Source organism: Urocitellus parryii, unplaced genomic scaffold (genome assembly GCF_045843805.1).
Source record: "Urocitellus parryii isolate mUroPar1 unplaced genomic scaffold, mUroPar1.hap1 Scaffold_49, whole genome shotgun sequence".
NCBI lineage: Eukaryota > Metazoa > Chordata > Mammalia > Rodentia > Sciuridae > Urocitellus > Urocitellus parryii.
The window spans coordinates 4154237-4298415 of record NW_027554054.1 but is presented as its reverse complement, the minus strand read 5'-3'; the positions used below and the strand labels follow the sequence as shown (position 1 = coordinate 4298415).

Here is a 144179-nt window from a genome sequence, read left to right as displayed (position 1 = left end):
CCCAGTCTGAGAGTCTTGCCACCCTCTCTTCCAACAATGCTGGGTACCACAGCCCAGCCTTCTCCCAGGCCTGCTGGGCTCCTAACCTACCAGGGGATGAGCCCAGGCCCCTACCTGAGTCTCACCCTATCCAATCTTTCCTATCCACAGTCCCCACATAGTCTCTCAGAGAGAAGTGACTGCAGCTGCCGTCCATGCTGCTGAGCCACAGGAACAATTCACCCACCCTCTCTGGGCTCATTTAGCAATGAGTCTCCTAATTGCTAAAGATGGGTTAGGTAGCACCCAGGTCTCTTCCTGATTAAAATCTGTGTCTTCAAGTATTACTGAAGACTTCAGTGGTCATTTACTTCCACTTGGCCATGTATTCCTTTCTGAGTGAGGATTTTCTCTAAATTTAAAATCGATTTATTTTACTTTTCTTAGTTATTGCTTGTATATGAGTTGATTGGTTTTCTGATATACTGTGAGGTGAAAGATGTACTCTGAAGCAGGTTTCTGCAGATATTAACTGGGGAAAAGTCTGCAGTGTAAACATTGGCTGCATGTTTGCCCTAACATGATTAAACAAGCTCCATTACTTAGTAAGATCCAAAGTCACTGGCATACTGAGTGGCACGGTGAGCTCTTACCAGGACAGGAAAGGCACCACTTGCCACATGTACTTAATCAAAGAGCTCTAATGTACAAAGAGCCCCATGGGACTGAGGCCCATAGAACACACTTTGAAACATGCTAGCCAGTCGTCCCCCAAGTGCCCAGGCTGCTGGTCCCACAGACGCCGAAATCCACCAGGCTCAAGGCCCCAACACAGACTGGCGTAGTGTTTGCATAGAAGCATCACACGTCTTCTGCCATACCATAAATCATCACTAGATGACATACAATACCTACCATCATGCAAATGTATGCAAACACTGTCATACTGCATTGTTTACAGAATAATGACAAGATCATCTGCACATGTTCACCGCAGATGCGATATATATATATATATATATATATATATATATATATATATATATATATATATATAAAGTCTGTGGATGTGGAAACCAAGGATATGGAGGACCAGTCAGACGAGACTCAAGTCAGAGAGGGCTGCTCTCCCCCTTCACTGTGAAGTTCACACACAGCTGAGATTCTGGGTCGCTACACACTTGTGGGTGGACAGACCTCTGGAGATTGTTTTTGTTCTATTCCCCCCACCCCCAGGGCTGCAGGGAGGAGGTGGCACAGTGGCTGGAGTGACATGAACTCATGGTGTGGGGAGCAGAGCGGAGCTTGGAGGGGGCTCCTGGCTCCCATCTTGTCCCCCTGAGGCGGGCTGCCGGGGCCTGTCCCAGTCTGAAAGGGTGGAAGAACGGCAGGGGCAGTGACTGTTGGCCCTGACTCCCAGCCGCCTGTCTTCCAATGGGAGCCCCCGCTGGGGCAGCAGGTCCTTCCCGCCCTCACAAGGCTGGACAGGTCCACCCAGATCGCACTCCCCTCGGAGGCCCACACACTCACGGGAAGCACAGTGCCCCACTCAGGACCATCTTGAATTCCTCGATGTGCAGATTCCCCTATTTTGAAACAAACAGCAAAAAAATTTTAGGTGCAGACAAAGGCTGAGGGCTGTCAGGGGCCCGGGTAGCAAGCAGGCTCTTGAGCCTCCCAGCGGGTGACCACCTCCACTGGGCCAGGGCTTCTGGGGCTGGGGTCAGGAGAGCCTGCCCTGCCAGCACCCAGAGGACACCTCAGTGGCTCCTTTCCCTTGGCGGGAGCCTGCGGAGTCTACAGCTCCTTGAGGATGCTCCAGCTTTTTAAGTGCATACTTGATTATTTATGCACTCCTCCCAAGTCGCTGGGAGGAGACTGAAACTGCAAGCCAGGGAGGAGCAGGGTGATGTGACACCCTGGAGCCTCCTGAAGCACCTGCTGCTCGGCCCGGCCTGGGAAGGGAGTTTCTGGAGACAACCTCCCTGCAGCTCTGAGCCGGGCCCTTGGGGCTCTGAGGAGCACACAGAAAAGCAGCTTCTGCAGAGCTCGCCCCTCCTCTCCCCTCCCCACCTGCCTGCCTTTGCCAGGGCCATGGAGACGCCGGCCATGGGGAATTCCTACTGGGGGAGTGTGTAGGCTACAGGTCCACTGCAGAAAAACCTGAAAATCCAGAAGAGCAAACCAGGAGAAGAACGTGAATGCTTCCGTGAATGCACCATCAAAAATCCGGTGAGGGAGGACACTCTTCCTCCCCCACGTCACTGCAGACAGCTGTCCTGCTGCAGCGTCACAGAGGCCACTCTCAACCTGCTGCTCTCTGGGGCACCACAGCAGACTCGTTTCCCACACTAACATGAATAATGACTTTCTAGGTTTGAACAGCTCTGCAAAAAATTCCTAAGGGTCTTTTATCATTCATTTATTCCAGCCCATTATTATTGGTCCTTATTTTGTTGGGTTGTGTTGGTTCATTTTTGCTATTGAACGCTAGGTTGTGACAAACATCTATGATTCCACAGTTGATCTTTCTTAAATATCTCATTGGCAAAAAAAAAAAAAATCATGATTGTGAATCCATCAATATGCTTTTAAGACTCTCCGTGATGGCTCTGAATTAGTACCCGTCAGTGCAGAACAATTTATCAACATCTTGACCACCATCGGTAACTATTTATTGTAAAAGCATGAATTTTAAAGAAACCATATTCCAACATGTGGGACAAAAAAAAAATCCTTAAGGGGTTTAAAAATAAATATTGGGTTGATTGAAAGACAGAAAATAACCTCTTATTCACATAAGACTACCAATGTGATAAATAGCATTCAGAAATATAAATTTAATGTAGATGCTGCTTATGCAAAATCATTAAATGCACTATAAATTGGCCAGATAGAAACAACTCAGAAATTACTGCCAATTACAAGAACAAATTCCAGAGTTAAGCTATTGGCAAAGTGGTTTTCGAAAAATAGGCTCTTGTCTGCAAAGTGATTGTAGAGGTGGACACCGTTTCCCCTAAATGCCAGGGTGCCATTCTCAACAGTGAATTAGCCCTATGTGCCCACGGGCTGATCGAGCTCCTTCAAGTTCTGCCCATTCAGAATGGAGCATGCACGTGGCTGGCCCTGCAGAGACGCAGCGAGCTGGCTGGGGCGCCGGGGGTGCCTCTACCAGCTCTGTCTATTACAAAACGTGCTGAAATGAGAATCCAGACAGGATGAATGAATGGGCAATGCACCAATGAGCTCACATGTGGTGCACGCCTGTGAGCTCGGTAGCTCAGAAGGCTGAGGCAGCAGGAGGATTGCAAGTTCAAGACCAGTCTCAGCAACTTTGTGAGACCATATCTCAAAATAAAAAAATTAAAAAAACGGCTGGGGATGTGGCACTGGGATATATCCCTAAGCTTGAAAATAAGACAAAAACGACCACAGTGTGGGCTTTCACATTGTCAAACAGGCCCCACTAACAGTTCCCTCAGAAATGGGTCCTTGGTTTGTCTCACTAATTGCTATTGGTTGGCTCCCAGTGCATCCCCACCACTGATTGGGTTAAGGCTCTCATAACCCAGTGATTTCACCTCTAAGCCTTCTTGCATTGTCTGACCCCTGATATTTTGGGGGTCACGTCCAAACCATAATAGTGCTACTTTTTACTATAAAATGCCCTATACTGCCTTGGGACTCTGCAGAGTTCTCACCAGGAACAAAGACCTCACCAGATGCAGATGCCAATCTTGAACCTCCCAGTCTTCAGAACTGTGAGCCAAAAACAAAACAAAACAAAAACAAACAACCAAACAAAACCTCTTTTTCTCACAAATTACCCAGTGTCAGGTATTTTGTTTCATCAACAGAAATCAAACTGAGACACAGATTCTCTGAAGTTAGATGTGAACTAGGAGAAGATTGATAAATTCCAACTTATTTTTGTCTGATAAAAAAAAAATTCAAAGGCAGTAATTTTTAAAAATTGTAACTGAGCCAGCCTATTCCAGCATTTCTTTCCCAATGAATACTAAAGACCTTTGTTCCTTGAGCCATCCTTAGATAATCAGTTTTATCATTGTGATTCCCTCACATATTAATAGTGAGCCATTGACTCCTACTCACTGCATGTGTGTATGAGAGTCAATTTTTTAATTGGGGTAATTTAAACTTTGTCTCCTTTGACAACGTGAAAGCCCACACTGTGGTCATTTTTTCTTATTTTCAAGGGTGGTGCTACTTTGCCCTGACCTCACAGCCTCCGTACGGGGGTTTTGAAGTGTGTTATGGGGTATTAATCCTATAACAGGCAGCACTTCACACCTTCCCTTCAGTGTGGCCTGCCCTTGGCCACTTGCTCCTGATGAATGTGATACCTGGTGGGAAGGGACAGTGTGTCACATCTGAGCTAGGTCACCCTGATCGTGGCTCACCCAGTGGAAGCTAGTGGCCATGGGACGGACCTCAAGTGGCCCTGAGGGGCCCAGGTGGGGAGGAACAAGGCCTTGTGACAGCACCCTGGGAGTGAGCTTTCTGGGGTGCAGATCCTCCATCCCCACAGGCCTAGCATGCTGCAGCCCCTGCTGACCCCCACCTACACGTGGGAGAACCCTGCCAGGTGGGTCCTCCTCCTCCCAGGCCCATGGGAAACCACAGGTGTTTCTCATTTTCAGCTGCTCGGGTTGGAGTCATGTTAAGCACTGACAGCTTCCTGCAGCACCTGGGCCCCCCAAGCTTCACCATCAGTGGGGATCCTCCCTTTCCAGCAAACTCCTCGCTTCCTCATGGGGACCGTGTCCTGGGGCGACTCATCACCACATGTGTGAGATGGGCAGTGTCTTGGGCAGAGGTGGAGGGGAGGACAGTCGGTCAGTGTATCCTCACTGGGAATTTGCAGGCTCACACAGCTCATGACCCCAGGCGGGAAGCTCTCGTTGGGAACCCTGATTTAATAATGATTAAAATGACCAATATCCTCCAGCACTCACAGTGTCCCTGGAATCATGTTTAGGGGCCTCCTGAATTTTTTCTTTGTACATCTGTTTAGTTACTGATCCGATAACCACTATCATTTCTGTTATGCGGAAGGAGAAATCAGGCACAGAAAGACTAACTACATCACCTGATGGTTGACCACTAACTAGGATTAGAGTCAGACCCGAGTCCAGGAAACCTAGTCCAGAACCAAGGGACTCAGGGTGACCCTTTTGCTACCTGAGTCAGTCCTGTCACTCCTCTGTCCCCACACCTCTGTGAGCAAAAGGCAAGTCTCCAAAGGCCCATGCCACTGGACTCCCATGGGCTCTCAGCCTCCTCCTTCCCCACTAAGGGGACCAGGAGCCAGGTGGACCTCTTGCTCTTCTTGAACAAGATGACATGGTCCTTCTTGGCCCCTTGCTCTTCCTCTACAAGCCAGTGTGGTCCTTCTCAGGGGCCTTCCCACTGGCTCTGCTCCCCACCCGGAAGCTGGCGTTGTCCCCACCTCCTAAGGCCTTTGCTGCGACACCCCTCTCACCGAGGCCATGTTATCCCCTTTGTGCGTCCCTCCCCTGCTCCCAAACCCCCCACCATGCCTCACTTCTTTCCGTGGGGCTCACCACTTAGCAGACTGTGTAATCCACCCAACGTGCCCTGCGTGGTATCTACTGCCTGCTCTCGGTGGTGCCAGGTGCACAGGATGTCTTAGTAAATAGGAGCTCAGTTGTCCACCATCCTTGTTTAAGAAGCCAAGGAGCTGATAACTATTTTTATCTCAGTTGTTTTTATTATAATGATTTCATTTCCCAGAAAGTATTGATGCTTGTGAACCCTCCTTTTTTTTTTTCCTGGAACAGTTAAGACCATGGGTTTGCAAAGATTGGCCTGTGGGCCAAGACCAGCCCACAGCTTGGTTTATGAATAAAGTTAGTGGGAGCACAGCCCTGATGACTATGCCACTTTTGCACGGTGATGTCTATGGCAGAGACTGTGTTTACTCCACAGTCTTTTATAGAAAGAGTTAGCTGAGCTCTGGTCAAGACTGTGTGGGTTCGAGTCTTACCTCTGTTGCTTACTAGCATGTACATTTGGTTGAGTTACTTAAGCTTTTAGCTTTTGAGTTTTCATTTATAAAAAGGGAATAAAAATTCTGCTATTGTTATGAGGACTAAATGAGTTCATATACATGAAGTATTTAGGACGGTGCCAGCACATAGTAGGTGTGTACATGTCAACTTTATCATCATTACCACCATCACCATCACCACCATCATCATTTTCACCATCACCCACATTACCACTATCTTCACCATCATCTTCATCACCACCACCTTCATCACCATCATCTTCATCACCACCATCTTCATCACCACCATCTTCATCACCATCTTCATCACCATCTTCATCACCACCACCATCATCACCACCATCATCCTCATCACCACCATCACCACCATCATCACTACCATCTGCATCACCACCATCATCACCACCATCTTCATCACCACCATCATCACCACCATCTTCATGTCCACCATCATCACCACCATCTTCATCACCACCATCATCACCACCACCACTATCATCACCACCATCTTCATCACCACCATCATCACCACCATTTTCATTTCCACCATCATCACCACCATCATCTTCATCACCACCACCATCATCACCACCATCATCATCACCACCACCATCATCACCACCATCTTCATCACCACCAACATCACCACCATCTTCATGACCTGGGAAGTTTATTTCACCACTCTGATTTGAGGATTTGACCCACTCGTTTCCGATTCCCTGTGAAGAGGACAGTAACAGCCCGGCCCCTGGGGTGTCGTGAGGCCTGCATGAGGCGAGGCTGTGCCGAGCCAGCTCAGTCACCCATGTGCATTGTGCTCTGTGCCTTCAGCAGTCCCTGCCTCCCTCCCCCTCCTGGGTACAGTGAGCACCAAGTGCACACTGGCGGAAGCCCACGGCAGCTCAAGACCCAGTGCTTTGTCACATGTGCCTGTGCCTCATCCCCAGAGAGGGAAAATGCCAGACTCCATCACTGCAGGGTTTGCTGTGGGGTCTTAGTGTCTAACGAGGACAGTTAACTTCTGCTACACATTCACTGTGTCAAAATAAGTGTCGCTTTCGTCCCCTCTTGTTGTGACATCAGTCCCATGAGATCAGTACAATTTATATTCCTATTTAAACTGACTGAGGCCAAGGAGGCTTGGAGAGGGTGAGCGACTCCTGTGAGACCACAGAACCAGCAGGAGGTGAACTCTGGCAGTTCAGACCAGGCCAGGAAACCCCAGTCCCCCTGTGAAACACAAAGGGCATCTTGCTTACAGATGCAAGGAATGAGGGCGGAGCTAGAGCAGGGACCTCCCTGCAAGACTCTCTTTCCATGAAGGACCAAGGGGCCACTGGAAGAGAGCTGGCCCAGGGTGGGGACTCGTCACTCACTGGGGTGACCTCGATAGCACAGAGCACCCAGGAGGGCCTCGCTGGGCACCAGAGATGGTGGCCATGTGCAGAACACCTCTGGGAGCCAGCCGCAGAAGTGGGCCTCCAGTTACAGCCACATCACAGGATGACCCTGGGGTCCACAGAGAGGGCAGGGCCACCTTGGCTACTAAGACATTTGAGGACCACAGAATGCCATGAGGTCAGAGAGGCTGGGCCAGGGCAGGGCACTGTGGCCGGTGCTGGGCAGGGGCCCCGCTTTGCTGCCCTTGTTTGTCTCCACCTTGTTGTGTTGTCCTGTGGCACCTTTCAGCACCTGGGTGGGGGCAGGGGTGGGGGTGGAGGCTGGGGGAGTAGAAATGGCCAGTTCTGCAAGGAGAGCGGGTGGCAACCAGGAGGCAGGTGGGGCCCCATGCATGTCACACCCACGGGCAGTTTCTCTTGACTGAGTCACCAGGGGCAGGTCCAGAGCCACCAGCAACCTCCTTACCTGAGATCCAGGTGAGGACCTCCAGAGCCTGCCCAGGTGCCTGCCTCATCTGAACCTCAAGGCTCCAGAGCCTGACCCCCCTCCCCTGGGGTGTGTGGGTGGCCACTGATGGAGGGGACGAAGATGACATTGGAAATAAGTCCAAATGAGAGAGAGCCAATGGTCAATAGGGTGAGGGCTGGCTCTGCTGGCCGCTGGGGCACCATCAAGGCACCAGCAGGGACCACGTGGGAAGGCAGTCCCCGCCGCCTGGACCAGAGGACACACAGGCTTCCCATGTCTCCACTCCCTCCACAGGTATCTGGCCAGCTCGTCCAGCGAGCTGATGCAGTCGCAGACAAGCCTGGGCACCACAGCTGCTCCCAGAGGACCCAGGGGGCTCCGCTTCCCTAGGCTCCATCTGGGGGGCATGGCACCAAGGGGATCACCCTCTTTCAAAAGTGCCTCAAAAACGGGATTGTTGTTGTAAACGAGGCTCGTCTCTTTATTATACAGGTCTCTGTACATCTGTCTTTTTTGATAGATTTTTAGTTATCATTTTTAATTACAGGGAAATATACGTAAGATGCAAGTTACTATTTTAACCACATTTACGTGAACTACTCAGGGGCGTCATTCAGACCATTGAGCAATCCCCACCAGCCCTCGCAGGAACGCTTTCCACCTTGCAAAACTGAAACTCTGTGCTTAGTAAACAATGACTTCCACTGCCCCCGCCAGGCCCTGGCCACCACCCTCCTTCCCATCTCCATGACTTTGACTCGCCTGGGTATCAAGTGGAACCTCACAGCACGCGTCCTGATTTGTGGCTGGCTTATTTCACTTAATGTTCTTGGGTTGTGGTTTATATCTGGACTCCAATTCCTTTCCAAGGGTGAGTAATATTCCCATGTACATATATGCTCCATTTTCTCCATCCTTTCACCAGTCAATGAACACTCTGGGGTTGCTTCCACCCTCTCATGACGGAGAATAATGCAGCTATAGCCTGTGGGTATGCAAGCAACTTTTCAGGTCTCTGTGTTTAATTCTTTCTAGTGTACACCCACAGGTGGACGTGCTGGGTCATGTGGGACTTCTCTTGCTGTTGCCACTGGGGTGTTGTCATTGAGCCCCAGGTGCTCACAGCATTGTCCAGCTCTTCTGTCCTTTACCTTCTGGAGACCTGAGTCTGCCTACTTCTCTATCAGTTATAGAGGAAAGAGTATTGAACACACCATCAAAAATTGGAGATATGTCTACTCCTCCTGATGGTGCCACCTATTTGGGGCACCAGGTATTTGGAAGCTCTGTTTTGGGGAGTACATGCATAGAAGATCCTTTATGTATTTTTGGCCCCTTTATCATTAGGAATGTTCCTCTTCATTCCTGCTAGTCTTCCTGGTCTCTAAATCTGCTTTGGCTGTCAACCATGCAACTCCAGCTGTCTTCTGTTTAGGGTTTACATGGGACATCTTTCTCCACCTCCTTACCTTTAAACTATCATCGTCTTTAGAACTACATAATTAGATATTGTATGATCAGATCTTGTGTTTTTTAATCCAATCTGGAAAGCACAGTCTTTTAACTGGTGCTTTTGCATCATTTACATGTAAGTGCTGATATGGTTAGATTATTATCTATCATTCTACTGCTTTCTATTTATTCCATGTGTTCTGTATTTCTTTTATCTTCTTCTTCCTTCTCCCGAGTTAAAATATTTTGATTCTACTTTACCTATTATATTGTCTTATTATTTATACCGTTAAATAATTTTTTGCTTACCCTAGGGCTTGCGTGTCCTTAATGAATAAGACTAACTTCCAATAACACAACACCACCTTATGGTAAAATAAGGTGCACAACAGTATGTTTCCAATTCCTCCTTCTCACCCTTTGTGATATGGTTGTGACTATCCCTAAAGCTAAGGATAAAAACTTTTCAAAGAATTCCCACCGCTCGTCTGGAAAGACTCATAATTCACAAGGCCTTCACAAAGACTCATAATTCAGAAGAACCTGCTTAAGCAATGGAAAGTAGCTAGGTCCAGATCAAATGCTTCTCTAGTTCTACCTCTCTCCCTGATCTCAGTATCATGATCCAAAGGATCAAAACCTTTCCAAGTACCTCAGTTGCACCAAAGTATAAAGATGGGGTTCATTCATAGTGATATATAAACACTCAGCACTCTTGGGGAAATGGCTAAATTGGGGCTGGGGCAGGAAGCACATCAGAGTGGCCTATGACACTTGTCATGACAGAAAGTAAAGAAATACCTTAAAAAAGTAAAAAGGAAAGAAATCTGCACTGATGAGGTAGGTCAAAGGCAGGCAGGAACTAGATGAAAAACTTCAAGGCCCAAATCAGAGCAATCTGGGAGAACTGGGGGGTCCTGTGGGGGCAAAGCAGGGGAGGCAGAGGGGCTGAGTGTGGGAGGTGGGCGTGGGATCCTGTGGGTGCCAAGAGCCACACCAGAGCTACTACACTGGGTACAAAGTGGAGCCACCAGGGGTTCTAAGCAGGGAGGGTGTGACTGTGTCCATGTCTCTGATCTGGATCACTGCTTGGTGGACACTTAATTCCAGGGAGGTAAGAAAGACACAGGGTTACCATTTGGGGTTATTGCAACGCTCCAATTAGAAAATGGGCAAAAGACAAGAAGAGACATTTCTCCAAAGAGGATATACAGATGGCAAATAAGCACATGAAAAGTTAGTCAACATCATTAATGCAAATTAATGCAAATTCAAACCACAATGAGATATCACTACATAGCCATCCCATAGCTAATTTTTTTTAAAAAATGGTGACAATACCAAATGCAGAAAAACTAAAACAATCATACATGGCTTGCTGTTGGAGATATAAAATGGTACACTATGCAGAAAATAGTTGTGAAAGTTTCTTATAAAATTGAACATGCAACTACCATATGACCCAGCAAGTGTACTCTTAGGCATTTATACTGATTTGCTTATTTACTTACTTATTTATTGGTACCAGGAAATGAACCAACTCATTTTTTTACCACTGAGCCACATCCCCAGTACTTTTTTTTTTTTTATCTTAGACACAGGGCCTCACTAAGTTGCTTAAGACCTCACCAAGTTTCTGAGGCTGGCCTCAAACTTGCAATCCTCCTGCCTCAACCTCCTGAGTTGCTGGGATTACAGGTGTGTACCACCATGCCAAGCTGTACCAAAGATTTTAAAACAAACCTTCACACAACAATTTGTGTATGAATGTTCATAGCAGCTTTCTTTACTGTAACCTCAAACTGGAAACAGTCCATATGTCCTTCCCAGAGTGACTGATTAAATAAACAATGGCACACCCACATCACAGAATATTACCCAGCAATTAAAAGGAACTTATGTGACAGCTTCCACGAATATCCAGAAAATTTTGCTGAGTGAAGAAGCAATCACACTTTGGTTACATGCAGTTATGATGCCATCATGTAATATTCTTGGCATGGCAAACTTTTGGAACTGGAAAACAGATTAGATTTAACCAGGGTTAAAAAGGATGTAGGACCAGGCAGGAAGTATATGTGGCTATGAAAGCCATCTGAAAAGGTCCTAGTGGTGATAGAACTGTTTTGTAACTTGACTATATCAATGTCAATATCCTGGTTGTGACATATTGTTGCCAGATGTTATCCTTGGGATGAACTGTGGAAAGGGTACATGGGATCTCTCTGTATTATTTCTTGCAACCAACTGCGTTAGAATTCACAATTATCACAAAATAAAGTGAAATTTAAAACATCAGCAAATAGCATCCAGCAATATATTCAAAGAATAACTCCTCATGACCAAATGAGCTATAATCCAGGAATTCTAGGGTAGTGAAACAATAAAAAATCAATCATTATAATTCATATAATAAGAAAAAAGGAGAAAATAATGATAGGTGTATAAAAAGTATTTTACAAAATTTAATGTTTATTTATGAAAAAAAAGTCTTAACACACTAGGAATAGAAGAAAGTTTCTTCAACCTGATAAGGAGTAGCCATGAAAACCCTTCAGCAAACAACATACTTAGTGGTGAAATTTTGAAAGCTTCTGCACAGTGAGACAGGGTACCCACTCACCATTTGTTTTCAATATTTTGCTAGAGATTCCAGCCCACAGACCCAATAAATAAACGAATTGGAATGAAACATTGAAATTGCTGCTGGGCATGATGATGCATGGCTGTAATCCCAGTGGCTTGGAAGGCTGAGGCAGGAGGATCTGGAGTCTAGTGCCAGCCTTAGCAACTTAGTGAAGCCCTAAGCAACTTAATGAGACCCTGTCTCTAAATAAAATATAAAAAAGGGCTGGGGATGTGACTCAGTGGTTAAGCACCCCTGCGTTCAATTCCGGGTTCCAAAATATTGCTATTTCTATTTAACATGACTGTGCACAGAAAACCTAAAAGCCTCTGTAGAAAAAAAATAATTGATAAGTGAATTTAGCAAGACCAATGGTTAGAAGGTCGATATGCATGCTGGGTGCATTGGCTAATGCTGGGGATGTATCTCAGTGATAGAATGCTTATCTAGCATGCCTGAAAGCCTGGGTTCAATCTTCAGTGCCAAGAAAAGAGGTTAATACACAAAAATCAATTATATTTCTATCTAGCAGCAGAACATAGAAAAAGAAGACTTTAAAAACCCTTCCATTTCTAACACCATATGTATCAAATTCTTAGGAATAAAACCTAATGGAGGATGTAGAAAATCTCCCCCACTGAAAGCTACAACACATGATGGAGAGAAATTTTAAAATATTTAAATTAAGAGATAAACTGTACTCATGAATTAGAAATATTATAACTATGTCATTTCTCCCCATATGAATCCATGAAGTCAATGCGTCTCACTCAAAAAACCCAGCAATTGGTTTTCCGTGTGGAATTGATAAATTGGTCCTAAAATTCAGAAGGGTCTGAAAAGGGCTGAGAATTTCCCAGGTAATCTATTTTTGGGGAGCAATGGGGATTGAACTCAGGGGCACTCAACCACTGAGCCACATCGCCAGGACTATTTTGTATTTTATTTAGAGCCAGGATCTCACTGAATTGTTTCATGCCTCCCTTTTTCTGAGGCTGGCTTTGAATCCATGATCCTCTGACCTCAGCCTCCAGAGCTACTTGGATTACAGGCATGCACTAGCACCCCTGTTGCCCAGGTAATCTTAAAGGAAAAGAACATAGCTATAGTACTCTCATTGTTAGCTACCAAGACCCAGAATGTTTGAGTAATTAAGGCATCATAATACTGACACAAGGATATATACGTGGGTAAACAGAAAGAATGGAATATTCAAAGACAGATCTTCACATATATGACCAATTAATTTATTATCTATTACAAAAAATAACACTGCAGCATATTTAATACATTTTTTGATACTAGGGATTTAATACATGGGCCTCAGGTGTCCTAGGCTGACACTCTAAAACTGAGCTACATCCCCAGATGTTTTATTTATTTATTTATCAACCTATGTATTTATTTATTTATTTATTTATTTATTTATTTATAAATTTTAAGACAAGTTCTCACTAATTTGCTCAGGCTGACCTTCAGTTTACTATCCTCCTGGCTCTGCTCTCCAAGTTGTTGGAATTACAGGTGTGCACCAACACACCAGATGACATTGGATACTTTAAAAAATAATAATAATTGGTGCTCATCAGTAAGATAGCCATATGGAAAAAATATTTTTCTTGATATTTACCTTACATCACGCAGTCAGATAAATTACAGATGTAAATGTGAAAGGCAGCACATTAAAGCTTTCAGAATAATATCCATCCAGGTACAGTGGTACCCACCTGTAATCCCAGTGATTTGGGAGACTAAGATGGGAGGACCATAAGTTCAAAGCCAGCTTCAGCATCTTAGTGAGGTCCTAAGGAACTTAGTAAGACCACAACTCAAAATAGAAAACAAAAACAAACAACTAAGAACTAAAATAGCTAAAAGAGGATTTTTAATATTTCACCATAAAGAAAGGATAAATATTTGACTTGGTAGATATACTAATTACCATGATTTAAGCATTACAGAATATACATTAGGTATGTTAAAACTCAACATGGTGTCTCATATATTTGTACAATTATATGTCAATTAAAAATGAACTAAGGCCAGGCAGATTGGTATGTGCCTATAATCCCAGGAACTCTGGAGGTAGAGATAGGAGGATCACAAGTTCAAGGCCAGCCTGTGCAACTTAGAGAGACTCTAGCAATTTAGGTAGACCTTGTCTCAAAATTAAAAAAAAAATGGTTGGGGATGTAGCTCAGTGGTAAAATGCCCCTGGTTTCAAGCCATAGTACCAAAAAAAAAAAAAAAAAAAAAAAAAAAAAAAAAAAAAAGAAAAGAAAAAAATCAAAAAATAAAATAAGAATGGGCTGGGGCTGGGATTATGGGGTTCAGTGGTAAAGCACTTGCCTAGATTGTGGGCCTCAGTGGTAGAGCATTTGCTTAGCATGTGTGAGGCACTGGGTTCAATCCTCAGCACCACATATCAATAAATAAATAAAATAAAGGTATTATGTCCAACCACAACTAAAAAAATAGTCAATAAACATATAAAAAGGTGCTTTACTTAATCAAAAAAATGAAAATTAATACCATAATAAGATGCCACCATAAACCCATTTCTGTGAGTAAAATGAAAGAAAACAGAAATGACCGAGCAGCCACCAAAATGCTCACACACTGCTGGTGGGAGTAGGCATTGGTACCATTCTGGGAAAGCTGTGAGACAGCATCTGCTGAAGCCGTGGACAGCTGACCCTCTGTAGCCATGGGTTGTGTACCTGTGGATTCAACTAACTGAAGATCCAAAATATTGTGGGTGGGGGAATTGCATCTGCTGTGAACATTTAGAAAAAATTTTCTTGCCATTATTCCTTAAGCAACACAGTCTAATTATTACATAGAATTGACATTGTGGTTATCTACAGATGACTTAAAGAAAATATGCAACACTATGCCATTTTGCATAAGGGACTTGAGCATCTGTGCATTTTGGTATTGGTGGGGTCCTGAAACCAATGCCCTGTGGATACCAAGAGATGACTCTGTGCTTATCGGTGGCTTGACAATTCTATTCCAAATGTCACACAAAATAATCTTTCTAGCTATCTTATATGTAATAGCCAAATCCCTGAAATTACTCCTAGTACCCCAAATTGTGGTTGCCTTGGCAACTGTGTGGAGGCAGAGTTGGGGATGGTGAGACAGAAATGGTGCCCGCAGGAGCTAGGGCAGCAGGGTCCTGAGGAAGGAGAGGAAGAAGGCCGGAGGTCTGCGTGGCACAAGGCTGGACTGAATTTGAGAAGGGATGGGGAAGGCAGAGTCTGAGCCTGAGCTCCTGGGAGGAAACCATGGAGGAGGAAGAGGTGGGGGTGGTTGTAGAAAGTGAGTTTGATTTTGTCTATAGTGAAGTCGGAGGTGCCCGAGGGACCAAATGAGAAAGCAATGCAGAGACCATGGGACACTCCAGAGCTCAGACTCATTCACCCTCAAGTCACTACAGAGTAGTGGTAGATGCCCCGAAGAGAGGAGAAGTAAGGTTTAAGATGGAGGGACCTGTCCTTTGGCCTAATCCAGAGTGGTATGCAGAGTAGAAGAACCACCAAAGGCAGGACCTGTGCTCTGGCTGGGCACACACCTGTCATCCCATGGGTACCACCCCTACATAAATAAACCAACAATCCAGGTCCTCTGTTCTGTAATTCCATTGGCCATTGCTAGATCAGCACCTCAATCTTTCCAGACTCCAAGTGCCAAATCTCTGCCTTGGACTGTCTGGACTAGGTACTGATATTGGCTGAAGCAGTCTCCTCCATTTTTTCCCTTTCCCATAAGTCCTCACTACTCAAGGACTGCTCCACTGCCCTCCCCCTCTCTAGTCCTCACTGCTCTGTGGGAACCCTGCTTCCTGCAGAGAATGGGACCTGGCTCTCCCTCTGAGTTCCTGCATGGAATGAAGACACCCTTGTGAGATTCCCCAGCTTCCATTTCAGTGCACAGTTAAGGTAGAGCCTTCATTGTGGGGTGGGGAAACTGAGGCTCAAGAATGCTGAAGTTGGGCTGGGGATGTGGCTCAAGCGGTAGCGCGCTCGCCTGGCATGCGTGCGACCCGGGTTCGATCCTCAGCACCACATACCAACAAAGATGTTGTGTCCGCCAAGAACTAAAAAATAAATATTAAAAATTCTAAAAAAAAAAAAAAAGAATGCTGAAGTCGAAGTTGACTCACAGAGAGTTAATGGCAGAGGCTGGGCCTTCCAGGACTTGGTTTTCCTTTTCTCTTTTTGATTGACAGAGAAGAAGAAATCGAAATAGAATATGATAAAGCAGACAGAGAGAACCCCTGAATGGAAGACACCCAGAGGCAGAATCGATCAGGGACAGAGAGAAAGAGACAGAGACAAAAAGAAAGAGTGGGGCTGGGGGAGGAGGGAGATAGAGACAGCAGGAAAGAGAGAAAACAGGAAAGGAAAAAAGTGAGGAAGGGAGTGGAAGGGGCCAGCCATGGAGGAGAGAGGGAGCTTCTTGCTCTTGCAGGGACTGGCAGAGATGGTTGGCCCCAGAAATCCTTACCTGCCAAACCCCATCTGCCCTCAGAGGCCAAACCAGAACTGAGCAGTTGATCTAAACAGAAAACACACAGAGCAAAATGAAAGCCCACGGCCACCCCCCACCAAGAGCCCTAGACTGAGCTCTGTTGAAGATTCCATGGTGGGATAGGGGCAGGGCTCTGGGGCCTGGGGGCTGATGGGGGCACTGTGTCCCCTGTCCAAGGCTGGCTGGTGGGGGAGCTGACAGGGAGGGAAAGCTGAGAGACAGGCTTCCACCCTGTGCCCCACCATGCAGGTCCTGGGATTCCTAAGCAGCCCAAAGGCTGTCTTGGGTTCTGGTGGGAGTGAGAAGGCAGTATCAGGGCCAGGGTCAGGAAGGGGAAATGTAGTGTGCCTATTAGTACTAGGTTTTGTTGCTTTCTGTCTCCATTGGGCTCTGGGGCTCCCAGCTATGGAGAGTTTCCATTTATGATGAAACTTATTGTAACTTATAATGACACAAGTGAGAATTAGTATTGATCTTGTGCTTTGCAGTCACCAAACATCCCCAGGTGATGAACTCATGGAATCCCGTTCACCCAACTGCAACACTGTGATGAACTGGGTTATTCGGAAGAGGAAAGTGAGCTGGGGCAGGTCAAGTAACCTGTCCAGCGGCTGGGACACAGGGGAGCCTGAGTCCAGGAGAGCAGCTTGATAGACTGCTGGAGAAGTCAGACCAGAGCCAGGGTTTAAAGGTCTTCACCAGCCCTAAAACTTCACATCTCATCCAAGGAGGCCAAAGAGGGCAAGCAGTATACACAGAGTAGTCTAGGATAGGAGACCCAGAAGCAATGATTATGGGCAGGTGGCAGGACATTCTAGGGCAGGGGCCACCTGAAGATTCAGGGAGGTAGGCAAGAGCTAGCACCCCCCCCCAACAGTTAAAGTTGGGGAGATTCAGACAAGAGCATACCATCAACAAATATTTATCAACAAATCCTTACAGTGATAGAGGTTGAGAACAGGCTGAGCCAGGCTACCTGCATTTAAACCCCAGCTTTGCTACTTCCTGTGTGGCCTTGGTATAGTTATTTAACTTCTCTGTGTCACAATTTGCTCATCTGAATAATGGGAATAATGATGGCAAACACCTCAAGGAGAATTGAAGATTAGATCCATTATTTGACATAAAGCATTTGGTGGAGTGCCTAGAACATGGTAAGTCTTAAATATTGGCTTCTGATGTCTTTGTCACTGTGGTGGCTTTTTGCCAGGCCTGGGCTGAGCATTAGGACAGTATCAATAAGCAGAAGAAACTGTGGTTCTTCTCCTCATGGAGATTTGTGTTTTGGGGGGGAAGGTTGACATTAGTCACAAAAGAACACAACCAGGTAAAATTACAACAATAAGAAATAGAGAGAAGTGGTCCACAGTGACATGCCAGTGAAAAATTGAGAAACCCTCCTAGCCAGGAAAATTCAGGGATGTCTCTGTGACAGATACTTGAATTTAGTTCTACAGTAAGACTTGACCAACGGAAAAAGGAAAAGAAGATCGTTCTAGAGGGCATAGCATGTGCAAAGGCCTTATAGTATGATGGAGCTTAGGAGCCTGGTACAAGATGTGGATGGAGAGGTAGGCAGGGATTAAATCAAATCAGACCCTGTAATTCAGGCCTTATCTTTCTTAAGAACAAAAGATAACCAGGGGAAAAATTTAAAGACACAGTAACATGATTAGTAAAAGACTACTTGGGTATGGTAGCATTTGCCTGTAGTCCCAGCTACTGGGAAGGCTGAGACAGGAAAATTGAAGCTAGCTTCTGCAACTTAGAGAGATCTTGTTTAAAAAAAAATGGTTGGGGGTGTAGGTCAATGGTAGAGTGCTCTTGGATTCAATCCTCAAAAAGAGGGGTGGGGAGTTGAGGAAATATGGGGAGGGAGGTCCTGGATGGGCAGGGAGGGAAGAGACATGGCCAGCCTGTAGGTTTGAGGCGGATTTCAAACTGGAAGGTGAGGAAGGAAGGCCTCATCAGACAAGATAGCAGAATCTAGTTTTCACACATGCTCACGCCCTTAACTTCCTTGCTCTATGTATGACCTTGGGAAATTCCTTTCCCCTATGTGGGCTTGGGTTTCCATCTGCATTCCAAATGATCTTCCAAGTCTACTTTAGGGGTCATCTTGGCCTGACCAGAACAACCCGGAGGGGGAGATGCACTCTGGCCTCCTGGCTTAGAGGTTCCGTCTGGGGCCAGCTGACCCGTTGCTGCCGGCCTGAGATGAGGTGGGACGTCGGGGTGGAAGGGAACAAGCTGGGAAGCGTCCCTAGCTCATGGCAGCCAGAAGGTTGGGGGGTGGGAAGGAGACGGGAGGAGACAGTTAGCAGGGGACAAGATGTGATTCCCCAGGACATGTCCCCGGCCACACTCCACCTGCCCACACTCCTCTCAGTACAGTGGGCCTTTCAGATAATTAACCCACAAAATGGATGGATCCACGGATTAGGTCACAAGTCTCACAGTCTAATCATTTCACCTCTGAACACTGCTACTGTGGCTGACCCTGAGCTTTTGGTGGGGGGACATCTTATTTCTAAGCCATAATAGTCCCTACAGGCCATGTGCTTTGGTTAGAATACCTTCATGCAGTCTGGGAGAGTAATCGGGTGCCAAAACGAGATTAAAAGGAAATATCTGGTAACTGAAGATGTGACATTTGGAGCTTGGGGAAAAGCTCTGAAGAGGAGCCCTGGGTGGAGCACTTTAAAGTCCTGGTGACCAGGACACAAGAGGGCACCTGGTCTGTGGGGTAGCTGAGTGGCAGTGGGATCACTCATTAAAACAGGAAGAAAATGAGGAGCAGCGCGTCTGGGGAGAGGAAAGGAGGGAGGGAGGTTGGGCCTGGAGTCTGGGTACCTGAGGGCTCTCCGCGAGGAGATTCCAGCAGGCAGCGGGGGCAGGTTCCCAGGAGATAGGCCTTCGAGTCATGTCTGACTGTGACTGTGGAAGTCACAGATGCTCATGAAGCCACCAGAGAGCAGGGTGAGGAGAGAGGGCCTGATGGACTGCGAGGAACAGAAGGTATCCAGAAGGAGGCTCACCAGCTCTCAGCACTCGTTCTGCACACCAGTGTCAAACCTCTGCTCTCTGTAATGGTCCTTCTGCACCCCAGTCTCCAACCTCTGCTCTCTGCAACAATCCTTCTGCACCCCAGTCTCAAACTTCTTCTCTCTGTAAGATCCTTCTGCACCCCAGTCTCCAACCTCTACTCTCTGTAACAGTCCTTCTGCACTTCAGTCTCCAACCTCTGCTCTCTGCAACAATCCTTCTACACCCCAGTCTCCAACCTCTGCTCTCTGTAAAGATCCTTCTGCACCCCAGTCTCCAACCTCTGCTCTCTGTAACAGTCCTTCTGCACCTCAATCTCCAACCTCTACTCTCTGCAACGATCCTTCTGCACCCCAGTCTCAAACATCTGCTCTCTGGTAAGGATCCTTCTGCACCACTGTGGGCACTGCTTCCCAGCTGAACCATGTCCAGAGTCTTCAGTCAGGAGCAGTGTGTGCACCCTTCTCTGTTTTCTCCAGCAACGCCACGGGGTTTAAATTCACTGAAAATCAGTGTCACCATTTTCTAACTCATGATGTTGAAAAGGAGGGTGCTACAACACTTTTACAGGCAGATGTCTAGGTTCATTCATAGAAAGAAATGAAACCTCCCATGAAACATTGACCCATAAACAGAAAGCAATATATGATCTTTGTCCAACCAAATACCAAATGAATTTTTAGTGTTTACACATTTAGCCAATTATGCTTTCTGAATCACACATATTGCTTACTTTAAATATGACTTGAAGGCATCACTGAGAACTATATTATCAAAATATTATGTAAATACATGTACTATATTATGTAATATACTATATTATATATACAACTATATATCTCATATTCACACATGTATTTACATAATAACATATAACATTAAGTATACTGTAATTATATTTAAATGTAATTATGTTTACATATAATTATATAAACACATGTAACTATACTGGTATATATATAATATATGATATAATTACATAAAATTTATTTATTGTAAATATAATTATATGTAATCATAATTATAATTATATTTATATATAATATACATTAAATGTACTATAGTTATATTTAAATGTAGTTATATTTAATGATATTTACATATATATTTAATGCCCTATCAATATATTTCTCAGAGATGACTTCAAGTCATATATATGTATGTATGCATATATATAAATACACACATGTACATATATATGTGTGTGTGTGTGTGTATGTGTGTGTATATATATATATATATATATATATATATATATATATATATATATGACTAAGAACAATAATAATGAATTTTCTTGGTTTACTAGTCCAAGTTTTTGTGGGCCAGGGATAGAGTAAGAAGTGATGTCCATTCCACTTTCCATGTCCCTCATCTCCCACGTTTGTGTAGGTCAACAAGGATGCTTATCACCATCATGATCAAAGTCCATTGTGGGCAAGTCCACTTATACACTACAGTCTGTGTGACACTCGGGACACTTCCCTCTTGGAGTTCTGTGCTGGTGCATATCAACAGGCACACGCAACCTCAAAACCTCTGCTTTCTGGTAAGGATCTTTCTCTCCCTGTTGGTAAGGATAAACTTCACTGGAAAAATAGATTGGGAATGTTTTTTCTTAGGTTGAGTTACACACTAAAATAAATACCTTGAGGAAGTCATGTTGAGTTTAAAAGAAGTATGTTTTAAAACATATCAATGTAAGTTCATTATGACCCATCTCATCAAAAGCACAAAACAAAACACAATGAATGAGTGAAAAAACCCCACATATTTTGCATATCTGAATTCTACCAGGATCTTTCAAGTAAGTAATGAGTAGAGAGACACATAGGAAAATAATGACTAACACTGATGAAATGTTCTGTTAACTCATCATAGGGTTTCCATCCTTAAAGGAAACAAAATGGCCATAAAAGCAACCAAGGTAACTTGGTCTGAGTGTGAAAACTCTTCAAGCACATAAGAAAAACAGAACATCTATTCATATTTTATGTAATATAAAGCAATCATTTAAAACCAAAGACTTAATTTTCATGTTGCCTAGTAAATTGCCTATTTAAAACACACACACACACACACACACACACACACACACACACCAATCAATGACAGCACTCAGGAGGATTTTTCTAAAAGTCCAGATGATTCTATGTGTTTGTGGCAAAATTAACTTATTGGTATGGAATGTTAACTCTCTTCACTTTGAACCAGGCTACTACAGGCATACGTTCACATAATATGGGTGGTACGCACGCAGAAATCTGAAAACATTCAGAAGTCATCGAATAGTTGATTGTTCTCAAACTTCAATACGTTTGTAAATTTGGGATATTTCTCTCTGGTGACATGGACACAAATCCCTCCATCTGAAATAGTCTGCAGTAATGGTGTGAAAACGACCTTCTTCTACCTGTTCAACTTTGGACACCTTCCTACAAGGCTTGTGATTACCCTTTCCAGCCCTCTGGAAGAAGGACAGCTCCTCCTCTTCCTGTCCGCAGGGCTGGACCGTCACTGTCCATCCCACTTAGCACTCACTGAGCATATCCTGTAAGTCAGGTTCTCTTTGGGAAGAACGATTCTCAGTGCAACTTGAAAGTGCAAGTACCATGATTGATCTTGTTTTTTCAGTGAGAAAAAGTTCAGTTTTAAGAGTTTTCACTGGGAATCTGAATTCAGAGCCTGGGTTTTAACCATTAGGGAATACACTGTGTGAAGGACCAGGTCGTCTCACAACTCTCCTCAGTTGCTTCATTCCAACTAGAGCTCGGGAGTTCACTGGCCAAACTGTTGGACTCACGTGGAGTGAAACCCCTTCCCTTCCAGGTTTCATGGGCTGGATCTGAGTTTGCTTTGACTCTTCAGACTCGCAACTCCTTGTTTCGCTAACCAGATTCTAGCTATATGAGCAGGGGTTTTATAATAAGTGAAGTCGTGAGACCCACAGAGAGCAAGGAAGGGGCATCCCAGGTAAACTCCAGAGGATATTTCTCTCCAGTGATTCTGGTCCAGGTGATCCTGGGTACATGAATGTCCCCTGGCCTGTGGGAACTTGCTGTGCCCTTCTCTTGAGCAGTTTCCATGCAGACACTTAGTGATGTTGCCAATTTTCCAACTGAGAGCAGCAGCTCTCCTTCTTTCTGAATTAGTAAATCATCCCAGAAGACAAATGATTGAGAATGAAATTATTTAGGAATGACCTTGGGTCTGTGAAATCTCTTTTAAAAAGTGACTGAGAGAAGTGGATGATTCACAAGCTTCCAGATTCCTTTTAGTAAATAAGCTGATTGCAACACACCTCCCGTGCATCCTGTGTTGGACGTAAGATGAGAACCTGTAGCCCAGTGAGCAAAAGTTTCCAAATCTGAGGGTTATGCAAATTTGATATTTTATTCAAACAATTTCTTGTGTGCCCCACACTGTCATATCATAATGAATCAAAGGAGATGTGACTCTATGTTTTCTCCTTGAAAATTATTGCTACTGTTCTGCTTGTCAAAATTAGAGTAAGAATAATGTTTTGTATTATATTTTACCATGAACATATTTTCTATTCATATTATCTTACTTCAGGAACTCCTCAGAATTTCAAGTAGACAAACTCTAATGTCATTTCAACTCTGGTTTTATTATTACTATTTTAGAAATTGATATACACAAAAAGTGATATTAAGCCAGGTGCAGTGGCACATGCCTGTAATCCCAGCGACTCAGGAGGCCGAGACAGGAGTATCGTGGGTTCAAAGCCAGCCTCAGCAAGGGTGAGGCACTGAGCAATTCATTGAGACCCTGTCTCTAAATAAAATACAAATAGGGCTGGGGATGTGCTCAGTGTTTGAGTGCCCCTGGGTTCAATTCCCGGTATCAAAAAAAATGATATTAAGACTATGTCATTACCTAATATCATGAAAATGATAACAAAATATGTACTATGCCTTACGATTGTTTTAAGAGGTAGGAATCCTGAGCTGGGGAGACTTTTGTCTGATTTGTGATGGTGAATGAAGGAACTACTCACCACTCACTCGTGATGAAAACCTGTGTTTCTGGCTTTGGTGGCAGGTCTTGCTGCCTCCACAGTAGTTGAGAAATTGGGTCTTGGTAAAACTGGTTGTTGACCTCCATGCATCATGATGGAGTTCCTGCAGGAACTTCCTAGAACATAATCCTTGCTTCAAACAGGAATTCAAAGTCCTCTTTGTTTTCTCGGGAATTCACTTTCCTAGGGTGGCCGTTTATAAAGGCCTGGGGACTGAACCATTGGGAGTATCCACCTAATTTGTCTCTCCACAGCTGTTCTGGGATGCTCAGTGTGCAAAAACAATGTGAAGGCCGGGGTCTGAATGGAAACTGTAGAAGTGAACTGCAGTTAATCCTCTGTTGGATTCATTAAGGTCTTGCAATCATCATTTCCCAGCATGCAAAGAGATCAGCTTCCTACCTCCTCTGGGACACTTGTGGGTGAATTTCAGGACCAGACTTATTGTTTGAAATGTTGGGAACTAAAACCTGAAAGACTGTCTTTTCCTCCTTCCCAGTGGGGAACATAGGGATATGCAAGGACAGGGGCTTACTTGATTGGATTCTTCAATGCATAAGAGAATTTCCTCCTTTGTCCACATAGCTTGGCCATGGCATGAACCTGGACTGTGCTCCATGCTCTTCCAGTCGGACACGTATGTGTACCACAAGACCAGCACCGTCTTAACTTTAAGCCACTGATGGTTAGGGCTGCTTCCCTGTTGTAGCATTTCCTTTCTTTCCCACCATCACCATTTATAACATCGCCTTTTATAACCTGATTCTTGGTCCTCTCATTGCTCATGGTCTGGTGACGACACTGCTGCTGTGAAGGTCCAAGGGAAAAGGCAGAGACGTGAGACAGCTGTAGATGTGGCTGAGGAGAAGGTAGGAGTCTGGAGACCTCGCAGCACGTTATTACACCAAAGTTTGGACTAAACATTAAGCAGTGTTAAGTTTCTAAAGTTCAAAATCCCCTTAACAACATGGATTTTTAACTTATGTGAAGAAATACACATTTGATGCCTATGGAAATGCAAATCCAAATAACCCGTGGCCACTTCCACGAGGGATGGTTATCATCAAAAAGACAAATGACAATTGTTGATGAGGATGTGGAAAATTGGAGACCCTGTTCACTGCTGATAGTAATGTAAAGTTGGGCAGCAGTTTGGAAGCATTCTGGTATTCATTCAGATTAAGCAGTGTTACCATGTGATGTAGCAGTTCTATTCTCATGTCTGTACCCAAGAGAAATGAAGTCCACCCAAAACTTGTGCAAAACTATTCTTAAGCATTATTATGAATAGACAAAGTGGGAATGATGCAATGTCTATTACTGATGAACAGGGAAAAGGTGCTACACCCATCAGGAATATACTGTGAATGGAGAACTGATCCATGCTACAGAAATGCCAAGCTTGAGGACATCTCAGGGAAAGGGGCTGGACAGAACAGGTCACAGACTCTACATGTCCATCTTGTCGAATGCTCAGAATCGGCAAATCTAGAGTCATGGAATAGTTGCCTATAGTTGAGGTTTTCAGGAAAAATAAGTGACATGGGACTGGGGCTGGGGCTCAGTGGTCGAGTGCTTGCCTAGCATGTGTGAGGCACTGGGTTTGATTCTCAGCACCACATACAAATAAATAAAATCTATTAACAACTGAAATAAATTTTAAAAAAAGAAAAAAATAAATAAATGACTGCCAACAGATAGGTCCTTCTTTTGGGGGGCAATGGAAACTTCTAAAATATCAGTTTGTTAGAAAGAACCCAATGAACAAAGATGGCAAAGTATGAGATGCTCATCACAGGTGTGTTTGCCTTGGTGGGCGGGGGCACTGCAGCTGTCAAGAGACACTATTTAGAGAGAATGCTGTTAAACTCACTACTGAAGGGTTCACAGTTAAGAAATCTTCTAGAATGACACCATCATCTAGTTCTAATATCACTATACGATCTCTCTCCCAGCCAGCTTCCTCAGGGCACAGACCAACACAGACCAACACAGACCTTCACACTCAGGAGGAGTGGGTACTGAGGAGGACGGCAGGTGGCCACACAGCGGTCATACGCCATGGCAGCCAAGAAGCTACTCTCAATGTCAGAACTGGTCACCAGAAGGGGATCTGGGAGAAACACCTCTTAGGTTGAACCTGTTCTGAGAAGCTCTCCATCATGACCTGGACTAGGCGTGTACGTAGCTGATGTTGAGAGACCCAAGTTTTGAGTCAACAATACACTGAAATGTGGAGGGAAGGATTGACTCTGACTACATTTCTCAGAAAAATTATCAGATAAATATCCAAGGAGAATAGATATCGCACAAGAAGAGATCTTGTAATTCAAGTCCTAGGAAGATGAATTCAGTCTGAATTTACATTTCTTTGAATTCTTCCTCAACTGAAATGATTATTGGGAAGTAAAATTTTAAAATAATAAAATGTGGTGACAGACCCCAGGAGAGCTCTTACTCACCCTTTCTTTGTTGGATTAGGTAAAGTCTGTTTTAGATTGTGTAAAATGGCATATATTTAATTATAGTGAATCTACATAATTTTCCCATGTATCTCTTCTTTTCCATGTATCTCTTCTTTTTTTTTTAAAGTCTTTCTCAGGATAATATACATTATCAAACTAGCTTTACAAATTATATTTTGAAAAGAAAAATGTTGTTGCTGAGTATTATTCCATTTTACATATGTGCCATAATATGCTTATTATTTCATCTATTGATACATATTAAATTGTTCCCAACTGTGACTATGATAATTTAATATTTTCAGTACAGCTTTCATTATCATTTTTATACATGTGTTTTTGTGGATATGTTTTTCAATTTCTCTTCAAAAAGTATCTAAGAGTAGAATTTCTGCATCATATGGCAAGAGTATGTTTAACTTTGTAAGAAATTCCAAATTGCTTTCTAAAGGGACTACACCATCTTTTGTTCCCACTGGCAATGCATGACAGTGAGTTCCTCTCCTCCTTCAAGGATATCTGTTATCACATATCTTTCCATTTTTAGCCACTCTTAGATGTATATAATGGTATCCCATTCTGATTCGTGAAACAATTTGGACATATCTCAAAAAGTTTAAACCAAGTGAAATAAATCAGGCACAAAAGAGCATATACTATATGATTCCAATTATATGCAATTCTAGAATAAAAGTCTTATCTGTAGTGTCAGAAAGTTGATCTATAGTTGTTTGCTGTCACAGAGACAAGGAGTACCTGAAAAGCAACAAAATCAAGGAAATTTTTGTGGATTGTGTAAATATTCTATATTTTTATTATAATAGTTAATTGCGTTTGTGTATATATATACACACATATGCATGAATATTTATTAGATTTAATTAGACTATATCATGAAAATATGTTCATTTAATTGTAGTGAATTATACATTAATAAAAGTGACATAGTGGGGGCTGGGGATATGGCTCAAGTAGTAGCACACTCGCCTGGCATGCGTGAGGCACTGTGTTCGATCCTAAGCACCACATAAAAATAAAATAAAGATATTGTGTCCACCTAAAGATACAAAAAATATTTTTAAAAAGTGACATAATGGGACATATGCCTACTTTCAATTCTTAGGAATATGAAGCATTTTCAGAACATAAAACAAGGATATAGGCAAAGCACAAAACCAAGCACTGTTCCTTCCAAAGAAGCATGTCTGTAAAAACTGTCTGAATGCCATGCATTCTGTCAGACTAAAATCCTTAGAGCTGAGGTGGTCAGTTGGCTCATATTCTGATATTTTTTAGTTTACCAAAATCTGGATATATATTAATGATAATTAAATTAATACATGTAGTTCATAAAAATCAATGGGAAGGGAAAGACCATCCATCATTCCACTACCTAAAGGCAATTACAGCTCGTATTTTGGAGTATTCTTCCATTTTTAATGCAATTTTTACATGTCTCAGATAATATGGTAAGTGCTATTTTGTAAGTACAGTTTCACTCAATATTAAATCATTAGCATTTTTCTCAAGTCATTAAACATTCCATTAACATCATTTTAATAACTGCATAATAGCTCATCATGCCTGTACCATAATTAACTATCACTCATTTAATGGCATTTACATATTTTTAAAAACAGGAGGCACATTGCCTAGCCCATTGAAAGTTCTCAAAAATTGTTGGATGAATGAATGAATGAATTATAAACAATGTTGTGAAGAACATCTCTGTGCTCCAATTTGAATTTTGTGAGAATCTTGATAAATTCCTAGAACTAGAATGTTTGAGGCAAATGCATAAAAAGAGTTAAAGGCACTTGAATCACCTGTAAGAAACTTTTATATTGGGAGACAAGACAAAAGTGATAGTATATATGGGTTTTCCAATGTTAACAAAGGCATATTTTAAAATAATTAAATATATTTTAGATAGTTACCATTCATTTCAACTATTTCTCTTAATAGTGTACCAGTGTAATTAATTAAAGGCAAAACTCACTCTCTTTATCTCTTTCTCTCTTTTTATAAAACAACCTCATGGCCAGGTGTGATGATGCATGACAGTAATTCTAGTGACTTGGGATGCAGAGGCAGGAGGACTGCAAATTTGAGGCCAGTCTCAGCAACTTAGCAAGACTCTAAGCTAAACTCAGGAAGACCCTGTCTCAAAAACTAAAAAAAAAAAAGGTGGGGATCAGTGGGGATGTGGCACAGTGATTAAGCACCCCTGGGTTCAATCTCCAGTACCAAAACAACAACAACCACCACCAATCTTATGGTAGTCCTATATCTAAGAGTGTCTTTGTTTTACATTGCACTTTGCCCCTCCATTTTTTCTTTTTAATCTTTTTTTTAGGTTAGCTACTAAATTCAAGACTGTTTCTTTATTTTGGCTTTGAGTGCTGTTTTGGTGCTACTTTCTTTCATCTACTTTGGTCTTTTTAGAAATTTGCTGCTACTTTGACTCTTACTGAGATATATACCATGAAAACACATAACTTAACTGTTGTGGTGGTGGTAGAGTTTACAAATTTTACTTGATAATCTCTGCTCTATGTGAATCTTCTCTGGTTTATTTTCTCAAATCAGTGTCCATCATGAGCCTGTCGTTGCTTTTTGTATCAGTTCCTTTTTTGTATCTATTTTGCTAAGTCAAACTTTCTCATTGCCTTATGGGGCAACCATCTGGAGCAACTGAGAACTGGTTCCTTGGTCAGAGAACTGCCGGCTGCTGGCCTCTGCACCCCAGCCCCTTCTGATTCTGATTTTGGCCCTTGATGTGTGGGTAGGGGCTCTTTATTCTGGAGCATTGAGGAGCTAAAAAAAGATTTTCTTACGCTACTGCTGTTAGCACATTGATCCCTTAATTTCTTCATTTAAAGCATTTTCCAATTTTGCTATTTCCAATTTCCTCTTTAATTCAGAGTTTTGGACCAGTTGCTTGACATAAACCTCTTGTGATTTACTTTAAAATTATTCTTTCCTGGAATAAAAGTCCCCTTTTAATTACATTTTCAGAATAAAATTATGTCATGTACCTTATTTAACTCATGTTCAGGGATTAGGTCCATACCTATATAACCAAAATAACCAAAGTAGTATGTTATCTTATAGTATGTTTTAGTTATCATTAAGAATTAAATGCATGCATTGTATACATAGCTTGACTAACTTTTGCAAGGATGAGTCTGAGAAATGTAAATAATGTGATTGGAACAATTCAAATGATTAAGTGACAACATCTCATATTTCACATTTCACATATATTATAACTTAGAATGAAACATTTATTCTTTTACTCCTTTTGAATAGTTCAATAACTTTCTATTTTATTGAACTTTAGAAATTTTATGCATATTTTTGAAGCTTATTAGAATAAAACTTATTCACAGCTTCTTTCTGGGCTATGTATTAAAATAGAGGTAAAAATTTGAATGCTTTTGTAGTTAGTAAGACTCAAATATGTTACAAGGTCATGTTGTTAACATTTGGCAGTGAATAGAGCTTGTAATATCCTGAAACCCAATTCAAAGCTTTTTAGGCTAATCAATAGTGCTACTCAATTATATAGATGAGGTAAGAGATAATACATAAGTGGGTAGACAAAAATTATAGCAAAATTCCCCTGGCAGCTGCCCATTTCCTTGATTCTATTGCTAAGCTCTCCATGAGGGCGTATCAGGACTACTGGCTGAGTGACGGTCAAGGATTCTGGGAAAACAGGTGTCGCTCAGACTATTTTACTTGACAGTCTTGAGCACTGAGGTCACTGACCCAGCAGAAGAAAAGTAGACGCAACAACAGTGGCAAGCAGTACATTTGACATTCTTTGCCCTCTTTTTTACATTCATTTTGATTTTGATTCACCCTAAATCTTTTCATTTTTTGACAACATAGAAATGCATGTTGTTTCTGGGCCTTAGCAGGATGCAAGTAAAAAGATACCTGTAGAACTGTAAAATTCAAGATAGAATGAAAGCTATTTTAGGCCAGGGTTTGTTGATTTGATGATAAAGTCTGACTTCTGTCATGAAATAAAAATAAAATGCACTCTATAGATTAATTAGAAATAATGAAAATAATGTTTTGGTTCAGTATACTTTGACTTTAATATTCCCACGAGCAGTAAGTGGGCACAATACTTATTTTTCTTTTTGGTTTCTATTTACCTTACTCTTTTCATTTTCTTATATTGTCTGTTTCTCCACTTTTTCTCTTTCCCCACTCTTCAGTCTTTCAAGCTCTGACTCACTTACACAAATATATACACACCAAAAATTATGTTTCCTTCTTCCAATAAGAGAGAAGGCTTAATATAATATTTCTTTTTTTAATTTTTTTTAATATTTATTTTTTAGTTCTCTGCGGACACAACATCTTTGTTGGTATGTGGTGCTGAGGATCGAACCCGGGTCGTGCGCATGCCAGGCGAGCACGCTACCGCTTGAGCCACATCCCCAGCCCCTTAATATAATATTTCAAGAGTATATTTTTATAATGCCCACTTTTGGAAACACCTTCAACAAAGTCCTTTGTCCCATGGTGAAGTTGCAAGAGGAAAGATGGGTCACAGAAAAAATGAAAATGAACCCATATGATAGTCAGGATGCCTTTTCTAAGACCTATTTTAAATAAATTGTTTCCATGTCTGCTGAAAAACATCTGTAAATTTTTAAGATGGCACACAAAAATGAGTTTATCTGGTATCATTTCCCATCCCACATTGTGGGAGTTTTATTTCGACTTGCTTAAATAAATAGATTTTATTCTTCAAAATTTGTGAGACACGCACCCAGATGCAATTGGCAAAGTGAGAAATTTTGTTTCATCCCAAAACTCCACTTTCAACATTATAAATGACTATTTTCCCATATTTCGTTTCATTTTTCTTAAAGAACTAGAGAGCATTTTTAAAAGATTTGATTTATCATCTGTGTAGGAATGGCAGAAAAGCTCCATAAACTCAACAAGCAGGACTGTAGAGAACTGTCACAGAAGAGAAGGGGGAAGGGGGAAGAAGAGAGAGGGGAGGGGGAAGAGACGGCGAGGGGGATGGGGAGAGGGAGAGGGTGTTGGTATTTATGAGCTCAAGGGGGATGAGGAGGAGCTGGGGGGAGTGGGCTCTTACTTCTTTATTGGCTGAGAGTTCACGCCACTTTGGGGATTTGGAGGTGTGTCATTGTGCCATTAAAAGTTCACGCCAAATAGGGCATTATGTAAAATTGTGGATGTGTAACCGCTGTGATTCTACAATCTGCATTTGGGGTAAAAATTGGGAGTTCATAACCCACTTCAATCTAATGTATGAAATATGATATGTCAAGAGCTTTGTAATGTTGTGAACAACCAATAAAAAAAAAAAAAAAAGTTCACGCCATTCAGTGTGTCATGTACCTGAGCTCCTGGAATAGAAATGCTCCAGGCACTGTTAGACCAGGACGAAAGAAAAGACCACTGACTCCAATTAAAATCAAATTAAAGCAAGCCTATTATTTTGACCGGCCGGGCTGCCTTTCCCTCCCAAAACGGCGGGAACAAAACAGCAGCCCCACCTTTCCTACAGCCCAGCTTTATAGCCCAGAAAGTTACACAAAGGGGGGTTACAGATAACAGAACTCTGACAAGCATCACACTAATGGTAGTTTACTTTTTTTTTTTTTTTTTGCTGGCCCCAACATCAGAATTTATGAGGAACATTAGAGCCTCAGAGAGGGTCGTTGTCTGGCCAGGGAAGGCCAATATTTATGAGGTGTCACTAAGTTTCAGAGAGGGCTGCTATCTGGTCAGAGAGCCAGGCATGGGTGAGTTCAAGGCACGGGCAGGCATCCCAAGCAGGTTCAGAATTTGCAGTAATTTATAGTAAAGCCGAAATTAGCTTTTCATGGCTTTGTGGCAAGATGGCAATTTTCATAAAAGATCAGGTTGGGTCTATCATTCCCCCCTTTTCTTATGTGTCCCTTTCAAATCTTTGATAGGGTAGGGGAAGAGCACTGAGGGAATTTTAATCCCTCAGGTAACAGTCTCTAAATTTTTAGAACTCACCCAAAACCGGTCTCCCTGATTTTACCTGACTTAATTAATTCCTTATATTGATAATCTATTTATTTTTGGCTCCATTGTTGTAAGAAGAGAGGCGTCACTCATTTGGGCTTCTTCTGAGCTGAGAGAGGGTGACGTGAGTGGGCACGGCGTGAGGGACATGAGTTGCCTTTTAGAAGTCAGTTCGGTTTGAATTCTGGTTGGGGAAGAACAGGTTGTAAAGTCATCTGGGAATGGTGCTTCTATGAGAGAAACAAAAACCATGAGTACTGAGTAAATGTTGCAGCAGCTGGAACGTGTCACTGTATAGAAGTTTCCTCACCAGGCTTTAACAGTTATCAGGACTGTAAGCATAACATTTAACTTTTAGTGTTACAGATGTCCTTCCCCATGTGATAAAGTTTAATAATTTAATGTCATCTGATCTTGCAAAATTCTTTTACTAGTATGAGCTCTGTGTCTAATAGAGAAACCTTTAATTCTGTTACTCAGGGCTGGATAATCATACTAGCAAACACGAAGCCTACCTGTGTAGGTTAGGAATAACTGTAGGCCTTAAACTAAAAACTTCCATCTCTGGCAGCTCCTCTTGATAGTCTCTTTTTATAGTTATCAGACATTTCTGTCTGAGAATCCTTCTTTGTAGCCTCCAGTCTTACTTATTTTGGGAGGCTAACATAAAGTGTATACCTTAAATAATAATTATTATTATTATTATTATTATTATTATCATCATTATTATTATTTAAAATGCCCAGGAATGGCTGTATTTTGGTTTTAACTTTCTTTGCTAAGTGTTTAAGATGAAGCAGTCAAACTGACTTTTGTTTCTATCTATTGTTAACAGTCAGCTGAGCTTTTATGGGAGTCATTCCTGGGGAAACTTCTCAGTTCTGCTAGTGCCATTTGCGCTAGGATGGGTATAGGTCTTGCTTGACTATGTGGCTTCCCTCAGAAGCACCAGGGATGTCTCCCTTCTCTGATGACTCTCCTCTTCATAGCAAATGCACTGATTGGCTTTCTGTTCTCCAGTGGTCTCATTAGTCTCCCTGATCGGGAGGTTATGTGGCCCAGAGTTGCAAAGCTCTTTAGAGAAGTCCCCTGTTCCCTGGATTCAGACTGACTCAGAGGGAAAGAGCCAAATATTGTTTTTTTTCTGGCCCTTTTAATTTTAAAACTTAATCTTAACCATCCAGCAAATAAATTTTAACAGCCTTATATTAAGGGTACTGGGCTTTAATGTCTATAACTTTATAATTATTAATCTTTTTATTAATTGGGGTCTGTATTATCCTATCTGTCTTGTAGGTGATGGCTTATTATCTCAAACTAACCCATGTTGTGTTCTTAAAGCAATACTTCTGTAAAACACTAACAGGGAATCTTTAGATCACTTATAAGAAAATTACAAAATAAAATTAACAAGAGTAAAAACACTTAGTTCGTGTAACAGCTATCCTGAATTTTTGGCTGAGTTATACATTATATCCCCTGTTTGAGATCCTAGTAATCCTTACAGAAAAAAAACAACAAAAAACACAAACTTTTGAACATAATTTTAAATGAACTAAAATCTGGCCTACTGTTTTCATAGTCATTCTCACATGTAGTAAGATGGGACACAGAGCCTCATCTCAGGTAAGGCAGGGCTCTTTATAAGTCTTAAGTGTTTTAGTTCTAAAGCTGATCTTTGTATTTTTAATTATCATTTTACAAAGTTTACATAAATTGTTTGAGGTCACATGAACATTAGCTAACACCATATGATATCACATTTAAAACATGAATTAAAGAAAGGCTGAAAGTTTTTAACCTTTACATAGATTAGGCTCTCATTGACTTAAAAATACATTTAAATTGTTCCCCAATGTAAGAAGTAACAAAACTTTACATATCTTATTGATAACAGGTAAATAAATCCCCAATATATTTTTTACCATACAACTTCCAAACACCAGCTTGATATAATGCTCTTTCAAAGTTTCTACCTTACAGACTTGTATACCTGGAAGATATGAGCACATTAATAGCATCACAATTACATTGATGTTTCTACATTAACCAAGTTTAGCTTTTAAAGAAATGGCAGTACAGTGCTCTAAAATAACAGTTCTTATTTAACCAGTTGTTTAATTTTTATGGTTGCTTGCTCTAGAAAAAAGTAAAACTTAATAAACACAATGTTATGGGTAAACTTATGTTTTAAGAAATTTTTGTCTCTTTAACACATGACTGATTTTTACAATCTTATACAGACTTTAGTACAAACTTATACAGACCTTAGTAAATCAATCAGATATCTAACAAAAGTACTCATGAGTAATCCCATATCAAATTTACTTTACTTATTTATCAAAATATTAGACAAATGTATTGAACAGTGTAAACCATTTTTTGTTGAAGGAAAAGTCCTAGAACCAAGGCATATTAGACATTTTATAGACATTAATATTTTATGAGGTTATTGAACACCTAGAAAAACTTGTAAGCTTAAATTTTAAAGACATTTATTTTTATCTGTTTATCCAATTTAAATTGAACCATTTAAATCACATGAATTAAAGATCTTTGGATCCATTTTTTAAATTTGTTTTTATGAGCGCTCCTTATATATGTCAATTTGTATATCATATATATGATATACGGACATATGTATATATAGACATACAACACATAACAAAAGTGTGCACACATAACAATAATAAAGGCCTTAGTAGCTTTTTGCAGGTGAAATCTCCATTGCAATGTTTCAAAAACTCCACAGTTGGTCAAAGATAGGACTGGTCAGAAAAACATTATCCTAGGTCTGTAGGGTCAAAATCATGAGCTCAAAAAAATACAGAATCTAAGGGAAAAAACAAGAGTACTAGTAAAAATGACTGGCCAGTAATTAGTAAATACCATACAATTTACTTTTTTTCCTTAGGTCTCAGATCAGTCTCCTACTGAGCTTGCAGGCTTCTTTCATTTGCATTTCAACATAAGTCCTGGCTGAGGTCTGAAGGAGCAGGGAAAAACTGCTATTCTGAGCAGACACCTCAGGCCTAAGGCATTTTAACTATAAGTCATAATTTTCAGGTTCGAATGTTGAAAATTATGATACAAGTTTAAGATACAATTCACAAAATTTTATATCTTTACATCTTGTTTTGTCAACAGATACCATACTATGATTTACTATCCTTGTCCAAATTAATGCACTGGTACACACAGTAACATTTTCCCAGACTACCCAATTCAAAATTGGTGAAAAAAAAGACTGAATGATTGGGAAGTTACTTGCCAACTTGAAAGTAGAGTTCTTTAGTTTTCCATCGAAGTATTTAAGTTCTCTGGCATGAATTATCTGAAATCATAAACTAAACAATTACCTAAACCCAACTTTTAACTGCAGCATTGTGCAATGCATCAAAAACCCATTCAGATACCAGGTTGTTACAATAAAACATCATCTTTTAGACACACATTCAGCCAAGATCATTCCCAAGAAACAATTTATAATATCAACACACTATTGCACATGTCTTAAAGGGTCAGAAACAAAGACACAGGACAGACAGAGAGGAGCTCCAGACTATGGCTGACGGACAGAAACCTTTAAAACAGAGCAGATAAGAGAAAAATCTCCTACACCAGTGGCACCATAGATGTCCCCACAAGGGGACCAGATGTTTTCACAGAGGGGCAACCTGAAATATAAAATCAAGGGTCTCCACTGTCCCAGGCCCCGCCCCAAGCCCCGCCCCGACCGCCCCACCCTTGCCTCGAAGGTGGCTGCCGAGGTGGGTGGGGAGGTCAGGTGACCCAGCCGGCGTCCCAAGATGGCGGCAACGGTGGCGTCCTGGAGGCCGTGGTGGCGTCCCAGCTGCTGAGGTGGCTCCGCGCGGCTGGCGGCAGGCGGCAGGTGGGCCAGGCCGAGGGCTGGCTTACGAGCGGCCGCCGCCTCTGTGTGCCCCGCGGCCGGGGCCAGGCCGTGCAGCGGCAGCGCCGGGAGATGTTCGTGCTGGGCCGGGCCTCTCCCTCAACTTAGGGCTGCGGCGGGCCCTAATCCTTAAGCTTTTTATTTCTTATTTTATTAGATCCTGTAGAAATGACCTCTAGTAAACATCCTCATTTGGCCTCAGGATGTGTGTACAGTAAGAAAAAAAAAATCTCTATTATATTCATAATATATTTTTCACATATCCCCAAGGCCTTTCACATACTGTTCAGCCACACACAGCAAGCAATATGAAAGTTCATGAAGTTTTGCAGTATAACATTGTTATCCTTCCAAGCTATTTCTAAGAATTCTGTGTGCTTTATTGAAAACATGAAGGAAAATGAATATGTCTTTTTAAACCCAGAACTTGAAATGACACTGGACTCAAGAGATCAAGTTTATGAAGCCAGGAGTTATGTGTTATGGCTGCTGTTTATCTGCAGAAGAGCTGTCAAGGTGAAAGGGGTTGTGTGAGAATGGCCTTAGGCCTGAGCCTAAGCAACTCCTGTAATGCCAGATTCATGGGACCCCAATAGACCTCCAGGAGCTTAATCTGATGCAATCACACAAGAGTGTTTATTGTAAGCTCAAGCCTGGACTCACAACCATTTCAGATGCAGTGGTCCCAAAGAGTGAGTCTTGACCCTTAGTTCAGTGAGGATTAATAGATTTTCGGGGATGCTGTATGCATAAGAATATCACACAGCCAATCATTTCACATCACAGAAAAGTCAAACAACAACTCTTAATATTGATTAGCACATTCATTGGCAGGAACAAGTTGGGTAAGTGTGATTGGTTAGTTCAAGTTGTGGATACATTTGAACTGATTGGTTTAGGCCATGAGGGGTTGCAAGAGTGTATATGATAAACTTGCCTAATCATGTTATCAATCAACAAAACTACTTGGAAGGTCACCTGGTGTTTCAGGTATTTTCTCTGTCTCATGCTTTTTGTGGTAGCTAGGGGGTTGCTATGGGTCCTAACCTAGTGTAACTGAGTCAGGATCACTTGGCATGGAAGATCTCTCCAGTTATTTACAGACAAACAACTCAGCAGGGTGGGTATGTGCCTAGGAGCACTCTGGGTTTTTCCATGGACAAGGGTAACTCCCCCCTTTGGACAGGCTTTGCTCTGAGATAGAGGCTAGTTTCTCAAAAATGGAGTCACATCAGTTTCCTCACTCCATTTAAAAAACTCCATTTTGAAACCTGAGGTCATTATTAGAGGTCATTTATCACCAGGCACACCCACAGAGCCCTCTAATATGGCCTCAGACAAATTACTTCCCCTCACCCTGATAAACTGAATAAAGCCTCTAGCAGGCTTTCCTTTCCTGATAAGAGTCAAAGGTGAGAATATCAGGATGGAGACCACCAGACCAGATATTTCTGACCTCAGGGTAAATGATGTCATGGAGAAATCTGGGGGAACCTGATAAGAATTACAAAGTGTGGTAAAAAAACCCAAAAATTTAGTATGAAAAAATAGAGTGAATAAACAGGGATTCAGCCAGCCTAAACAAGTATGTACTCCAGCTGGAGAGTCTTGATGAGGACCTATACTGACATCTTATTACTTGCCATCATTTTCCTATTCTCTGTGTGATTCTCACTGCTCTCAAACTCTACCACATTGTCTGGACCTTTGTCAGAGCTGCAACTTCTCCCTGTGACTCTTTCCTCAACTGGTCATCCACTCCACACCAGAAAAAGCCTGTTTTGGTTCGGGATCTAATCAATGCTGTCTGAGTGAGTGTGCATCTGCAGGACATAAAGCCTAAGGCCTGAGAGTTTTGAACTTAGCATTCAGAAGAAATGTCTGTCCACTAGCCTGTCATGATTAAATCAGTTTTGCAATGTTCAGAATTAATCTAAAATTGTTTTCTTGGAATTAATTAATCTAGAATTGCTTGCTGTTATTTGGTTATCTCCATTTCAGTGTCTTTCACTAAGGATTGTTGTTTTCTTCATTAGGAACCTATAGAGTAAAGTTGTATTAAGAATTTAAGTGAATAAAGAATTGAAAGGGGCAGAAACACGTGGACATTCTTTATTTCTCCCCTTGACTACATATGTCACAAATTTTCTCCGTGGAAACATGTTGTTATTATTTTTAAATTATCAAATTAAAGAATTCTTATCACTAAAGATTATTTTTATCTTCAATTCTAAATATTGACTTTATTTTTGGCATTATCTCTGTCCCTTAACTATTATTGTTACTGCTGTTTACTGGTAATGAGGCCTTGCTTTCCCAATGCTGAAGTATAACACCAGAGAAGCACATCAAGGCAAGTTTAGAATGGAAAGTTGAAGCTTTATTAAAAGACAGCAGAAAAGAATTCTCCCTGGAGAAAGAGGGGGACCCAATGAAGTGGTACCCCCTTTCTCCACAGAAAAATCCTGTTCACCATGGCTGATTTGGGGACTGTCAGCCAAAAAGTCTCTGCAAAAGAGTTCAATGTAGCTAATGGTAGAGCACCACTGGTTTAAATCAGTAGACACCCCCCCCAAAAAAAAGCAAAATAAAACAATAACAACAAAAACTTGTCTCTAACTTCTACTGTCAAAGGAGTACTTGATACTTGGTATTTGTTGATCTTTCTGGCCCCTCCTATGTATGCTAAATCTGTGTTTTGCCCTACTTTGTTTATATCTAATGAGTCTCATAAGCTACTTGCTTTTATGTTTAACTTCATATCTCCTTTTAATTGTGTCTCTTATTTTCTACTGCAGAATGGAATAATCTTAAATATTATGGCAAACACACATTACAAGAGATTATCATAGAATTAAGAGAGTTTGAAAAAAAATGTTTGTTTTAGAAATGATGATGGAAGCTACTATGTAAAATTCATTTAGCTTATCTGTCTTTGGAAATAGCCAAGGGGAAAACTTTTTTTGTTGGTGGTTTGTTTTTTCTAGGGATTTTACCTCGGAAAGAGAGGGCTTGGAGCAAAGCAGATGTGGTAGAATTAAATTCTAAGTGGGTTTGTGCAAATGAAAAATTGGACCCAAGGTAAGTCCATTGATTTCTATTCTACCATCAGTGTGACAGGAACTGTGACCATCAGATGAGATGCAAGAAGTCAAGCGAGGGAGGAGGCAGGAAACCAAATAGACTTTCCAGAATTCCAACTTCTACAACCACAAGAATATTCTTGGTGGAGTTCTGTCAGGCAGCTCAGTATCAAGACCTATGGTTCCTTAAAGGAGGCCAATACCTGCCATAGAAGACGTTCCACCAGGGGGAGCCCATTTACCTAAATGAGTGAGCCATTTCATTTTGTAAATCACTGCTGGTAATTCACCTATTTATCTTGAAACTCAGCCACCTCTGAGAATTCTGTATTGAATGAATAAAACGAAAGAAAGAAAGAAAGAAAGAAAGAAAGAAAGAAAGAAAGAAAGAAAGAAAGAAAGAAAGAAGAAAAGAAAGGAAGGAAGGAAGGAAGGAAGGAAGGAAGGAAGGAAGGAAGGAAGGAAGAAAGAACTGTTTCTCTTGGTGCAAAAGAAGACAGTAAGAATGAAAAGCAGTTACCAGAAGTTTTGCTAATGTAGAGTCTTATAGGTGAATCCTCATTGTGGGATACAAATGGGCTGTTTATGAGTATGCACATGTTTTAGTCTGACCCTAGACCTAGTCTGTTGAATTGATTCTGCCCTGCAAACAAGCTGCAAAAGGTGTTCTGCACACTGACATTCCATCACAGAGCTAAGGAATTATTTTAATAGCACAAAGAGAGAGAAGTTTTGTTTGCATTTGTACAAAATTAAAGCCCATTTTTGTAAATTTGACCTTTTACCATTAGAACCATGAATGGGTGCAACTGAAGTGCAACAAATATTTTCCCATCATTATTTTTAAAAATGGGTTTCTCCAGGGGTTGTGGCACAGGCCTGTGATCCCAGCAACTTGGGAGGCTGTGGCAGGAAGGTCACAAGTTGGAGTCCAGCCTCAGCAACTTAACAAGGCTATAAGAAATTCAATGAGACCCTGTCTCAAAAATACAAAATTATAGAAAGCTCTGGGGATGTGGCTCAGCAGTAAAGTGCCCCTGGGTTAAATCCATGGTACCAAAAAAAAAAAAATAGAAATTAAAAAAAAAAGAATAAGTTAGCTATCATCACCTGATTGTGCAATAGAATACTAGAGTTTATTCCTCCCATCCAACTGTAATTTTGTACCAACTTGTTTCCCACTCCTCCACTTCCCATTCTAATTATTATTATTATTATTATTATTATTATTATTATTATTATCGTTATGTGTGTGTGTGTGTGTGTGTGTGTGTGTGTGTTTACTGGGGATTGAACTCGGGGTGCTTTACAATGGAGCTACATCCCCAGCCCTTTTTATTATTTATTTTTGGACAAGATCTCACCAAGTTGCAGAAAAATCTCCCTAAATTGCTGAGGCTGGCTTTGAACTTGTCATCCTCCATCCTCTGCCTCCTGAGTCACAGATTACAGGCATGAGCCCACGTGCCCAGCTTGATTGCATATCTTAAAATCTAATGATTTTTAAAAGGCCTAAAGTGACATTTCCAGATTGAGAGATTTACCTAAATGACAGTTTTAAGCTAAGATTCCTTCCTATCTCTTCAGCTCCCATTAGCTCTCCTACTTTTTGATTCCTTGTGCAGGCTGCTTAACTCTTTGTGCTTTGGAATCTTCATCTTGTGAAATGGGAAAAGTAACAGTGCACATCTATTTTTGCTTTCAAGAAGTTTAACAGTAGCCACGAAAATTATGGTCCCTGATCTGCAATTCTTGATTTTACATCTTGTGCTGTAGCCACTAAGAGCACAACTCATCTCCATCAACGTGAGGAAATAGCTGGGAGAACTTTTTTTCTTAAAGACAATAATAAGAATCAGGACTCTTCCAATTACAGGTTTGTCTCAAAAAGTGAATTTGCATTTCAGCAACTTGCTAACCCAAGTGCTACCTGTTTCTGTGGCTTTTTAGCCACTGAAACAAGAAGTACCTGCGGGGCAGAGTTTTCCAAACTTCCCTGCTCAGAATACTCACCAAGAGTGTTTAAAACAAACAAACAAACAAACAACAACAACAAAAAAAACCCACACAATTCTAGATCTAGAATACAAATATAGATCCTCATCTGAATTAGTAGGTGTGGGAAAAGAGGCAGGCATCCGTGTTTTAATGAGAGTCCTCAGGAAAGCCTTATCTGTTGAGAATGTCACTGGAGGACATTGCTGTCCCTTATAGTCACAAAAATCGATTTCCTTTGTGTTATGGTTTGGAGCCGAGGTGTTTCCCCAAAGCTCCTGTGTCAATGCAGGAATATTTAGAGGTGAAATGATTAGAATATGAGAGCTGTAACTAATCCTTACCTCCTAGTTTGAATGAAAGGACAGGATGGTAACTGGAGGCAGGTGGGGCCTGGCTGGAGAAGGAGGTCCCTGGGGGCATGTCCTGGAAGGGTGCCTCTCCCCCGTAGCTCAACCCCCTTCCCTATCTCTGCTTTCTAGCTCTTTCTAGCTGCCTTGAGCAGAGCAGCTTCCCTGTTCCACGCCCTTCTGTCATGATCTTCTGCCTTATCTTGGGCCCAGAGCAATGGGAAGTCAGCTGACCATGGACTGAACCTCTGAAATCTTGAGCCAAAATAAACTTTCTCTCTTGTCAGTTGTTTTTGTCAAGGTATTTTGGTCACAGCTACAAAAAGCTGGCTGAGGCAAACTGGTTTGAATGGGAAGGAGCAGGGTGGGGGGTAGCTTTATTATTTGACTTTGACCTCTACCTGTCTGACCTTGTGTTTGCTCATGCTCAGTTGTTGAAGATGGGGATAAACTGGCCTTGAGCAGGAGTGTGAGGAGGTTAAGCAGCTGTGGCTGATAATAGGCATTTAATAATCAAAGAGCATATGACTATAACTAGTGTTTCTTGAATGTTCATTAGAGGTTTCTCAGAGACAATGCCTAAAAGGGGCTGTTGTGTTTCTTACTGGGCCAGCCAGCCTTGTCTGGGCACAGGCAACTTTCCAGAATGAAACCACATGTGGTGAAGGGAAGTGGGTGGGAGGAGTCCCTTCCATTGTGCTTCCTGTGGCCCTCCCTAGATCAGCTTGCTACAGGAGATAAATGATGACCTGGTGGTACACTCCATTCCAGAACTTGCCTTGAACTTTTCTCCTGTTCTTTGATGTTAGATGATCTTGCTGAAACCATTCAGGGAGCCAGACTTGCCACCTGCATACTGTTGTCCCTGTGTCTTCTTTTGGCAGGTGGCAGAATGATCACCCAGAATGATCACTAATTCAGGGTGCCCTATTCAAGAGAATATTATCCTCATTCTTAAGGAGTGCTTTGGTTCCTCTCCATTGGAAGCCGACTACTCTCATTGCCTGCAGGGACCTGAGTCTAAGGCTCTTCTCTAGGCTTTACCAGCTAGCATGAAACCTGAGCCCACATTGCTCTCTCCAAGAACAGGCCATAGAGAGAGAAAGAAGAAGCGGTCCTGGGCTCCTGTGGCAGGAGGAAGGCTTGGGCAATTGGATGTGGAACAGGCTGATCACCATGCAGATCCATTATTGTACTCACCTGGAAGACCAAAGTGGCCCTTGTCCTGCACTCTGGCTCACGTCCATCCTGTCTAGGACCTGAGTGTGCCTGAGTTATCCATGTTGACATTCTTGGTCCTGGAGCTTGAACTTTATTAAGCACCTGTTTGGCTACATCATCTCATTCAACACCTACCTTGTTTCACTAAGCTCTCCTACCAGCCTTATAAGGCAGGTGTATGTACCATGTCATAAGCATTTTGTGAAGAAGCAGGTATCAAGACCTGTGTTCAAATTTCAGCTTCTCTGCTTACTAGCTGTGTGACTTTGGATAAATGACATAACCTTTCTGAGTTTCAGTTTTTTTATTGTATTTTTGGCAGTACTGGGGATTGAACCCTGTGAAGCCAGATTTAAAGAGAGGTAGTTAGTGTAGCTAGGTAAATCAGGTCTGCTATTCAGTCTAATAGAGAAAAAAGGAGTCAGTCTAATAAAGAAAATGGAGTCTGATGTGAGTCCAAGAAATCAGAAACTGCAAGTGGAAGATTGAAATGTTAATGTCCCCAAGGCCTCCTGCCCCATCCTAAAGAACTGTTATTGAAGCAGCTCCCAAAAGATAGAGAGGTGCTAATCAGTTCACCCCAGGCCCTTCCTGCCCCATCACTCCTCCCTCAGCTGCATGGGCCCACCTGTTTCCCACCTTTGGCCTTCCCTCTGGCATCCCCCATCCGAAGTAAGATAAAGACAGGAATGTAGAAGGACAAAGAAAACCTTAAATATAAATGGGAAGGACTTCCTCATACCATGGAGAAGGGTCCCCTTCTTTCTCTAGGGAGAAATCAGTTTCTACTCTCCACTTGCCTGGGTGTTCTTCTCTGATGTTGCAGAAACAAGGACTCATCAAAGTAACCATCATCTGAGTTGCTCTACCACTGAGCTACATCCTCACCCATTTTTATTTTGAGATGGGGTCTTGGCCAGTGGCCCCCATTGGCCTCAAACATGCAATCCTTCTGTATTGGCCCCCTGATTAGCTGGGATTATGGGTGTGTACCACCATGGCTGGCTTCAGATTCCTATCTTTAAAACATGCATAAAAACACTTGCCTCTGAGAATTCATATGGGGCTTAAACATCTTCATCCTGGGGGCTTGCTAGACTCAGTGGGGCATTGTTATGCTCGAATTTGGGACCCCCAAAAAACCACCAGAAACCAAGATCCATGTAAATAGGAAAGAGGTGTTTATTGTGAGCTAGCTCAGTCCTCCGTGCACACGCAACAACTGGTGACACTGAGAGGCCCTGAGCCCAGGGTTTGCAGCAGTTTTATACATTCTTTTGAGAAGGCAGGGACCCCCACATACACCATAGCATGTCCTGTCTGGCAGGACACATCAACGTGGTCAGCGAACCTAGATGGGGAGGAATGAAGGGACAAGAGACACGAAAGGTGACAGCAAGACAAAAGTTCTGATCAAGCTGCAAACTTTTATTGTTCACACAGGGGTATTTATATGCTGGGGATGGGGAAGCTCTTCTCAACTGCTGGATGTGGGTGGGTAAAACTGCCAGCTGCAAGATGTCTGATGATCCTGATAACCGCAGGGTGTTACAGGGAGATAGGTAGCTGCAGGATGCCTTCAGGGCAGCATGTCTCCCAGGGGGCTGTCAGGCTAATCTTTGAAAGAGAATTTCCTTCTAGTTCCCGACAATAGCATCTCTTAGCAAATCATCACACACCGAGGAAAAATCAAATAACAACTCTAAAACATGATTAGCAAATTCACTGGTGGGAACAAGTTGGGTAGGCGTGATTGGTTATTACAAAAGGGGTATTCATTTGAACTGATTGGTTTAAGCCAAGAAGGGTGTTCATGCTGAACTACATGGTTTCAACCGTGAACAACATGTTATCAACCACCATAAACTGTTGGGAGGGTCATATGGCATGCCAGGTATTTCCCTGTCTCATGATGATTGGTGGCTGCTAGGGGTTACTATGGATCCCCACCTAGCCTGACTGAGTCAGACACCTGGCACAGCAGATCTCTCCAATTATTTGTAGATAAACAACTTAGCAGGGTGGGAATGTGCCTAGGAGTGCTCTGTGGGTCTTTCCAAGGACAAAGGTCATGCCCCTTCCTTGGACAGGCTTTGCTCTGAGGTAGAGGCTGGTTTCTCAGCATACTGTTTATATTCCTGAAAGTGGTAACTGCCATTCCCCCCGGTATGCTACCTGGCATGTAGTAGGTACTCAATAAAAACTTCTTCAGAGAGAGAGTACACTAAAGAGTGGCAGTTCATTAGTTGATCAATAAGAATGAACTGTCTCCTTGAAGCATAACCCTGTCCTGGGAACTGTGGGGGTCCAGGTGAACAATGGTGAAAATTTGTGTTTATGTAGTGTTTTATAACTTACAAAGTACAATAATATTCTTTCTTTTAAAACTCACATCAAACTCAAGACAAGAAGGGTATTCTTATTAGTGTCTCTGGAGTTATCCCAGGAGAGGTCAGGGAATGGCTGAGACCCTTAAGGGCTTCCCACAGACGGAGGAGAATCATTACAGAGCAGAGGTCAAGGGATCTAGCAATAAGGAGGCACTTGGTGACCTTCCAGAAGGCCCTTTAATGAAAGTGGTGGTGACAGATGCCAGGGCTTGGTCACTAAGGAAGGTGAGGGTGGGAGGAAATGAGCATCAACCTCTTGGCACCGAGGCAAGGCAGAACTGGGACAGGAGCAGATCCAGCGATGGCTTTTTCAAAATAAGGATGACCTGTGCATGGTTACTCGTTGGAAATGATTTGTTCTGGCTGATTTGTGACAGCCCAAACTTGGAAAGGGATAAATCATGGCAGCTGAAGAATCACTTTGAAAAATGACTCTCCTTCACGAGAGAATTCTCCATAGAATCAAAGTGGCTGGTACACACAGAAAAATACACTTGGCCTCCATGTAAAGTAAGCATGACTTTGAGGAAGAATGAGAGGCCATTTTGCTGATAAGATTGACCAAGAGGAAATAGTGTGATAGGACAGATAGGTGGTGAGAAAGTGGGCAGGAGGCCACTGTCACCCATCCTGTCGGGAGTGGAAATGGGTGCACTTTTGGGGAGAATACATTAAAAAATGTCTGCTGCATTTGATGTGCACATTGTCCACCTAGTAATTTTACTTTTGGAAAATTATCCGGTGAGTATACTATATATCATCCTATAGATATATGTATATCTCTTACTATGGTGTGAGTATGGTTTGCCCCCTCTGAAACTATATTGAAATGTAATCCCCAATAAGGAGTACTGGGAGGGTGGACACTTAATCCATCTATGGGGCCCTTTGAGAGATATTTAGATTAAAGGAGATCATCAGGTTAACATCCCCATGATTAAATTCTGGTGTCCTAATAAGAAGACAGAGGGAGATCAGGACAAATACATAGTGGGTGTGTGCTCTTTCTCTCACCATGTGATGCTCCAGGCCACCTCAAGACTGTGCCAAGCAAGAAGACCGTCCACAGATATGACCTTGAACCAACAGAATGGGTCAAAATAAACCTCTTTTCTTTATGAATTACCAGTCTGTGGTATTTTGTTTTTAACATCAGAAAATAGACTAATATGTTTTAATATATGTATAAAGATATATTCACTGGATGTTATTTACCAAGATGTTCATTGGAACATTAGTGTGTGTGTGTGTGTGTGTGTGTGTGTGTGTGTGTGTGAGAGAGAGAGAGAGAGAGAGAGAGAGAGAGAGAGAGTGAGAGAGAGAGAGATCCAAGTTACACAGACCATAGATACTATGATGCATTCATTCAATTCTCAACACCTCATAAAATAAAAAGTTTTATTGAAAACTAAAAAATATTTTTAAAAATGGCTAGGAAATAAGAAAAGGTTAAAACTGATTATTTTGAAGGAATGAGAAGGGGCAGAAGTGACTTTAACCTCTCATATTATTTTCTTCCTCTACTTCTGTAAATTTTAACATTTAAAATAAAATACTGGCAGGGCATTGTGGTGCAGGACTGTAATCCCAGCAACTTTGGAGGCCCCAGGATTGTGAGTTCAAAGCCAGCCTCAGCAAAAGTGAGGCCCTAAGCAACTCAGTGAGACCCTGTCTCTAAATAAAATATAAAATAGGTCTGGGGATGTGACTCGAGTGTCCCTGAGTTCAATCCCTGCCAAAACAAAATTGAAAAATGCCATATAAAATCCCTTTAAATATCTAGTTCTCCTGTAAAATTAAAAAAAAATCCATTTGAAATATTTTATTAGTCACTCCTTTTTCTGGAGCACATCTGCATTAAGGTACACCAGTGTGGTTATATGACCCACCACCAATGGGTTTCTGTTAGTATCTTCTTCTCCACTATCAGTATCTTCTCTGTTGTGGAAGCTGGCAAATTGCCAGGGGGTTAAAGAGTACTGTAAACTCTCATCAGAAACCTTCCTACAGCCTCCATGCCCATTCAAAGCAAGTTCTATTTTTACAAATGTTTGACAAGTTGAGGATTTTGTCCTATTCTGCATTGGCAGATGGAGTGTCCCAAATCTAATCTATCATGATAATCACAGGATTTTTTTTAAGACAAACTTCTTTATCATCCCTCCCCTCTTCTGACCTAGTACATCTAGGCTGGGTTCCTGAAACTTTTATTTTTCCAAGTTCTCAAGATGTCTCAATACAGAGCTAGATCTAGGAATTACAGCCTTGCTCTGCTTGAGAATTCTCTTGACTTGGAAATTACTTCGCAGTATTGCAGCTCATTCTCTCTAGAATAGAAGTCCCTGTTTATTGGCTTAGCAACAGAAACATACCCATAGTTGCCAGAAGCCTATTGATAGGCAGAGGAATGTCCATGGAAGGACTGTGTTTCTTAAGCTTTTCCAGTTGTTTCTTCTATAGAGAATACCCTAGCATGATTGCAGCCTTGATTTTGGCTGAACCCTGACTGAAGGAGGCAGCACTGGTGAGACCCACTTAAAGCAGTCTTCACCACCCATCTGCTTGTCCCCGAGGTCCTGGGAGAATTGGAGGCCCTTACTGAAACAACTTTGTCACCTACCTTTGTCAGAATTTTCCTTGTGGTTCATTTCATGGAGATGGACACCAATTTTTGAGGCAACTCAGCCTAGTCTTGAATGTAGATTCCTTTATTTCTTTTTTAATTTAAAATTATTTATTTATTCTAAGTTGTCATATATGACAGCAAAATGCACTTCAGTTCATACTACACATATAGAGCACAATTTTTCATTTCTCTGGTTGTACACAAAGTAGAGACACACCATTCGTGTTTTTTATACATGTACTTAGGGTAATGATTGTCCATCTCATTCCACCCTCTTTCCTACCCCTATGCCCCTCCCTTCTTCTCTCTCCCCTTTTTCCTATCCAAAGTTTCTCCATTCCTCCCATTTTCCTGTCCTCCATTATAGATCAGCATCCACATATTAGAGAAAACATCTGGCTTTTGGTTTCTTGGGATTAGCTTATTCCATCCATTTACCTACAAATGCCATGATTTTGTTCTCTTTTATTGCTGAGTAATATTCCATTGTGTATATAGGCCACATATTTTTATCCATTCATCTACTGAAGGGCATCTAGGTTGGTTCCACAGATTAGCTATTGTGAATTGTGCTGATATAGATATTGATGTGGCTGTGTCCCTGTAGCACTCTGATTTTAAGTCCTTTGGCTAACTAACCCCATGAGAAATCCTGAGTCAAAAACCACCTAGTTAAGCTCTTGAATCTGCCAAAAACTGAGGAGTGGGTTAGCTGGGTGAAATGGTGGTTCCATTTCATGTCAATGTAGATACCCTCTTGAATTTGGATACCTTTCTTCCCTCCTTCACACTCTGCCATTTGACCCATCATGCAGAGGTTGGTCCAAACTGATAAGAGAACTGTCTCACAAGACTTTTGTTGCTTTTCCTCCCCTGCTAGAGACTTGGTTTGCTTTTCTTTGGCTCACATTCATTTAAAACAAAACTGCTTTCCTACCAAAGGAAAGAGTATTTGCTGGCCCTTCCTGTCTCTCTAGATTAATTGCTCACTGCCCCCACCGCTTTTGTACCCTTTGCCGTGACCCTTCTGAACCCAAGGTGGTTCCCTGCAGGCTCCAAAGGTGCCTGCATGCTGTGCCTCTGCACCCCCTTGCTCTTCCAGATTGGCAATCCCTGCCCTTCAATTCTAAAGCAAGCCTGTAGAGCAGGTTTCCCCAACACTTGCTAGAGGTTAGGCCCTCGGTAAAAATCCAATTCCACATTCAGTAAATATCATTTTACTCTCCAAAAATTCCAGTTGTTTATATTTGCATAGATCACCTCTGAATGAATCCGAAAAGTCAACAATCGTTTAGGTGGTTGAATGGCTAAGGGATGGGGTGGAAGGGAAATAATTCATGGTGCATACAAAGTGATTCTTTTGAACTTTCATACTCTATATGTTTATTACCTAGTCCAATAAATATGATTCAGATTTAAAAACACCAACACAAGGCTGGAGTTGTGGCTCAGTGATACAGCTTGACTGGCATGTGTGAGTCCCTGGGTTGGATCGATCCATTGCATATAAATAAATAAAATAAAAGATCCATTGACAACTAAACACACACACACACACACACACACACACACACACACACCTGAGCTGTAGAAGAAAATTCCATTCTGTACTGTTCTCAGATTAACATCTTATAGGCAGATTTCTGAATCTGTCTCTTTTTAAGACCTTTATTTTTAATTTCACAAGTAATATGTAAATTTCCTCCATTGTAAATGCCAATGCAAATTAGTCTTTCTGCTACAAGACTCTTTTGACATAATACTCGTGTAATTTCCATTCTGGTCTTAAATGTGTTTTAAGTAGGGTATATTAAAGGCATTTTTTTTCCTGGCATATATCACAAACCTGGAGAGGGACAGTTGTTTATAAAACGTAAATTTGAGGTGCTTTTAAATTAGCAATGTTGGGTTTTACTGAAAGGGGTAATTAGGGTGGTCAACTGTCCAAGTATTCCTAGTACTTGGAGGGAATGAGAGATGTTCAGTGCTAAAGCTGGAGAAGTCCCAGGCAATCAGGGATAAATTGGTTACCCCAAATTAAACAAGGTGCCTCGCCAATGAAAGTGACTACAGGCTCAAAGAGAGGGATGTTCTCTGTGAAAACCCGCACTGGGTATCGATGCATGGTGACTGATTACCAGCTCTGGTTGCATAGTTCTTTCCTCATCTTTCTGGAAGCAATGTTCATCAACTCTATGTCAGTAAAAAAAAAAAAAAAAAGACCTTCAATTCTACTTTAAAATTCATAATGACATAAGTAGCATAGAGAAGGGATTTCTGTGACATTTGATGCTATTATGTTCTTAACTGAAGTTGAGAGATTTATCACATTTAATGGTGCATGCAGAGTCAATCTTATTTTTTACTTTAGAACCCTTGAAAAAATACCATTTTGATATTTTTCCCCCTTTTTTTTCTCTGAAATGGCTCAAGGTTTACTAAGAACCACTGAATAATGTTGGGATGCGAGGGTAGAAATAAGTAATTAAAAAGTAAGTTAGCAGATGAAAATAATGAGTTTGGTAAGGACTTAATATGAAGAATACATATTATTCTTTCTCCAAAGAAGATATTTCAGAGGCAAACAAGCATATGAAAAAGTGCCCACTGTTTTTTTTTAAAGAGAGAGAGAATTTTAATATTTATTTTTATTTTTTTAGTTTTCAGCAAACACAACATCGTTGTCTGTATATGGTGCTGAGGATTGAAACCAGGCTGAGTGCACTACCGCCACCTCTCACGCCACATCCCCAGCCCAAGTGTGTGTTTAATCATTAGGAAATGCAAGTTAAAACTACAAGCACATACCACACTATATACACAAGGGTGTCCATAAACCCTCCAAAAAAGGAGTGCTTGCCTTGCATGCACAAGGCCCTGAGGGCCTCAGTCTTGGGCTGGAGAGAAGAGAGGAGGAAGGACTTAAGGTGAAAGTCGATGGGAGTGAGAAACTGAGAGGTGGCAGAGATGGGATTGTTCAGTGCATGGTTCTGGAAGGTAGTTCTCCATAGGATTATTGGTGTATGTTTCATTGCATTGATTTGGCATTTTAGTACCTATTTAGTGGATAAAAATATAATTGAAGCCAGGCACAGTGGCATATGGCTGTTATCTTTTTTGACTTGGGAGGCTGAGGCAGGAGGATCACAAGCTGGAGACCAGCCTCAGCAACTTATTGAGTCCCTTAGCAACTCAGTGAAACCTTGTCTGTAAATAAAATATAAAAACTGGTGAGGATGGGGCTAAGTGGTATAATGCCCCTGGGTTAAATCCATAGTATAAAAATAAAGAGCATGGATTCCACAGTGTGTGTGCATGTGCAGGGGGGTGTTTTTTAGAACCTTCTTTGAATTAATAAGAAATCTTATCTAGAAACTGGTTTGTAGACTGTGTATCATGTTCCAAAATTAAAATTAAAATGGCAAATATGTGTTCTCCACCTTCATAATGTAAAGCAGTAGAGGGAAACAGACAAACATCGCCTCAATAATGATGTCAATGATCTAAATAAATTAATTAGATTTAAAAGTCAGTCTAGAGAGGACAAAGAAATCACATCAGAGTCAGCAACCCCCACAGCTGGACTGGAACTCAGGCGTGTCTTCACCCTCATGTGAGCTCGCTTAACTCTGGAATTTCTGTTTTCCTCTGGGTGGGTTTTCTTCATCTGCAAAATGGTGCAATGCCATTTGCTTCTGACAAAGTCTCAACTCATTTATTAAGATTCTGAGTAGGTGCCAGGGATGGTGGTGCAAACCTTTAATACCAGCGACTTTGGAGGCTGAGGCAGGAGGATCACAAGTTTGAGGCCAGCCTCAGCAATTTAGCAAGGCCCTAAGATACTTAGTGAGACCCTGTCTCTAAATAAAATACAAAAATGGACTGGGGCTGAGGCTCAGTGATTTAGAGCCCCTGGTTTCAATCCCGGGTAGCAAAAAAACACCCAGAAAAATTCTCCTCAGTGCCACCACCCCCTCAGCTCCTCATCCAGGGAGCAGAACTCCGGGGCTCATCCTTCTGTGCTCACACCCGCAGAGCAAGCTGGAAGTACTGTTGCCAGGGAAGTCAACCCAGAGCCACAGCGGGAAGTGTGTGGGTGGAACTCTACCGGCAGGTGCCATAAGCGCATGCCTGAGCCAATGGAGAGTGATAGTGTTCCAATATCCTCCAATGGGGCGCCAGCGGAGGCGGGCTCTTGCCAGCCTCCCTAGTAATGGCCGCTTGGTAATCCCTGGGGGGTCGCAGGTAGTGGCTCGTGGTTCTGCGTGGGTTGGGCTCTCGGCTGGCACCTTGAAGATCCAGGAGGTGGAGAGTACCACGAAGATGCCGCGCATTGCCTCACACAGCCACGGGAAGGGGCTGGAGCTGGATGAGAGCACCCTGGCCAAGCAGGCAGCTGTGGGGCTCCTGGGGCAGGAGAACCTGCGAGAGGGGCAGCGAGAGGGGCCGGGGGCTTGGGAGCACGGGACCGTCCTAATATTCCCCAGGACTCAGTGTCACTTTAGTGACCTGGGTTGACCCAGGTGCGTTCCCCGCAGAGCCATACTGCGGCCCTTTTTGTGTTTATTCTGAGACAAGTTCTTGCTGAGCTGCTGAGCCTGGCCTCCACCTTGCAGTCCTCCTGCCTCAGCCTTCAGGTGCCCTGGAATGACAGGCCTGTGCCACCGTGCCCTGACCAACCATCCTTTTTTCAGTCAGGTCTACTTTTATTAAGTGGCAACTGTACCAAATCCCAGCACTTATGGTAATTATTATTATTATTATTATTATTTTATTTTTTCAGAAAAAATGGCCCATCCATTGGCCACCCAGTTTAGTAATGACAGCTGGGGGTTTGCACTCCATAACCTCTAAGCTGCTGGACCATAGAGTCATGGCCCGTGGTCTCCCTGAAGGCTGAGCAGCTACAGAAACCTGCAATTTACATGAACTTGTGACTATGGCCTCCGAGCCTCCTATTAACAGAAAAGGTCAAAGAAAAGCCTCTGGTTTCTTGTCTATGTCTTTTTTGGGGGTGTGGGGGGTGCCAGGGATTGAACTTGGGGAGCCCTCGACCCCTGAGCCCCTCTACAGCCCTATTTTGCATTTTATTTAGAAACAATGTCTCTCTGAGTTGCTCAGGGCCTCACTTTGGCTGAGGCTGGTTTTGAACTGATATCCTCCTGCCTCAGCCTCCCGAGTCCCTGGGATCACAGGTGTGGGCCACTCTGCCCAGCAGACTTTTCTCTCTCACCTCCACTGTTGGGGCATCCAGAGCAGTGCCTGGAAGGTGCTGGCATCCAGGGTTGGTTGGACCAGTCTGTGAATTGTTTGGACCAGGGACTGCATTTTTTCCCCACTGAAACACAGTAATAGTGACCATTTCGTCCCTCTGTGCTGCAGGCAGGTGATGGCATAGAAGAGTTCATCAAAAGCAAGAAGATGGAAGGAAGAGCCGTGCTGTGGGAAGGACCTTTGAGAACTGGAAAAGTCTTTGTGTTCTCATTGATTTCTGCTGCCCAAGAGGACTATCCTCACGTAGAAGCCAAATGGAATATACATCTTAACTAGTCTTTGTTTTTTGACGTGGGTCACATGTGTGTTTCAGAAAGGAATCTGATCCCAAACTCATGCTTCTTGAATGAAAATCATCCTGGCAAGAGGGGGAGAAAAGTCCTTTGAGGGGTCTGGTCACTGGGATGGTTCTTGAACTCTTTCAAGTCTCCTTTGCTTGGGAAATATATCTCTTTTTCTTTTCTTTTCTTTTTTTTTTTTTTTAACCAGTGATTGAACTTGGGGCACTCAACCACTGAGCCACATCCATTTTTTGTATTTTATTTAGAGCCAGGGTGTTGCTAAAGTTGCTGAGGGCCTTGCTAAGTTGCTGAGGCTGGCCTCCAACTTGTGATCCTCCTGCCTCAGCCTCCTGAGAGATAGGATTGTATGTTTGCACCATCGTGCCCAGCTGAAAATCCATTTCTGTTGGTCCAGGGCCTCCTAAAAATTTGTGACAGCCTATGGCTGTGTCTCAGTGGTAGAGCACTTGCCTTGCACGTGGGAGACTCTGGGTTCAATCCTCAACACCATATAAAAATAAAGAAGTGAAATAGAGGTATTGTGTCCAACTACAACTAAAAAATTAATATTAAAAATTAAAACAAAGATATTATGTCCATGAACAATTAAAAAAAATATTAAAAACATCTTCTGTGGCACATTATTGGAAGGGGAAAATGAGTCATTCAGTATTTTTTTGAATGCAAAATTTGCCCACCACTATTTTGGCTACGAGCATAATTGACAAATAACAGAAACGTTCTTTTGATCTTCAAGGGGCTTCTAGTGTTTTCCGGGCAGAGAAACAGGAAGTCTCCTGATGGCACAAAATGCCTCAGTTGCATGCTGAGCTTCAAACTGTGGGCTGATTTTATTTATTTAATTATTTTTAAAGAAAGAGAGAGAGAGAGAGAGAGAGAGAGAATTTTAATATATATATATATATATATATATATATATATATATATATATATATATATATATTAGTTTTTGGCGGACACAACATCTCTGTATGTGGTGCTGAGGATTGAACCCGGGCTTCACGCATGCCATAGGAATGTGCTACTGCATGGGCCACATCCCCAGCCCCTGCTGACTGATTTGAAATGCTGGAATTGGGCAGAGGGTTTGATAATTCCCCTGGAGTTGGGCTTTTCAGGGGACAAAAGAGGACACACGGTGCAGCTACTTGGGATCTGCAAGGGGATTGACCAGATCCTCAGGCTTCCCAGAGCTCCTGGTCTGGGCATGGCTTGTTCTCTGGAAGGGCCTCTTGGCATAAGAGAGTAGGAGCCTGCACTCCTGTATGTAAAGAAGTGGGCTCTTACCAGATGTGGTGGCCCCTGCCTGTTATCTCAGTGACTCTGGAGGCTGAGATAGGAGGATCACATGTTGGAGGCCAGCCTCAGCAGTTTCACCAGGCTCTAAGTGAATTAATGTGACCCTGTTCAAAAATAAACACCCTAAAGTTATGGGCTGCATCTTGGTGGGTATTGATTGATCAGCTGGGAGGCCTGGGGCCGGCTCCTGACCTTTCAGAAGCAGAAACACAATCAACTGTGAAATAAAAGCTTGAATTCTAATTTTGAAGTTGTACATATGGAGTTGCCAGGGTGTGTTGTGTGGTGTCTGATGGTGGATGAAGAAGTCCTGTGTCTGGGGGAAGTTTTTTGAGGCTGGAATGCCATACAGCATGCACTTACAGGAATATTAGCTTGTTCAAGTCATCTTCCATTTTTTGGGGGGGGGTTACCAAGAATTGAACCCCAAGAATTGAACCCAGGAGCTCTTGACTCTTCAGCCCCATCCTCGGCCCTTTTTACATTTTATTTAGAGACAGGGTCTCACTTAATTGCTTAGGCCTTCACTTTTGCTGAGGCTAGCCTCCAACTCGTGATCCTCCTGCCTCAGCCTCCGGAGTCACTTGGATCACAGGCCTGCGTCACAGCACCAGCATGATAGTAGTTTCCTTTGGTGCTGTTTCTCTCAGTGTTATTTGGTACTTTTTGCCTTCCACTGTTGCTCTTAAGATGTCTGATTTTCAGGGTTGGAACCTTTCTTTCTGGATGTTTTGGAGGTACTTTTGGATAGGGCGCCCTCCCCTGATTTCCCTTTCTTGATGTCCACAGGGCTTTCTGAGTCTCATTGTTTGGTGTTGTTTGTTTGGACACTCATCAGCTCTGAACCCCTGAGTTGTGGACTTTTCCTGTTCTCTCTGTGCTGTTTCTGGAAGTCCAGCTAGGTGAGAGCAGCTCTGCAGCGATTTTTCAACCTGGGCCGATTTGTCCCCCAGGAAATATTTGCCAGTATTTGGAGAATCGTCTCTTGTGGTTTTCAAAACATGGTGAGGGGACTCCTGGTATCTAATGTTAGAGGCCAGTGATGCTGCCAAGCAACCTGCACTGCAAGGCTGTTCCCAAAAAACAGAGGAAATACTGAGTTATCCTTTTTTTTTGGGGGGGGGGGCTACCAGGGATCAAATGCAGGGGTACTTAACCCCTGAGCCCTGTCCCCAGCCCTTTTTGTATTTTATTTAGAGAAAGGGTCTTGCTGAGTTTTTCAGGGCCTTGCTAAGTTGCTGAGGCTGGCATCCAACTAGTCATACTCCCACCTCAGCCTCCCAAGCTGCTGTGATGACATGCATGCACCCACACATACTGCTCTCAGTTTCTTAATCCATAAAATACAAGTTAGTAGGCTGCGATTGTGGCTCAGCAGTAGAGCGCTCACCTAGCATGGGCAGGACCTGGGTTCGATCCTCAGAACCACATAAAGATAAAGGCATTGTGTTGTGCCCATCTACACCTAAATCAGTTATATCAGTTCAGTTACCTATATCAGTTCATTATTTGTTGCTAAAGGGAGGGGTGCTTAACTTTATAATGGCTTGATTTTTGAGCATTTTTTAAGATTTAATTTGTTCCCCTAATTTAGGGCTGGAACAAAATTAAACTTGTTTTGAAGAAAAAAATTAAAAATAAATAATGCGACCCTGTTCAAAAATAAACAACATAAAGGTCTGGGATGCATCTTGGTTGGTATTGATTCATAAGCTAGGAGGCCTGATAATATTAAAATATTAAAAAAATACAGGTTAGACTTTCAAGGTGAGAGGCTGTGAAAAGATCAGTGAGATCTATAGAGCTCCATAGGAAAGGGTAGGTATATGTGGCTTTCTTAGATGAGTTTTTTTTTAATAATATCATATTTTTTAGTTGTAGTTGTGTATTGGACACAATATCTTCATTTTATTTATTTATTATTATGTGGCACTGAGGATGAAATCCAGGGCCCTGCACATGCTAGGTGAGTGCTCCAACATTGAGCCTCATCCCCAGCCCAGGCCCTTCCATGAGTTTTTAATTGGAGAAAGCTGGGCAAACATGGAGCCATTCTTAACCAAGTATTGATCCTATTTGAATGAAAGGGTATTGGTCGCCCCTTCAGTATTAGGTGGAGGGAGGCAGGGATTCTGTTCAGAGGGACATTTGTCTCTGCCTTTGGGACATTTCCATATCCGCTCACAGGGAGCCTGATGACCGCCTGCCAGCACAGCAGAAGTCCTCTGTGGCCTCCCCTTTTGTCAGGAGAGCAGTGACCCTCATCTCTTCTTCTTCTTCTTCTTCTTCTTCTTCTTCTTCTTCTTCTTCTTCTTCTTCTTCTTCTTCTTCTTCTTTAAGGAGGGACAGCAGGGATTGAACCTGGGGCACCTAACCATGGAGCCAACTCCCAGCCCTGTTTTGAATTTATTTGGAGACAGGGTCATACTGAGTTGCTCAGGGTCTCACTGGTCTGCTGAGGCTAGCCTACAGTTTGTGGTCCTCCTGCCTCGGCCTCCCTAGTTGGGATGACAGGCATGGGCCACCACTACCTGTAGTGTTGCTCTCCACTCATGATGGTGTCTCCAGGTTGTGCTGTAAGGTGACTTGTCAGTTCTTGTGCTGTGGCAGTTTGATGTAAGAAGGTTGTTGGTGGGGAGGAGATGGATGTGGAGAGAAGGATGGTCCCACTTCTCACCATGTTCCCATTGGCCGTCCCTCCCAGGGCTGCAGATAAAGGAGGCCAAGGATGTCTACAAGGGGGAGGTGACCAAGCTCACGCCATGTGAGACCAAGAACCCCATGGGTTGCTATGGCAAGACAATCAGCCACGTGATCATAGGGCTCAAGACAGCCAAGGGCAACAAGCAGCTCAAGGGGAGTCCATCCTAAGCCCTGTCCTCAGCACTGTGGCATCAGGCAATTGGTGTGACCTCTGTGTCCTCCTTTCCTTGGCCTCTGCACTGTTGATGCCACATGGGACACTCAGGATAACACCGTGTAGTATAAAGGGACACCTTGTAGAGGGCTTGGACATAGGTCCATTCATGAGGCAGCTCTTCCTTTGCTCATTGCTCCTGGGAGTTGTGTAGTTAAGTCAAGAAATTGCTTCTGCCTTCTCGTCCCCCACATGATGACCATTGGCCAGCCAGGCACAGTGGAGCATGTCTTTCATCCCAGCTGCTCAGGAGGCTGACGCAGGAGGATCACAAGGTGGAGGCCAGCCTCATCAACTTAGTCAAGGCCTGAGCAGCTCAGGGAGAGCCTGTCTCTAAATAAAATACACAATGGTGCTAGGGATGAGCCTCAAGTATAAGTCACCCCTCGGTTCAATTCCCAACACTATCCCCTCACCTCTCCAAAAAGTCAAATTGGACATAATTTTGTTTTCTTTTTCAAAATGTTTTTACTCATCCACTGTGTTATGATTGACTCACACTAGCTCTGTACCTGTCCCCTGCTGCATAGCCAGGTCCCCTGCTGCGGACTTGGGGAGGTATTTTACCTGTGGCTCCTCACAGCTATGTGCCTGTGTGCGCAGACACCATGAATCTCATTTCCCCTGTTTTCCAGATCAAGGCCACAGGCTCAGAAAGAGGCTCAACAGTCATCCTGCGTCCAGTGCTGGCTGAGGGGCAGGGTGACTGCGAGTCCCCTGGTGCTGGGTGATCCCTATTAGTCCTCTGAGCTCTCTGGGACTCAGTTTCTCATCTCCAGACCACTCTCCATCCACCATAGAATCTCTCCATCTTTACTCCTTTTATAATTTGATGATTCTTTGATTTTCTGAGGTGGTTTCTTGGTCACTGGTTTATGGAGATCATGAAAATATCACTTTTTCCAAGGGCTATTTTTCTCTTTCTTAATGGGGCCTTCATCTCAGGAGCTTGGCTCCACAAACCTCTCTCTCTCTTTTTAATTCCTCACCACATCCTGTCCACTGTGGATTAATGAGATTCTGAGAAGGTGGCCCCTTCTCAGGAATGACACCTTGAGCCAGTTCATCTGGAAAATCAATCGTATAAAAGGGCCTGAGATGAAAAGAGAAAAATTGTCCTCTTCCATGTAGGAGAGAGGACACAGGAACACAGTGGAAATTTGAGCCATCCATTGGTCTGCTTTGTCCAGCTTCTCAAAAAAGAGGCTAAATCAGAAGAGGAAAATTGTCTTCCAAAACGAAGGTGGTGCCCACCTCTAATCCCAGTAGTTCAGGAGGCTGAGGCAGGATGACCTCGAGTTCAAAGCCAGCCTCAGCCAAACCCAGGACCTAAGCAACTCAGTGAGACCCTGACTCTAAATAAAATGCCAAACAGGGCTGGGGAAAGGGCTTGGTGGTCGAGGGACCCTGAGTCCAATCCCTGGTACACCCAGCCCCCAAAAACCCAAGTCCTTCTGGGAAGTTTTTCAACAAGGATGAGATATTGGGACAGAAGGACATCAGGTGTGTTGTGTGGAGATGTGAAGTTCGAAGGAGGCTTATGAATCTTGACCTGGGGCTCCCCAGCCCTGTTCCTGTTTGCACAGTGCCCAAGGAGGCCAGAGAGGCTGTGTCCTGGCAAGCTCCTGGAAGCTCTGTTGGGGTGCAGTTGTGAACACAATCCACCCATTTTAAGTGTGTGTGGCCCACAGGATTTTGATGCATGACACAGTTCACACTCCCCATCTTAATTCTAGAACATTGTCATGCCCTTCCAAGGGACCTCATTCCCATAAATGGCCTCCTGCTGTCCCTCCCCCTGGCCTTGGCCACCACATACCAACTTTTATTCTGGATTGGCCTTTTGGGGTCCCCCTCCCGCCGAGGGAGCCCTGCATTGGGTGTTAGTCTGTGTCATGTCCCCCGCTGCCTCCCTTTAACACTGGACTCTGTCTGGGGCAGAGATCAGTTTTGTTTTCACAGGGTGGCCATCTGTAGCAGCTTCTCTGGAAGCTCAGCCTCAGGACCTGTCTGCCAGCTGGGTCCTGCAGAGGCTGCAGTCCTTACCCAGGGCACATCCCTGGGGAAGAGCAAGGCCCCGTAGAGCCCGTCAACCTGAGATGTGTGTGCACAGCCCCAGGAGCCAGGAGGTGCTAGGATTTGCTTTTTTCTGGTCCTGGGGTTCTAACCCAGGGCCCTGGTCATATTGAACTAGTGCTCTGCCACTGAGATGTGCCCCAGCCCCAGGGCCTAGCTATGTGTTCTAGACAGGCCTCCACCTTGGTGATCCTCCATCCTGGACTCCTCTGTGGGTGGTTCTGGGTGCTGTCACATAGATGAGGAGACCAAGGCCCAGAGAGCCGGAATCATGGGCCACGTCAAATGCAGCCTCAGGTGGCTAAGCAGGAAGCTCTGGTGTCCCTAATCCAAGGACTGGAGCTGTAGTGGTGATACTGGGGGGTGCCGTGGGGCGTGGCCATGGACACATGTCCCCTCTAAGGGCAGCTGGGTCCCTATGAGAATGCTCCTACAACTTTTTAACCCCTGAAGGCAAGGCAAGGAAGAGTAATGGTGATATTCTCTTGTCTCCTGCAGGCAGACATGGTCACCCTCAGGTTCACCTCCGGGTGTTCTAAGCCCCCAGTCCAGGCTCTTGTGCCCTGCCACATACACTCATACCCACCCACTCCTAGGGTCGCTGTCTACCTCAAATCTCTGTCTCTCTCTCTCTGTCTCTCTCTCTCTCTCTCTCTCTCTCTCTCTCTCTCTCATTTTTAGTCCTGTGAACTGAACCCGTAGTGCTTAAGCAGGGAGACAGAAGCCTGCCCTTTTTACTTTGCTTTGTATTGTTTTGAGACAGAGTCTCCCCTTGCTAAATTGCTGAGGGTGGCCTCCAACTTGGCAATCCTTCTGCCTCAGCCTCCTGAGTCCCTGGGATGACAGGTGTGCACCACTGTGCCTGGCAACTCAGGTCTCTTACTGAAAGTTGACTTCCCTTGGGATCAGAAGGAACTGGAACATGCATCATGGTTGTCTGAGTCCCCCTTTGTCTGGTTTGGTTTGGTTTTACCTGAACCCTAGCATTTTTGAAAGTCTGCAGAAGGAGCGATTGGAGGCCAGGGACATCATCTACCTGGAATGTATGCTCCCTGGGGACAGCGCCACGCCAGAGGGTCTGCCAGAGGGAGACCTGGGTGACTAGGGCGTCACTGTGATCAGCAGGGGTTGGTGGGGGAAGGTCAGCAGCTGTCCCTTTACTTAAGTCACCTTGGCTTTTCTCTGTCTTCCTCTCCTGGTGACTTCAGCAGGCAGAGTGTGCAAGACCAAACCCTGTGGGGGACAGGGACCAGACAGCCTTCGCCCCTTCCCGCTGCACCAGGCAGCGTCTTCCATCTTCCTTTATCTCCCTGGTGTCCTTCCCTGAGTCCTGAGCCTGGGGACTGCTCCAGGTGGCTCCTACTCTATCTGCTGCTGCATCCCATGGTGGCTGCACCTCCCTGGTGCATGGATGAGCCTCAGGCCTCGTGTCACCCATAAATCACAACCTAGAACAGCCCAGGTCCCCGGCTCCAGTGAGTCCCCTGGATGCTCCTTTTTCAGGAATGAAAAGTAAGGGAAGAGAGTCTTCAGAAAGTCTCAGGTGTTGCCCGGGCGGGTCTGGGATCCCATTGTGGCACCAGGCTGTGGGGCACAATCGGAGGGCGCCATTGGGGGCCATCGGTGGGCAGCGGAGACCTTTCTGTCACTGAGCTCTGTGTGGTCTTGATTCCCCATGGCTCTGCTGGCAAAGGCAGAGGCCGAGGAGTTCACCCTGGAGCCTGATGAGGACATGCCCTGCCCAAGGGCAACGTGCACAAGAAGAAGGAGGTCATCCAGAATGGAATGTTGCATAACCTGGATGTGGCCCATGCTAGGCCCCAGGGACAGGCCCTGCTGGTCCAGTGCATGCCCAAGGCCCTGGGAACCAGTGTTCAGGGCCATGCTTTCCTCCTAGTGGCCCTCTGGGAGGCTCATCCATGAGGACGACATGAGCTTCGGCCCCTTTGTCCCAATGTCCAGATGCTGTCACAGCTGATCTCTGGGCATTGTCTGCCCCTGGCCATCTGCCAGCCTGCTTGGGGCTGCTCTCCACCCCGGGCTGGGGGTTCCTGGAGGGAGCCTTCACAGGGCTTCAGACAGCCTCACAGAGGCTCTGGCCTCTGCAGAGCCTGAGCTCCGAGTTCTCTAGCTCTCAGCTGGTGCTGCTCTGGGTCCCGATGCACAGAGAGTCAGGTTTGCTCTTCATCCTGAAGGGGGCCTCCTCCTCCCCACCAGGAACTGGCTTTCTGCTGGGAATCTGGTTTTGCTTTTTGTCCCTTGGAGCTTTGCCTGGGAGAGGCCAGAGACTCTTGGGATTGGAGTTTCTTCCTACCTGGTCAGAGTTTTTTTAATTTTTATTTATTTATTTATTTTGTACTGAAGCTTAAACCCCAGGATGCTTACCCATGGAGCCCCATTTATAGCCCTTTTTCTATTTTAATTAGAGACAGGGTCTTGTTGAGTTGCTCAGGACCTCACTAAGTTTCTTAGCCTCCCAAATTGCCAGGATTTTTAAAGACACGTGCCACCATGCAAGACTCTGCTTGATTCTTGCTGGTCAGGGGAAACCTCAAGGGGATCCCTCTGAGTTCAGGAGCCCCTCATCCTTCTCAGAGGTGCTGTGCTGGGCCTGTCCACCTCAGGCTTCCAAGTTGAGTGACATCAGGGACCTGCAAGAGGCAGGACCATGGGCCTTGGTAGCAGCCTTAGAATGTCCTCTCTCCTACAGGGGGACAAGACATCCTGTGCATGATGGGCCAGTTGATGAAGCCAAAGAAGATAGAGATCACAGGGAGGATGTGTGGCAAGGCCTGAGCCCAGAGGTGAGTTGAGGCCCTGCCTCTGACATGCTCCTGGCTCTGAGCGTCCCCCACCACTCAGCTCTGAGTCTGCTTTCCCTTTAGAAGCCGTGACCACACTGTGTGCTCTGGCCCAGCTGAGGTCAGCATCTGCTTCTTTTGAGGTCCCAGAAAGGTCGCAACTTTGACACCAGGCTGTGGGTCTCCCTTGCTCCTTTGTGCACTTATTATTATTATTATTATTATTATTATTATTATTATTATTTTATGCCGGTGATTGAACTCAGGGGCCCTTGACCACTGAGCCCCGTTCCAGTACTTTAATTTTTTTTTTAGAGACAGGGCCTGGCGGAGTTGCTTAGGCCCTTGCTAGGTTGGTGAGGCTCTAACTTATTATCCTCCTGCCTCAGCCTCCCCGGCTGCTGGGATGACAAGCATGTGCCATCGCACCTGGCTCTTACCCAGTCTTATGTTCTTCTTGGGCCCATTACCACTTTACTCTCTGAAAACGTAAGTTCAACATTTATCCACTGTTGCCTTGAGGCCTCGCAGAAGCCTAAGCTTCCTCCATGAGTGGCCAAGAGCAGATCTGTCTCTGAAGTCGGTGTTGACAGCCCTGCATCATGGCTCTGGGTGAGGACAGGCCTCAGATCCCAGTTCTTTGGGAACAGCTCCAACTTGAAGACAGGGGGCACTGGTTTGGAAGGTGAGGGCTGGGGACTTTGCTGTTCTGCAGGGGCTGGTGGTTCTGGGCCGAGGCTGGGCCTACTCTGACCCTCCTTGCTCAGGTTTCCTGGGGAGAGGATTCTAACTGCACTTGATAGAAAGTTAATGAACCTGAGCATTGTCACACAGGGCCCCCCAAAGGTCTCTTTGACTGAGTACAGCAGAGGAGAATTCGCATATGAAAATGCATCTCCCTGGGGCTCCCAACTGGGGTATCTTGGCATCAGGCTTCGGGCTAGATGGGGCAACTCCTGGACACTGCACCCCACATAGCTCCTTGGAAGGCTTTTTGTGGCATTGGGGGGCGATGATGCCTGCTTTCTTTTTTTTTTTTAAATGAAGGTACAGGGATTCAACTCAGGGGCTCTTGAACCCTGAGCCTCGTCCTCAGCCCTATTCTGTATTGTATTCAGAGACAAGGTCTCAACTGGGTTGCTCAGGTCCTTACTAACTTGCTGAGGCTGGCCTCCAATTTGCAATCCTCCTGCCTCAGTCTCCTAGTCTGCTGGGGTTATAGGCATGTGCCACAACACCTGGCATGATTCTTGTTTTCAAATGATGACGCCAAACCTGGAATGGGTCCAGTACCAGCCTGCGGTCAGAGAGCCAGTAGGAGAACCAGGCTGCAGGGTTGGGTCTGGAGGGAATTGAGGTGTGGAAAAGAGAGCAGGTGACATTTCAGAGTTCAACCCAGTAGCCCCAGAAACAGTGATTTGTCAAACTGTGAGAGTGGAGCCAGTGTTGTGGTGGAGAGCTCAGTAGGCGCACCAGCTCTAGGGAGTAGTCCCACATCAGATCAGGCTGGAGGGATGAGGAGGCTCAAGCCCTCGGGGACCCATATCACACCATCAGGTGCCCTAGTTCCCACCTGGAGCACTAGACTTAATGCAGGACTAGACTTACCATGTGCCCTGCTGTGCTTTTTGAGTTTGTCCTTGCTACTGTCCTCTTCTTCCCTTTGGGGCTAGTTGTGTTGCCCCTGTGTAGTTGTGTCTTGGAAACATGTTGATTTTCTTTTGATTATTAATGAGGATTGCAGACAATGCAGATACAAAAGGTTTCATCATGCTGCTTTGCTTCCACCCATGACAGTCAGTTACTGAAGAGGCAAAGAGGTGGGAGAGGAAAAGGCTTCATTGGCAACAATCCAGCATTTCAGAGATGAATGGCTAACTTTCCAATCTGGAACAGTTGGTTGTCAACCACAGAACCAAGGCTCCTCTCCTTGATATTGAATTATCAAGCCCACTTTGCTACTGAGCAGTGAGGTTTGTACCCAACAGAACCTGCTTACACACATAAGTGAAAGTGGGTGTGATACTTTCACTTACATGCAGAAGAGAAATAAAGGGAGGACAATATATGACATGCATTGAAATCTTACTTATAACCAGAAATTTCAGCTGTGGGGAAAGACAGCACGTGTTCGAGTGCTTGCACCTGCTGCTAGTGAAGAAGCTTGAGTTGGTTAAAGAAAGAAAGAAAGAAAAAGTACTAGGATCTAGTTCAAACAAGAAAATCCAAGAGGGAGATGAAGATGGAAATTAGTGTTGGGACACTTAGTGTTGGGACAACCTTATTTAAACTAATAAAAAGGAGAAACTAGATTGAACTAGGGATGACATGCCAAGGTCAATTACAGGCTGCCTCAGTCTACCCACAGGTTGTATTATGACCCTTCCATGGATCCCTTCAGTTGTCAATAATAATGTAAGGGTAAAATTTCTAAGCTGATTGTAAACTGCAAAATTAAAATATAAAAGACCCGAGCATCGCAAAGTTCCTCTGCTACACCCAGAACTTGAAATTCCTGAGATAGTTAAGACAACGCCCTACTGGCCATTTAGCCTAGGGCCCTGTGCAGTTTGTCACAGGGCCCGAACCAATCAGTTTTAATGTGTACCCCGCTTAGGAATGACCAATCACCCCCGTCAGACCTGTTCCCACCAATGAATGTACTAATCATGTCTCAGAGTTGTTGTTCAATTCCCCCCCCCCCATGTTCTGATGTATGCAAAGCCCACCGCCCTCTCCAGAAAGTGTACTTAAGCTCTGCTTAACCTCTGCTCTGGTCTCTGGGCTGCTCTCCCTTCTTGAGGGAGCACGGAGCCTCAGCGAACTGAAATGGATCCCCAATAAAAACCATTTTGCCAATTGCATGGAGCCAGTCTCTTGTGTCGTCTCTTTCTCCGACGTTCCGCCGGACCCTTACAATAACAAATATAATATTAACAAGATTGAAATTTTTAGATTCATTGGGGTGAGATTTATGTGCCATCTCATACTGTTAGCATATAGTCTATGTATACTCACTATAATTTTAAATTTATGTTGAGTTAATGTGTAGTGTGAAAAAATGAGCACTAATTTTCAGAAAGTTTCCTTATTCTCCTGAAGCACCCCTTACTACTTTGTCTTACATAATTAGAGCCAAGGGATGGAGTTTCCTATAAAATCTTTTAAATATTGTGTCTTAAAGTAATGGTCATTTAAAGCAGGCTTGATTAAACCATTTTAAGATCAAAATTCTTGTGACCAGGATGAATCTTGATGATACAGATCCATCCCACCCAAGCATTGTGTGAAGCCTAGATCCTGGCCCCCAAACACTAAATTGGTGTCCCTCAATATCTTTGATAACTAAAAATTTTTCTTAAGATCTGTTCTTCCTCTTTGAGAATACTATTAAGAACATATCCATTATCTACTTTATTTTAACAAGAAAGGGATGACAAACAACTTCTTTCTGGGAAAATTATTTTTTCTGATGTGTATGATATATAAAAAAGGCCATGATCTTGGTTAGTGACACCTTTGTCAATTATTCTAGAATCTTGGAAGGTAAGGTTGTGTTTGTCTGTGTTTAATGGGAATTCACATTATAATTGTTGACATCTAAACACTAATATCATTCTAGTAGTTTGATGTGAGAACAGAGTTGGGAAGTGACAGCAGTGTGTATGATAGCAGTTCTGAGTTGAGTAGAATATACATTCATGTCATCATTTTGGGGGGGTGGGTTACTAACTAGGGGTTGAGCCCAGAGGCACTCTACCACTGAGTTCCAGCCCTTTCTCCCCTTCTTTAACAGTACTCCACTTCTTTAACAGTCTCAAACTTGGGTTCCTCCTGCTTCAGCCTCCCAAATTATTGGGATTAACAAGCAAACAGCACCATGACCAGCTGTAATCACTTTTAAAACAACCCTTTCTACTTACTGGTGTTCATATTAGCAAATTTGGAAAATACAGATAGATGTACATAAACCAGACCTCATGGTATGACTCATTACAAATTATCTTTTCATTTGAAACACTGTTAGTTATGATAGAGAAAAATTAAAATAGCGTTTAGCTCAAGGTAGCTTCAATGTAACAAAAATTCCTTCAACTTGTTTAACTTTAAAAAGGATGTTTATTTTGACTTTTCAAAAATCTTGTAAGGTGTTTGTTGCTTATTACTATTGAAAGGTGCTGTGGAAACAAACATGTAAGTAAAGACTTCTCAGAAGAGAATATATTTTCAATTGTGTAGAGATGTATTGAATCTTTTTGACCTGAGAAGTCAGCCAAATTGAAAATAATTACTTTTTTAAAAATTTTAAGCAAGTAAAATGTCCCAGAGTAAAAGAGGTCAGTACTGTTAAAAATACTGTTAAAAATCATTACTTTTTTTCATATTCACATATTCCTAAGTAAACTAAATAAATAACAAGTTACAAAGATATCGAAAATGTTCCAGTTTCTAAGCATGGAGGAAATCTCAAATGGACAAAAACATCCATGCCTTTATGAAGTTTTACATTTGAGAGACATAAGAATTAATTGGAAAAAAAACCCAATAATTTACTATACAATTCTGTGGTTTATAATTAAGGCATTTCTTTGATTTTTAAGTTGCACATCTGAGATGGATGGAATCTTAAAATTGGCATTTTGTAACCACCTGGCAATTTTTCTTCTGAGTTGTACATAGAATAAGAATGTTCTAAGTGCCTTAAAGGTGATGGCATCTCAGAGACAATGAAATAGGAAATATATAAAAATGTCAGCTCATTGGTTAATTTTACTACCAAAAACTATTCAAAGGTGACTTGCAAAAAGAAGTTACAGATTTCTATATCCTTCTTTTTTTTGGAGGGGGGTGAGTACCAGGGATTGAAATCAGGGGCACTCAGCCACAGAGCCACATCCCCAGCCCTATTTTATATTTTATTTAGAGACAGAGACTCACTGAGTTGCTTAGTGCCTCACCATCCCTGAGGCTAGCTTTGAATTTGAGAGACTCTTGTCTCAACCTCCAGAGCTGCTGATATTACAGGCATGTGCCACCATGTTCCACTTCTAAATCTTTCTGTCTAAACTAGAATTCTTTTTTTTTTTTTTTTTTTGCAAAGGTCAACAATGTTTTATTGATGCTTGGGGGAGAGGGGAGCGCTGTGCTGCCCTGCATCCTGAGCGACTGTTTGGATCCCAGAGGTGGGGAGAGGGAGGTGGAGAGGCCTGGCAGCTAAGGCCAGCTGGCCAACCAGGGCTCATGGGTGGGCAGTAACCAAGGCTACAGCCATTGCTAAGGGCCAGAGCCAATCAGGGCTCACCTGGGCTGTTTCAAAAATCTCCCTGCAGCGCATGGGGGAGGGGAGGCCAGAAAGGCGTGTGGGGGAGGGGAGGTAAAGTCGTGGCCCAGGGGGATGGTCCCCCTCCACATTGTCCCCAGTGGGGGCGGGGCGCTCACTTGCAGCCCTTGGGCACCTTGGGGACACTGGACTTGGCTGCCTTCTTCAACTTCTTGCTCCCCCCGCTGCCTTCTTGGCCTTGGTGCTGCTGCTGTTGCTGACCTTGTCCTTGGTGGCAGCGGCCTTCGGGGGTGCATGCTTGTTGGCTGCGGCACCCTTGGTGGGTCAGGGGTTTGCGTGGCGCCATGCTACTGGCTTCTTGGGTTTGTGCAGAGCAGGTGCGGAAAAGGGGCGCACCTTTAGCTGGCTGCCAGCTTTTGGCAATGGAGCTTGAAGGAGCCCGTGGCACCTGTACCCTTGACCTACAGTAGCAAGTCATTCTGCACCAGCATCCACCAAGTACTTGAGGTAGGTGCAGCTGTTCTTCTGGTGGAACCCCACCACCTTCCTGGCCTCTGCATAGATGGCTGCCAGCGACAAGCCGCTGCTCGCCCAGCCTGCTGACGTCTCCACCACCAGCTGGCTGTACTTGCCCAGCTGGTTCTTCTTGCAGCTGCCCTTACACTTGGGGCAACCACGGCCCTTGTCTCTGCCCCCCCACGCATCGCCGCCCGCCTCCCATGGCCCCCTCGGGGCCCAGGAGTGGCAGGGCCTCCTCCAGCTCCACCGACATGGTGGCCAGCGGGTTGGTGGCAGGAGGTGCCTGGAAGAGGAAGGTGAGGGGGGGTGCTCAGGGCACAGGTCCTGGGGCTGGGCGGCAGGGCTCGGGACAGATGGACGAGTGCCATAGGGGAGCCAGGGTGGGAGTCCAGGGCAGCTCTGGGGCTCAGGGAGGGTTCCAGCTCAGTCCGAATCCCGCCGCTGCTGCGGCACCGCTGCTCCAAAGCTGCTCGCCTTCTGAGCGAGTGCGCTGCACTCTGCTAAACTAGAATTTTTTATTCAGAAGATTCCTATACAGATCTTTCTCTTTGTGTAAAACAAATGGAAGATCAGTGTTCATTAACCTGAGAACAATTTGTTTTTTGAAAAGGGATTGAGGGAAACAAACTTCTTGGTGCTTTTCCATGAAAGCACATGGTGGGCAGTTAATGCATTTGAGGTTTAGTTGTTCAGACAACACAGGCAGAATTTATGAAATATTGATTATTTTTGTTTCTTTGCCCTATTCCTGAAAGTTTGTAGGTCCACTTATAAATTTTTTCAAGTGAGACATCCTTAAGTTGAATTTCAATGATTCATAGTTGTTATTGTTTTTATAAGAATGTATTTGAAAACATTTATTCTCTGTGTACACAGTTTATGTAGGAAACTAGCTCCATGATATATCTTGGCTAGGAAGCCTGTATAAGGACTTTTTCCATCTGATACTGTGTACAGGTTTCATGGGAAACTCAACCATATGAAGGTTACATACCTTTTTCCCCCAGGTGGACTTCAGCTTTGCTTATCCAAGTGTGGTCCTACATCCTGGAACTTGTTTGAAATGCAGACTGGTGGTGTACATGAACCTGTGGGAAGAACCAGAAAAGATATGTGACTCTCAGACTTGAGGGTATTACCAGGATTGCTGGACTAGTACAAAGTTTCTGATTCAGTAGTCTGGGTGGGAGCCTGAGAATTTTAATTTTAACAAGTTATCAAATGATGCTGATGCTGCTGGTACAGGGGCCATACTTGAAGAACCATTATACTTGAGTGTCCTCATTGTACATTTTTCTCCCCTTTCCAAATTTCTTACTCATTCAAATAGCTTTTTAAAGACAGATTATCATATTCTTTAACTTGATTGAAGAGGAAAAAAGCATTTTTTTTGCAATGACCACACCAAGATTGCTTTTCAGCATCTAATTTCAGAGCAAAAAAATCTCTTTAAACCTTAGTTTTAAGTCTTATCTACGGGTCTCTCTTTCTCTTCTTTCTGTAAGTATTCTTTTTAATGTTTAAAAATTCTTTTAATGTAGATAACATGTTCTTATTATTCAAAAGTTAAAATGACACAGGCATGCTTGGGAAAATGTGATTTCCAACTGCTTTTGCCCCTCCTTCACCCCTCTTTCTTAGATAACCACCTTTAATTTATTTCCCATAGATGTCAATTGTTTCATTTTATAGTAGGAGAAATGCCAGTGTACTCTATTCTTTTTATATAAAATGTAGTATACTATGTAAGTAATTCTATCCTATGGCTTTTTCTTTATATGCTCTTGAGATTTTTTCCTATTAGTATTTATTTAGAAATAATATAATATTTGTTTATAGGAAACACTTTTTTAAAAAACAGCTGTGTTTAAGCAGTGTCTATTAAGTGCCTTGTTTACTTAGACAGCCCCCGTGGTTTGTGTTTGGGTTGTTTCTAGGTTTATCACAGACCATACTATAGTGAAACAGCTTGTATAGATATTATTTTATACATGTGCAAGTACATCTGTGAGATACATTCCTAGAAGTGGGATCACTGCACCAGTGGGCAGTGAATTTATAATTTAGTTAAATGCTTCCTTTCTTAGGAGTTGCACCATTTTAAACTCCCACAAGTACAGTTGCTCCTCATTATCCATGGAGAATTGGTTTGAAGACCCCTTTGTGGATACTGAAATACAAGGATGCTTAAGGCTTTTATATAAAAAGCATAATATTTGCATATAACCTATGCACTTTCTCCACATACTTTAGATTGCTTAGAAGATGTAATACAATATAAATACCATGTAAATAGTAGTTACACTGTATTGTTTAGGGACTAGTGACAACAAAAAAGTTGGTATGTGTTTAGTATGACAATTTTAAAAAAATATTTTCACCTATGATTGTTGAATCCAGTCTGAATACCACAGATACAAGAGAGCATATTGCAGTGTATGAGAGAGTTCCTATTTTTCTGGGGCCTTTCCAATGTACTGTGTACAACCCTTGAATTTGTTAACAGTTTGATAGATGAGAATTATCAATATAGAGTAGTTTAATGTGAATTGTTATTATTATTTATAAGGCTGAGCATATTATGCTCAAAAACTAATTGTATTTTTTTTTTCTTGTTAACTCTCTGTTAATGGGTTTTTTCACATTTTTGTTTTGGGTTGTTTTTTTCCCATTATCAATTTCTAGAAATTTGTAAATTGGAGGGATTAGCCCTCTGTGATATCAATTATAGTTTTCCCCAGATTGTCACTTATTTTATTTACCTTCACATATTTTGATATTCAAAAGTCTTACATTTTTTCTTTGAATATTACAGTTTATATTAATCATTATGGTATCTTGATTTTTAAAAAATCTTTCTTTATTTCCATGTGGTGCTGAGGGTCAAACCCAATGCCTCACAAGTGCTAGGCAAGCACTCTATAACTGAGCTATAGCCCCAGCCAAGGTATCTGAAGTTTAAGTCACTGAAAGGCCTCCAAGATTTTTAGAATTTGCCCTATGGTATCACTTTTACATTTATATTTTCAAGTTAGGATTTATTCTGGTGTTCAGAATGATGCATAGGTTCAACTTTATCTTTTTCTGTGTGCCTGTTATTTTCACCTGTTGATTTTAGAGACCTTCTTTGAATCTCTTATGATATTGTTAACTTTTGGATGTACTGGGATGTCTCTGGGGTTTGTATTCTATTAGTCTTTTTCTTCATATAACAGTATCACATTATTGGTTTTTATAAAAGTTTTAATATTTTTTAAAACTAGTTTCCCCTTGTTGCTTTTCATATTCCTGGGAATTCTTGCTTGCTTATTTTCCCATGAGTACTTTTAAACTGTTTTGTCTAGTTCCAGAAAAACAGAAATCTAAAGGAAATAAACATCAGATTAAATGTATACATTTAAAATCTATTTAACTTCTTCAAACTTTTTGTTTTTCAGCTTCTTAATAAAGGTATTATAAAAGAATGTAAGACAGGAAAATAATTAAATATTTTTACTCTGGTGTTTTATAATTTTACATTTAAAAAATTCTTTATTATTATTATTATTATTATTTTAGTCTGCTTCCTTAATGTGTAAAAGGGATATTGTTTTAGGAGTGTTTGAGTTCATAGAACCTCTGGATGGTACGGTGGATGCCAATAATGTTGGCTGTTTGAATAATGATGTTTGTCTTTCCCTATCTCTTTGACTCTAATATTTTAATTTCTATTATCTTTTCATTTTAAAGTGTGATTCTGAGAAGAAGATCCTGTATTACATTTACTTGCAACATTCAATGAATTCTTCCACTTAAATAGGAAGATGAAAAGATTTGAAGTAATTTTGGTGATATAGAGGCACTTCTTTCTCTTAAAAGTTTGTTGTAATATTTTATTATAATAATTAGAAAAAAAATTACCCATATAAAACAACATAATGGCAAAAGTAAGCCCTCAACTCCTGCACAAAGAAATGGCCAGAATTAACTCACTTTTAGAAACTTATTGATGGATATGAAAGTATATATAAGACTTTAAATACACAGCAGTCTCTCTCTCTACGTGAAGCTATGTGGTCATTTTTACTGTGTTCTATATATATATATATATCTATTTGTGAGTTGAACTTGATGTGCATAATCATGGGTGATCATTTTACTGGCTGCCTAGTTTTGTTTTTTTAATTATTTTTCTTAGTTGTCAATAGATATTTATATATGCAGTGTTGAGAATCAAACCCTGTTCTTCACACATGCCAGGCAAGTGTTCTACCACTGAACTAAAACCTAGCCCTGCCTGCCTAGTTTTCTATTATTTAGAGGCATCATACTTTATCTAGATACTCCTTTCTTAACCATTTAGATTGTTACTTGTTTTATTCACTTGTCTTCTTAGAGGTATAACAGCCAGGTCAAAGATTATATACATTTTAAATATTGATGAATACAGCTAAGCTGTTATATGTAAAAACTGTCCTCAATGTCCATGAGAATCCTATTTTCAAAACCCTTGCTCACACCAAGTTTTGTTAATTTTTTAAATCTTTGCTAATCCAATAAAAAAAAGTACATTTTTGAGATAAAATGTTTTTTATTGGTACTGGGGATCAAACCCAGGGCTACTTCACTAGTAAATTAGATCTCCAGCACATTTTATTTTATTTTATTTTATTTTATTTTATTTTATTTTGAGACAGGGCCTCACTAAGTTGCTGAGGCTATCCTTTAACTTGTGATCCTCCTGCCTCAGTCTCCTGATTTTCTGGGATTATAGGTGTGTTCCACTGTAAACTATTAAGGAAACCTTGTGTTATTCAAAGATTTCTTTCATTCAACATTCTTATTAACATAAAGAATTCCCTTCTTTAAGAACATCCTAGTGATTCTTACATGTCAGATATTCTTAGGGATTTAATGTGATGAAAACATTTAAATATATTGAGTATTTTTTAGGTCTTTTGCCTTGATTTTAACTCATTGTTAATATTTGAAAACTTGAGGGTTGGGGATGTGTCTCAATTGGTAGTACACTAGCCTGGACTGTATGAGGCACTGGGTTCAATCCTCAGCACCACATAAAAATAAAATAAAAAGATTGTGTCCACCATGAAAAAACCCTAAAAAGCAAATATTATAAGCAATATTTGAAAACTTGATCAACCAGCTATAATTGTTTTGAATACAGAATGTTTTCTTCTGCAAAGAGCAGTACTTTTTTGTTTTATTCACCTGAAGGAAAGCCTAAAGTAACTTTCAAAATAAATTTGTTAACAATTTTCACACATGGCTAACAATGGCTGAATAGCATACAGAATATTATTTCCATAATTGGGTAATAATATAGTTATACTGTTTATGAGTTATGTAAAGTATATGATTGTGCGATCATGTGTAAAACTATGTGTATCTCTTCTTTCCAAAGATTTTATCACTTCCTGATGTAAATATAATTTTTAATTTTATGTTTGCTTTAGATTTTATTTCAATCAAATAAGAGTTACATATAAAGATGGCCTCACATGAAGCAGATTCACAACTTTATCATTGACCTACTGTTTATTCTTTGAACTGTCTTCTATATATAAAGTACATCTAGATTGCCTTTACTGAGAGTGCTTTTCTTTTCACTTCAATTAACATTGTTTACTGAATAACCCAAGGCTGGGACAATATGGTCCAACTGGCGATTTATTCACCAGTTTTCATTAAGCACTGAATACCTACCTACCTGGTAGGCATCCACAGACACCAAAATCATTATTTACTTCTTTGTTTAATTTTTTGGTACTGGGAATTGAATCTAGGGGCACTTTACCACTGAAACACATCTCCAGCCCTTTTGTTTATTTATTTATTTTTTTTAAATTTAGTCAGGATCTTGCTAAATTGCTTAGGGCCTCACTAAGTTCCTAAGACTGGCCTTGAATGTAAGATTCTCCTGCCTCAGCCTCAACTTCCCAATGGTTGATGTATATTGTCATTATTAAGTTCAAGATGCAAAAGAGAATAGTATACATTTTAATTTAGAGAAGACTAACATGGTTTCTCTTAAATTTAGATGTGCATAACTGTATGGCACTTGCTGCCATAACATTTGATTGTACTTTATTTCAAATTTGATGTGGACTGCATTCTATTTAGTTTTGAGAATCATATAAGTCCTGTATTTTAAATCTTTTTTTAATAGGCAGAGTAAGTATTTAAACTAAGTATGCTGCTTGATCTTGTTTAAGATCTGTTTATATTTCTCAGTATAGACATGGCAATATTTTTCACAATAGGTTGTTTGAAAATAATGATAAATAAATGCCCCCCAAAATAAAGTAAATGTAATTGTATGGTTCACATTTTTTAAAAAATAAAAGCAGAAAATTAGATTGCCAGACTTTGAGTAGAATGAATAATAAGTTTTTGTCTGAGGCTTGCCTGTGAAGCTTTTCTGACTCCTAAACCAGTTTTTCACAGCCAAAGTAAACAGAGAGATGGAACAATTAATGATTTAATAGATTTAAGCAGTATTTTAGTCTCTATTTTATATACTTTATTTCTATTAGAATACAGGATTCTAAAGAATACATGTAACTTGTTTTAAATATTATTTTTGCAGCAGTCATTTGCATGTGAAATTTTAAAAGCAATTAAATAGTCCTATAGCAAGTTTTATTTGCACTTTATTTTCCTAGCAATTGTTTCTTTTTTACTATTTATTTTTTGTTGTAGTTGGATACAATACCTTTATTTTATTGATTTATATGTGATGCTGAGGATTGAACCCAGGGCCCTGATGTGCCATGCAAGCACTTTACTGCTGAGCCACAACCTCAGCACCTAGCAATTATTTCTTAATACATAGTCTTAAATTAAATCAAGGCAGACTTGAAATTACTGAGTCTTCATTATTTGGCCAAATTAATGAGGTTTTCCTGGACTTTTCCTTCTGGTATCTTATTGTGGCTAATGATGTAATCTTATTTGTTTTCTAAAATATTGAAGTTTTAGGTTTTTGAATATTTTCTGTGGAAGTATAGGAATTTGTTTATACAGTGCCTTTCATTTTACTGATGAGTTAATTTCTTTAATTTTGTGTCCTAAAACCTACTAAAAATATTCCTGGAAAGTGAAGGATTAAGCAGAAGTTCTAATAAAAATGATGCCTTTTTCTTTATTTCTCCTGTTAGCTGCATTTGGTAAAATTTTTATACTACATTTAAATAGATATTAAGACTTTATTACAGGGCTGGGATTATGGCTCAGTGTAGAGCACCTGCCTGACATGTGTGAAGCACTGGGTTTGATCATCAGCACCACAATAAATAAATAAATAAATAAATAAATAAATAAATAAATAAACCAATTATGTCCATCTACAACTACCCCCTCCAAAAAAAAAGACTTTATTACATATTAAATAGGTTGGTTTTTCTGTATTTGAAACAGTGTCTTTCTATATTAGGCATAAATTTTAATGTAGACTGGCAAAGTAAGTGATCATTTGATTGGAAATTTGGGTAGAGAGTCTTTGGTTAGTTTCATTCTGTAACCTTCCAGCTAATTGTTGAATTGCATACTCTTTTGTTCTTTGTTCTTTCTACTTTGGATCTGGTTTTATGGTTGGTTGAAATAAGGATTCATTGATAGGAACTTAGATTATTTTCTCATTTGAACAGATTGTGTGTTTTTCTGACAGCTGATTCTGTCACAGGCAGAGTGAATCAACCAGACCCTTGTGCAGAGGTGTTAGTATATGATTTTGGCAGCCATTTAAAAAATAACACCTTTATTGATATATAATTCACATTACCATCAAGGTCACTCCTTAAAAGTACAATTCACTGAGTTGTAGTATATTCACACAGTGGTGTGCCTATCCTGCTATCTAATACTGAAAACACATTTGTCATAACCAAAAAGACCCATGCCCTTTAGCAGTCAGTCTCCACTCACTCTTGCTCCATGTAGGCATGTATCTTCTTTCTCTATTTGTGAATTTACTTGTTCTGGACATGATATATAAATGTAATCATTCAATATATGGCCCTTTGTATCTGTTTTTTAGCCTGTTTTTGAGGTAGCACATATCAGAACTTCATTCCTTTTATTGCTACATAGTGTTCTGTATTATAGATATATGGCCCTTTGTGGTTTTTTTTTGAGAGAGAGAGAGAGAGAGAGAGAGAGAGAGAGAATTTTAATATTTATTTTTTAGTATTTGGCGGTCACAACATCTTTGTATGTATGTGGTGCTGAGGCTCGAACCCTGGACACACGCATGCCAGACAAGCACGCTAGCACTTGAGCAACATCACCAGCCCCATTATGTCTGGATTTTAGGCCTGTTTTTGAGGTAGCACATATCAGAACTTCATTCCTTTTATTGCTAAATAGTGTTCTGTTATATAGATACATTGCAGTTTGTTTATCCATTTTGGGTAGATACTTAGGATTGGAATTTACGGGCCATAAGTAACTCTGCCAGACTGTTTTATAAGGTGACTCAACCATTTTATATTCCCATCAGCAATGTTTGAAGATTCCATTTCTCCATATCTTTGCCAACATTGTGCCATGGTATTTTTCCATAGTAGTCATCCTACTGGGTATGAAGTGGCATTGCATTGTGGTTTTGATTTGCATTTCCCTGATAACTAATGATATCCAATATCTTCCTGTACTTGTTAGCCATTGTTTATCTTTGTTAGACAAATGTGTATTCAGATTCTTTACCCATTTTAAAAATTGAGCTTTCCTATTCTTGTTTAGTTGTAATAGTCTACTGTATTCTGGATATACACAAATGTACACTTATCAGATATATGAAGTATAAATTTTTTCTTATTCTATAGTCTCTTCATTCTTATAAGGCCAGTAGGTTTTTTGTTCAAGTGCAATTTACCAGTTTTTTGACTGCTTATGCAGTTTTCTCTGAAATTTTCTATAAGTTTTAAAAAAACAGACTTTATTTGTCAACATCTTCCATTTATTTTTTTTCCTACAGAAACAATGATCATTTAGTTAACTACACAATGGGTTAGAGATATTAATTTTTTTGTTTTCCAATATTTTCATCACATTTAATGAAAGAAGCCCAAGTGTTCTAACTTGATATTCAGTGCTCTTTTTTAAAATCAGAAAATGTCTTTAATTTTTCTGCTTATCTCAGAATGCACACATTATTCTGTAAATATTTACAGGTGTCTAATGTATTCTGAGGACTTGACTGGACTTGGAGATCCAGGGATGCTTGGAACATAGTCCTCTCTTTAAGGAACCAGAGATTATGTGCCAGGCTACAGATTTCTACAGAGGGTAGTGGCACCAGTGGAGGAAGAGGGCACTGTATGGGTGAGAAAGCCTCTCAGGGAGTCAGTGCTGGTCCTCTGTCTGCAGAGATTCATCGGTGATCAGAACCTTTTGTTATAGCCTAGGATTCTTCCTTTCAGACATTTGCTGCTGCTGTGTGTTATATACATTGGCACCAGTTATTTGTAACAGCAATATTTAGGGATATTGATTTAATGAAATGTATACATCAATGTGATGACATGCAAATGCTTTTCTGGGTTGGCTGGATTTTACTTCTCCAAGGATACCTTGCCTTAAATTTGCTGCATCCTGAGGATCTGGATTTCAATTCCCAGAGCCTCAAATGAAAAATAGATAAATAAATAAATGTACAGGCAAGACACTACAATTGTGACATCATTTATTTCTGGATTTGAGGTTATCTCCTGACTCTCAAAAAACTCACTGGGCTCAGATTGAGCATATGAAGAAATAAGTTGTGTCTAATCAGGACCCCTTATATAAGCATTGTCCAATCTACACATATTCAGTAAAGAGAAGCAAGTTGTGACCATCTGGTATAAAGTCTGCCAGATTGGGTATCCATTTCTAGGCTTCCTCACTTATGTTCAGTGAACCTGACTTTTTCTTCTGTATAGGCAATTTGTGATTTATAGAGAGGACATGTGGTTCCTAAAAATACAGTAAATGATAAGTGTGCAATGAAATCCCGAGACTGGATGGTGAGTCTGGTTGAAACTGGCTGCACTGACTATGGTGAGAACTGGCTATGGTTGGCTAGAATCCCTGGTGTAATCTTTGGTTTCTGCAGTCCTGTGTCTTCTGCTGAGAAAGGTCAGCCATGAATTTCCACTGGCCAGTCAACTGGACCATATATTAACAGTAGACACTTGAAGTCCTATAGTATCCTATATAATATATTTAGCCCTTACTTTAAAATCTATGTGAGAACATTTTTGGCAATATTTCTGAATCTTCTCAAATTGTGTTGTGGACTCTGGAGTGAGGAGATCATCCCAATCACAACTCCATGTATTTTTTTCTCCAGGAGTGGGGTGAGATACACTATAGGTATCTCAGTTTTTCTTTCCTCCTGAATTTATTCTCCTTCGTTTTGGAGATTGTGGTATTGTGGATTGAGCCAGAGGTACTGTACCACTTAGCTACATACCTGGTACTTTTTAATTTTTTTTTTATCTTCAAACAGTTGCTGAGTGTCATTTTAAATTTATGCCCCAGTATTGTGAGCTGTATTTATATATAAAATTTTAGCTTCCTATTCAATGACAACTTCCCCCTTTCCCAGTATTATAAGTTACATTTTTGCATTATTATCAGTTACTTTACCCATATTATATTTCAAATGAGCATGGTATTTTAAATTGTTATACCAAAAACTGGATGAGACTTTAAAGCATTTTTTTTCTCTCTGAGTGCAATGGTATATGCATATTAATTCCAGAGACTCAAGTGACTAAGTCAGTAAGATTGCAATTGCAAAGTAAACATCAGGAACTTAGGTAGACTAATTAGACAATTAGGAAAACCTGTCTCAAAATTTTAAAACATGGCTGGGTATGTAGCCCAGAATTAACATGCTGCTGTTTCAAATCCCCATTACCATAGAAAAAAATCAAAAGCAAAATTTTTGTTGTTGTTGTTTATGAGCATTTTTACATGATTGAAAAGTAAAGAAGAATCACTTGATCTTGGAAAAATCATGTGTTTCTATACTTCCTTTGTGTCTCCAAAGACAGACAACCTCTCAGAGTGTCTTGATGCTCAGATTTCCTTTTGTGGAATGTATATGAGAGCATTCTCATTCCATACTCTGGTATTTTTCTGAAACTGTATTTCAGAACTATGTAATATGAAGATTCCACAGCTGGCACATCTAATGCCTCTCATAAGTCCAGACCAGTACTTGTGGCTTTTATTGTTTAAGAGCAATATAAATGTAGAGAGCTTAGTTTCTCAGAGAAATAACTGAAACTCTCAACTTCCATTTTTTAAAATGTCTTCAGTAATTTTATAGTCTATCACAGTGTTTCTTTCTTCCATATTCATATAATTGGAGTACTACTTACTATTCCACTTTTTGAGAGTAGCCATTCTAACAGCTGTGCTCATGCAGAAGATCTTATAGCTGGATGGTGCACTAAAATTCTGATGCAAGCTTTTTAGATTCCAGGGTGCTTTATGCTCACTGGAAAAAAGAAATTGATGTGCACCTGTTTCAGAAATAAAGAGGGATCTCTGATTGTAACCATCTTTCTTCACTAATATTCGAGAGTTTAGCCCATTACAATGTTTGCACACAAATGTGAAAACACTCTTTTTTGATCTAGGGATATTTTCACCTGCACAGTTACCAGTGCTTTCAATGCTTTGAGGTTTTGGTTAGTCCATTGAATGGAAAAAGTTAATATCAGGACAGATTACTTACAGAAAGAATTGGTTAAGTCTGGTGTTATTAGTAAAATGAGTTGGGTTAGAGAACTCAGCAAGTGCTAAACTGCCACTTTGGCTTTCAGTGGTGGTCTGTATTCCCTGTTAACTTTTTGGTACTGTCTAGATAAAATTTGAACTGTCAGCAACAGCTATTTGCATTTTTAGAGAATGTTGGCAAATCCCTCTAAGGGATTAAGGGGTTACCTTAAGATTTAACACCTCTTCCACTCTGGTCTAATGGAGTAAACCCCATGGATATTGCATGGCCATAGAAAACCACTTATTCCGCCCCCCTGGAGTAAATACTCATGTATACCTTATTCCTTCCTCTGTGTACAGATTAATTAACATTTAAACTACAGGCAATTTAGAGTTAAATAATATATTTCAAACCCAAATCAATCTTCCTTTATTTATATTAACACTGGATTTGGGCATTATGTTCCAGTAATTTTGCATATTGCTCAAGTCAGAAAAATCTTCCAGTGCATACTACTAATCTCTTGGTCAATATTTTTTATTTCAGTTTTCCAAACGTGTGCCTCTTATTCCTTTACAGTTTTAGAAGGACTCAAAACAGTAGTATATATTTATTTGGTGTATCCATAAATGGAGGAAGGCTTATATTCTGCTTTTATTTATTTTTATTTTATTTTTAAAATTATCTCTCTCTTTATATCTGCTCTTTGGTGGATGCTTGTGTATAATTCCAGTGTCACACACATTCTGCACACAAGTCACTTTTGTAATCTATGCCTTATTTTCTAACATCTACCTTGAGGTTGGATTGTAGCAATCATTCACTTTAAATATTTTATTGATATGTTTTGATTTATATACTTATAATAATTAACAATAAAAAGATATTTGCATACATATGAACTGCTCTATGTAGTTTTCTGTATTGTGATTTCTTTATCTTAAAATTACTACACTGTTGTAATATTATAACATGCATTAGTGTCAGGTAATGATCACTAGTACATTTGCTCTCATATATGAGAGAGTACTTGTCTAATTTTATATATATTCATCTTTACAGGAAAATTTTAGAAGTTTTTGCTTTGATTCCTTCTTTAACAACACGTAAAGAATGGTCAAATTATGACCAGTTATTATTAAAGGGTACCTTGGGAAAAGTGATCATTTTCATAATAGTTTTATCCTTTGTAAATATGTTGAATATTTGAGTTTTTATGTTCTTTTTTGTATTTATTATTTTCTCAAATTCTTCATATTCCTTTTGTAAACATACATGCATATGAAATGCAACATTCTTGTGACATCAGCATAAAACATATATGATATTTTATAGTATTTGTCAAGCTGGATATAATACATCAACAAAAATTCTAGCTCCTAGAATTTACATTTTACAAAATTTAATAATTATTTCTTCCTCTCTAGCCATACCCCTTGGTTTCAACTCTGGAAGAATGTGGCTGTATTCTCATGTACAGTTGCTGTAATTTTAGTCTCTGTTTCCTGTGGGGGTGTATCATATATCTATGATTACAAAACAGTTTCTACAAATGGATAATAAAAGCTTAAATTTTTATTTCAAATTTTTATTGCATTTATTCCACATATTCATCAATACTATTTAATTCATCTATATGATGTTATTTTATTTAATGTTACCTAATTTCTAAAGATTTTGAATTTTCATGATTATTGAACACTTATATTAATCCTTTTTAAAGTGACTCTTCAAGAATTTTTTTTTTCTTTTGCATTTTGTTGTATTTCTTCTTCTTATAAGTGTTTGATTATATGTGAGGAAATTAGGGTATTTTTACCTTGTCAGTTTTGCAGCTTTTAATGTAATCATTTGATGAATAGATTTTTTGTGTATTGATATTTTGTAATTCATAAGTTTAAGTCTATTATATTGTATAATTTTGAAAAAACAACCCTTTTTTTCTTTTTTGATATTAGGGATTCAACCAAAGTGTCTTAATGCTGAGAATATTCTCAGCTGTGTTTTAAATTTAATTTCCAGATGGGGTTTGATCAATTTCTTTAGTTGGCCTTATATTTTGAACTTCATGCCTTAGAATTGAGAATAGTATATATTTCAGGTGTGCACCACCATATGAACCCTATCTTTTGTATGCAAACTTTTGAGCTTTGTACTTTCTTATATATTTCAGTATTATTTATTAATAACTTATATTCAGCATTTAATGTGTTGAAATATGTTGTTATGTTTTATGAGTGAAGGGATAAAATAGCATTTTATTATCACACTCTTTCCCCAATATCCTAGCATGTTTTAAGGGTTTTGTTGGTGGTGTTTTCTGTAGTTCCACCATTTATTTTATTATGAGTTTACCCTGATTGATTTTACTTTATAACATCAATCGTGTGGCATCATGGTATTTTGGTCAGCAGTAGACTTTATGTACAACCATGGATCTAGCAAATATCTTAGCCATGTACTAGTCTATACCATCTAGATTCTGTCATTGCACTCAGAGAATTGGAAAATTGCAGAAGATTCTTAGGATAAATTTTCCAGAGTGTATTTCCATTATATATGCCTATATTATATATGCCTATATTATATATGTCTATATTTGCAATTATATACTGTATAATTGATACAATTTTTACTTATTGAATTTTCAAATTCGCTAGTGGTTTTTTAATTGTAACTGCTTTTTAAAAAAAATTGTACTGAAGATTGAACCCAGGGGTGCTTAACAATAAAGCCACATCCTCTGTCTTTTTTTAAATATTTTATTTAGAGAGAGAGTATTGCTGAGTTGCTAAGTTCCTCACTAAGTTGCTCAATACAATATATATAAGACAATATTATGTATAATATTGTCTTAGAATTTATGATCCTTATTTATTATCCTCCTCAGTCACTGGAACTACACTTGTCCATCACTAGACTGGGCTCATTTGCTTTTTAAAAGCACCAACATTGATACTGGTAACTGTGTGTTATGTTTATCTTTAATAGCTTCTAATTTTGCTCTTTTGCTTGAGGTTTCTTTACTTTTAGTTTTTTAATTATACTTTTTATTGGGATGGATGATTTGATAATAAGTTCTAGTCATTTTGTGGCTAACTACTTTTTTGTATGTTTTATTTTCACCTTAGGTATAGATGAATTCCAATTTTCCAGCTGTATGGAGGTCTAAGTGAAACATAATAATATGTATGGATATTGTTAAAGAAATGGAACCACAATTTTATGCAGTTTTTTGACTGCACTGTATATGCCCAAAGGACATAAAATCAGCATACTACATTGACACAGCCACATTAATGTTTATAGCAGCACAATTCACAATAGCTAAGTTGTAAACCCAACCATGCAATGATGAATGGGTCCATTCAATGATGACAGGATGAAAAAACTGTGCTTATGTACACAATAAACTATGAATCGACCATAAGGAAGAATGACTTTATGACATTTGCCAGGAAATGGATGAATCTGGAGATATTATGCTAAGTAAAACAAACCATTTCTTTAAAACCAAAAGTTGAAAGTTATTGCTGATATGTGAAATCTATAGCTCATAATGTGGGGAAGGGTAAGAAAAGAAGATCAGTAGATTGTACAATGGTGAACAAAAATAAATAAATAAATAAATAAATAGGACAAGGATAGAAATATAAAAGATATATATCTGTAAGTGAATCCTACCATTGTAGCCACCAACAAGAACAGGATTTTTATTAGGTTAAGATATATCCCATGCTTACATAATACCATAAAAATTGATTTTACTGTCAGGTAGAACTAGAAAGAACCAATAAAATTAAAAAAAAATTATATTTGTTTCAAGAGCTATAAGTATATTCTATTATAAATATCATACAATATAAACATCAGTCAAAGTTTGTATATATATATATATAATTTTGTATGTTAAAAATGTTAAAATTATAAAAAGGAAAATTCAAACAGTATTATTGTTGCTATTTTTATATTAATAACATACCTAAAAACCATAAAATGTTTGAAATTAAATAAACTATTAAATATTTCCATTAAGTGGTCTCTCTACCTTGTTACATTTCAAAATTTCTTTTATACCATTGATATTAGAATTACTAGAGATATCACTACACATTCTGAATAGCCAGCTCTATCAGAGAAATAACAAATAAGATCCTACACATTAGTAAATCTCTGATTAGTGGTTGTACAATTAAAATTTGAGGATTACCTTTCTTAATTACCATGATTTTCTCATCTGAAAATATGTATAATTTAGATCAAGATATAAAAAATTACAAAATATATATTTTTTTGTGATAATGACTGAGTTTTATATTGTGTTTCATAAATGTGGAGTATTTATATTTTTTGAACTTAATTCACTTTTTATGCAGAAGTAGATAATAGTATTATTGTGTTCCAAAACACTACCTACATGATAGTCTACTAACTCTAATTTCAACTGTAATTACATTAAAGACTGTGCAAATATTCCTGTATTCAATGTGTTATTTATTTACATATTCTTATTTTAGGAAATGTTAACATTTATGGATATAGCCATTGATTTTACTGAAGAGGAGTGGGAATGCCTTCAGCCTGCTCAGAAAAATTTATATAGAGATGTGATGCTAGAGAACTATAGAAACTTTGCCTTCCTGGGTAAGTATAATTTCCCTTTAAAATTATTAATTACTAATTATTATTTAATTTACTTCTGTTGCAGATTATCTTCTGGGAACTTCTCTATAAAAATGAGTTTCAGATTTGTGTTTCAAAGAAAAAGGGCATTTTTAGTACAGATATTTTACTATTATATATATATATATATATATATATATATATATATATATATATATAATTTTTCTCTTTAACCTGACTCTTTCTTGGTGTGTTACACATCCTTCACTTTAGATAAGTAGTACCTTGTATAATTTAGTGATGTAAACTAATGTAGACTACACATAGCAGGGGACAAAGTTGAGTCATTCAAATGTCAAGGAGAAAACCAAACTGAAAAATGTTGAAAGAGTAGTTATCCAGCAGAAAAAATTTTCACAAGCTTAGGTTTATTTATTTTGATTGCAATCATTTAACACATACTGCCCTATATTTATCACATTTTCAAATCTATTGTTGTTCTCTGTTTTCTTCTTTAGAGATGTCCCAGTTTATTCAGATTAACCATCAAAATTTACCTTTTGTTGTTAGGGCCAGCGTGACCTGTTTCAAATCTTCTTGTGAGAAAACCTTTTAAAAAGCAAACAGAAGAGGGAGACACACACACAGTGAAAAGGAAAAAAGAAAAAAAAAACTGGCCACCCCTCTTAACAGCTGCACATATAATACCCCAAAATTACATAGCTTCTGATACAATGACTACATTCTAACCCAGTGTTTCTTTAACCCCAAGTGATAGCTAACCAAGATTAGGTACAGTTAATACAAATAAAGAGCCCCTTCTCCCTAATGAAATTACCACAGAAACTAGATAGTACACCTGTAGAGTTGTCTTAATAGCTTCAGGGAGAAACTGCTGGGCATTACAATTGTGGGACTCAGGGTGCCAGTTACAATTACCCCCAAACTTTCCTGTCTATTCCAAGGCCAGAATACCTAATACCTCCCCTCTTTTTTTTTAAGGCCTTTTGAATAAATAATATTACTTATCTTCTTAATGCTGGTGGGGGCAAAAAATAGGGCAGGCATAGACAAGAGCAAGTTCCAACATCAGTAAACATCCACCTATGAATATTTTTCACCCAGATAAAATTGAGTAAACATGAAGTTAACCAATCCAACAATTCCAAAATCCATCATCTTGTTGAACTTTATTAATGATATCTTTGAGGTAATTTAAGTCTTTTGAAATAAAATTACTATTATAACTTAAATTGAAGAAACACATGGTATTAAACTTCTGATATACTTTATGATGCAACAATAACAGACAATCAATTTCAGCATGATTGTCAAGTATAGCTTGACAATGTTGTTTTGTTCTTCATTAAGCATATTTACATCCATGGAGGCATGATTAGTACTGTTTATTATAGCATAGGCGAGTTTCATAGTAGTTTTATAAGCTGGTAGAGCTAGTACAGGTAAACCCACCAAGGAGAATGCCAAAGCCTTAAATTCTGCCTTAGAGAGAAGCTTCACTGAATCATCACAGGTTTTACCAAGAGGAATAGATCTTTTATGAATAAATTGCACAGGATGGTGACCTATTAAATACTATGTGGATGGTAAGCACACATTCTGTTAAGACAACACTGAATATCATGAGATATTTTTCCAGGTATATCATAATTTTATGCAAGTGAGTCAAGATATTGTAATGGGTTCTAGAAGTCCAGGATCTGACAGTACTGAATTTCCCAGAGCTGGTGTACAAAAACAGAGCAAAATTGTTATTAAGACCAAAGCATTTACAGAGTTTTGTGTGAGTTTAGCAATCAAAGCAGTAACACAGTTATCTAGATTATATTCTAATCCCATTTTATCCAACACCTGTTGAGCTGAGGCTGTTAATGGTTTTTATATCCCCAAGTAACCAAAATTCAAGTATCTTGGGGTCCTCTTTTATTGTTTCTCTTCTTTTGAGGAGAATAATTGTTCTCTTGTTTGGATGAACTCTTATCTTCCAGGGTTAAATGAAACTTAGAAGTCAGCATGTGAAGTCCATGATGAACATTTATAACTGCTATTTTTCAAGCATGAAGCTAGAGTCTAAACAGGACATGTTGGCATAAGTGTAGCAGTCTATGCTTTTCCCCACATGATCAAAGGCAAAGGATCTTGTCATGCTGGTCAGGTGGAACCTCATATATTACATAATTTTATTGGTAATGTCGGTTTGAGAATAAAATGTCTATTCAATGCAGATGACCAATTTTGAGTATTAACTTTATGTTGTATATTGAGCCCCTTAACTGTAAATAAAACAATATTCAATGCATATTGATATAAGAGAGGGTAGATCTTTGTATGTTTCTGTATTAAAAGGCAAGTATTAGGATACAATTTGCTCACTCAACAAAAGCTTGTTCAAAAGAATTATGAGAAATTTCATGATTTAACACTATATCTCATTGATTAAAAGTTGTGCAAAATGATGAAATGTAAAGGCAGGAGCATTATCCATCTTTAATCAAATAGGGCCTCTAGGAGCAGATCATGCTTGGTTTCTTTCCGTGCTCTCTGCTGGAACTGACTTGACATTTTTTTTTTTTAGATTCAATTCTGTTAGTAAATTTTTTCTTTTGTTTTGTGTTTTGCAATAATGCACTAGTAATCATAAATATTTTGAAGTGAATAAATCATTATACTTCTACTTTATAATTTTTTACATTTTTTTTTCTTTTAATTAGTGATTTAATTTCTGGTTTAATTTATTGTGGCATGCTTGGATTCTTTTCACACTATATATATATATATATATATATATATATATATATATATATAGAGAGAGAGAGAGAGAGAGAGAGAGAGAGAGAGAGAGAGAGTCTTTGCCTATAATATCAACCCTACACAAAACACACTGTGTGTGTGTGTGTGTATATATATATATATATATATATATATATATATATATATATATTTCCCACTTCGCTTTATATATCCTATAGATTTTTAATTTTTACAGTATTTTACAAGTTGCTCCTCTTAAACTTGGTACTGGTTAATAAGCCTCTTCCATATTTGTAGAATTTCAAATTTGCACACTAGAAATGCCCCTCTCATTTTTTCTTAAAGAATTGTTCACATAAACATTGTGCTCATTGATGTTAATATTTTTCAATTTCACTCTCTAAACATTTTTTAAATAGTTATTTAGTGTTCTTTGAGTAATTCATAACTGTCAGTATCCTAATGTTAAATTCTTCATGTTTTATTTTTCTTTTTTGTCACTTGGATTTAGCTCATGCTTCTCTTTGTTTGTATTTGCTGTACTATTTTTTATTTGTTCAATAAAGGAGCCATCAATAGATTATATAGTCCATTTTCGAGAAAAAAAGTATAAAAATTTTAAATAAAAAGAAATAGGCAAGAACAGTGCTGCATCCTTGTAATATTTGCTAATTGGGAGGCCATGCAAAAGTACTTTATGTTTGAGAGAAGTCACAGAAATTTAGAAACAGAATGGCTCAAACAATTTAAAAAAGACATGTGTTGTCCGTGATATAGAATTTTTGGGGTAATCTCAAGCATTACACATGAAACATTAAAAGTTGGATGACCTAAAGATCCAGAATTGCCAGTACTAAATATGTATCCATGAACAATTAAATCAGAAAATTGAAGAGATACCTCGGCTTTTGTGTTTAGTGACAATATTTTTCTCAGTATTAAAGCTAGAGACTCAATTTGGGTGCCCATCAATGTCAAAGGTTTTAAAATATGTACTTATATACTATTATTATTTAGTTATATAATATTTTTGTCTCTTACAGTGTTATAAGAAATATATGCAGGACTTTGAATTAAGTGAAAGGTGGCAGGCAGATATTAAGTTGTAGGAGCTTTTGATTCAAAATGTGGAAGTCAGAAATTTAGTGAGCAAAATTTTGCTCAGCAGGTACTGTGTTTTATGTAGGGTTGATGCTATAGGGTTGATATATAAAATATTTTTTATTTTATTGAGCATAATAGGGTCAGAGTTTTATTTTACCACATAGTGAGTGTATTATGTTCTTCATAAATACTAGTAGAAGGAATACAATACCTTTTAAGAAAAAAATTGATAATTTATATGAAATAATAATTTTGTTAATTCATTCTATTTAGTCATTTTACCTTGTATATATAGTATAAAGTACTATGATATATTTATAAATAAACAAAGTTGTATTTGTAAATAAAGGAAACTCTCATCACACAAATGTAATAATATAAAAATCAATTTATTATACTTGATTGTCATGTGTTGAATTCATCCAAATATTATGGCCATCACCTATACAAGGTTTTTATAGTCTTTTAAAATGTATTTATGAAAAATTTTATAGATATATATGTGTATATTTCTTAGTAATTTTTTTGTTCATATTTCTTTTTAAGAGTCCATTGCCTCTTTTCCTTGTTGAATATTTATGGTATTATCATTCAAAATCTGCTAGATATTTTCATGACTCTATGTCATGGAACACAAAAACTTTATTTTGGACACTCTTTAAAAAAGCCAGAAATGTTTGTATATGTTTTAGATTTCTCTTATTCTACTGACAGTGAAGGTAGATGGTAGATATTTCCTAAATACACACTACTATCTTATGAAGGACAAAGGCTATTAATGATACTTTTCTACACTTAATTATATTACTCTTTTTAATGATGTTCTCCTCTTGGATACTGTGGTCTCCACAAAAATTTGGATAATATTCTCAAGGTAATTTTTTCTGTACATTTTCATTGAACTAATATTTTTTTTTGATTTATGGTGACTTTGGATTTACTAATCTGCTACACTCCTGATGTATTAATTTTACCTTAATTTCATGTTATGTATTAAAAATATATTTATCCCAGTCTAATAGGCATTTTTTTTTAATTTTTGTTTTTTTCAGTCATGACTCTTAATCAGGGCCTAAAAAATAGATTTCATGAAGTGATAATTGCAAAATATAAAAGTTGTGATCTTAATTATTTACCACAAAAGAAAATATGGAAAAATATAAGTGAGAGTGAACACAAGAAATCATATACAAAATCAGGCCTTGTTCACCATCAGCGAAATTATACTGGAGAGAAGCCCTACAAATGTACAGAATGTGGCAAAGCTTTTGGTGACAAATCACATCTTATTCGCCACAGAAGAACTCACACTGAAGAGAAGCCCTACAAATGTACAGCATGTGGCAAAGCTTTTGGTGAAAAATCAAGCCTTATTCGCCACAGAAAAACACACACTGGAGAGAAGCCCTACAAATGTAAAGAATGTGCCAAAGCTTTTGGTCAAAAATCAATCCTTATTCGCCACAACAGAACTCACACTGGAGAGAAGCCCTACACATGCAAAGATTGTGGCAAAGCTTTTGGTCGAAAATCAGACCTTATTTGCCACAGCAGAACTCACACTGGAGAGAAGCCCTACAAATGTACAGAATGTGGCAAAACTTTTGTTGAAAAATCAAGACTTATTCGCCACAGAAGAACTCATACTGGAGAGAAGTCCTACAAATGTAAAGTTTGTGGCAAGGCTTTTGGTGACAATTCAGACCTTATTTACCACAACAGAACTCACACTGGAGAGAAGCCCTACAAATGTAAAGAATGTGCCAAAGCTTTTGGTCAAAAATCAGTCCTTATTCGCCACAACAGAACTCACACTGGAGAGAAGCCCTACACATGCAAAGATTGTGGCAAAGCTTTTGGTCAAAAATCAGACCTTATTTGCCACAACAGAACTCACACTGGAGAGAAGCCCTACAAATGTACAGAATGTGGCAAAACTTTTGGTCACAAATCACATCTTATTTGCCACAGAAGAACACACACTGGAGATAAGCCCTACAAATGTACAGAATGTGGCAAAGCTTTTGGTGAAAAATCAAGCCTTATTCGCCACAGAAAAACACACACTGGAGAGAAGCCCTACAAATGTAAAGATTGTGGCAAGGCTTTTGGTAAAAAATCAGACCTTATTTACCACAGCAGAACTCACACTGGAGAGAAGCCCTACTCATGTAAAGATTGTGGCAAAGCTTTTGGTCAAAAATCAGTCCTTATTCGCCACAACAGAACTCACACTGGAGAGAAGCCCTACAAATGTACAGAATGTGGCAAAGCTTTTGGTCGAAAATCAGACCTTATTTGCCACAGAAGAACTCACACTGGAGAGAAGCCCTACAAATGTACAGAATGTGGCAAAGCTTTTGGTCAAAAATCACATCTTATTCGCCACAGCAGAACTCACACTGGAGAGAAGCCCTACAAATGTACAGCATGTGGCAAAGCTTTTGGTGAAAAATCAAGCCTTATTTGCCACAGTAGAACTCATACTGGAGAGAAGCCCTACAAATGTAAAGAATGTGCCAAAGCTTTTGGTCAAAAATCAAACCTTATTCGCCACAACAGAACTCACACTGGAGAGAAGCCCTACACATGCAAAGATTGTGGCAAAGCTTTTGGTAAAAAATCAGACCTTATTTGCCACAGAAGAACTCACACTGGAGAGAAGCCCTACAAATGTACAGAATGTGGTAAAGCTTTTGGTGAAAAATCAAGCCTTATTTGCCACAGTAGAACTCACACTGGAGAGAAGCCCTACAAATGTGAAAAATGTGGCAAAGCTTTTGGTCAAAAAATAGACCTTATTCACCACAGCAGAACTCACTGGAGAGAAGCCCTACAAATGTAACGAATGTGGCAAAGCTTTTACTCAAAAAACAGGCTTTATTTGCCACAGAGGAACTCACACTAGAGAGAAGCCTTACAAATATAAAGAATGTGGCAACTCCTTCAGTCAAAATAGTACCTTATTTGCCACAACAGAACTCACACTGGAGAGAAGCCTCACAAACGCAAACTGTGTGACAAAGTTTTTACTCAAATATTTCACCTTATTTGCCACAGGGGCATTTACACTGGAGAGAAGCATTATAAATATAAGAAATGTGGCAAAGCTTTTAGCAATAAAAGAGGCCTTATTCACCACAACAGAACACACACTGGAGAAAAGCCCTACAAATGCGAATAATGTGGAAAAGCTTTTAATAAAAAATAAAACTTTACTCACCACAGCACAAGACATCCTGGTGAATGTGAAATGTGAATAAAGTGATAAAACTTTTAAAGAAAGACTAAACCTTGAGGCTGGGGTTGTTGTTCAGTGGTAGAGTGCTATCCTCACATGTTTGAAATTCTGGGTTCGATTCTCAGTAGCACAATAAGTGAAATAAAGGTATTGTGTCCAACTACAATTAAAAAATAAACATTAAAAAAGAAAGACTAAACCTTATTAACAACTGAATTTATATAAAGTATGTAAGTGATAACATAATGAATGGTTTTGTTATTTTTTTGGTTCTAAATTCTAAAAGTTATGCATTTATGAATTAAAGTATTCACTTTTAGTTATCTATAAAAAGTATTTATAAAGCAACTAAGTTCATTACAATAATTGTGAATTTTTACAGCTACTTTATGTTTCTACTAGATAGTATAGTCTTGAAAAAATTGCAAAAACAGGTTAAGGACAGAATAGTAAAATTTTTACATATGAATCAAAAGGGTATTTGTTTTTTTTTACTTTTGTAACTTCCAAAAATGCTTGTAGTTTTTTCAAACATAAATTTTGCATTTCAATTCTAATGAAAATTATGACTTTAAAAAAATCTTACAGAAATAACTTATAGAAACATTGTAAGATAAGTATCATATATTTAACATCAAAATAGATTTTGATCAGATTCACCTGTTGTTAACATTTGCTTTATCACTTGCTCTCTGGTCTCTTTCTCTTCTCCTCTGAACTCTGTTAGCAGAAGTTACCTACATGCTGTCCCTTTAATTCTAAGCATACAATGTATATTTCACAAAGATATCCCACATATTCACAGAACAGCTATCAACTTCAAGAAATTTCACTTTCACATAGTACTTTATAGTCTGAATCTCAATTTTGTCATTTGTGTTAAAAGTCATCTTTATATATACTGAACTGTTCATTTATGCATTAGGATGCTGCCTTTAGTCCTTCAGGAATGTTAAAATAAAAACAATCATATGAAACTTTCTGTGATAAACATAGTGAAGATGTGGAAGATGTCATCCACGATATTCCAGATATTCCAAGGTGTTGCCTTTGCAAAGGGCCATAGCAAAGCTTGAATTGAATCTTCCCACCAGAAGTAGCTGCAAGTTTTCTGAATATTCATGCACACAGAACATGTTTTGATGCTTATTTTGGCTACCAAGAAATCTAAAGCCAGAATTAGCTCACAAATCTGGCAGGAATATATGGTGCTTTGTTTTGCTTTGTGCTATCAATAAGGGACAGACAGATGTAAGTGGTGGGAACACAAAGTTAATGGAATAATTCTATAAAATGGGCCCACTGTGTTGACCCCCCCATACTTTCTTTTCTCAGAAGTAATTTACTTACAGCCCTGCCTGCCTTAAGTGGACAGGATAAGTCACATTCCTCAGTAAAATACCTGTTACCTAAATAATGTTGATAAGAGAAACACAAGTTACCCTGATGGAGGAAATTTTGTGATCCTTTTCATAGACTAGATCCCAAAACTCAAAAGAGAGACAAGGATAATTCCTCTTAGCCATAAAATTTGTAAGAATTTGTGGTTAAGAATTCAATTAGAACTGTCAGCATAAGTCAAAGTGACCTAGAGTTGTCATGGCAGTGGGGAATTGAACGTCTGATGTCATCTTGCTGTGAGTCAAAAGTCAAAAGATGGATCTGTGTGGGGACTCTCTGGAAATTTCTCTGGGATCCCTAATAAACGTGGGGTACACCAGAGGCTTTCTGTACCTTTCCTCTCTGAGAGGACACATTTTCTCTATATATAGTGTCCTTGAAGGATATAATAAATAACATTCCCCAAGACAGCCCCCAGGAAGAAAGGAGGACACAGTGGCCAGGAAGGAGGGAGGTGGTGAAGAAGACACAGGTTCATCCCTTCCCATTGGCAATGGATCCTGAAAGGAGGAAGTGGGTACTAGGCACTGGGCCCTGAACTTTTACCCTTTCCCATTTCCAGTGAGTTCTGGAAGGAAAAAAAAGCAAATAAAGTGAAGCTCTGGGTAACAGTGGATCCAGGGGGAAGAAGATAAGCAATGAGTATCAATTTCTGGGCTTTTATCCTTTCCTAGTAACATTGAGTCCTAGAGAGGAAGGCAAACAAAGGAGCTCTCCATTCTGAATGTTTATCCCAGTAACAGTGAGTTTTGAGCTTTTACAACCATTTCCTTGGGTTAGAATGAGTTTTGAGCTTTTATAGCTGTTTTACTGAGTTAGATTTTTAACCTGCACAACTAGTTTCCTGTTGGCCAAGACTACTTCTCCTCCATCTTATGATTAATTTACACTAAACATTCTGCTAGGATTAACTCTCATTAAGACCCCTCTTGTAACAAGTTGTGCCATGTTCTCCCCTGACAATGTGCCATGTGCCATTTTGCTGACACTTAGTAAAGACAGCTGTTGATTCATTTGAGGCCTCTCCTGTCTCAGTTATTTGTGCATACAGTTCCCTTTTCCTTTTCCTATCCTTTCAATAAACTCATTGCCTGTTACTCTGAGTGACATATCTGAAATCATTCTAACTTGATCAAAAAAATTAGGGTTTGAGGGGAGGTGGGGACCTTCAGGCTTCCTCAGTTTCCTAGAAGGCCCCAGTTCTGTGATACTATCACCATATTTGTAATTTGTTCTTACTTTCCATTTGTTCACATTTCCTCATCTATGTCCTTTGTCCTTTACTGCTAACTGTAAAACCACTTTAATTCCTTGTAAAACAACTCTTGGACATAAACAAGTAAATGGGCTAAATACACACACACATACATAACTGTGTGAGGAATGTCATTTATTTAATATTGTAATTGAACTTAGGACAAGTACATGTCCTAACGCCATGTCTGTGAGGCAGCATGTTACCATATGCTTCTTCCTCCTTCAGCTGCTTATATTTCCAACAGAGAATCAGGTGCCGTTATGATATTTCAGTAGGTTATCTTGGTGATCCTCTTACTAGTCTCAGGATTTCCATCAACTAATTGAGAACTAATGCCAACTAATGGCAACTTTAAGAATGTGCATAGTGGTGACAGTTGTGTACACATATCAAACCCTTCTACAATGATATTACATAGTTTCAGAAAATTGGTGTTTCTAAATTTAATTCACATTCTAGGCCCAGCCTAGTAAGTGGCCTCTTTTCATTCACTAAGCCCTTCTATTCTGCAAGAATTAGAAACGTTTTGGGCTTCCATAACAATAGCTTTTGTTCTCCTTTTCCATTTTGAAAACCTGTTTGGCTAAACCTCTAAATGAAGCTGATTAAATCCAGAAGGCTTTGGCAGTGAAAAATTAGAGTTTGCTAAATCATATTTTAATATATGTTATTTAGAAAATATTTTCTTGAGACTTCTTTTCTAAACAATCTTGCTACAGGTCAGGGTGCTGTTTTGTGGGAAGAGAATTCCATGCTGATTGCCATAAAGTTGTCTCTATGGCAAAAGTAGGGGAATTTGAAGAGTTCTATTGATTCCTCACTTTGGGAATAGATTTGACAGTTGAGAAAATATTTCCACACCACCTGCATGACTTTGTCCGGTTTTCACAGCAACCCAGTGAGATAATCACAACATGAATGGTGCCTATTTTATAGATGAAGAAATTGTGATCCAGAGAGTTTAAAGTGGTCCATGATCAGGAATTTTCTGCCTGTATAGTATTTAGTATTTTTTACGAACCCTTAACCAAACTCGTAATTTACCCATTTCACTGATGGCATCCTCATCTTCCAGGAAAACAAAACTAAACAAAACTTGGATTAATCTTCAACTATTCCTGCTGTGGCATTTGCTGCATTTGGTAAAAGGCAAGCCCTGCTGTCTCTGCCTCCTAAAATTTCCTGCCATCTGTTGCTTGCTTCTGCCACCTCATTACCCTGACAGTAATTGCCTTGTTACTGTGGATCCAAATTACAGTGAGCATTTCTACTTGTCACTTGACTACCAGCTTCTCTTCAATTTGCAATACAAATTCACTACCAGTGTGGTTTCTCTGCTGTACGACAACAATAATGACCTTTCCTGCTATAGGATCAGCCATGGATTTCTACTACAATTAAAAAGTTGAGATGCCTGAAACTGCCATAAAGAGTTCTCAACTGTTTTCAATCCAATTTTATAATGTTATTTTCTGCTTTTACTTGCTATTCCCAGCCTATAATAGCCATTACAACTGCCATGTTTTACTTGCTATTCTCCAAAAGCATTATGCATTATTTAGCAGCTGGGTCTCTGATCAAGTTCCTCATGCCATTCCCAAACCCCATGCTTAAAAATTTAGTTCAAATATGGCCCAAAGAAGCATATGAAGTGCCTATATTTCTCCAGCTGGAATTCATCTCCTTCTCCCACATTCTCCCATGACTCTTGATTCAACTTCTATTTTAGCACTCCCTGGAATTCAATCTCTTAATCATTTCTATGTGTCTGCCATCCACTCTAGACTACAAATTATGTAAGGAAAAAAAAACAATTTTATTTAATATCTTTGTTACTTCCTCATCTATGTCAATGCTGTGCATTAGTAGATATACAATGAATGTTTGCCAAACTAGTTCACTTGAGAGCCTCAACACTTTGTTTTCAATTATTGCCTCTATTTTCATTAAAATGAGATTGTCACTTGAAAGGAGTGCAATATATTGACCACGTATACCTGATTTTCTCTAACTGTGGTCAAGTTTTCAAAACAAAAGAAGGCAGAATAACATTCTGAGAGATTTTTAAAGAGGAAACGGGCAACTTAGAAGTGAGAAGTGTTGGTGCCAGTAGCATTGAGAAGATGGACCAGAGTGTTCTATTACTATATAGGGAAAACATTATGGACAGAAGGATAGAAGAGAAGGAAAGAAAGAAGCTCACATTTTTTAAAGTGCTAATCCTATAACAGAGACTGCAGCATAGGTTTATTCTGGGTCCTTTATCAGGCAGAAAAAGTGTTTTTATGCTATTGATTTACTTATTTAACACAAGGGAAATTGAGATGAAGAGGTTTGCACATTCAAATACAGGTACATCTGATTCTAAAGGATATTGTGTTCTGTGCTATGTAGAATTGGATAAGATGGATGCTTGGGAGAGGTGCTCAAGGACAAAAAGAGTAGATGGTAGAGAGGAAAACTGGGCACCAATGGAAGTTTAGGTTTTATTCTGATTTTATCTCCTCCTCCTCCCTCCTTCTCCTCTTCCTGCTCCCCTTCTTTCTCCTCTTCATCTTCCTCCTACTCCTCCTTCTTCTCCTTCTCTTCTTCCTTCTCTTCTCAATAAGACATAAAAGTACATTGTGACAAGAAGAAATCGACCTCAAATCAGATTTCAAACACATATCCGTTTAAGCCTCTGCTGTTTTCTTCATAAAAAGCCTTCCCATTTCCACTTGCACATTCTGCAGCTTGTCCTGGATACAGAGAAAAGAAGAGAAGTGGGCAAGGTGAAAGGCAAGACTTTTTTTTTTTTATAAAATATCTTTCTTTTATGGAACGAACTATGCTGTGAAAGTTAGTCTTGTATCTTTTATATCATAAATCTGAGTGGGGCATGCTGTCTTGGCAAAAACCAGTAGCAATGTGCAAAGTGTTTATTGGCAAAAGCAATAGCATCATGACAGCAGATAATTATGAACAGTGCTAGTGAGTAGTACTGGGAGGATATGGTTCAGAGGAGAAGGGAGTGAGGCCCCTGAGGACTGAAACCAATCAGATTCTCAATCCCTGGCCTCTGTGCTGCCTATAAGCTCAATCACTTTCTCTAAATAACAAGTTTTTTTTTTTTTTCCTGGAGAGATGAAATCCCATGAGAGTCATCTGAAACCAGGGATGAAGTAATGATTGAAGGTAAAGATGATTTTTAAAAAAAAAAATAGTAAACCCAAAGCATTTTCCCACCCCATGACCTGTAAAATCTGTTGGAATTCCAGGGCAGATTCCTGAGGATTCTTATTATTTAGGATTTTTCATCCAATTTCTCTTGTGATTTCCACTGAACACATTTTATTAGGTGCAATAGCTGGATGCTGCTGTCTCTTTCTCTTGATCTGGAGTCAACTTATGTATGAGGGCAATTCAACCTCTGCAGCATGGTTAGGAGAAAATAAGTCTAATGAATTCAGGGTATGAGGAAAACATCTGCCCTGGGTCTCTTTCAGTGAAAGAGGAAAGAAAAGAGGCAGTCAGACTGTTACCTGGCTATCCTCTGCAGGCAGGGTGTCGTCTGGACTTGGGTTTCCTGCTGGAGTGAAACAGGCTCCTGGTTATGTAAGACCCTGCTGGCTCTGTAGGCAAAGCCACCATCTGGAGGCCACACCCAAGCCTTGCTCTAGGAGCCTTTGCCTTGGTGTCTGTATGCTTACTTGGTTCATTTCGGCAAACCACTCCTGTTTATAAGACTTCTTTTTATCTGAACCTCCTTGGGGTTAGTCAGCTTAAAATTTATCAATCCACTCATGGGAGAAGACATAAGTCCCACACCTAAGAAATAAGATATAATGAACATAAAATATCCAGATAAGGCTCCTCAAAGACAAAGGATTAAAATGAAAAGGCACAGAATTATCAGATATCCATAACCTTTTATAGTTCATAGTCATTCCTATGAATAATAAGAATAAAATCTTTGATCTTCAAGCAACAAACTATAGAATAGCCTTTTAAATCAAGGCTTTTTTGATATATCTTGCAGTTTTTCAAATATTTTTATTCAAGTGTTGTTTATAAAAAAATTGCTAAGGATGAAGATGTAGCTCAGTTAGAAGTACATTCCTAGAAAGCCCTAGGTCATGATTTCATTTCTAGGCATCAACACAAGAAAAAAAAAAAGAATGAAACAGTAGCAGACTTTTTAAAAACGCAATGATTCTGAAATGCTTCTTCTCATTGGAATGACTCTCTCAATGCCTTATGGATTGCTATGACTGATAGTTATGGAAAAGAGAAAATTGTGGCTGAAGATTTTTCCAATTCTACCAGTTCTTCTTGGTTCTAATCATCTCTGAACCAATAATCATTTCACCACATCTTGATGGCAGATCTACTCACAGTAGATGAATTACATTGTCTCAGATTTATTATTTCCAAGACTATTACCTTGCTAACTTCTTTTGTTTATGTCTCATTTCCCCTACCCTGAATCTTTTCAAAAGTAATCTCTAAATCTGTGGTCTTGATTCTTTCCATTTTACATTCTGTGTACAGATGATTCCAACTTCTTCTTTACTCCAAATTTAGAAAATGTTCAACTTTTGAGCCCTTCCCACTTGCAAAAAGACCTGATCAGAAGACATAGGCTTTCAGTTTAGTTATGTCCTAAACTCTAGGTTCTAATGGTTTGTGTTTAGTTTTGCTAAAAGGAAATTCGTTTACTTTCTACTTAAAATGTGTTCTGTTGACAAGAATCATAGGAATAACTTAGATAATAATGGAAATGTAGAAACAACACCTGATTCAGAATGTGCATTTCAAATAGGGTTCCTAACTGATGATTTATTAAAGTTTTAGAGTTTTGTGTATATGTAGGCTTTTGCCAAATATTCTGCCTTAAATTTTCTTGTAAGAATATAACCCCACATCCTTCCCTCTAACATCCTGGTCTTAGAAGGAGACCTGGTATTTCAAAGGACATCTTAGAAAGCTTCAGATTTGAAGAGCATTTCTTACCATTTGTACTCTTTTCTACTTCTCCACATGCTGTGTATTCCCTATATGAATCATTCTAGGAGGTAGTAACATTTTCTGTTTCACTATTGTACTTGTGCATGACCAACCGTATGGTTTTATAATCGTTTATGGTTCTATAAATATTAAATTCTGCATTATCAAGTCTGCACTCCTCAATTATTTTCCAACAGTGACTGATGCAGAAAAAAGTGATGAAGTTTTACACTATCCCCATTCAATTTGAAAGTGGGAAATCAGCAGTGGGAAATGTTTCCATTTTGAGTACACTGCTGCTTTTCCTTCTAGTATATGATTTAACTTTCCTCCCCAATCTATATATACTTGCTTGGTTTTCCTTCTCTTACTCCATGTACTCTCTGCCATTCCCATTCTTCATTCCCTCTATCCTCTCCTATTTCTTATTTGCATATCTTGTGTGATTTATGCATATATTAAGCTGGAACTAATAGTGACACTGTGAATATAACCTGTATTTGGATATTTCTTAATATGATACACCACTTAATACCTTTCTTTTTTATTACTATGTATTTGATATGCACATTTATCTAACAATTAGAATATATTATTGCTCATATTTTTCTTTTTAATTTTTTAAATTTTTATTTATACATGACGTTTGAATATTTTGACATACATAGATTAAGTAGAACTTCCCATTCTTGTACATGATGTGGAGTTACACTGGTTATGTATTCATATGTGAACATAGAAAAATTATGATCAATTCATTCTTCTATCTTTCTTAATCCCATCCCTCCTCACATCATCCCCCTTTGTCTAAACCAATGAACTTCTATTTTCCCTAAGCCCTCTTGTTATATGTGAAAATCTGTATATGGGAGAAAATATTTGGAATTTATTTTTTGGGAGGATTGGCTTATTTCCCTTAGCATGATAGTATCCAATTCCATTCATTCTCCAGCAAATGCCATAATTTTATTTTTCTTTATGGCTAAGTAATATTCAATTGTGTTTATATGCTACACTTTCTTTATCCATTTATCTGTTTAAGGGCACCTACGTTGGTTGCTTAGCTTAGCTGTTGTTCTTTGAGGTGCTATAAACATTGATATGAGTGGTCAGGCTTTTACAAAATATTTTTATTTTTCAATTACACACATCAGTAGAATTATTTATGCACTTTGATATATCATACATAGTTGGTGTATAATTTCCCCATTTTTCTGATTGTACATGTTGCAGAATCACATCAGTCATGCAGTCATATAGGTACAAAAGATAATGTCTATTTCATTCTACTATTCTTCCTATCCCCATGTCCCTTCCCTCCCCTACTTCCACTCCCCTCTATCTAATATAACTATGTGTTCTTCCCTAGCCCCCTCCTAATGTGAATTAACATCTGCATATCAGAGAAAACATTCAGACTTTGTTTTTTGGGGATAGGTTTATTTCTCTTAGCATGACAGTCTCCAACTCCGTCCATTTACCAGAAAATGTCATTTTTAGCTTTTACTAAAAGCTAAAGAGCTTTTAGTAAAAATTTCACTGAGAGCAACATATAGTTTAATAAAATGACAAATTTGGATGAAGAAATGTTTCTCTCTTTTACCTTTATGTAACAGCATACTCAATCTGGGTAAAGTAAGTGACACATTTTGCTGAGAGTGCAAAAACTTATACCAATAAAAAGATGGCAGCACAAAAACACCCATCACTTCCTGACTATTTTTCAGGGCATGAGTCATTTTTTTTTTTTTTTTTGGTGTGTGATTTCTGGATGAAAAAGGGCGGCCACAGAAAAACACAGGAGACCAACTGTAGAGAGCCTGAGACCAAACGAAACCCAGAATTTTGGCTTTTAGAGTACTAAATTATTTCACAAAATAAATATTCTCTTGCAGTGTTAGGGGAAAATGCAAAGAGTGGAAAAGGGGAAGCTCCTTTCTAATAAGCTGAGGAGGAAAATTCTACAAATCTCATTAGTTAATGGAGGAAAAAAGTAGACAGACACTCTCATACATTGTTTTTGAGACTGAAACTTCAAACTTCTACACTGGAAAGAAGTGTGGAGTTTCCTCAAGAAAACTATGAATATAACCACCTCAACACCAAGCCATACTACAACTTGGTATTTATTGCAAGGAATTAAAATCAGCATACTTGTAAGATATGTCAACATCAGTGTTTGTTGCTACAAGTTATACAAATAGTCTAGAGAAGGATGCATGTACTGGAAATTCCTGTGAGCAGTATCAGAGTGCTTGGAAAGAAATCTTCTTTACTTGGGGACATTTTTCTAGTCATTTCTCATAAGAGATCAGAAACCCCAGCATTTAAAAAAAGAACCTTTTTTTTTTCAATACTTCAATGTGCATTGAATTCACTGGCTCTGGAGGCACACCCAAATACTATTCAGGCTGGGTTTGGGACTCCATGTGTCTCACCCATGGGTCTCATTCATGGGTTTATCACACATGCTATCCCTGAGTTAAAAAAAAAATGAGACACATATTCTGAGAGCTCTGAGGAGATATTGCAGGTCTTGTGGTCTACACTGGACAACAAAACCCTGGGGCACTTTCATTCTGATGTGGTATTTGCAATTCTCTGACATCAATGCCAGGGATGTGTCTGGTAGAATAGTCACAGTATGCAGCACTATACATGTGAGCAGATATCCCAGGTATGGTCAACTCACCATGATTTTAGAGTATTTGCTTTTAGAGAATTTGCTTTTTGATTATTTCTTCCCACTTCTGCCACAGAGGTGGTTCTATGCTCTTTCTGGGTGATGCAATGGACCCCTGTGGTCAAGCCCCTTTTGGAATGGTTTGCCTACCTGAGAGATCAGAACACCCTGCCTGTCTTGTATCTCCAAGGAACAGCTGCAAGCTATCCTCACAGGATGGTGGTTGATAGAGACTAAAGGGAATGTGATGAAAACACTTATCAGCAAGAGATGTGTTTTGACAACAGGACAATTTATATAGTAGAGGCCAACAGGGGCATTTGCACATTTCAAATAGGTGCTTTGAAAATAGTTGTCATCAGGGAGAAAAGCTGTGTGGGCAATCAAGAAGCAGAAGGGTCCAGGAGTGCTGAAGCCAGGTCTGGCGAGAATATAGTTTCTTTCATTTTCCAGAACAAAGCACAGACTCTGCCAACAGACCTCATCTACCATGCTCAAAGAGAGTGCCAGAAAATCTGTCAGACACTTGTAATTTTGCACACCCCTGGGATCACTGACTGAAGAAGTCCACAATTGGGATCTGCATTACAGAGTAGTCCCCAGACTCCATAGGTCTCACCCATGGGTCTCTTCAATGGGTTTATCAGAGAGACACAAACCATCCCTGACTTTAAAAAAGAAAAAAAGTACTGGGGGTGAGTTTTCATCTGCAATAGAAACCTTCCCTAAGCACCTTATGCAAGGAGCTGGATATAACGGAGAAGCTCAGCTTGTGTACTCCAGTACCACGTCACTACCAGGTTAGGTGTGTTTGGGTTGGAAAGACCAGAAAAGATTTGGACTACATCTGCCTCCAAGCAATCCCACCATGGTTTTGGTTTCTATAATAGGAGATCCTAGAAAGAAATTTCCCAATTTCAATACCATCAACAAAGAGAATTTTTGAGCTTTTCTTTTGCTTTTGTTTTTTTTGTGTCAGATATTGTGTATGGGGTTTCCTCATTTTTTTCTCTCTTCATGTTCCATCTCATTTTCTAAGATTTTTGTTCTTCTCCTGTTTTCCCCACCACCATTTTTTTCTCACTTCAAGTCCAATACTTTCTCATTTTTATTACTTTTTTTCCTTATTTCCTCCCCATCTATGTTTATCACATCAGTTTTCTTCTTCTTCTTTTTTGAATTGCATGCTAATGATTTTACTATCACAAATGCCTTTTTTTTTCAGCCAGGTGTACAGATGTATTTCTCACATCATCTCTCCAGTTTGTGGACTTATAGAGATCACTTTGAACATCATTTAATTAATAGGTAATATATGTATTGCTTTAAATTGTCATTCTTACTGGAAATTATTCTCTACTCTTACAAAGATCCTGGTGGGTGAACCTAGCACCTTAGTCATGTCAAAGTGGGTACTTGACACTGAGATGTCACCTCTTCCCCAGGGTACATTCTAAAGAGAAAGCTGCAAATATCCTCAAAAGAAGAATTCATCCCAATACATGCAAAACCTCAGCCTTAATAACACAGACAATGTAAAAAAAAAAAAAAACGGAGCAAGAAACACCTCAAATACTTTAATTCTCCAATAACATCATTCAAAGATATTTTTTCTATCATTCAATAAAGAGGTTGGATAAAAATGTTTACTGATATTGTCTGATTTACAATAAGAAAATAAAAAAAAAATACTTTAAAGGAGAACTAATAACAATACTCTTAAATCTATTTCAGGAAATAGAAAAAGAGGGAGTACTTCCAAATTCATTCTATGAGGCCAATATCACCCTGATTGCAAAACCAGAAAAAGATGCTTCAAAGAAAGAAAATTTCAGATCAATATCTCTAATTAATATAGATGCAAAAATCCTCAATACAATTCTGGCAAATTGGATACTAAAACATCAAAAAGATCATACTCCATGATCAAGAGGGTTTCATCCCTGGGATGCAAGTCTGGTTCAACATACAGAAATCAATACATGTAATTCACCACATCAATAGACTTAAAGATAAGAACCATTGAACATCTTGATAGACACAGAAAAAGCATTTGAGAAAATACAGCATCCCTTTATGTTTAAAACACTAGAAAAACTAGGGATAACCAGAACTTACCTCAACATTGTAAAGCTATCTATGCTAAGCCTCAGGACAGTGTAGATTCTAAATGGAGAAAAATTGAAGGCATTCCCTCTAAAATCTGGAACAAGACAGGGATGCCCTCTCTTAACACTTCTATTCAACATAGTTCTTGAAACACTAGCCAGAGCAATTAGACAGATAAAAGAAATTAAAGACATAAATATAGGAAAAGAAGAACTTAAACTAGCACATTTGCTGATGATATGATCCTATACCAAGCAGACCCAAAAAGTTCTACAAAGAAACTTCTAGAACTAGTAAATTAATTCAGCAAAGTGGCAGGATATAAAATCAACACCCATAAATCAAATGCATTCTTGTATATCAGTAAAAAATTCTCTGAAATGGAAATGAGAAAAATTACTCCATTCACACTATCTTCAAAAAAAAAAAATACTTGGGTACCAACTTAACAAAAGAGGTGAAAGGTCTATACAATGAAAACTATAGAACCCGAAAGAGAGAAATAGGAGAAGACCTTAGAAGATGGAAAGATACAACTTGCTCATGAATAGGCAGAATTAATATTATTAAAATGGCCATATCACCAAAAGAACTCTACAGATTCAATGTGATTCCAATCAAAATCCCAGTGGCATTTCTTCTCAGAAATAGAAAAAGCAATTATGAAATTTATCTGGAAAAACAAGAGACCCAGAATAGCTAAAGCAATTCTAAGTAGGACGCGTGAAACAGGTGCTATAGCTATACCAGATCTTAAACTATACTACAGAGCTGTAGTAACAAAAACAGTATGGTACTTGTACCAAAACAGGCTGGTAGACCAATACTAAAGAATAAAGGACACAGAGACCAACCCACAAAATTACAACTACCTTATATTAGACAAAGATGCTAAAAGCATGCAATGGAGAAAAGATAGCATTTTCAACAAATGGTGCTTGGAGAACTGGAAATCCATATGCAACAAAATGAAATTGAATCCCTATCTCTCACCATGCACAAAAGTTAACTCAATATGGATGAAGGATCTAGGAATCAAACTAAAGACTCTGCAACTAATAGAAGAAAAAGTAGGCCCTACTCTCCATCACATGGGGTTAGGCTCCAAGTTCCTTAATAAGACACCTATAGCACAAGAATTAAAACTAAGGATCAACAAATGGGACGAATTCAAACTAAAAAGTTTTTTCTCAGCAGGAGAAATAATATGTGAAGTGAATAGGGAGCCTACATTCTGGGAACAAATTTTGACCCCTCACACATCATATAGAGCTCTAATCTCTAGGATATACAAAGAACACAAAAAGTTAAACAACAACAACAACAAAAACAAATAACCCAAACAACAAATACACCAAGGACCTGAACAGACACTTCTCAGAAGAGGATATACAATCAATCAACAAATACAAGAAAAAATGCTTACCATCTCTATCAATCAGAGAAACGTAAATTAAAACAACCCTAAGATACCATGTCACTCTAGTAAGAATGGCAGAAATTATGAAGTCAAACAACAACAAATGCTGGCAAGGATGAGGGTAAAAAGGTACACTCATACATTGCTGATGGGACTGCAAATTGGTGCAGCCAATTTGGAAAGCAGTATAGAGATTCCTTGGAAAACTAGGAATGGAACCACCATTTGACCCAGCTATTACTCTTCTCAAACTATACTCAGAATTCCTAAAAATTGAATACTACAGGGACACAGCCACATCAATGTTTGTAGCAGCACAATTCACAATAGCTAGACTGTGGAGCCAACCTAGATGTCCTTCAATGGATGAATGGATTAAAAAAGGTGGCATTTATACACAGCACTAAAAAAATAACAAGATCATGGCATTTGCAGGGAAATGGATGGCATTAGAGCAGATTAAGCTAAGTGACGTTAGTCAATCCCCAAAACACAAATGCAAAATTTCTTCTCTGATATAAGGGAGCTGACTCAAAATGGGGTAGGGTGGAAGAGCATGAGAAAAAATTACCTTTAGATAGGGAAGAGAGGTGGGAGGGAAAGGGAGGGAGAAGGGAAATTGCATGGAAGAGGAAAGAGACCCACTTCGTTATACAGAATTCAGGTATGACAATGTGAGAGGAAAAAAAAAGAAGGGGGTCACATTAGATTGGGTAGAGAGAAGTGATGGTATGGGAGAGGATGGGAAGGGGGAATGGAAGGACAGCAGAATAAAATAGTCATTTTTATTGCTGTGGGTATATATGTGACTGCATGACCAATGTAACTCTGCAACCTGTACACTCAGAAAATTGAGAAATTATGTCCCATCTGATTCAAATGTATGATATGTCAAGATAATTGTACTGTCATGTGTAACTAATTAAAAAATTTTTAAAAAAATTTAAAAAAATATGAAATAAAAAGTAAAACTAGAAAAAAATAGTTACCTTAGTAAACCTACCACTAAAGGAAAAAAATTAAAAATAAATAAAAGGAGTAAATTTTAATGAGTTTCACAGAATTTATATTGTTTCACACCAAAACTAATATATTGCTAATTACCTAGAGTTGAGACCAGTCTAGAGGTCTTCAAAGATTTATCATAAATATAGAGGTCTCTCCAAATATCTACATCTACCTTTAGATTAAGCAATAGTATGTAAGTACAAATATTCCCTCATTTATTATAATTCTATGCATTGCAACAAGGGAAACCTGCTCATTGCATCATTTTTATAAAGTAGTAAAGAAATTTTCTAAAGAAATAAAGAGTTTCTTCATCTTCTTTTCTTTTTTAAAAAATATCTTATCTACAGAAATATTTGTGGATGTTTACTCAGTGGTACATTTCAAATTATTCCAGTGACTAACTGAAGCATGAAATAGACCCCATAGCAAATTTTCCATTTTTTAGAGGAAGAGTATAATTCCAAAATGCTGTGAAGATATATTTAAAAGCACACACAGATCCTCCAATGTGACTATGTGTTATTGTCTCTCTCCAGCTGATCCAATGGCCCACATCCCTACAGTGCCACTTTGCCTCCAACACACTATTCTCTGCTTTTAATTTGCAGGGGATTCTGCAGGCACTGGGACATAATCATGACACTAATGTGCCAGAGCATTCTTCATTAAGTCAAAGAGCAAGCTGTATCTGAGATGGGCTGCTCAACTTTCCAGCTAAAATATCTATCACTGTGAGTATTGCTAAAATTCTTTCTATGTAACTAGCTCACTGAAATCAGTTAGAAGATACTTTTGATTTGTTGAAAACATATTCATTGAGATTCACAGATGAGTAGTGCTAGGGCCTCAGAAAAATCTAATGGTAGCAGAATTAAGTTTACCGGGTACATGTATAGAATCCAGGAAGTCTCTGGGTATCACATTTGGAAAGTTTTTTTCTACTATGAATAAGAACAAACTCCATTTTACCCAAAACCACGAAATGCATAGATCTTCTGGAATCTTAACTCGGAGTTTGGTTAAAATCCTTGTTGCTATAAAAGATGAAACACTGCATGTCATATGGAGCTGCTGAAAGACAGCTATGAACTGTGCATGAAATTTAAAACAACAAAACAAAACATGGAGGTCATTAGGCAAGAAAGTCTGGTATCTGGAAACTCAAAGTTGAAATCTAGGCCATATAAAATATTTAACTTTGCATCAAAGCATGTTCATATGTAACTAAAACTGAGCTATTAGGAAGGTCTATCCTTTACCATTAATGCACTCAGTTGCCACTACCATTATATGTGCTCATTATTTTAAATGGATATTCAAAATTCCATTTAACATCTTCATCATTTAAGGAGGATAGAAAAATGGAAGCACAAATGTTTACCTATATGTTATCATAAGTTGTAATGCTATTTTCAGAGTCATAATCAGTTAAATATTTTGAGACTTAAATATCAATTATCACTTTGGGATTTCAAAGCACTGTTATGAAAGAAAATTATATTTGGCTTTATAAACTTCTCAAAACAAGTAACACAGAAGAAAATCGGAAATTTAAAAATATGTGTGTACACATCTGTGGCTTTTTTTTATGCTACAAAAACCTTCCTCATCTTCTTCAGATAATTTATATCAAGTGATTCAGCTGAATATATATATATATATATATATATATATATATATAAAATATTAAATTTATATTTATATTAAAATATATGTATTTAAACTAATTAGAAGATTTCTACAGAATAAGAGTCTATCAAAAATGAAAAGTAATAATAATCTTGATGTTTAGGTGATTTTTTACCTTTTTAGATGATTATTGGTGGGGTATAATTGTGTGAACTCAGTGATTTAATCTCAGGACATTGGAACCTTGGCAAGCACTCTGCCAGAGTTGAACTCAAAAGCTTATTTTTTTTTTTTTGGACACTGGGTCTCTCTAAAGTGTTCTGGATGAAACTTGCCATGCTCCTGTCTCAGACTTCCAACTAGCTGTCCTTAGAGGTTACCATTGTACCTACCAGATATTTACTACTTCATGGAATGCTTTTAGTAATATAAAACTTCAACAGTCTACCTGGGACAAACTACATATCAACAGGTTCAATATGCAAAAACATCTCAAACTATATCCACTCAAGATGAAAAAAAAAGTAAGTTAATTTAAAAAACAATATAAGAAATGTAGGATTCATAGTGGGGTAGGGAGGGGAAGCATGGGAAAAACAGATGAACTCTAGATAGGGCAGAGGAGTGGGAGGTAAAGGGAGGGGGCAGGGTTTAGCAAGAATGGTGAAATGTGATAGTCATCATTATCCAAAATACATGTATGAAGACATGAATTGGTATGAGCATATTTTATATATAACAAGAGATATAAAAATTATGCTGTATATGTGTAATAAATATTGTAACACATTCCACTGTCATTTAAAAAAAAAACAATTAATTTTTTAAATGTAGGAATCCACACCATCTTCTATTCTTTTTCTTGTAACAGTAACTTTTCAAAAGAAACTATTAATCAGTAGTTATTTCCACAATGACTGAGAATTTCTACACTATTATTTTTTAAAAAAAAACTTGTATATGCAAGGTGTTAATTCATTATTTTGAAAAAAAAATATATGTTCCAAAAGACTCAGTCTGTTTGTTCATTCCCTCATGATTATGAATCTCCTTGTCATAAAGTGTTTTTTCTTTCCTTGGGGCTACCTTAGCATTTCAGCCGTTCTACTAGATATCTACCAGTTGACCTCAAATTACTCCTTCCCTTGTCTAGTTCTTTGACTCTTGGATTGAGGGGACCTCTTTTACATTATCTTGGAGACAACAGTTTACTTGAACCCACATGATTAAGTTCCTTGTAAGTGAGAGTAGAGAAAAAATGGTAACAGGTATAGTGGCTTTCTCAGCAGAGACTAAAGAAGTGAAGTTACCAGCCAGAGGCAGAAACTGGAAAAAGCTTGAAGGCTGTAGTTGGACACAAAACTAAGCATTAAATGGGTCAGTATTTATCTCAAAATATAGGAACTGGTAAGGAGCAATGACAGAGGACAGTGAAGTTGGGGGAAACGGATAAAGAGTAAAGCTGAACTCATGTTATGAAAGATTTCTGGAAAATTTCAAAAGCTTGGTCTTTCACATTCTAAAGAGAGGTTTATGGTCACATGAACATCGTAGCTCAATGGCTCCAAATGTTAGTGACAGAACAAATGTGGAGAACATACCTATAGGCAGAGATAAAAAGGTGGCAAGAGTGCAAAAATAGAGAGAAGGCAGGCCAGAATTGAGGGAATGTTCCAAGAAATATAAAGGATGTATCATTTTCTGGGATAGTGTAGAATCAATTTTTATTAAATAAAGGACAAACCTCAGATTCTGGAATAAGAGGCTCTGGACTGTTAAGGTTTCAAATGGCATGTGAAATAAAACACAGCAACTTTTTAAGTTGTCTGGGATTACATGCAGTCTTTCAATTTCATGTTTTCCTATGTTGAAGGGACTCATCTTGGTTCTTTGGGGGCAATTTCTTGAATCTTCGATTTACTCAATCATCCAATGAATCAGAGCACTCTATGGGAAAAACTTTGTGATAGAGCCACTGCTTAGCATGCAAAAGGATCTGTGTTCAGGCCCACCATTAAAAAGTAAACCAACCAACCAACCAAACAAACAACAACAACCAAGCAAAAAAAAAAAAAAAAAAAAAACAAGCAAAGAAGGCAATAAAAGGGAATATACACAGTGGTTTGTGTAAGTAATTTTAAATTTACAACTCTGGGTTTAAACAAAACATAACAAAACAAAATAAAAAAACAACTTCAGAAAATCATAATTTCCTACAAATAGTTTTACAGGAAATGAATAAAATATACAAAATAATACTTTGTGTGCATGATTACAGACATGATCACATGAGTGATGATGGACAAGGAATAAACAGGGGTATCAAGTACTATATGGGTTCAAAGTAATTATTCAATACAGTGGATATTATACAATTGAAATTAAATTTTAAACAGGTTTTGTTTCACACACTACCCTTAATCCAATATTTTTATGTCCATCTCCCAAGATTTGAAAATTATTGTCACCTATGAATTCTTTTTAATCTGGAGAAAAAATAGAGTCTCATAATTCACCTAACAGGTATAAGAATTCCAATTGTGGAAATTTAATTTTAGAAATGTCTGAGATAAAGATTTTTCTAGAAATCATTTTGGTGTGTCTTTAAAAATGTATTCTTAAAATTATATGCCAATATAGACACTGGTGTATTTTTTAAAACCTTTATTTTATTTATTTTTATGTTGTGCTGAGGATCTAACTCAGGGTCTCACATGTGCTATTTGTCCTTCATAGCCATGGTTTCAGTAAAAAGAAAATTAACTATCTTCCCACCACTTAGGGGACAATCTAGCATTTCAAATATTTTAATATAGTTCTTTCTAGAGAATTTTATTACAAAATTTATCTGATTTGCATATCCTTGCTTCCGTCGTCCCTACTGTATTCTTTTGAAGAAAACATCTACTATCTAGAATAGACTGTATGAGTTTGGAAGAAGATATTAAATAATGGTTGTACATTTTATGTAATATTCAGTTAATAACTCAAGATAATCATAGAAGTTTAATTATTTTCATGAGAGAAAAAAAGCAAAAGGGATACATAATCCACAAATCATGAATATGACAAACCACCCATACATTCTTGCTGAATCAGCATGGAGTTTCATGGGTTTGCTTATATATACAATACTTTAGCAGGGTGGGGTTATGGCTCACTGTCCATGCAGGACAGTGATGTGTCTTCTTTTACTGTATCCTCTGGTCTAACCAACTGAAAGTTTCTTTATCAACTCATGTGAAAAGATATAGGAACCAAATATAATAAATAATATATAATAAGCATAAAGTATTAAAATATGGTAATCCAAAAGGAAAAGTGAACTGAAATGTCAAATAATTATCAGATATGAATACATTTTTATTTCAAATTCATTGGCATATATACAAAGAATAAAAGCTTTGGTATGCAAAGAATTAACCTATAGAGTCTGGCCTTTTCAAAAGGAGCCTGGTTTGGTATATCTTGTTAGACTTTCAAGAATTTTCATGAAATACCTGTCCTATCAGAAAATTAGCTATTTAAAGATGAAGATGTAGCTTAATAATAGAGTGCATTTCTAGAATGCCTATAACCATGGTTTCAGCAAAGAGAAGATTAACTATCTTTTTTATACATTTATTATTTGTTTTTATGTGGTGCTGAAAATCAAACCCAGGGCCACACACATGCTAGGTGCACGCTCTACCACTGAGTCATAACCCCAGCTTCAAATTAACTATCTTTAAAAATTTCCAATGCTTCTGAAATTATATGTTTCTCATCTCAACTACTGACATCAATGCCACATTCTTCCATATGCTTGGTAGTTATGGAGAAAAAAAGAATAGTGGTGGTTTCCCTAATTCTACCCATTTCCCCTGATCACAACCATCTCTGACTAGTAATAAACTCATCTTTGTATTCAATGCAAATATACTGAAAGCAGCTGAAATGCATTCCCTCAGTCTTCTTATCATTATTTTCAAAATTACCTAGTTATTTTATTTGGTTCCCTCCTCATTTCTCCTTCCCTTTGCTTTTTCATAAGCAACCTCTAGATCTGTGGTCTTGATTCTTTTTACATTCTTTATTTGGATTACTTCCACTTCTTTTTCTTGGCAATTCAAAAACTCTATCTAAAAATACAATTTCTATGTCTTCATCCTTTTGTCCTTCCCCTTTGCACAGGGACAGAATCACAACGAAAGATTTATGCATTCACTTGATCTGTTTATGCCCTAAACTAAGATGCAATGGCCCTTCATTTAGATTTTCTATGGGGCAATTCATTTCTTTGCAACTCAGAATGTGTCATGTGGATCAGGAGCATTGGAAGCATCGTTAAATGTATTATTAACTACAATGTTTCACCAAGCACCAGTACTCCTGGAGCTGCCTGCCTAACAGTAACTTCGGACAATGGATATTCTTGAGAGCTGCACAAAGCTCCTAACATTACATAATGTAACTGTAAAATGTAACTACAGAATAAGCAACCTTACTGATACTCTAAACAATAATGTGATTATGGTACTAATAACCTATTGTAACCTATTGTTATAAATAAATATGGCCACATGGACAAAGAGCCACTCTGCCACCTTCCCTGTCTCTGCACATTATTTCTGTTTACTCTTTATTATTATTATTTACATTTTCCAGGAAACACTTTACCAGGCCATGACTTTGCTGACCATCCCATAATATACCCTCTTTTTATTTAACAATGTTATTATTTTGGGCAATATTTTTGGTCTTAGGAATTATAAATCTTTCATATGTTATTTAATTATATACATTCACAGGGAATAATATATGTTTATGTTTATTTATGATAAACCAAATATAGCTTTTTATGATCTGAAACTCATTCCTTTATTTCTTTTCAATATTGACAAAGACCAGAACTGTTATAAATTTTTACTTTATCTTTTAGAACAGCTTTGGTAACGGAAACTGAAATCTTATTATTTTTCTAATACTCTGCTCTTCCACTTTCTAATATCTAACCTGTATTCACCTCCCTTAACAATTAGCTCCTGCTTTTTTCCCCTTTTTTTGTCTGTCATCTTTACCCTTCTCATTCTTCATTAGCTTTACTCCCCACCTTTTTCTTATTTTCCAACTTTTCTCTAAGAAGGTCTGGAAATAAACCTAATAATTCAGCTCCTCTAGTGACACTCCAACTTACCGTGTTGCTGCAACTTGATAAGTTGATACCATTTCAATGTTTTCCTCACTATTTTTTCACTTCTTCAACTTTTAAAACATATGAGTGCTCATGTTTTAACAAACATATCCAATGATTTTATAATGAGTGGTTCTTACTTTCTATATGTCAATTTACATCATGATTTGCTCTTTGATGTTGATCACTGGATAAATGCCCAACAAATTTCTAAGGATGAATCTGAGAGACACTCTGATAAAACTAATATCACTAATGAGTTGCACAAAGATTTCCTAATCACTATTCTAAGAAGACACCTAATTTTCCAGATCTGAAATAAATTAGACTTAGAAACTTGAGTACATATTGAAAATAAGAACATTTTATATCAGAGTGTAATGCATTCTCTGAAAATCAGCCAACTATTATCTTCATTTGGCTACTAACTCTATATACAAAAATATAGAAGGAAAATAAATTTAAAAAAACTATTTTCACACAGTGCACTAACTGATGTACATAATTCCAAAAGAAAGTAACCTCATTATATCTAACCCTACTCATAACATACCACTAAAATAAGAAGAGCTTCTAACATATATAATATATATAATATGCATAATAAATTTAAATTGTATATATATATATATATATATATATATATATATATATATACCAATATACATATACACAGTTGCTACACATAAATAAACATTGTACACATTCTAAGTTTTTAGTGTTGAACTGAGATATTTTGTTATAGAGACTGAATTATTTTACATCAAGTAGAAAACAAGCTGTGTTTTCAGTGTTTCATTCAGATAAGCAAGGGCTTACAGAAATCTACATATTTTTGGTAAAACTTTTACTGATAGAAAAAACTAGTTTAATACAATGATGAAGTTGGTTTAAAAAGCTTTCTTGATTTTACCAATATATGAGGGTAGAGTATGCGTCAATTTCCACTCTAGGGAAAATCATTTTAAAAAACTATGGTAAAAAGTATGTATTTAGATGCATACAGCAGTTACTGACTGCACCCTGAATTTGACTCAAAACAAATGGGGTGTGTCTGCACAAACACTGGTAAGAGGCAAACACTGGGGGTGCAATTACATAGAGACAATGGACAAATAAAACCCAGAAATAAGTTTTTAGTGTAACAAAAGTGTTCATAAAAGAGTTTAACAGCAGCAGTTGTCAGGGAAAAACTGGCTAGGTGGAAGCTGTTCGCTGGTAGCCTCACACCCTCTATAGTCTTAAAAAAAGAAAATTTAAAATTTCAGTAAACAGTTTCAGCAAAAGATCCAGTTGGATTCTGCCAGAAATTTCAATGGAGGACAGGTGCACTGCAGATTTTTCTCAATAGACTCATAATCACCTACATAGGAAAATTCTTCACTTGGAGTTATTTTTATAGACTTTCTTTATGGGAGATCAGTAACCCTGGCATTTATGTTCTTATATTTTCAAGACCCAACAATGTCAGGCCCTATTTATAATACAAACTAAGAAACAGATCTTCAATGAGCTCTGAAATCTATAGACATGGTTACATGGTCAATCCAAGGAATAGAAACTGAAGTGAGTTTCATGCAAATGTGACTGTAGGAACTATATGACAGTGAGAGTAAGAATTATTTCTGGTAGAAAACTTGGTGCTAGAATCTCTAGTGAGGTGAGATGATCTCCCATGTCTGGTCATTTTACTATTCTCAGAGGCATTTGAAGGAAGAACCGCCAATTCTTCAACTAAAGCAATAACATTCACTTCCCTGGCAATTCACTGAGTGGGTTCCTCCCTTACAAAGTTTTCACTGCTGAGACTCTGTCTTTGACAGATTAAATTGTCTTGCATGTTTTATATCTCTAGGACACAGTGGCTTGTTAGGCCTGTCTGGGCTAGAATTGAGAAGAAACAAGTAAAACTAAAGTTGTTCTTCAGAAACCCCAAAATGATGATTAATTTTAAGACTTGAAAATGTGAAAGAAACTGTCTACATTTGAATTATATCAGCTAGGGAAATCATATAATTTTCTTGGTCTTGCATTTGTAAGTAGTTTTGTAAAAAATTTTGTTATTCTTGTTCTAAATTACATAATATTTAACTGTTTTATTGTTTCTTACTTTGTAATTTTTTCTTACTTTTTCATTTGTATGTGCTCCATTTTTTTTCTTTTCCACATTTTTGTTGTCACTCTTTTTTTTTATATCACCACTTTTTCTATATATTTTAGTATTAAATTTAGAATCATTAATGCCTAAATTTTGGGCATTGTACATTATTACCACTTCTTCACTGGTTATTGGAGTTGAAAAAAAACATTTTTTAAAAGTTTTTGTTTTCCTTAAAAATCAACATGTGTTTTCCTTTTCTTTTAAGTTTTTACTATTACTGGTAGTTATTCTTTCCTCCTAAAGTGCTATATATTTGTGGTACCACAACTTTTGTCAATGAGTTAGGGCTTTGAATATGGAACATAAACTCTGTCAGGGCATATCCATAGAGAAATCTACCCAACAAAATTACCTACATCTTAGAGGAAAAGAGAAATCTATTTGAAAGTATACAAAAATCTCACTGAACATTAAATCAGGAAACAAGAAAGAGCAACCACTAGGATACTACCAAAGTTCTTATTTCCCCAACAACTTAATCCACATACACTGATGTGGAGAATATGCTGAGCAAAGAATTTAAACTACTGTGAAAATAATTTAAGAAATTAAAGTACTAAGAAATAAATTAATGAAGGCAATTCAAGTTTCAAAAGAATATTCCAACAAGGAGATAGAGTTTCAGAAAAAAATAACAAAGTAGAAAATTTAAAAATCATAAGTTTTATTATTTCAACTAAAATTCCAAATGGGAAATATGACCAGTATAATATGTCTTGAAGAATGTTAAGTATTGAAGACAAGGTAAATGAAGTAGAATTTTCATATAGTACTAAAAAGGAGAGACTTTAAAACAATATACAATCATTCTAGGACAACTTTAAATGACCAATTGAAGACTAAGGTATTGAAGGAAGGAATGTGTAAGGACTAATGAAATAGAAAACTTATGGTGAACTTACTCCAGAAAAATTTCCTTAATTGTGAGAACAAGATGGACATCCAGGTACAGAAAACATTTAGAAAACCTAACAGATATGGCCATAAAGAACGTCTCAACATCATATTTGGGTTAAAATGACAAAATTCAGAGCAAAGAAAGATTTTTACAAATTCAAGGGAGAAGCAAAAAGTTATTGATAAATGGTAATGTAGCTGGATAACTCTAAATGCCAGCAGAACATGCAATAATATATTTCGAACACTGAAAGAAAAACACTGTAGCAGCACATCCTCCTCCACATATTCATCTTAATTAAGCTTCTCCAGAGACTCTCACCACAATTTTTCTTTTTAACAAAATATCAGCAAGGATCTCTGCAAAAGGGCTCAACTGTATTTAGATGCTCTATTTCCTACTGCTCAGCTCTGTCCTACAAAAACTAAATTTAACCACAAACTTAATATGTGTACTCTGCTTTTATGGTATAATCTGCAAAATCCCAAACTATTCTAAGAAATGGGACAATAGGTACCTTCTGAGAACTCAAAAAAATGACTTTTATGTAGACCACTGCAAAAATGTACATCTCCAAGCACCTCCTGCCTACCACTGGTTATAAAGTTCAAAGAATGTCTAGACTTGGCATTCAGAGGGAGGATTTGTTTTAGGTGAAAGCCCCTGCTGGACAGTCTGCAGACAATAAACCTACTTATGCTAATTCCTCTGGTGTCCAGTCTCATCTGTCTTAGTTCAGTATTGCCAGTATACATTGTTATCTGCATCAAAGTTATTCTTCAGAATCAAAGCATAAATAAAAACCTTCCAAGACAAGAATAAACTAAAAAAATTATGACATCTAAGCTACCATTGCAAAAGATTCACAATGAGATTCTATATACACAAAAAGAAGATTAGAATAAGTCAAGGGAGATTACAATAGAATAAATGGCACTTTAAGAGTAGATAAATAATTGACTATTAAGTGTAAATCCTATATTAGAGAGAAACAAACCTCACTATGCTAACACTGAATTCACATTGTGTTAATTATGAACTTAAAAGACATAGACTGATATAATTAATTAAAAATACCCAAATATATACTATCTACAAGAAACACACCTGACATGCAAAGATGTTTATGAATAAAAGTGAAAGGATGAAAATCTATTCCATGCACATGTAAGCCAGAAAAAAAGTAGTAGTTATTTTTATACTTGATACAGCAGACTTCAAGCAACAATTACCCAAAGGTGACAAAGAAGGTCACTACATAGTGTTAAAGAGAAAAACCCAACAAGAAGATAAATGGTTATAAATATTTGCATGTGCATGGCAGTTAACCCAACTTTTATAAAATAATTACTATTCAGGCTAAAGGAACAGATAAATCGAATAAAAATCATAAATGTGAGTGACTTTAACACCACTGTAACCAGTGGCTGGTTATATGGAGAAAACATCAATAAAGTTTCTAAATCTCACCTTTACTTCACATAATACCAATTTAATAGTTGTCTACACACTATTTCATCTGAAAAACAGCAGACAAAATATTCTTTTCAGCAACACAAGGAACTTTCTTTAAAATAGATCATATATTAGGATACAAAGCAAGTATTAGTAAATACAAAAAAATTAGAATAATTACCACTACTCCTTATCACATCACAATGGATTGCTTTTAGAAAACAACATATATAGTCTTTTTTAACAAGTATGTCTAGGAAAACTGGATGCACACATGAAGAAGAATAAAACTTGATCCTTCTCTCTCACCCTTCACAGAAACAACTCAGAGTATATAAAAGATTTATGAATTACACAAGTACTCTGTAATTGCTAGATACAATTGTAAGTTGAACACTTTGGCATTCTGACAAGCACTAGTTGTCTTAATAAAACTTATAAAGCATAAGAAATGAAACCAAGACTCAATAAGAGGAGCCATGTGTGGTGTCACACACAACTGCTTGGGAGACTGAGGCATGAGGATTGCGAGTTTAAAGCCAGCCTCAGCAGAAGTGAGGCACTGAGCAACTCAGTGATACTCTGTGTCTGAATATAATACAAAAATAGGAATACGGGTGTGGCTTAGTGGTTAAGTGCCCTTGAGTTCAATCTCTGGTACCCTACCAAAAAAAAAAAAAAACACAGAATCAATAAGTTGGATGACATCAAATATAAAAATTCTAAACACCATAGAAACAAATAAGAGCATAAAGATAGAGCTTAAATAATGTGAGATCTTTGCCACCTGATTCTCAAATAGGAGGTTAATATGCAAAATATATAAAGAACTTTAAAAACTCATCATTCAAAAATCAATAACCCACAGAATAAATGTACAAAACTAAAGGGATCCTTCTTAACAGAATTGCAAATGGACAATAAATATGAAAAAAAAGTTCAACATCTCTAGCAGTTTGGGAAATAAAAATCAAAACTGCATTCAATTTTATCTCATTCTCTTCTGAATAGCAATTATCAAGAGCACAGGCAATAGTAAATGTTGATCAGGATGCAGAAGAAAGATACATTCACACATTGCTGATGGGACTGAAATTTAGTACAGACACCCTGAAAAATAATATAGATCTTCCTTTTAACACTAGTAACATATTATACAGCTCTCACAGTCCTTGCTGTATGTATGTATGTATGTATATGTATATATATATATATATATATATATATATATATATATATATATATATTCATATTATAGGGATGCAGCCACATCATAGTTTATAGCAGAACAATTCAAAATAGACAGGCTATTAAAAAGCCTAGGTATGAATCAAAAGATTAATGGATAAAGAAAATGTGGCATATATACATAGTGGAGTTTTATTCAGTACTCAATAAGAAAAAAATGGCATTTCCTGGTACATGAATGGAACTGGAAAAGATCCCACTAAGTGAAATAACTCATAATCAGAAAACCAAGGGTTGACTAAGTTCTCTCATATTAAAAAGCTGGATAAAAAAATAAAGGGGAAATAGTGGCGGGGGGGCTTCCATGGAAATAGAAGAGAGATCAGTGGAGTAGAGAAAGAAGATTGAGAGGAATAGAGGGACAACCAAAGGAAGAATGGTAGAATGAATCTGAATAAACTTTCCTGTGTACAGTTATGAATATATCAGATTGAATTTGACCTTTATGTATATCAATGATTTACTAATTAAAACAACTAAATGAAATTGAAGAAGATCAGTGGAGTAGAAGAAAGATAACAGATGAAGAGAAAAACAGAGTACAAGGGACCAAAGTGGAAAAAAATGTACATGATATTGTATACTTATTTCAAAATAAACCCCAACATTATTCATGAAATAATGAGCTAATAAGGAAAATGAAGTAAACAGCAAGTAAAACTAAAGAAACTGTGTGAACACTTGGAGAATGAACAATGCAGTTATATAATGATGAGGTCAAGAAAAATTTAAAATTAATAAATAAATAAAACCTTAGAACCCAATTAGAATTGAAACACATCATCTACAAATTTATAGGATACATTAAAAACAGTTCTTTTTTTCTTATTGAGATACTGTATGTATACATAATAGTGGGATTCATGATACTATATACAGTAATTCACATAACATATTTTCATCAATGTTACTACCAAGTACCTTTCTTTTTTCTTCCTACTTCCGTTTCCTGATCCAGCAAAACCAGTTGTATAAGGATGGCTTATAGCAATGGCTACCTATATTTAAAATTTTGAGATATTTCAAATTAAAAATCTAATGAAGCATCCCAAAGTCTAAGAAAAATCAGTAAGAAAATTCCAAAACCAATACAAGAAAATAAATAATAAATATAAGAGTCAAATTATTAAATGGAAAAAAAACAGTCTGGTAATAATGAAACAAATAGTTGTTTTTTAAAAGGTTAACAAGATACATAAAACCTTAGCTAAGGTAACTAAAATAAATAGAAAGATACAAATGAATAAAGCTAGAAACAATAACAGAAATATTTTAAAAAGAAAGCATTGAAATCCAGAGGATCTCTATAGACTATTTGGAAAACTTATATTTCAATAAATATAAAAATCTAGAAGACTATTTTGAAGACATTAATTACAATAAATGAAAAAAATCTAGGAGATATCTATAGATATGGTCTACAAAATTTGAATCAAAGAGAGAGAAACAAAAAAAATAGCTAAATAATAAGAATTTAGATTGTAGCAATAATAAGCCTCCAGGATCAGAGGTGAAAGCATGACTAAATTTTATCAGATAATTAAAGAATAACTGATATTAATCTCCCCATTACATTTAATAGCAAAGGAAAGATGCTTCCTAAGCAATTCTGCAAAGTATTACCTGACTGAAAAAGTTAATATGGAAAAAAAAAACTATAGACCAACATCTTTGAGGAACACAGTATAAAAATTATCATAAAATATTTGCAAACCATATTTAACAACACATCAGAAAAGAACATACACTGTTAGGCATGGTGGTATGTGTCTATATTCTCAGAAAGTCAGGAAGTTGTTTCAGGTGCACTATAATTTCAAAACCAGCCAGGGCAATTTTGTAAGACCTGTATCAAAGTGAACAATAAAAGGGGTTGGAGATGTGGCTCAGTGGTACTGCCCTCCTGGTTTGAGTCTCTAGTTTCACATACAAAATAATCACTCACACTTTCAAGTTGGTTTTGTTCCATAATGATTCAATACATGCAAATCAATTAAACTAATACACAACACATAGAATCAAGGGCAAAACTGCCTGATCATTCAGCAGCTGCAGGAAAAGCCTTTGAAAAAATTTAATGGCCCTTCATGACAAATCCCTGAGGAACTAGAAATAGGAGGAACTTACAATAAGATAATGAAGACCAAGTATTTTAAAACCAAAGCCAATAGTATAGTGAACAAGAATTTTTTTCTCCAAAATCAGGAAAAAGACAAGGAAGTTCATTACCGTCAATCTCACTAATCAAAGTACTTGAAATTTTAGACAAGAGAAAAAAAATAAATGGGGCTCAAAAGGAAAGTTAAAATTTTAAATAACTCCTATGTGGAAATGATTTATACGTCTAAAAGAAAAGCAAATACAAAAATTAAAAAAAAAAAAAGGAAACCTCTTGTCCCAAAAGGGAAGAAGTTACAAACTTAAAATTCTTCAATGGGCAGTAACTATGATGAGGTAATTCATCTGAAGTGGTTAAAAATTTAAATGAATAAAGCTCCATATAATTCCTAGTGTGATGTAATATATTATAACTCACAGTCAGCTAAAGGTCAAGCATGAAAAAAGCTATTTTCAGGCTTAAAACAATAACAGTAGCACTGATGGTAATAATAGTCATTGCTGTTTCAGTCATTCATTCTGAGAAGGATTGTTTCTAAGATCACACACTTTGCAACTAGAAAATCTAGAAATGCAGTCTTGTCATGTGTGAATCTTAAATCTTATTTATTTTTTTCTTTATCACCTACCTACCTATATCTTATCTTCATTAAAGAAAACATTTTCCCTTTAAAGCTATTTTATTTCCTATGCCCATGCCAAATAAGAACAAATCATCAACATACATTAGAAATGGACAGCATCTATCAATAGCAATTAACAGTCCCTTAGGAATAATCTAAAATCAATGCTCTATAAAGAAGGCAATTTGGTAACAGTCATCCAAAGGAAAGAATTATTTTCAATGTCTATTTATGCTCCACATAGCATTTCCAAAAGAAAAACTATACCAGAAGAGGATAAAATGTCCAGAAATTTAAAGAGTTCATTACTGAATTTAAAAAGCAAACTAAAAGTCCATTTTTATATAATTAATATGAAAAATCTTTAGCTAACACAAGATCATGTGATGAATAAAATCAAATAACAAACAACAGCCAAGAATTATATATATCAGAAGTTATTATAATATTGAGCTACATCTCCAGCCCCTTTTGACTTTTAGTTTGAAATAGACTCTTACTAAGTGGATGAAGCTGAAATTGTATTTCTATGCCTTAGCCTTCCAAATAGCTAGAATTAAAGCCATATTCATCATCTTTATATAGATGAATGTGTTCTTTTTCTAGAAGTAAGACTTTGGCATTTTAAATGTACCATAAAGATTTTCACAATTCTGTTTATCTTTTATATATTTTACAAATTTGTAATTGTGATCACAACTGTATAACTTTATTGAACTTACTGTTTTATATATTTGAATTTTCCTGGTCAATAGTGTACATTCAAATTGTTTTGTAACATTTTTTTGAAGAAAATTTTTATCACATAAAAAGTAAGTTTATTTGTCCTCCAAACAAGTGCTCCTTTGTTTCACTTTTTTATTCTTTATTCCATTTCTTTTGGTCTGTATAGTTTGCTGCAGTAGACAACTCTCATAAGTAGAGTTACATGGTATTATTTTTTTCTGTGTGTGTATGTGTGTGTAAATGACTGTTTCACTTTCCATACTATACTAAAAGTTGATCAATTTAGATATTATATAATTTCTTTTCTTCGTAAAGTTTTGAAAAAAAAAATTCTTCCAAATTGCCTTCAAGCAATCATGTGAAATAACATTTGATTGGATTTTCATATTTCCTCTCTTCATTGTTGTTGTAATGATCATAGATCTGTAAGTATATTTTTCATTTGACCATAAAGTTGAGGGCTAATTGATGTAATCTCAATTTTATTACTTATGGCTTTCCCATTTAACCCAAAGTTATCATAAATCAGCTGAATATTGTAGCTTTTATCATTTTTATATCAGGAAGCATTTTTTAAAATTTTTAATATGTGTAGTTATTTATGTACCCAGAATATTCTATAGAATTTTTTAAATAACTTATTTTGTTTATGCAAAACTAATTTTCATTGTTTGATTGGTATTACATGAAATTCTTAGATTGGTTTGGGTGCTATAGGCTGCTTTTTTTTTTTTTTTTTTTTTTGATAGCAGAAGTGCTTAACCACTGAGACACATTGACAGCCATTTTTTTGGGAAGGGTACTGGGGACTGACTTCAGAAGCACTCACCCACTGAGCTACATCCCAAGCCACATTTTGTATTTTATTTAGAGATATGGCCTTCTAGAGTTGCTTAGATCTTGCTTTTGATGTGGCTGGCTTTAAACTCACAATCTGGCTATCTCTGCCTTCCAAGCTGCTTGAATTACAAGCATGTGTTACCGCGCCTGGCCAGCAGCTGTGTTTTATTTTACTTTGTGACAGTGTGTAGCTAAGTTGCTTAGGGACTTACTTAATTGCTCATCTGGCTTTAAATTCATATTCATAAATTTTTGGATTTAACTTTCACTTTTGATTTCCAACTTATTATGTTATATAATATTATTTATATAATATTACACTCTGTCTCTTATTTGCATAATTATTGTCATCTTTGCAATTTTGAATGTAACATTTGTTTTATCCTTTTATTTTTACTCTATTTGTGAGCTTATATTTGAAGAGAATTTTCTGTAGACTTACATCTGACATAGTTAATATATTTTTAGGTTTAATCTTGTTAGTCACACGTTGGGTTCTTATTAGTTTTTCAAAATAGTTTATTTGAACTTAAATTACTGATTAAAAAGAACTTATTACTTTACTTTTCAACTTTTGTTGATTTCTTATATTTTTTCAAATATTAAAAAACCCTTAATTTGTAGTTAATAGATTTTTATGGTGATATTTTATCCTCCTTATTTATTTTATTATCTTCTATGTCTATGTTGTCATTGCTTTGGGATTATATAAAAGTAAATAAAAACAGTAGAATACAGGCTGGGGTTGTGGCTCAGCAGTAGAGTGCTCGCCTAGCCCATGTGAGGCCCTGGGTGTGATCCTCAGCACCACACTAAAAAAATAAATAAATGAAAATATATAAATAAAGATATTGTGTCCAACTAAAAAATAAATATTTTAAAAATAGTAAAATAAATTGGAAATCACTTTCTTATGTTTATATATAAATACACAACCAGAGTAACTCTACATAATTTACCACCACAAGAATAGGTAGTTATACTTATACTTTACGAATGTATAATATGTGAAGATACATTCTACTGTAATGTATAACTAAAAAAAAAAATTAAAAAATAAAGTACTTATTTTGCACTGTATTTTAAACAGAATTATTTTTGGTTTTCTAAAACAATCAGTGTTTTTAAATGTCTTGCCATGATTTATTATTGATGTCATAGCGGCTTTTCTAACTTATTATAATTACCAAAGATTTATGATAATTTTTATGCTTTATTTTTCCAAAATCTATTGTAGAATAAAATATTTTATGTACAAAATTGCCTGTAAACTAATATTTATAATAAATATTTTAAGGACTATACTAAATTTATTAAAGTTTTCACTGTGATGAGACAGGAATCACATTTCTGCAAAATAGTTGAAATGCTAATATTATGTTTATTGTAGGCAAATTATATATTAATTACATTTTTAAAGATGGTAGATGAAAAATTACATAAAAATTACTGGCAGCCTTCATTAATTGTGCATTGATTCTAAACTTTATTGAGATGCTTATGCAGTTCTACTAAAGATACAGGTGATAATGTCACTGAGAAGAATTTACCTACAACTTGTTCTTCTGCTTTAAAGTGCTTAATGTCATGCCTGTAGGAACTTGAACACACAATATGTTCTACTGCTTAACTTATAATATATGTGCTCATTATAAAATATCACACTTTTTAAATGTAACTGCAGGCAAGATTTCTAGAAATGAACTTAATACTAAAAAATTTCAAGTTCTACAATTAATTTATCAAATTCATTTTCAAAAGAATTAGAAATTTTCTAGTTATCCAGTGTTATTCTCATATAATAGATCTGCTAGCTTGTGTCCACAATATAATGTTTTTTATACTATCATGATACAGTTAAATATTTGGTAGAACTACCCTTATTTTACAGGTATCTCTATTATGATTAGTTATGCTTGATCATACTTATGCATCCTATACAAATTTTTTCATTAAATTTAAACTATTTAAGTATTATCCATTATAGCTTAACCTTAAAAATTATTTTTAATTCACCATATCCTGATATTATGATTTCCTCAAAAACAATAACAGTGCTATTTATTTCAGTGAAGTGTTATAGCTTTTTTTCAAATACCTTAGATCACTTTTTCAAATTATTTCCAGAAATATTGATGCAAATATTAAAAAGATTTTTTTCTTATATCAGACTGCTGATACATAGGGTTTTTATTATGCTATTACCTTAACAAAGATGTATAACATGACATTTTGTTTGTTTTTAGTATTTATTTTCAGTGCATAAAAGTATGTTAAGTTCTAAGTTTCAAGGAGCAGAAAATCACTGATAGATTCTTCATTAAGTCTCAATAAGAAAGAGAAGATGATGCTGTTAGAACATGATTCATTTTACTTCTAACAGTCTCCTCAGCACTTAAAATTGGGAAAACAATCACTTCCATTGAAGAATCACTGGAAGAACTAAATTAGGAAACTTCTATAGTATGTTTAGCTATTGACTAAAAAAAGAAATTCATTATATTTATGTTAGTTTCTTATTTGTTTTTATTTTTATCTTAAAGGTACATCTGAAGTAATGTGACAAGAGTAAATTTATTTTTATAAGGAAATTTCTGATGTAACTGAAAATAATAGGAAAAGCTTCAGAAGATAGGTGTCATGGAGACAATTCGGGAGCCTGTTAGTAATAACATTTAAAATAACTGCAGCTGAATGCATTCTAAGAATGTCACCCAACAGTGTACGAACAATGAAAAAAATTTGTCAAACATCTGTGCAGGAAATGAACCATTCATCACCAACTGATTTATGACAAACCAGACTCAGAAAGATTATCTGTCACAATTTAGATCACAGAGAATCAATGACACTGTCAGGGATTAAATCTCTATGATCCTCCAGCACTGTTGTAATATGACAATAAAGGACCATGAGATGAATGACAGTGGCAAGAGTCACTGTTATTTTTCTGGGGCACTGTCTGCATATGTCTACAACTGTCTCCACATCATTTATTTAAAACTATTGGAAAATATTATAAACAAGCTGCTATATTTATTGCTACCTTTGAGATAGAGAAATAGGAACAGAAAGAAAATAAGTAAATTTCCTCAGCTCCAAAATAGCAAATGGTTCAGATCTTAATGACATGACATGAAAGAAAACACATCACATTGGTAACACATCCATTATTTTACATACTGCCATACTAGTGTCTGTTATATTCTGCTGCCTTTCCTATCCTCTACTATCCCCCCTCCCCTTCCCTCCCATCTTCTCTGTATACCCCATCTACTGTAATTCATTTCTCTCTCTTGTTTTTTTCCCCTTTCCCCTCACTTCCTCTTATATGTAATTTTGTATAACAATGAGGGTCTCCTTCCTTTACCATGCAATCTCCCTTCTCTCTCTCTTTCCCTCCCCCTTCTCGTCCCTGTTTAATGGTGATCTTCTTCTCATGCTCTTCCCCCCTATTCTGTTCTTAGTTGCTCTCCTTATATCAAAGATGCCATGAGCTTTGTAATGTTTTGAACAACTAATAATAAAAAAATGAGAAAAAAATAAATAAATAAAAAATAAAACTTAATATATATATATATATATATATATATATATATATTTTTTTTTTTTTAAAGAAAGAAAACACATCTTCTGGTTCTTCATAGAGGACAAGGGGACTGTTTCCTCTCTTGTCATATAAAAACCAATAATATCAAGTTGCCTTTTCAATATCCAATCAAATCTCTTTCTAAAGAAATGAATAGACATATAGATAGATTCCCACATTAATCAGAGAAAGAGAGAGAAAAAATAAACATTTTCCAAAGTCCTTGTTATTATTTTCATATTCAATATTTGCCACTCACACTCCAGCCTCAGTAAACCTCCTAAGATTAGGATTCTTAAGCCATATTTATGATTAAATAATTGATATTATCAAAGAATGGTGCAGAACCATGCCTACTATACAGTAGATATAATTAGCTGGAAACTAGTTGTTATTATGATTAAATAATTGATATTGTCAAAGAATGGTGGCAGAACCATGCCCACTATACACTAGATATAACTAGCTGGCAACTAGTTATTAACACAGAGAAATATAAATAATTGAAGTAATATTCCAATTTTTCAGTAATATAAAATTATCAAAATAAGTTTTATGAGTTTTTATAATATTATCATTAGGACAAAATAACCTCATTCTTTTATTTGTTACACCTAAATAAAAAGAAAAACAACCTTTAATAGGTTACCTTAGAAAATACATGTTTATTTCATGAAACTGTTATCAACTCATTCGTTCTTTTTTCATTTATTTTTATTCATTTCTTCTCAAACACTGGACACTGAACCCAGGGGAGCTATACCACTGGTTAGATCCACAACATTTTATTTCAGTGATACAGATGGAACAATTTTTGATAAAGGGTCTCACAGAGTTGCTGACGCTGCTCTTGAACTTGCAATCCTCCTGTTTAATTGTCATTATGTTCTATCTTTTCAAATTACTATTATTATTTGGTATGTATATAGCTCTGTATTACAACAAGTACTATGATTCAGACCTTTAAAATTTTCAACATTGAAATATAGAGATATTACGTCCCATTACATGTGTTCTAATTAAAAATGAAAAAATCACAGAAATGTAAATAACATAAAAACAGTTGAAAACATTTTTCTCAAACGTTTAACCTATTGAAGAATATGAGTTGTCTAAACAAATTATTTTGGTAGCTATAGTAGATGAGAAAAGAAGGTTGTGATAGTTTATACTTTGCAAAGAGTGAAAAAAACTAAGATTAAAAGAATAAAAGGAAAACACAGCTGATAATCTGAATTTCTCAAATACATTTCATAGTGATGGTCTTGCCACATCATCAGTCTCACTGTGTTACTGATATTATCTGATAAATATCTGATATTCAAAGTTCAGTTACAGAATAATTAGTGTAGCAGAAGACCATACATTCCCAACTTTCATTTTTTGGTTTATTTCATTTTTCTCTTTATTAACTATTTAATATCAGATACTTCATTTTTAAGTTCAAATTTTATAGCAAAAATACACCAGAGTACCCATACAAATACAAATTAATTTACCTAATATAAAAATAGTCTTTCTGTACTTCTCTCTCTCTCTCTCTCTCTCTCTCTCTCTATATATATATATATATATATATATATATATATAAATTATACATAATATATACATATATATGCACACACATAGTCATGCATGTATATGTATACAAACACACACATAGAGAAATATTCAATTCCACTTTAGCTGGAAAACATTACAAATTATGAACTGAAAAAAAAAACATTTTTTCTGACTATAACTGGTTGTATGAACAAAAATTGACATGAAATATGTGTTATTACAAAGACATATTATTATAAATGCATGTCTCAACAGAGCAAAATGTCATCAGAAGACATCAGACAAATTTCAGGTACAGTTTATTTTCCATTTTAAGACAAAACCAACTGATAATCAAGTTTTCATGAGGCATGAGTACGACGCACTGGACAACATACACCTCAAAGCATTTCACCAAGCTCCTATTTGACTTAGCTCTGGTCCCCCAATGCCTCTCCAGCCAGGGCTTCACCCCTAGAGGCCTAAGCACAAGCATCCACTTTAGGCATTACTTCACAGGGAAAGGCACAGTTTGCGCCTTTCTCATACAGTACCCCCTCCAGCACCTGGTGCCCTGACAACTCTCCAGTGAGGGCTTTGCACCCCCAGGCCTCAGCAAAAGCATTCTCTCCAAGCATCGCCTTAGAGGTACAAGCACAGTGTGGTCCCTCCCCACAAACTACCCTACCCAGCTCTTACCTCACCTTGAATCTCCAGTCCCCTGATGCCTATTCAGCCAGGGCAGTGCCCCCACAGGCCTCAGCATGAGCACCCTCTCCAGGCACCACTTCACAGCAACTGAAAATTGTGCCCCCTCCTCACACACTCCCTCACCTAGCACCTACCCCATCCATTTTGGTTCCCCAACACATCTCCAACCAGGGCCATACATCACATACCACTGAGGATACTGAAGCCCTCCCTACCTGAGGCTCTCCTCCAGGGTCCAGCAGGAAGGATCTCTAGGACTTGAAGGAACATGCTTCTTCATGGTCTGCTGGCGACTTCTGCATACCTGGAAACACACACATGGCACAGAAGCAGTTTGTGATATGCCCACCCAGGCTTGTGTGAGTCATGCATGCACCTGTGCGTGAGGGCAGGGCTTTGCGCAGAGACATTAGGAGGCAATACTTAGTAGCAACAGGCACAGTGCACCTCCTCCCAAGGCACTACCCCACCCAGCTCAGGTCCCCTAAAATCTCCAGCAAGGGCCCTTGCCCCACATGGTCACCCCTTCAGTCACTGCCTCCCAGGACAGGCACAGTATGTCCCCTCCCCTGCTCTACCCTACCAAGCTCCTAACCCATGGGGTTCCTACTTCAACCACTTCCTTCCCCACTGAGTTCCTTCCCAACTCTGCTCCTGGTTCCCTAAGAACTCTTCAGCCAGGGTCCCATCCCCCACAGGCCTAAGCAGGTCACCCCTCCATGAACGACCTTGCAGGGAGAGACACAGTTCGCCTCCTCCCCATGTACTACCCCAGCCAGCTCTGGTCCCAGGATGCCACTCCAGCCGGGGTTGCACCCCACAAGCTGCTGAACACACTGGCACTCTCCCTACTTGAGGCTCTCCTCCCAGATCCACAATGGCCAACAGGAGTGCAGTGGTGAGCACCAGGCTGCCCTTATGGGAGGCCCCACATCCTCACTAGGAACTGGGATGTGGAAAGGATGGCAGGGACATCTTCTCAGATGGCGACAAAGCTGCATGGCCAGGAGCAGAGCAGATCAAGCATCCTTCTGCAGGAAGGACCTCAACAAATTGAAGACATGTGCTTCTCCACCATCTGCCAGACACTTCTAGGCTGCGGAAAACCCACTCTGCAGAAGCAGTTTGTGGTGCGTCTGTGCATGCGTGCATCTGGGCTTGTGTCTGTGCGTGTGTGCTGCGTGCAACTGTGACTCGAGGGTGGGGCTGTGCTCAGCGATATTGGGGCTGGGCCACGTGGTGGGTAGTGGGGCAGAGCAGAAAAGAGAGCACCCTGGAGATGGAAGGATGGCTCGTGTTGCAGGAGCTGCTTCCACTGCAGGGAGGTGCAGCAGAACTTGCCCAGGTGGCGGTCCTGTTGGAAGCATTCCCTGTCTTGGCCAGAGCACAGGAGGCAGCCCTGCAGTCCCCTGGAGGAAGCGGTTGGGGTTGATGCACACCTTTTGCTGTTTGGAGCCTAGAGAGTGCTCACAGTCCTCCTGGCTTCAACTCGTGGGAGGACTGCAGTTCTGGCCAATGCATTGCTGGGTACTAAATAACTCGTGCCAAAAATGGCAGGGGCAAAGCTGCAGGCTTTGTCTTTTTAACTGGTTGTCATTTCTTATTTAGTTCCCTTACCTATTACTGGCATATTATATTTCTTCATACTTCAGGATTGGTAAGCTGCATGTTTTTAAAAATTTGACATTTTCTTCTAGGTCATCTGTTTTGTTGCGTAATTTTCCATAATCTGGTAGTGGCAACGTGATCATTTGCCTGCCCATGACTGATGAGGTCCCCTGCCACTTACAATTATAGGAATGAACTCCGAAGATATTGTGCTAAGTAAAAGAAGCCATGTCACCACCTAGCAATTAAGTCCTTTTTTTTATAATATTCTTTCAACAAACTTTGAGTTCGGTCATATTTTTGACTGTTAAATAATGTTTCTTGTGGTGAAAATAATCACTCTATTTGCTCTTGTGACGAGGTTTAAAACACAAAATTCAAGAAACTTAATGTGGTATTAGTTTCAAGTTCGTTTCAATTCTTCCCATGCTTTAATTCTCACCCTGACCCTTAGAATATTGCAAGCCTGGACAAGGTAGCCTATGGAAGGATGAGAACATGTGAAGCTCAAGCAATCTAAATTGAAGTTATCTTCAAGAATAATCTAAAAGTCTTAAGCAAAAAAAATATGCTGGAGGAATCCAAATACTCATTTCAAATTACACTGAAGAGACATAAAACAACAACAACAATAAGAAGCATGGTAATTGCTAAAGTGTACACAGAAATCAATGGACTAGAATTCAAGACACAGAGAAAAACCAACATGTATATATTCATTTGATTCTTGACAAAGGGGTCAAAAGCATAGGTTGGAAAATAAAAGAGCTTGGCACATGTTTTTATTGAGTGGTTGTTATTCTTATTGTAGAATTTTAAAAATATATTTTAGATATTAATCCTTTATTGGGTATGTGTTTTGAAGTTATTTTCTTTAATTCTGTAATTTCATTTTCATTGTTTTGAAGTTCATTTGGCATATATGTGTGTTTTATTTCTAAGTTATCTGTTTCAATGTTCCATATATATGTCATTATGTAAGGAAAATAACATTTTAATAAACTATGTAGTATATTTTGAAATCAAGAATTGTGATGCCTCCTTCAATATTATTCACTGTCAAAATTAATTTGGCTCCTTGTGGCTTTTGTGGTTTTATATGGATTAATGTAAAAATAAATATTGTCTTTGCTATGTCCACAGCAAAGGCCATTGGCATTGTGTGGAGGATACTATTGAATTTAAAAACTACTTTGGGTGTTAGAGATATTTTAACCATATCAACTCTTAAAACAAAATCACAGGATGTTTATTTTATTTGTACCTGCTTTAATTTCTTTTATCTATATTTCATAGTTTTCAGTGTACAATTTTCACCTTTTAATTAAGTTGACTCTGAATTATCTTACTGTTTTTGATGCTATTGTAAATGATATTTAATTTTTTTGCTTTTAAAGTTTATTGTTAGCATATGAAATGTAACTGAATTTTGTTTGTTGATTTCATATCTTGTAAACTTACTGGATTTACTTATTTTGACAAAATTATTTGTAGACTCATTAGGAGGAATCTACATGTAAGATTAAGTCATATGAAAACAGAGATATTTTCAGTTCTTTACAATGCAGATATTTTTATTCCTTTTCGTCCACTATTTCTCTGAATAATACTACCAGTATTATATGGAAGAAAAGTGATAAAGGTGGGCCTCATTGTCTTGCTCCTAATATTAAAAGAAAAGCTTTGTATTTTTTTATTGTTGATTATAATATTAGCTGTGGGCTTTGCATATACTGATTTGATTATATTGAATTGAAGTTCTACTTACTAAGTTTATTATGAGATTTTTTGCCATGAAAATATGCTAATTTTTGTAAATTTTTTCTCTACATCTATTTAGATTCTTTCCTAATCATGTATTTATTTAAATGTGATATATCATGTTAATTGATTTGAGCATTTGTGTGATCTTTTAATATACTATTAGATAACTTGCTGTTGTTATTCTTTGAGAGATTCACATCTATTTTAATCAGGGATATTAACCTGTAATTTTATCTTGTTTTAATACAATTGTCTAATACTAGTATCAGGATAATGCTGTACTCATAAAATTAATTGTGATATCTTATTTCCACTTTTCAAGAAGAGTTTAAATTAAAGAATTGGCATATTTAAAAAATAGGAGAATTTACCTGTTAATTGGTCTGGTCTTGGGATTTATGTTTTTAACTTATTTAGGGATCTAACTTATATAGTGATCTAACTTATTTAGATCCCTTACCTATTACAGGCATGTTCTATTTCTTCATACTTCAATATTAGTAAGTTGTATGCTTTTAGAAATTTATCATTTTCTTCTAGGTCATCTTTATTGTTGCATATTTTCCTTAACCTCATAGTAATCTTTGCTGCATGATTTTTCCCTTGTGGAATCAATTAGAATGTTTTCTTGTTCATTTCTGATTTAATTTATTTGAGTATTCTCTTTTCTGATTTTTATTTTAATCTAAGTAATTTTTATTAGTTTGGCTTACCTTTCTAAGAAAAAATATTCTCACTGGTTGTTGACTTTTTCTCTATTATTTTATAATTCACCCTTTTATTTATTAGTGCTCAATTGTATTTATTTTGTATTTTAATGACTTCGTTCCTATTTTCCTGGTATGTTGCTCAGTATAGAGTGGTTTTCCAGAATATGTGAGGCTCTTGGGTCTATCACCAGCACTGCAAAAAAAAAAAAAAGATCATAATAATACCATTAGGTAGGCTGTGTAAGCTCTCATTTATTTTTGTAGATTTTTTGAATTTACTTATTCTAACAAAATTTGCTACTTCTCTTAAGTTTCTGAGTTGGGTTTTGATTTTCATTTCTCTCAAGATACATTCTACTACACATTCTGATTTCTTATTTGCTTCATTTTTTTGTTCAGGAGTATGTTGTTTAATTTCTACATAGTTATAAATTTTCCCATTTTTCATTTCTTTATTAATTTCTAGTTTCATTCAACTGTAGTCAAAAAACATACACTATATACAGTGTCAATGTTCTTAAATTTTTTAAATTTGGGGGGGAACCTAACACACAATCTGTCCTAAAAAAAATATTTTGTGTACACTTGAGGGAAAATGTGATTTATTTCTTTGTTGATTGGGTGTATTAGTGTATATATTTCTATAAATTTAATGTATTCCTATTGTTATAATATCTAATACTTTATATAATTTATTATATAATGATATGTTTTTTGGACAGTACATGTACTCATTTCCTGTTATCCTAAAAACAATACACCTTAATAGCAGTATTTTTTTTCTTTTTTAAAGGGTTTAATTTGGCTCATGGTTATAAAAGTCCAACTCAAAGGCTCACATTTGTTTATGGCCTTTTTGATTGTAGATTTAAAGATGATGCAAGGCATCACATAGTGAGAGACATGGAATGCTCACTCCTGTTGATAAAACATACTATTATTTCCATTAATTAAAAGCAGCAAGTGTAAATTCAACCCATCAAACACAGTAAAAAAAAAAAACCTCAAAATCCTATGTAGGTACATAATATTCTGCATTCATATAACCAGTCACTGCCAAGATTAGGGAATTTTAAATCTTCAAAAGTATTTAGATGCCTCTCATCGATAATAAGCAATTATTGCATTTATTATTCAAAAGAAAAAAAGGAATTAATGTTGTTTGCTCACTAGTCTTTCCTAGGGGAAAGATTATTTTTATGCCATAGTTCCTACAAAATCAATCTATATTACAGAATTATATGGAAATACAGTAGCAGCACACTTAGTCAGTCTTGACTAACAGTTTATGCATAGAGATGCAAGAGTTTTTCTGCACCACATTTACTTTGTAATGAGCATATTCTCTCTGTAATGTCTCATTAAAATGTTACATTTTTCACCATTAATTTACTCAGAAGTTATTAGTGAACCAAAATCTTCCTTTTTCTCATTAGACTAAACCACATATAGATTATATTGCCATTTTGGACTGGAATAATTTATTCCTTTGAAAAGCATCTTAAGCTTTTTTCTTACAAATTGCTTATAATTGAGAATGTTAACACTTTTTTGTAATTAAGTCTTTCATAATTCTTTATTGCTGTTCAATTTCCATGATGTGTTTCTATAGGTTAATGTACTCCAGATTGCATTGTAATATGTGCAACACTACAATACTATTAAAAACCCTTGTATATTAATCAACTTTTTGCTACAATGTAATTTACAACAGTATGTGACTGATAATTATGCACATTATTGTGCTATGAATAAATTTTATTTAGTGAAGTTTTCTAAGAAAATCAGCATTTGCATACCTAAAACTTATATCAAACTGAAAGGCCTGAAGAGCTGCTTCAGATTGCCCTCAAGGCTTTTTAACCCACACTACCAGGAAAACTACAATAAGGTAATTTTTGCAGCCCTTGAGGAAATGCATGATGTATGCCTGTGTCAGGATTTGCAAAAGGTTTTTAGTGGCATGTGGTGTGGCATCTTTTCCATTTAAGGGAAAAAAATCACTCTCCAAGAATTTGCTTTTTCATACTATTTTAAAAATTGGGAAAAATACTTATTTACTCTGGGTCTCTGTAACCTAGTGTGCATCAAGAGGGAAAGGCACATATTGTTCCCTTATAGAGGCAACACTTTTCAACAATAGTAGTAAATCACTTTATTATGAATATTAGAACTCTACTGCCACATGAGCAAGTCAATCAAGAGGGCTTAGATGACAGCTGCACAAATTTTAATGTGTTTATTTCTACAGTTTGGTTTTATGAAAAGTTATGTGAAAAAAAAAGAATCCTATAAATAGTAAAAGGAGGCAAATAGTGCTCTGTGGCTTAAGTAAATGGTGTTAATACATTTGTACATAAGGTAAAGTTTCTCTGCCTACAAAAAGGACAAAAATAAAGCTATAGATAGCACAACTGTTTATTTCAGGAGTTGGGTGCAGGAAATACTTTATCCTAAGTTTTGGTGCCCTAAATAGCTAGTAATACAGCTATTTATTTTTTTCTTTAGGCTAGACCAACCATTCCTTCCACTTCTTCATTCTACTCCTTTCTACGGAAATCCACATCAGATGAAACAAATTTACAGCACACTATTATTTGAGGATAAAGGTTGAGGTAACACTTCTAGCAAACCAGCTAGAACCATAGCCCACTGGAACAGTAGAGTTCCTGGGATAATATGAAACAGTCATCAAAACAATATTTGCCTTCTTTTACAGAAAGATACTGGAAATAAACAGGGGCATGGAATTCAACAGTTGGCTAGAGGTGTTTTACATTCAGTTGTTTGGAAGCATAACCAATTTAGGTTCTCTGAATCTTCTGGTTAGAAAACACAGGATTACACTATCAACTCTTAAAGTACATTGAGACAAGGAAAAAATGTCACTTGAGGATAACATGGTCTTTGCATTTAAGGTGAATCTGCAACAAGAGACCTGCTCAACTCACAGATCTGGAGATTCTTGGGGGAAGATGAGCCCTAAATCACCAACTGTCACTGAGATATACAGGTGATTACTTAGTAGATGTCTGCCGGGGTAAACCAGATGTAGCTACTGGGCAAGATGAAGAAAGATAATAAATCTTGTCCTTGACATGCATAGTTGTTTTTACAGTGATACCCAAATTCTGAAAAGATGATTGACTTTTTACAGGGACTTAATTAGACAAGACAACTCACTTTCAAAGTAGCTCAACTCTTAGAATTTCCTCTGTAACAATGAATTGAACTACAAACACTTCAAACCACTGGATCATGCTCAGTCAATAAGTTAAAACTATGAGGATCAAAAGGTTAAAATGGCAGCAGCTAAAAACAAATCCTATTTACCAAAGGGTTGGGATTAAGATAATCATTTAGTATTTTCTGTACAGAATGGGTTACCAAGGAAGAATATTTTCATTATGGCTCTAGGTTGAAGAGCTTTCAGAGTCCCTTGCCCACTCTCACAAATTAAAGCCCCAGTGGCAATAAAAGTACAGGAAACCTAGCCTCCCTCCTACCCCACCCCCAAAATCATAGCCAGTGTCTGTAGTCCAGACACCCCTGCTTCACAACCTGCAGAGCAATCAGCTGCTGCTCACTTCAGTAAATCCAATACCCAAGATGGGGGGTGGGGGAGAAAGAGAGAGAGAGCTTTTGTGCAGGGCCACAGCCAGCCAGGCTGATAAGGGTAGGGCATGTCTTCTGCCCAACGTTCCAGGGCGCCATTTGCTTCAAGGGAAGACCTGGAGACCTGGATAGGGCTCCCCCTAGAACCAGAAGTATCCAGCCTGAGGGATTTACAGGAGCCACACCTCTCAGGGCAGGTCATTGGCAAAGCCAGAGGCCTCCTTCGATATGGTAATAGTGGCAGTCACAGCCATCCCTCCGGGTTGTAGGGTGGGGCCAGGATGTCCAGGAAGGCAGCAGCGTGTCTGTCTACCACGTAAATCTGTTGCAGCTTGATCCAGTGAGGCGTGAGGATGCAGAGGCCGCTGACTTCAGTGTACTCAGCCATAAAGTGCCAGCACTCCTGACCGACTGCCTCTCACTCTAGGGCCTGAAGCGGGGGCGATCTATTGCTCTCAAAGCACAGATAGTGGTTGCTGCCCGCTCTCCGCCTCCAACTTGTCAGTACAGCTGATGTGCACGTGCCATAGAGGACCTTGAGCTTATTGTGCACGCAAGGGTGGTTGTGCAGTGGGATGGACGTTCAGCTCTCCAGCAGGAACACTCCAAGGCTGAAGCCATCTGTCTCCTAGACATGCTTGTAGGTGACGGGCAGCAGATTGGGCAGCAGGTTGTGCGACAGCGATTGCGGTGTGGCCTTATGCAGGGCCATGTTGAGTCCTTGGCATGAACCTGGGTCAGCAGGCTTTTCAGCTTGCTCATGTTTTCCGGGAAGCCAGGCGGCATTGGTACCTTGAAGCCAAACGCTGAGCCAAGGTTGGCAGTGCAGTGGCTGTCCCCGCTGCCCTGAAAGTGAGGCATGCCCACTGAGTGATCAGTTAGGTCAGGGAAGACGTGTTGTCTTGGATCTGCTTGGCTGTTCCTCCATATGCCAGGCTGGCTCCCTCCTTTCCTCTGACCTTTGTGGTCCACGGCTGCTGCCACGATGGCTAGCAGCCCTGGACTAAGTGGAAGGCCCCTTGCAAGGATCTTCCTGTGGGGTTCGTGGCAAGCCAGCCACTGTCACTATTAAATATTTTAAAAATAGGGCCTGGCACCTAAGGAATGCTCATTAAATGCCTATTGGTGATGAATTCTATTTATTTGTAAACATATATCTTTAGCCCTACATATTGTTCATAGACCCATAGTGGCATTGATTTATGCAATGCCACCTATAAATAAAAAAAATAAATATATTAAAAAAACTCACATACACCACAAAAATCTGGTAGAACTAATACATGAATTTAGAAAAGTTGTAGGATCAAAAAACAAATAAACAAAGAGCCGTCACATTTCTATGTACTAATAACAAATTATCTGAAAGGAAAATAATACCATTTACAATAGCTTCAAAAAGAATAAATTATCTAGGAATAAACTAAGGAGGCAAGAGACTTGTACACTGATTCTACAATACGTTGATGAAAGAAATTAAAGAAGACACAAATAGACATGCCTCATTCATGGATTGGAAGGCTTAATGTACAATAAGTATATTACTCCAAACACCTACAAGTTCAACACAATCTTTATCAAAATTCCATTTGCATTTTTACACAATGAAAAAAATGTTTTAAATTCAATTAAAACTACAACTAACTGTGACCAGCCAAATAAGTCCTGAGTAAGCATGACAGAGCTGGAGGCATCACATTACCTGGCCTCAAAATATGCTACAAAGTACTAGAAAGCACAGAAGTATAAAACTGGCATAAAACAAACAATGAAACAGAATAGAAATCCCACATATTTACAGTCATTTTTTTTTTGGACAAAGGTACCAAGAACTCAGAGGGGAGAAGGACTATCTCTTCAATAAATGCTGTTAGGAAAATTATGTATCTACACACAAAAGGATGAATTGGGTCCTCATCAACAATTACATTCACTGATCAACTCAAAGGTGACATATATATGAATATGCCACAAGGAAACCCATTATGCTATATAATGAATATGCACTAGTCAAAATAGACTCACATAGCCAAAAATTTGAAAAATTCTGCAAAATATATCTCCTTTTGAAATTTCAAATAAGGATATATTACAGTTTCATATTACAAATATTATGGTAAAACAATCAACTCCAGAGGGACTAAAGATAAATGTACCAGAAACTATAAAACCACAGGGAGACAATATAAGAGGAAAAGTTCTATAACACTGATCAGGGCAATGATTCTTTCAGATATAATTCCAAAGAAAAAGAGACACATGGAATGTCATCAAATGGAAAAAAAAACAACTTCACAGCAGAGAAAATGATTAACAAAGTGAAGAGAGGAGCCACAGATTGGGGGAAAGTATTTGCCAACCATACATCTGACAAGTGTATTACCCAAAATATATAAAGAACTCAATAGAAAGAAAACATGACTTGATATTTTTTAAAAAATGGGCAAAAGATTGAAATGGACATTTCTCAAAAGAAGACCTATAAATGTCGAATAGGTACATGTCGAATAAAAAAAAAGATGCTCAATGTCACTAATCATCAGAGAATGCAAACTAAAACCACAATGGGCCATCACCTCACTGTAGTTAGAATGGTCACTGCCCAAAAGTTGAAAAATAAGAGGTGCTGGGGAGGGAGCAGAGAAAATTGAATCTTTGTGTATTGTTGGTGATTGCTTCATTGTGTCTGTCTTTTCTTGCACTACTTTTTCCTTTTTTAAGTAACTATGTTATCTTGAACTGTATTTAGATGTTCTAATTACTCATAAATTTTCTTCTGAGGTCTGCAGGAGTGGACTTTCAAAAGAATGCTGTGCCCAAGTGTCCAGGGTCTGGATATTTTTAGTTTTCTCTTGCTCTGCAATATGATTTCCTGAACCTCATGGTTTTTCCAAACTTGTGCTTTAATAAACCCAGATCTGTTACACCAGTGATTGTAGACATGAGCAGATCCACTCTTTGTTAACACTGAGATAAAATCCAGTACCTGTAGTTTGAACTGATGTGTGGGTGACCATCCTATCAATTTCACCTTAGGTTTTTTTTTTTTTTTGAAAAAAACTATGGTTTTATTTTCCCTTAAGGTCATTCACTGCTTTAGGATCTGATGAAACATGTAAGAATGCTTTTTGGTAAGGGAAGGATGTTCTTTTACTTTCTGAATACACTTCCATCCTGCTCCTACTTTGTGTTTTACTCATATAACTAAATTATGTGCTCCAGAATAAGCTGTCCTCTAACCTGATTGCTTTGTCTTTTGTAGTCCTGGATTTTATTTCCCTGATTCTCAACGTATGACTGAGGCAGAAGAAGCACTGCTAGGAGGACTTGGCTCTTGTAGGTTCAGCTCTGGTTCTCTAAGTGAAGAAGCAGGTTGCAGGAGTTGCATAGCAGAGCTTACACATTTTCAGAAGCAGATGCAGTTTAATTAACAAGAGTTGGTTGTTTATATACTGAAATCAATATATTTTTTGGTATGTTTTCTATATTATTTACTTATTGACAATCATTTTCAAATTCTTTTTAAGATGCATGTTGTCTTAAATTTTGAGACTGCAGAGTTTTCTGAATATCTTCATAAATATTTAATGAGATTTTAGCAAATGTTCCATTAAAACTGTGTGGTAAGTAAACATGAATTTGAATTGGAAATTAATAATTGTTATTGACAGACTAAAGAGATGGATATGAAATGTCAAAAAGAAGACTTTTTAAAAAAAGTACTGCGATTAAATTTCAAGCAACACTGAATAGTTTTGAGTTATATTGTTTTCTCCTCTCTCTTTTTTTAAAGGAAGTATAAAAAAATTACTCCTTTCTGAATTGAAAACAGTTATGATTGATTCCAACTACTGCATGAAGATACTAGGTCATGCCAAAGATTATTCTGTGAATATTAAGAAAAGAAGGAAAAATGAAGGAGAATCTGTAAGATAAATGGGGCCTAAAACTTATGAAATTATTTCAGCAGTTGATAGAGAGTTATAGCAATAATTCCTTTAAAATGTATTGTTTAGAGATTCTTTATCTCATTTCTGGATGCCTAATACTGGAATTTGTCTCCCCTCCCATTTACTAAAGATTTTTCTTCAAAAAACAATAATTAAGCATAAAAGCATTCATGTCTCTCTTTCTCTCTTTTTAAGGAATCACCCTCATGGGAAGCTGAACATCTCAAGGGCTATCATTCAGAGTCACCTAGAATAAAGTGGCTGTGATCCCAAGGTAATTTTCAGGTATGAGTTTCTAACAGTAAGAATAGCCACTGTAATGCTTCTATTCAGCTTTTATTTTCCAATGAATAAAATAGTTTAATAAATCTTACCAGATAGTTGAAAGTGAGTTACTGATTACAGATGGTTTATTTGGTTATTTTTCTGATTAATAACATTTATTTTTCCTCTATGAATATTTTAGATATTTTAGCTTTTTTTGGTCAGCTTTAGTGAAAGCTTTAATGTTTCAAGTGCAGGGATATTTGTGTGAGTGTGTGTGTGTGTGTGTGTGTGTGTGTGTACAGTTTTTGGACTGTACAGCTTTGTTGGGGAATACATCACATACCATGCAATTCACCCACTTGAAGTGCAGAATTCATCAATTAACTGTTATTGTTGTGGTAAAATCCACATAACATAAAAGTAATCATTTGCTCATTTTAAGTGTGCAGTTTAAGTGGCATTGATTACACTTACACTATTGTGCATCTGTCACCAATATCCACCTCCAGGATGCTTTCATCTTAAGAAACTGAAGCTCCACACCCACTAGACACTCTCTCCCATTCTTCCCTCCTCCATGCTCCCAGCAACCAACCATCCTACTTGGGCTTCATGAACTTCACTACTCAAGGTGCCTGGTATAATTGCCTGAATGCAGCCTTTGGCCTTTTGCAACTGTCTTATGTTACTTAACTCAGTGACTTCAACATTCATCCATTTTAGTCTGTGGCCAGCACAGATGGTATGAAAGGTTTAGTCATGCAGCAAAATCCTCAGGGAGTTTAAATTAAAGACACAGACACCATTTTCCTTTTATACCAGCTTCTGGATGGCTCCTCAAACCCTCAGCCTCAAGCTCCCCAAGGGGGGCAGCCAGGTTTTACTGAAGATGCAAGAGAGAGAGAGAGAGAGAGAGAGAGAGAGAGAGAGAGAGAGAGAGAGAGCGCACCTGCTAGGGAGAGGGCTTTTATTGGAGAACAAAGAATTTCGGGGAAAATCCCATCCAATGAAGGTCAAGGGGGGCAGTGTGGCAAGGTCAGGTGCGATGATTGAATCTTTGGGGCAGTGGTGAGACACACCTCCACATGGACAATCTTTCAAACCCAAAAGGGTGGGGAAGGCTCTGCCACATTAAAAGTGACTGAGCAAGTCACACCCAGCTGGGGAGGAATCTCAGTCATGTGCAAGGATGGTCTCCCATAGTCGATGTTGTAGAGTGGGACTTGGTTTTTTGTAAGGCCAAGTAGTATTTCAATGTATGTGTCCACAGATCATGTGGTGCATGTGCAGATCAGTTTATTGATCCATCCATCCATCTATCCACCCAAGGGCTTGGGTTGCTTTCATCTTTGGGCTATTGTGAACATACTGGGGCCATGAACATAGGTGCATCTCTTTCAATTAATTTTTTGAAGGCTTTCAGCTATACACCCAGAAGTAGAATTGCTAGTAGTTAAAGTTGTAAAGAATTGCTGTATTATTTTCTAAAGTGGCTGTACCAATTAACAGTACCCTTAATAGGTCTATAATTTTAAACACACAGAATCCTAAGGACCTTAGCCAATATTAAAGTTCCAGTGACTTCTAAATGAAATGTCTTCTGAAAGCATCATATTCCAAGTCCAAGTAGCCCCTGGTCTACCAACTCTGTGACAGTGGGAATTTTACCCCAGCATGTACTTCACACCATACCCCAGTGAAGCCTTGCATGTGGAAGAGGTCAAGGTGTATCTGTTGGATAATTGTTTCTATGGACAATGAGCTTAGAGCTTAATCATGTAGCATTTGTCAGAATAGCTGGCGACCAGTACCTGAGGTAGCATTGTGGAAACCGGGGTATCATGGGACCCTGTTGTCTGTCTTTATAGCCTGTGTTTGAGGCAAATGACAGCTCTCCTTGTTGGTTTGCATCGGTTCACTTTAGCCCTCAATGAATAGTAAAGTATTGACATCCCCTGTGCTTCTAGAATGCAGAGTGGTTTTTAATTTAGAGAGCCTAATGATAATGTTGATCTTACCCTTCATTCCTAAACCCAGCCCCTTTCCTGCCCTGCATCCTTTGCAGTCTGGCTTCTCTTAACCTGCAAAAGGAGATGTGAAGCCTGGGAACCACAGAGCTCAAAGTTCAGCCGCTTAAAGAAGGGAGCATCATTCTTCCAACCTGAAAAACAGTCCTACAATTTAAAAACAGAATTCCATTTTTCCCAAGGACACTTCCAGTAAACCAATCCCCCCTCAAAAACATATATATATATATATATATATATATATATATATATATATATATATATATATATATAACAGTTTATTGATCTATCTATCTATGTCCCTCTATATATGTATATACATATATATTGCAAATTAAATGCCCCCCATGAGCTTGAGCTTTAAAAGTCTTCAAAGGAATTCAAACATCTTCTCCCATCCAGGAATTTCAAATTCCAGTCTTCATACTGGGAAGTTGGGCTCAAGTAGGTTTAAAAAAAAGAGGGGAAAAAATAGGAGCCTTTTATTCTCCCCAAGAAAAATAAAAGTTGTTCACTTCTGTTCATGCATCACAAATAAAACACAGAACTGCAATATGCATGAACTACCTAGACTTGTAGGGACTTTAAAAGTGGATTTTTTTTGCTAGGGAATGTTTGTAATGACAGCAGCTTGGGAGGCTGAGGCAAGAGGTTCAGGAGTTCAAAGCCAGCCTCAGCAACAGCAAGGCATGAAGCAACTCAGGGAGACCCTGTCTCTAACTAAAATGCAATATAGGGCTGGGGATGGGGCTCAGTGCACAAACCCCTCTAGGTTCAATCTGTGGTTCAAAAAATGACTTTGTTGTATTATGTGCATGTATCAGGATAGCCTCAGGAATTTCCAACAAGAAAAGAGAAAGCAAAGATAAATTTGGCAGAATTGTAGGAGACACATTGTAATGTGATAGGTGCAACCCGAAAGCCAGAGAGCAACACCCCCCCTTTTTTTAATCTTTTCCATTTACTTTTCCAAGTGTCTGGAACTGATACTCATTTTCCCATACTTTCCACCCCCCTCTCCGAGATAAAACCCATCCCTT

General features: G+C 38.4%; 1 protein-coding gene and 2 pseudogenes across 1 annotated transcript; 2 read left to right on the top strand and 1 right to left on the bottom strand.

The window, feature by feature from the left end:
• The first annotated feature begins 51865 nt into the window (after positions 1-51865).
• LOC144252639 (ruvB-like 1) lies at positions 51866-62359 on the top strand (annotated as a pseudogene).
• A 5848-nt stretch (positions 62360-68207) lies between these two features.
• Positions 68208-130100, top strand: LOC144252638 (uncharacterized). Its single transcript, XM_077794837.1, is given in 5 exon segments — positions 68208-68460; positions 89429-91196; positions 91198-91343; positions 91346-91480; positions 129934-130100. Coding segments are annotated over 5 exon segments (2469 nt in total).
• Positions 130101-137035: 6935 nt separating this feature from the next.
• LOC144252637 (2-aminoethanethiol dioxygenase-like) lies at positions 137036-142935 on the bottom strand (annotated as a pseudogene).
• Positions 142936-144179: the final 1244 nt, after the last annotated feature.